This window comes from Manis pentadactyla, chromosome 15, assembly GCF_030020395.1.
Source record: "Manis pentadactyla isolate mManPen7 chromosome 15, mManPen7.hap1, whole genome shotgun sequence".
NCBI lineage: Eukaryota > Metazoa > Chordata > Mammalia > Pholidota > Manidae > Manis > Manis pentadactyla.
The window spans coordinates 2414539-2540778 of NC_080033.1; the positions used below are offsets into that span (position 1 = coordinate 2414539).

The window sequence follows — 126240 nt, forward strand, 5'->3', positions numbered from 1 at the left end:
TGGATGTAAAGGAATGCTAGGAAGGAGCTTCCAGGCACACGGCTTTGCTGTGGGGCAGGGAGCAAGTCCCATGGCCCTGACAACCTGTGAACCCACGTGGCCACAGCTACTGCTTGCCACCCCCTTAGTTCCGAGAGCTAAGGAGCAGCCCATGTGAGCCACCTTGGAAGCCCTTTCCAGAGCTTAATGTGAGGGATAAACTTGAGGGGAGGCAGCGTGTGCCAACACACGCCCAGGCTGTCCTCTGTGGGTCCCACCCCAGGGCTCGGGGCTGCCACACCCCCAGCCAGAAACCCAAAGCCAGGGCCCAGCACGGTCACCCGTGGCGCCACCAACTCCATTGGAGAAAGCTGCCTCTAGGCCAACTCTGCCTGCAGAAGCAGAGAGCACGCTAAAGACCTGGCAAAAGAAAGAGAATCGAGAAGAATCCTTGGAGCTCCCTGTCCTCTAGTTCTTTTGGGGCATGAGCTGCCAGCCGCCACCCACACACCTTCGATACTCAGGCAGGACACTGGGGGCAGGCGTGGGGAGCGTCTGCAGCTGCCCGCAGTTTCCGCCTGGTAAGGGCACAGAGCACGGGTGTCCTCCTCTCCCTGCCCCTGCTGCTGCACCTAGAAAACCACCCCCTGTCCTATTCCTGTGCAGTCCGGGGGGTGGGGGTGGGGAAGGGGGCTCGGGAAGTTGTGGGTGCAGAGGCAAGGTGGCAGGTGGTGATGTGGCCCAGGTGCCAGCACAGAGGTGGCAGTGCAGCCTGTGCAGTGGGAAGGGGGCTTTTTAGCTCCCATGAGGGATGCTGATCCCAGGCCACCCCTGACTTCCTTTCATCTCCAATACCTTGGAAGGCTGACTGGGAGTAATATGAGCCTGACCTACAAAAGAAGCTTAAGGGAGCAACTTCCTCACCTGCCTGGGGCTCAGAGGCAGGGGGGCTGGAAGACAGAAAGTCAGGTCTGCAAACTTCAAAGTTAAACATAAGGTCACCTTCCAGCCAATCCCTGACCTAAAGCATCAGGCAGGATCCACAAGAAGAGAAAAAATCCAGCACCCAACATTCCACTCCATTCCACATTCATGTACCCTGGGTTTGTTTTTGACCTGTGTTCTTAAGAGGCCGTGAAACTTGCACAGGCAGCGTACCTTCCCAGCACCCTACCTTGCTGTATGCGAACCAGGAAGAGTAACACTTCTGGCTCATCCAGTAGAAGCCAGTAAGCAAAGGGCCTGCCCCATGGCATCTCTTACTTTGTCAGGTCACCTGGCCAGGGTGACCGGGCCATTCTCAAACACAACACAGGTGCTCCTTCTTAAAGTGCAAAAAGACCCAGAGGGCTGTGTGGCATGAAGGGCCCTCCGCCCCACACCCCTCACCCCGGGTACCTTAGTGTCAGGCTTCTCCACTGCAGAGGCCACGGCCCAGCCACAAGGAGGCGGGGGGCAGCCAACATCTGTAGCAGCCTTAGCAGGGTTGCTGCGTTTGGGGGGCAGAGGTGGGGCATGAGAAGGGCTCTCCCAAAGGCTGGTGAAAAGGCCCAGAAGCTCAGGGAAAGACCATGGGTGTGTGGGATGTGCCCGCCTTGTGACTCTCAGCCAGCTCCCTGCTGGCCCTGGGAGCCTGAGGACACCTCTGCCTGGGCCCAGCAGGCCGCCATACTTAGGAGCCCTCAAACCACCCATCTCCCACACGCCCCCTGCTGGTAGCATTCTATGGCCCAGGATCAAAACGATTCTATATCAATGCCAAACACACTCAACGAAACCCCATGTGCACCCGGCACCCGCCAGCTGTCCCCTTACAGGAATCTCCACCCACTCCCCCACCCCAAACACACAGACACGTACGAAGTAGTGTTTCCACAGCACTGTAGTGTGTAACAAGGCAGACCAGGATCCAGGCTGGTCTCCCTGACTCCCCAGCTCTTCCCACTAAGGACTTAAGCTGGCTTCTTGGGGAACAGGGGATGTGATGACAGGACCTATGTGGGATTCCCAAGAGGCTCTCAGGTACCACCTCTGGGCATCCTGGTTGTACTGTCACAAAGATAAGGGCCACCTCCCACTTGCTTGCCTCTGAGAGGTGGGAGAAGGGCTGAATTTTGAGGTCTGTAGTTTCTTCCTTTTTCTTTTTTAAATTATTGGAGGGATTTTTCCATTTTTCTTCTAGTGTTCCTTTTACAGGGACCACATCCCTGAAGCCTGTGAAGTGGGGAGGGGGTGTGTGGTAGGAGGAACGGAGAAAGTCACACACCCTCTTGGTCCAGATGGAAAGCTGCCCTCCTCTGACCTGCTGGGCCAATACCTTGAGCGCTGTACCTTGGGGTGGCTTGGCTGTGGCCTATGCGTTCCCGAGGAGGTTGTTTGACAAGCAGGCTGCACCCCCCCAGTGGGGATTTGGAAGGTGGGAAGAGACAGAGTAACAGACAGGAAGCGTCCTCTTCAGGGGTTGTGAGCCCTGCCCTGATGTGGCTGACAATTTTGGAACCTTGTCCTCCTCTGGTAAAAGGCCAGGGGTCTGGCCAAACAGTGGAGTCTGTCCAAACAGTGAGTGGACGCCCTGAGGCTGGTGTGCGCAGACAGGTAGGCAGGCTGGGGAGCAGTGAGCATGTGGAGGGCCACTGGGGCCGCTACCGGCTGGTTAGTCCTCAAAGGGGTCTGAGTCAAAAGGCAGGGCCTCCGCCGCCCGCGGCCAGCCCCAGGTCTGCGGCGCTGGGCTCAGGGCACTGACAGCCCAGCCTGTGGTAGCCTGTTGGCTGGCTCTACTACTGAGGTCTCAGGAAGGTGATGGGGGGAGGGAATATCCTCCCCGCTGCAGCCCCAGGGGCCCTGGTTTGTTCAAGAACAAATGCCACCCTCTGGAAAAAAGAAGACTGAGTCTCCTTTTGCCTAGGCCTTGGCGGCTCACAGCGTGTGCTCAGCTTGAAGCTGGGAAGGGAGCAGCGGCTGCATCGGGGACTGGGGGGTGGGCGGAGGTGACTGGGGGGGTGACGGCTGGCTGGTGACTGGGGTGGAGGTGAGGAAGGGGGCGGCAGGCGCCATGGCCGAGGGGGGGCTGGGTGCAGCCCCGGGGGGCTCGCCGATGGGCCGGTTGTAGAAGAAGAAGGGGCACTGTTGGATGAAGAGCTCGATGATCGTCTGGTAGGTCCGCGTGGCCGTGAGGGCATCCATGGTGCTGAAGTCAGGCCTCATCAGTGTGGGCCAGAAGCAGATGGATAGGTTCTCGCTGGTCATGAGGTTCACCTTGTTGTTGTGACTGACTCTGCAGGCGACACCAAACTCAGTCAGAGGTCTGCAGGGTAACAGGCTCTGGGCATGGCCCTGCCCGCCCGCCCACAGCCTGGGAACAGGACAGGCATTGCACAGCTGGCCCTGGCCTGGCCTAGGAGTCGGACCTGATGTCCTGGCTTCTGCCAAGGCCCCCACAAGCCCCGTGGGTGGATGGACCGCCTCAGGGATTCATGCAGACCACCAACGTGGGTGACAGGGCTCTGGCTGTGCAGACAGGGAGTGTGTGTGGCTCAAGCTAGAACTCCATAAACCACTTTTCCAAGAGAGGAATAAGTTTGCCTGTAAAACAAACCTATTCTGTGAGAATAAATTTGGCAAACACTTAACTAACAGGTTTCCCGACCATAGCCCCCTGCACACACCAGACCGGGGCCGGTGCATCCTTCCAGCGCATCTATCTCAGCACGCTGTTTGCGGCATGTGCTGTAGAGACGGTTCCAGGCGCACCTGGGCCACACGGGCCTCCTGGACAGAACCAGGATGGAAACCCAAGCAGGAGCCAAATGCGCCCCACTGAAGAGGCGAGCAGCACCCCTGGCAGGCTGTGTTGGCCTGGCCCCTGGTGCCAGACTGAGGACAAAGCCTTGCTTAGCCTCATTCTGCTGCTGACTGGCCCTGAGCAGTGATTTTCAAAGGAGGGAAGACCAAAGAGCAAGCCCTGCAACGTACTTGTTCAGGTGAGAGATGACGTATTTGAAGACTTCATGGTTTTCCTTTGGAAATTTCTTGAGTACCTCCTTAAGGGCGTGTAACTTCTGCTCCCGGTCATTGATTTCTAAGGACAGAGAAAACGCGGCTTTCATGGCCATGGCTGGTGGGTGTCTGGGCTCAAAGCAGACACTGTCCTGGGCAGTTGGTGGAACCAGTGGGCTGGGAACACTCTCTGTTGGACCTCCTCTGAGGGCAGCCCAGGGCTTTTAGGCAAGGCCAACCTCATTCTTTCCCCCCAAAGCCTGAGCTCGAGGCTGGCATACCTGGCAGTGGTACAGGCCCAGGGGCCAGGCCTACCTCTGGGTCCCAGGCCCCTACCACCTAAGACTCCACAATCCAGAGAGACTCCATCACAAAGAACACTATTCTTTGCTCATCCGGTTGCCCCTGGAGACAAGCATCCCAATGCAGAAAGCCTGCTTGCTTCCTGACCAGACGGGTGAGCGCTGCCACCCACCCACACCAACAGACTGTCCAGGGACGGAGTCTGTCGTCAGACCAGGGCTCTGTCCTTTTCCTAGAGACACAGGGACCCTCTACACATCTCCCTGCTGGAGGAGCTGCTGGAAACAGTGGAGGAATTCTTCTGTAGTCCATCAAAGGCACTAAGCACCCCCTGCCCCCACTACTGCCCACACTTTGCCCCTCATGGCACCCTAATGCACTGGGAGTGTGGAGACAAGCCAACCGGAATGATGTGAGTGATCCACGCCAGGCCTGGCCAGTCCTCGCCATCCCCCGAGGCAGTGCTGCTATTGCCCCACTCCAAGGAAAAGGGACCTGAGGCCCAGAGAGGCTGCAGAGCCTGAAGAGGGGCCACTGGGCTCCCTGGGGCCCTAGCTCTCCCTCTCTGAGCCGGCTGGGAGAGCCAAGACAGATTTCTCCGAGCATGGACAGACAGCCCTACAGCTACTTCTTGGAACTAAAGGTGATCTCTAAGACTCCCGGGCTCAGGAAAACCACAGGAGGGTTCTGTGAAGAGATGGCAGCTGTCTCACAACTGATCATCATGGGGCTGCAGTATGTTTCCTAATTGGTTTCGGGGTATAAGCTCCCCATAAATATGCCATGTACAAGTCTGCCTGCAACTTTTGGAGGTTTAAAGACTCCTAAACCCATGCGGTCCTTAGGAAGCCTGAGGCCTCCAAGGGCCTCTGTTGCAGGGGACATGCCAGGGGGCCACAGTCTGGTCTGCGGTAGCACACGAGGGGCCTGGCCTGGGGTAGATTTGGAAGGGCAGACAGAATGCAAACTGCCGGGAGGTGCAGGCAGGAAGGGTCACGTGGTGGGAGCGCCAGCCAACCGACATGGTTTTGGGTACAAAATCTGTGTCTGACACCAACCAGTTGTGTGACTTTGGGTAAGTGACACATCTGAGAGTCTGTCTGTAAAGGGGGCTGATGAGAGGGCCTCCCTCGGTTGGGGACAGCACACTGTGAAGTGAAGAACTCATGCCAGACAGAATGGACACCTGGGAGCTCATGGAATTTCAGGGAACCGGTGGAAGGGAAGGCTACAGGAAATGGGCTACACAGAACTTTCACTGGCAGGTTAACAGGCACAAAACTGGGCGAATATTTTGACTTGAGAATGAGACTTGATAAAAATAGTGCTTTGGTAACATCTGTTAGAAAATGACTGAAAAACCATAGGAACTAATTAGGTGAGGCCATTATCAGCTTTCTGATTTCTCAAGGTTTATTTTAAGGGTTCAATCTTAAGGGTACATTTTCTCTCTGGCCTTGAGTTTCTGAATGCTTTGTTAAACTTCAAAAAAAGTTTGCTTAAAAAAGCAAGTTGCTCTAGGAAGGGTGAGCAATTGCATTGAGGAACACCAGGAGCATGTGCATGGCCAACCTCACTTCATGATCACGCCCCTTCCAACCAAGCTCGGCTGGGTCACTCCTAGGTGTCTGCGTGGCACAAACATAGCTGTGTTTGCTTCCATTAGGCGTGCAAACGGCAGCACCTTCACACCAGAGCCCAGCCTCACCTGTTCTCTTGGCTGGGGGTAGGAAATGGGGCTGGCAAGGCCACTGTCTGCCCACGACGCCCCCTCTCCTTTCTATCTGCTGAGCAACAGGGATTGCTGCTTCCTCTTTCTCTTCTTTGGGGGCTGGGGGGCAGAGATGGGAGTATCAGGCCTGCCTTGATAGTAATCCACAGACCACCCTCAGGAACGCCAGCCTTCCTCCCCGAGGGGCACAGCAGCAAGGTGCCTAGCGAGGGCCCAGACGTCCACCTCCTCATGCTCTGCCCGGCTCCCACTAGCTCTGGGGAAGGTGCTCACAAGTGCTGAGGAGCACCGGGAGTTTGATGGGAGGAGGGAAGACATCGATGGTGTCAACAGGAAGCCTCCTAGTGCAGAGCTAGCCCTGAGTCTGTTGCACAAGAAGCAAGGCCCACCTTGCTGACATCCTTCTGAAACTCAAACTTGTTCACCTCCTTCCTCAAGCAAGTGAACATGCCGAGGGACCTGCTCCAGGCTCCAACTGGCCGCCTTTTTGTAGCAGCTTAGACACCAGTGACTGCTTTCCACTTACAGATAGCGCCGGAATGCTGGTGGGAAAATCTCAGGGCTGCTCTGTGTGTCCCTCACCATAAACCCAAGTGGAGGTGGGCTGGGCTTGCCCCACATGCTGCCTGAGAATACCTGCTCGAAAGGCAGCGCCCAGGACGCCAGGCTGCTGAGGGGGAAGGTGGGGTGGCACCAGGCTCTGGATCACTCGCCTTCCACCCCACTGTGCAGTCCTCTCCATCAGTGGTCCGCTCTGAAAGGGGCAGGCTCTCCAGGGCTCGGGCCTCCCTAGCTAGCACATCACACTTTTGAAATCAGCTGTCAGTCAATGAGATAGCAAGACAGACTCAGGAAAAGCATTTTCAGGCCAGCTGACCCAAGATGAAGTCTGAACACAGACCAGGCAACTTAGAACAACTGAAACCCTAAGAATTCAGGAGGACGGGGAGAGGACAGTCAGAGGCCACCAGGGACTTAGAGATTAGCTCTCCACAGCCCTCACAGTATACAGATAAACCGGGGCTCAAAGAAGTCAGAACACTGGCCCACAGTCACATAAACTAGTGTCAGGAACCCTAACCCCAAATGCTCTTGCCCTTGGCTGGGCCATTCTGCTGCCATCTTTGGCCCAAGCTGTCAACCAGGCTCTAGTCTTGGATCTGCTGCTACCCAATGCAGCGCCTAAGCCTAATGGCCTTCTGCCACTTCACATACCAGCACCACCAGCACCACCAGAAGAGGCAAACACCTGGCTCCAGGTCACACCCATCAGCGATGCACGCAGGCATGCACAGCATGCACTCCTCCCCACCTCTCCCTCAGGTGGGAATGACTCCAAGGCCGAGATCTCCCCCTGCCCAGAAGGGAAGACTGAGGGTGTCCTCCTGGAGGCAGGACTTTACAGCAACTTGTTCAACATTTCCTACTCCCCAGACTGCAGCAGGGACTGCACAGACTTGTCTGCCCGCTGTGTCTGTCCCTGTCCTACACAGGGCCTGGCATGTGCTAGGATGTGAGGAATACTCCATGCCCTTAAGCAGCTATCTGGACAGACAAGAGGAACCAGGATCCCAGAATTAGCAATGCCACAAGGCAGCAGGCAACCAAGACTCTAAGGAACAGCAAGATGGGTCGGCCCGGTGACCGTGGCAGGTCACTCACTTATTATCTCCAGCCCCATGCTATCACCTGTAAATGGGAATGGTGGGATAAGCCAGTATCCTGAACCATCTCTTGGGTCACGCACCTCTTTGACAATTTGATGAAAGCCTGGTCTTCCCTGTAGACTGAAACATGCACTTGGAAATTTACAAGCAGTTATGGGGGCCATTTAGGCCCTGGAGTGAACCAAAGTCTTTAGGCTCAGAACCTCTGGACTGAGACAGAGCTAGGTCTAGGACCCCTCTCAGCATGAAAGGCATAGGACATGGCAGGACCGGAGAGACCTCAGACAGGTGTGGGGGGTGCTGGGGGTGTTGTGAGAGGAGAAGACGGGAGGTGAGAATAACTGACAAAACTTCTTGAAGGCCAGGGTGAGGCTGAAGGTGAGATGGAGTGGGGAAGTCAAAGCTCTCTGCCTCCTAAAATCCTGTTCCTACCAAAGTCACAGCCTAGGTACCACCTCTTCCATGAAGCCTTCTTCCTTGCTCTTTCCTCACAGCATTTTCAGTACTTCCAGCTCAGATGGCTTCACTGTCTGTGAGATAACTTAAGTTGCACCTGGGGCAGGCAGGTACAATGTGTCAGCTTAGAAGGTCAAGCCCTGGCTTGCCACTTCTCAGTTGCATGGGCGATGGCTGCTGCTATTACTCATTTCTGAATTGTCCACAGATCACCCTGAATGTGGTAGGAAGATAACTGGTGAATAATCACAGAAACCTCTATTTTTGTGGGCCTATTTTCAGCAGTGTTCATTATTGTGAAATTCTGGAGCGAACCAAACAATTTGACAGTGACCTTGATATTTGTTGTGATGGGATCTAAAACCATTTCCAAGCCTGAACACAAACAGATTCAACAGCTCTTAGGTATTAAGTGGAAAGAGCTGGTCAAGTTGATGTTGCCATGGAAACCCAGACAGGCTGGGAATAGCTACTTTTGGGCTTGTGAACCTTTGTTCCATAATGTCTCTTAAGACTAACTATGGCACTGCCTGGTCAGTGTCTCTGGATCAGTTAAACCCACCCATGACATAAATCCACCCCTCTCTTCACACAACTGGTTTGGCCGTGAGAGGTGTCATGTCAGCGGATACACCCCACCCTCAGCCAGGTTCAAGACAGCGGAGCCCCATCTGACCAGCTTAGGGCACAGGAAACACACAATAGGAAGAGGAAGCAGAAAACCTCCACCCTTTTCCAGGCTGCAGTAGCAGCAAGAAGCTCCCTTCCTCAGCAGTGGAAGCCAGGGAAGCTACTGTAGGAGGGCAGCGGATTCCCTATCAGTAACACCTCTCTCTCCTGTCCTCCACCCTGCTCCCCAAACAAAAAGATGCCAGGTCAGCAGTTCCCGCAGAAACAATGGGATTTTGCTGGGTGCCAGGACTCTACAAGCCTCTAGATGGCGCCAAGTCAAGACAAATGCTGACTTTCAGCACGCTGGGTCCCAGCCCAGACTGCTTCCTAACTTCTGCAGAGACAAGCCTAGGTGGAAAGAAAATTGGCTCTAGATGGATATGCCCTATGTAGTTCACATCTGGGCCAGCCTGCTGGAGAAGTGGTTGCTGGGAGGATCTCCATTTTTGGAGAGCAGGATCAGAGCAGAAACTTGTATCTATTCCCACGCCCCCAGACTCATCTGGAGAAATCCTGACCCCTCTTGAGAAGGTCAGGTAACCCTACGGAAGTCCCAGAGCTACATGCCTCTTTCTCATCCCAGGTCGGCTCAGATAATATTAGGAGCAATGAATGATTTCAATCCTCCAGGGCCATGTGGATAAAATAAGGCAAAGGCTACACCCAGTCTGTGGAGACAAACATCCCAGGAAATGTACTGTGGAAAGCTGACTCTGGGGACCCTTGCAGTCCTGGCAGTCGGATTCTGATGGGCACCCCCACAGTTCAGAACTGGGCTTCTGTCAGCACCTTTACTTCCTGAAGCCACTCAGTCCATGACCCAGGGCTTAAAAGCCTGATTTGTGGTCTCCCTCAAATTCTAGCCCACACTACCAGTCTTCTGAGTAAACTGTGCTTGCTTATAACGCCCTCTTTTGAGTTGGGCAGTGACAAGGTGAGTATAATGTTCTATGTTCTGAGGAACACGGCTCTTTCCTCTTCCCCACCCCCTTGGTCGCTGGCAAAGACACTCCCTTCTGCAGCTTCACGGCACAGCTACTTCTGGGGGTCCAGGCCCACCAAAAGTGCAACACAGGAAGGCTGTCTTTGGCTAAGAAATGTGGTAAAATGCACGAGGGGAACCTCCAAATCCAGGGAAATGCCTCCTCAGAGAGGCAGGATAGGGTGAACACAGCTGTCAGGGCAGGAAGGATGGCACGCAAAGACTACCATTAACCATATAACCAGACGTGATGACTTGCTGCGGCCCCAGGCCACCATCTGGTCTGGGTGACTGGAGCTGTCTCTTTCTCCCAGAGGCTGGCTTCCTCAGAGGCGGTCTGTCCCCAAATCACATGTTAACTTTCTTACATGAGAGAGGGGAGAAGGGAGGGGGGAATGGGAAAGAGGGGGAAAGGAAACACCTACCACTTAACAGGTCTGTTACAGCCTTGCCTTGAGACCTTGCTTCTCGTTTCAAAATAGTACAGACAATAATATAGGAAACTAAGAGTTGGGGAAGGTTATGCTGGCCATGCTTACACTGTGAACAAGCTAAGGAGTAGGGATTCAACCCAGGTCTGACACCAAAACCAGGTTCTTAACTCATGGAGTTTTGGGGGAACCTGCAACCATCTTCATATAACCCTCCAGGAAGCATGACACAGGGGCCTAAATTACAAGTCCCTTTGGTGTTATCTTGTTAGTTCTTTTTCCTTACATCCTTCGGCTCTCTGCTCCAAAACCAAGAGTGTCCACTCGCCGAGGGCAGGACCTGTTCTGCTGCTGCTGTGTCCCCTTCCCTCAGCCCGCCCAACACAGGGGCAGCCTGGGGTGCTGCCAGGGGCCCAAGAGCCAGGCGGGGCTGGCCAGTACTCACTGTGCGCCTCCACCAGATCAATCTGCATGTTGTATGGGACCAGGGGGTCTGGCAGTTCTGAGAAAAAGCTCTTCATGGCTCCAGCCACAGTGTTCACTGTGAAGTCCTTCTCTGCCAAGTCTAGGTTGTGGTCTGAAAGGAGTTGGGGGAGTGAAGTCAGACCAAAATAAGCTGGGCAGAAGCAAAAGGAAAACTCAGTGCTTGGGGGAAGTCAAAGAAACCTCGTGGGCCTGGGGATGCTGTGGAGGGCTCGCCTGGAGCCTGAGCAGGACTCAGGAGTCATGGATTAGATAGGCGGTGGCACCCCTGGGTGCTGCTAGCAAAGTTCTGAGGTCTGAAGACAGAACTGACACCCAACTCCTCTTCCTAAGGTCACCTTCTGAGTAAAGGAGCCGCACACCCTCATTCCGGGCCACCCACCTTACCTTCCCCCTCCTTTGTTTGGCTCAGATGCACCCCGGCCTTCCCCTCACACCGATCCCCTCTGAGAAAACAGGAGGAGGCTTTCTGAAAATGCAGCTCGCTTTCCATGGGCGGTTGCAAAAACGTTGCTAACAATCTTGACTGTTGCCTCCAGTCAAGTGTCCCTCCCTTATGCTGGCAGGGGGCAAATGAACTCATTTTTCTGCTTTTGGGCCTCTCTAATTTTTCTTTACATACTTTATTGCATTCCTGATTTGTAAGACATCACCTACTAACAGACATTAGCTGTTTGCATTCTGGGGATATAAACTGTGATCCAGACTCTTGCGCACACACAGCGCATACCCAAGTGTGGGCTACACCGACATTTTGACTTCATGCTTCCTATCCTGCAGGATTAAAAAAGATAACAGGCATTGCATTCTCTCATGTGAAACCTCTTCCCACTGCCAGCTACCAGAGACTGACGGTGGTGCTGGAGTGCCACAGACCTCTGGATGTGTGGGCAGGCATCTGCTCCTAGCTGCACACTGGGTGGCTGCTCTGACCTGGCCTCCTCAGCCCAGCCACATGCAGAGTTGGGCCCCACTGTGGTCCTCAGCTTACCTTCCTCTCTGGCCAGTGACACCTGAGAATTTTTATTGCTTTGGCTCACTGGCTTCTGGCACCAGTGGTGTGACTTCTCACCCCACAGTGTGCTCAGTTTTAAGAGCTACAGGTTGGCTGCTGGGTATGGTGACATAGATTTGGTCATTTCAGCTCTAGGCCTCAGAGCTGACCTAGCTTAGGAGATGCGAGTCCCTGCCTAGGGCCAGTCTAACTCATATGAGTTCAGCTTTGGGAGTCTGGGTACCGAGGCTCAGCTAATCACAAAATGTTCCCTCACTCTGGTTCTCCTGTGCAGGGCCTTTTGAGGAGGACGGTCATGTTGAGGGTACTCCATAAGGTACTCATGGTCAAGGCCCATGACTGTAGTCTCAACCCAACTTTTAAATCCTATGCCCAAAATTATTCCTGTGGGGCCCAGTCCAAAGCAAGCCAGGCCCTTCAGTGTTGAATGAGGCCCATGCCAGGGCGACCAGGAACAGTGTTTGTAGATGGAGCGGTGTGGGACCACTATTCTCCTCTCTTCTGTGGCAGTGGGAGCATGGAGGCAAGGCTAACCACGGCCAAATGCTCTTTTTCTGTCACCAAGCCAGTACCTCTTGGCTTTGGGGCTGTGTGTGGCAGGATCACCCCAAGGGCCAAACTGCAGCTCCCTCAGGGGGCTCCACAGCAGCTCAGCTGTTGCGTCTGCCTTGACTGGCTCCAGCCTCCAGTGCTCTGCTGGGCTGTGGGTCTTACCTTGGTCAAACTGTCTCTGCAGACTCTCCATCTCTGACTTGTTACCGCTGACCCGGTAGATGCCTTCAGTGCTCAATCCTGAGGTGAAACAAGCAGATGTCTTAGGAGCAGGAAGTGGAGAGCAGAGAACGGGGACTGGACTCCAGGAAAGAAGGGAGAGTGCGGAGGCACCCACCACGAGGCAGGAATAGGGCTAAGTGCGTGTGACTTTCCCCGATGCTTAAACCCACTTTCCCCCAGTTTTGTCACTTAAAAATTTAAAAGTATGTGTTTACTGTAAAAATTGTAACAACATAGAAGTACATCAACCAAAGATAACTTCTGTCTACACTTTGATGTACACTCTTGGATTTAATTTTTTTAACAAAAATGGAGATAATACTACATTTTAACCCACCCTTTTTTAATGCTTTTTTTTGATAGCTATTAAGTTTAACAGATTCTTGGCAGTGTTATTTCTTACTTTCTTAATTTCCTATGCATGTTCTTATTCATTTTCCTATAGAAATGGTTTTTCTCATTTTGTACTTCAAAGAGATCATTGAATATTAGGGAACCAATTGCATTAATGCTATATATGTTTACTTTTTTGTTACCTGTCTTCTAATTTTGTGTATTGAATTTGTTGAAGTAAATAATTTAGAAATTTTAGGTTTTCAAGACCAGTTTCTTTATGATGTCTTTCTTTGGTTTCTGTGCTTAGAACAGATTTACCTATTCCTAGATAAGAAATTCTGTTTCATCCTTCTTGTTTTATAATTTTTTTTAATATTTAACTTTTGATTCCTCTGGAACTTATTGGTATAGTGTTAGGTAAGAAAAAAAACAATACTAGAGAAATAAATTGTACAAAGAAAACAAAAAGGCTCACAAACACATGGAGGCTTCACAACATGCTCCTAAATAATCAATGGCTCAATGACCAAATTAAAACAGAGATCAAGCAATATACGGAGACAAATGAAAACAACAGTACAACACCCCAACTTCTGTGGGATGCAGCGAAGGCAGTTCTAAGAGGAAAGTATATAGCAATCCAGGCCTATTTAAAGAAGGAAGAACAATCCCAAATGAGTAGTCTAAATTCACAATTATTGAAACTGGAAAAAGAAGAACAAATGAAGCCCAAAGTCTGCAGAAGGAGGGATATAATAAAGATCAAAGAAGAAATAAATAAAACTGAGAAGAATAAAACAATAGAAAAAATTAATGAAACCAAGAGCTGGTTCTTTGAGAAACAGATAAATCCCTAGCCAGACTTATTAAAAAAAAAAGAGAATCTACACACATAAACAGAATCAGAAATGAGAAAGGAAAAATCACAACAGACACCACAGAAATACAAAGAATCATTAGAGAATTTTATGAAAATCTGTATGCGAACAAACTGGATAACCTAGAAGAAATGGACAACTTTCTAGAAAAACACACCCTTCCAAGACCGGCCCAGGAAGAAACAGAAAATCTAAACAGACCAATTACCAGCAATGAAATTGAATTAGTCATAAAAAAACTACCCAAGAACAAAACTACTGGTCCAGATGGATTCACTGCTGCATTTTAGCTGACATTTAGAGAAGATGTAATACCCATTCTCCTTCAAGTTTTCCAAAAAATAGAAGAGGAGGGAATACTTCCAAACTCATTCTATGAAACCAGCATCACTCTAATATGAAAACCGGGCAAAGACACCACAAAAAAAGAAAACTACAGACCAATATCCCTGATGAACATAGATGCAAAAATACTCAACAAAATATTAGCAAAACGAACTCAAAAATACATCAAGAGGATCATACACTATGATCAAGCGGGATTCATCTCAGGGATGCAAGGATGGTACAACATTTGAAAATCCATCAATATCATCCACCACAACAAAAAGAAGGACAAAAACCACACAATCATTTCCACAGATGCTGCAAAAGCATTTGACAAAATTCAACACCCATTCATGATAAAAACTTTCAACGAAATGGGTGTAGAGGGCAAGTACCTCATAAAGGCCATATATGACAAACCCAAAGCCAACATCATACATAACAGCGAGAAGCTGAAAGCTTTTCCTCTAAGATTGGGAACAAAACAAGGATAAGGATGCCCACTCTCCCCGCTTTTATTTAACATAGTACTGGAGGTCTTCGCCACAGCAATCAGACAACAGAAAGATATAAAAGGCATCCAGATTGGTAAGGAAGAAGTCAAACTGTCACTGTTTGCAGATGACATGATATTGTACATAAAAAACCCTAAAGAATCCACTCCGAAACTATTAGAACTAATATCTGAATTCAGCGAAGTTGTAGGATACAAAATTAATAGAAAGAAATCTGTTGCTTTCCTATACACTAATGATGAACTAGCAGAAAGAGAAATCAGGAAAAAATTCCATTCACAATTGCATCAAAAAGAATAAGAATAAAATACCTAGGAATAAACCTAACCAAGGAAGTGAAAGACCTATACCCTGAAAACTACAAGAAACTCTTAAGAGAAATTAAAGAGGACACTAATAAATGGAAATTCATCCCATGCTCTTGGCTAGGAAGACTTAAATTTTCAAAATGGCCATCCTGCCTAAAGCAATCTACAGATTCAATGCAATCTCTATCAAAATACCGACAGCATTCTTCAACAAACTGGAACAAATAGTTCTAAAATTCATATGGAACTACAAAAGACCCTGAAATAGCCAAAGCAATCCTGAGAAGGAAGAAAAAAGCAGGAGGGATCTTGCTTCCCAACTTCAAGCTCTATTACAAAGCCACAGTAATCAAGACAATTTGGTACTGGCACAAGAACAGACTCATAGACCAGTGGAACAGAGTCCAGATATTAACCCAAGCATATGTGGTCAATTAATATACAATAAAGGAGCCATGGATATACAATGGGGAAATGACAGCCTCTTCAACAGCTGGTGCTGGCAAAACTGGAGAGCTACATGAAAGAGAATGAAACTGGATTACTGTCTAATTCCACACACAAAAGTAAACTAGAAATGGATCAAAGACCTGAATGTAAGTCATGAAACCATAAAACCCTTAGAAGAAAACATAGGCAAAACTCTCTTGAATATAAGCATGAACGTCTTCATAAACATATTTCCACAGGCAAGGGAAACAAAAGCAAAAATGAACAAGTGTGACTATATTAAACTAAAAAGCTTCTGTACAGCAAAGGACACCATCAGCAGAACAAAAAGGCATCCTACAGTATGAGATAATATATTCGTAAATGACATATCCGACAAGGGGTTAACATCCAAAATATATGAAGAACTCATACACCTCAACACCCAAAAAGCAAATAACCCAATTAAAAAGTGGGCAGAGAAACAGACACTTCTCCAAAGAAGAAATTCAGATGGCCAACAGGCACATGAAAAGATGCTCTACATTGCTAATTATCAGGGAAATGCAAATAAAAACCACAATGAGGTATCACCTCACACCAGTTAGGATGGCTAACATAAAAAAGACTAGGAACAACAAATGCTGGTGAGGATGCAGAGAAAGGGGAACCCTCCTACACTGCTGGTGGGAATGTAATTAGTTCAACCATTGTGGAAAGCAGTATGGAGGTTACTCAAAAAACTCAAAATAGAAATACCATTTGACCCAGGAATTCCACTCTTAGGAATTTACCCTAAGAATGTAGGAGCCCAGTTTGAAAAAGACAGATGCACCCCTATGTTTATCACAGCACTATTTACAGTAGCCAAGTAATGGAAGCAACCTAAGTGTCCATCAGTAGATGAATGGATAAAGAAGATGTGGTACATATACACAATGGAATATTATTCAGCCATAAGAAGAAAACAAATCCTACCAGTTGCAACAACACGGATGGAGTTAGAGGGTATTATGCTCAGTGAAATAAGCCAGGCAAAGAAAGACAAGTATCAAATGATTTCACTCATCTGTGGAGTATAAGAATAAAGAAAAAACTGAAGGAACAAAACAGCAGCAGAATCACAGAACCCAAGAATGGACTAACAGTTACCAAAGGGAAAGGGACTGGGGAGGATGGTTGGGAAGGGAGGGATAAGGGGAAATAGGGGCATTATGATTAGCACACATTATGTGGGCGGGGGGGTGCACAGGGAGGGCAGTATAGCACAGAGAAGACAAGTAGTGATTCTATAGCATCTTACTACACTGATGGACAGTGACTGTAATGGGGTATGTGGCGGGGACTTGATAATGGGAGGAATCTAGTAACCACGAGGTTGCTCATGTAACTGTATATTAATGATGCCAAAAAAAACACACACAACTAGAGTTCAATGAAATAATATAGAAGAATATAGTCATTAAGTGACACTGAGTCCCTTCCACCCTTCACTCCCCACCCATTAACACAGGGAAGCATGGTTCAGCTTGGAGAGGATTCCAGACACTGTCTACTGTCTCCACTCTCCCTCTCGTCCACTGCTGTACCCCTAAGATCACAGGTATAAAGAACAGTGAAGTCACTGTGAAAACCAAGATGGGATTCATGGCTAGCCCAGCATGTCCCTTCTGCAGAGTGGTTTCGAGCAACTCTGGATAGCTGAAGAGGCACTAAGGAAGCCCCCTGGGGCCATCATACAACACCAGAAGGCAGCACTGGCAGCAGCGAGGACAAGGCCCTGAAGCCAATTGCAGGCTCCAGAGAGTCAAGTGTCTCAACCCCAGTTGTCACTGTAATTGCTGCCTCTGGAGAGAGAAAAGCAGCTGACCTGTTTCTGGGGCCCCACATTGGTGGCAGGTGAACTCTTGAAGAACAATGAAGCAAAAAGTCATCAATTCCCTGGCTTAAAAGAAGCTGTTAACTGCACAAAGGCCTTTCACCCCAGAGAAAGGGGGTTAATGGGCCAGCCCCAAGGACACCCTACGATGCGAAACCAAGCTATGAAGGAGCTGCCATCACTGCAGGCGGCACAAGAAGTGGGGACAGTTTCCAAGCCTGAGGTCTCTAATGCACCCTGGTTCGGTGGTGACTTTCCCACTGACTTCCCTTTTGGAGTTAACACTTCCTGAGGGGTCACTATGCTGTGCACTGAGCTAGGTGCTTTCTCACATCCAACCACCACTCACTCACTATTAAATGAATGATGCCATCAAATCCTCAACCCCTAGAACCTGCAGGCCCATAGTAGTTCCCTAATGGTGGGAGCCACTGGATGGAGAGAGAATACAAGTAAGAAAAGTGAGGCTCAGAAAGGTGAAGTCCTTGACCCAAATCACACAGCTGATAAGAGGCAGAGGGGGTTAAGTCTGGGGCCTTGGCCATTCTGCCTCCACAATGTTCCAGGAGATACTTGCCATTCATTCACCAGACTGGGGTCTAGACCAGTCTTCCTCCTCAGAAGAAACACCACAAAAAGCTCAGCATTTTGGGTAGCTTTTGAGATGGCATCTATTGTTGTTAGCCCCCAAAGGCCAAAAGTCAGCGATGGACCCTGTTCACCATCCACAATTAGTAATTTTACAACGATCTCTTTTCTCAGTGGCTTTTCTCAACTACTCTCAGACATATTTCATCTTTCTACCTATTTCACATCTCACATAACTCGTTACATGTGTACACATGAAATCATCCACATTTTGGCAAACTCTGGGTATGCATCTGTAGGCTCAAGCCTTTGGCCCCTAGGCTGAAAAAAAATAACTATTTTCTATGTACTCTTCCCTTTACCTGAATTATTACCCCCGTCCAGTACAAAGAAAACAATGGTACAAATGGCAGGAGCTTAAAAAGTTCTCAGCGACGCAGCAAAGCCCGCAGTTCCTGGGTCCCACGTGGAGGGCACTTTGAGCTGCAGGAGATCCTGACAGCCTCAGGCCACTCATCATCTTCTGGCAACACTGACCTTCAGCTCAGACAGAGGAGTCCTCTGTATTGTCTCCTAATGACCACCTGCCCTGGCATCACAAGACAGAAAACAAAGTGCAAATTAGCTGTCTGGAAATTATCAGAGGTGTGGGCCCGCTGAAACATCACTAGATGGATGATCACCAAAATGGAAGCATTTGAAAGTGCAAGGCCAGCTCCACAGCACCAATTAATCATCAACTTAGTATTTCCTGTAATCTGGACACATGTTTACTTTACAAAATCCTATTTTAAAACAGCAATTCTGCCACTGCCCTACACAACACCATGGCATAATTTAGGAAAGGTATTATTTGCTTGGCTAGTACAATTTTTCACAACTACTAATTAGACATCAATTAAATACAAACAAAAACCTTAGAGCAAACTGCAAACACCAGAAAGGCTGCTAGTGAAATAGAGGGCCAGCAACACAGGTGAGAACCAGGATGCCTGCTAGAGCATGGGCAGCTTGCCAAGTGAGCCCAAGGCCACAGCAGGGAAAGGGCTGGGGTGACAGAGCAGCCTACACACAGACACAGACACACACACACACGCTGGATCCTGAGCGGTATGCACCCTGGGAGGCCCACAGAAACACTGCAGCGGTGACTGGCTCTGCCTACTAGCAGAAAGCTAAGTCCTTACAAATAGTACCCCTACAATGTCTACTTCATGCCCACAAGTCCATCTGAGAAAACTTTAACCTTAAACTCGGAGACATCTCCACATACCAGAAATCTCCAAAGACCCACAACAAAAGCAGAGTCTTGGCTATAGGTCATTTTCTTTCTTTCCTTCTTTTTCTCTCTCTCTCTTTTTTAAAAAGCCCTATTGGTTTCAAATATCTTCCATGTTCAAATTAATCTTTGAGAATAGAACAAGAGAAAGTTCAGAACGGCCAAGGTCACTCTCTTCAAATATCTGAACTGCTATGTAGATCAGTGTTGTTCCAATGACTAGAGAACAGAGCTATGACTAAGTATGGAAATTACAGGAAGGCAAATATTCTCTCAATATATAGAACAGCTCTCAATAGCTATAGCTGTCAATCATTGGAATGGGCCAGAGCTTTTGAACTATCACCTCACCAGACAGCCACCTGTCTGGGATGCTGTTTAAAAAAGACTAATATGCAGTCTAGTAGGACAGCTAATAACAGTAACAATAAACCATTTATTGACTGCTTACTATGTGTGAGGCACATAACACTAAGTGCTTACCATGAATTTTTACATTAGTTTTCACAATGGTGCCTTCCAATAGGTTATCACTAATCCCATTTTACAGATTTGAATGCAGATGCCAGGAGAGAAAGTTAACACACCCAAGGTCAGAGAGCTAGTGCTTTGCGATCTGAACCCCCATCTGGTTCTAGAGCTTGCATTCTTTTACTACTAGGTTCTAAATCACTAGTTCTCAAAACTGAACATACATCAGAATCACTGGAGGGCTTGTGATAATACAGGTTCCAGGGCTCCACTAGCTGATTATATTAGTTTGGAGTTGGGCCCAAGAACCTGCATTTCCAACACATTCCAAAGCGATGCTGCTGGTCTAGGAGCCACACTTTTTCAAGAACTGCCACTTTAGAATATGATGCAGGCCTCTAAGGTCTGAGTCCTGAATTCCATGATTCAGTAAAATTGGGGGACAGAATGGAAAATGGATACCAGATACTTTAAGAACAAAGCAGTTACAGAAAGCATTAGAATTGCTGCTTTTTGCATGTAAGTATGCCCTTATGAATTACTTAAACTTCTAACCATGGCCATGTCTGACTTTCATAAAAACGTTAAAAAACAGTAAACAGAAAAGCGAAGAGAAGTGGCCTTACTCTTTCTTTTCAATAAATCTGTATTGAGCACACACAGGCAGGTAAGTTCCTTTACACAGCCTTTCAGACATGGTCTTCCTTAAAACTATTCTGGTGACATAAGAAGGCTAGATGGCCCAGCAATGCCAGCTAGGAGGCGTTTCCCAGGGCTAAGAACTGGCACATTTCACCCAACTCCCACTCAGAGCCTAGTGCTGACCCCAGCCCCTGAGGACACCTGGCGCACTAGAGGCACTAGGAAGATGAATGGTGGCCCCTAGGAGCTTGAAAACTGAGGGAGAGAATCGCTTCCTCATTCTGCTATTATTCTGTTTTTCTGAAATGTCCAAGCAAGTTTTTATTCCTGGATGCTAAGCACCACTTCACAGCACCAGTGTTTCTGGCCAGAAGTTTTTCCTCAGTCAGCCCAGGGCAGGCTGCACCACTGCCCATTCACACCAGCACTCAGTTCCTCCTAACTTTCCTTTCTAGCAATGAATCAATACTGCTTCCAAGACAAACTCTGACTTGTTTATTTTTACTTTCTATATTTAGATATAAAAACTCAGCACTTTAATCCAAAATATATAAAGAGCTCATGCACCTCAACAAACAAAAAGCAAATAACCCAATTAAAAAGTGGGCAGAGGAGCTGAACAGACAGTTCTCCAAAGAAGAAATTCAGATGGCCAACAGACACATGAAAAGATGCTCCACATCGCTAGTCATCAGAGAAATGCAAATTAAAACCACAATGAGATATCACCTCACACCAGTAAGGATCGCCACCATCCAAAAGACTAACAACAAATGTTGGCGAGGTTGTGGAGAAAGGTGAACCCTCCTACACTGCTGGAGGGAATGTAAATTAGTTCAACCATTGTGGAAAGCAGTATGGAGGTTCCTCAAAAAGCTCAAAATAGAAATACCATTTGACCCAGGAATTCCACTTCTAGGAATTTACCCTAAGAATACAGTGGCCCAGTTTGAAAAAGACAGATGCACCCCTATGTTTATCGCAGCACTATTTACAATAGCCAAGAAATGGAAGCAATCTAAGTGTCCATCAGTAGATGGATGGATAAAGAAGAGGTGGTACATATGCAAAATGGAATATTATTCAGCCTTAAGAAGAAAACAAATCCTACCATTTGCAACAACATGGATGGAGCTAGAGGGTATTATGTTCAGTGAAATAAGCCAGGCAGAGAAAGACAAGTACCAAATGATTTCACTCATATGTGGAGTATAAGAACAAAGAAAAAACTGAAGGAACACAGAACCCAAGAATGGACTAACAGTTACCAAAGGGAAAGGGACTGGGGAGGAAGGGTGGGATGGGAGGGATAAGGGGGGGTGGGAAGAAAGGGGGCATTACAATTAGCATGTATAATGTGGGGGGAGGCACAGGGAGGGCTGTGCAACATGGAGAAGACAAGTAGTGACTCTACAGCATCTTACTACTCTGATGGACAGTGACTGTAATGGGGTTTGTGGGGGGGACTTGGTGAAGGGGGGAGCCTAGTAAACATAATGTTCCTCGTGTAATTGTAGATGAATGATACAAAAAAAAAAAGTTTTATCATAAAAATAAAGCAGCTCACTAAAAACAAAACCACTCAGCACTTTAGTCCTTTAAAAAACATTTAATTGGTGCTGCCAGGAATCTACAATGCCTGACACCAGACAGGTCTTAACAACTTTTGTCAATTTTTCTGGAGGCTGAAATGCAGCTAATTAACCAGTCTCCTCTTCCATGCATTGAAAAGGTAAGTCTCAGGCAGGCTAGCTTTCAAGGCCGTAGAGTGCTTGGGAACTCAGGGAGAGCAGGAAACTCCGTCAAGAATAAAATTCCAATTGTCTTGAAGAAGACTGATCTCTGGAGAAGAGCAAGAAGTCCTCTTTTTGGGTCAAATGCCAACAGTTAATATGTATAGTCTGTCTCCTTTTGAGGGTCACAAGCAGCAGCCCTACCTCCATAGAAGAGCAAAGGCTAGGGGCCTGGGGGCAGTCTGGGGAAAAGTAGAGGCTGCTTGCTAGCTGCAAGACATGGGTGGGGGCCTCCATCCCCTTCTCTGTACGAGAGCAGTTCCTACCTCACACACACCCTGTTGGTGCACATTTAAGATCTCAGCACAAGGCTAAAGGACCAGCTGTTACCCAATGATTTAAGTGGAAAGCAAGCTGACAGGTGGAGGAGCACCCGAGTTTTGCTCAGGGAGACATGGGTTCAAATCTAGGCCCTAGCTTCTGCTCATCTGACTGCACAGAGGATTAACACCCACCTTTGGAGCTTGCTGTGAGGAATACATGAGATAACCTAGGCTTAGATAACCTAAGCCCATAGCATAATGCCTACCTTGTTTTTCTTTGCTCTACAAGCTTAACTCAACAGCAGTGCCTGCCTGTAGGCATGGTCTGTTCTGAGGCCTTAGCCAAAACAAGCCAGTGTGCAGAAAAATATTTAAAAACATGCATGGGCTCTGACACCAAAGTGACCTCAATTCTGATTCTGTTCTGTCTTAGAGACAGATGGCCGGGAGACTGAGGACAAATCACTCTACCTCTCAGAGCCTGGGATTCCTCATCAGAAACAGGACTGTTTATTAATGCCTCTTAATAAATTGTGAACACTGAGATTACAAATATGAATGAAGTAATACAAACGGTTGACACACTGAAATAACAATGACAGTCATAAAATAATGATAATTGTTAACTTTTGCTGAGGGCTTACTATGTGCCAGGCACTTTTCTAAGCTCTTCACTAGAATTACCACAGTTAATCCACCCAATAATTTCTTGCAGTAAATATTATCTTTGTTCTCATTTTACAGACAGCAACTGGAGGCTCAGAGAGGCTAAGTCATTTTCCAGGGCCACAGAGCTGGGTAAGTGGTGGGAGCAAGATCTGAACTGGCTCACTTAAGTCTTTGTCTCAGATGACTGTGCATTTAAGCACTACACTACCTCCAATGTTAATTCCCTGCTCCCTTTTCCCTTAAATATTATATGTAGGATACACCCTATAAATGCCAGCTCCACTATGGGTTATAAGGCTTTTCCATTTGCCCTTGTTTAGTCACATACATTCCTCTCTTCATTCACACCCCACTCACTGTCCTCATCTGCCAACTGGAGGATGACGAGGTAGTGCCCAAGAAAAAAATGCTGCCTCCTCTCCATACAGAAAGTAGCCAATGGAAAGTGTCCTTGCTTTATTCTTGGGTGAAGTTCCACTATTGATAACATTGAAGAGTCCCCACCAGATCTCCCTGGTGCCTTCCTGTTTTGGATGTGCTTGGAATGATTTTCTGGCTCTTCTATTACTTGAACACTAGGGTCACTCTGGCCCTGCCAGTGCCCCTTTGTTAGCTGTCTTCCCTTGGTAATTTCCTCGTCAATCAAGATTTGTTTCTGGCAATGCCAGACCTTCCTTTCTCCTTATGACAGAATGCCACTAACACTCTATTATGACTGCCTGACCGGGTGTTAGCCCCACAGCTAGGCCCTGTGGCTTTATACATTTCCAATGCTATTGTACATACACAGAGCCATGTCATAAATCTCAAGGCTGAAGAGAAAGGGAGAGAAGAGATCTGGAGGGGAAAGATGAAAATATCACACCAGGTCTGGGGCATCATATGGCTCTAGCATCTGGCTGATCCTTTATAAGCTACCCATGCATTTACCATCATTAACTGTGAAAGGGGGCTTTTGGACTCTGCTCTGAACCAAACAAGGGGCTCTGTCTTTGTCTTGATTATAAAAGAAAATGCGTACCCTAGATGTGTTTAAGAAACTGCACAAAGTGAACTTCATGCCAGCCTAGAGTTGATGCTGCCTATTCTGGGCAGCCCAGGATGGAGGGGAGAGAAGAGCAGGACCCATAATTGAGGTGAGCAGACTGCACTCGGTGAAGAAGCAACGGATGTTCAAAGCCAGGAGCAGCTGGGAGACCCTCCTGCCAAGCATGTGAGCATCCTTCAGGCTCTGAGTGTGACTTTGCCAGCACACCCCTACAAGCCAGTGTCCCAGAGGCAATGGCAGTGTGACAATGAGACGAGCTGGTGCCACCCCAGTAAGGGGTCTCACTGGCTGAACAAAGATCTGCCCACAAAGAAACAGCCCCACCCAGCACACAGGTACCGGGCATCACCACTACTTCCATCCCCATGCACATAATGCCCACTTCCCTTCCACAGCAGGCTCCCAAGGAGAAAAGTCCCCTCAGGTCACGGGCAGATTCCAGGCATGCATTAATGAGGGCAGAGGTTAACTTCTTTCAGGTTCCTGATTCCCAGTGAACCTTGAAAAGAACAAAGATGTCACCAACCACAGCCCAGTGGCCTTCCTTTCCTGACTTCTCTTCTCTTTCCTCACTAAGAAAGAGAACTTTTCCAAGGATAATCTGCCAGGAAACCTGGTTGTGGTCCCCACCAGCCTACAATCCTTCCTCTTTGCACCTAGGATAAAATTCAAACTTCTTCACACGTGGCCTGTATCACCGCCCCACTTCACTCCAATCCCGTTGGCCTTTCAGGGACTCAAAGCACTGACCCCTTCCTGCCCCAAGGCCTTCTTTACAGGTTGTTGTTTCTTTACCTCTGTCTTGTGGCTGGCTCAACATGGCTTCCTCAGAGAGGGCTCCCCTGACCCCTAGATGTAAACTAAGTCTGCTATGGTCACAGCAACTGCTGACATTTATGCTGTGCTTACACATGGGCCAGGCACAGTGACAAGCATCTGACATACATCATCTCAGCAAACCAACACAACTGTGTAAGCTCTGCGCTACCATTACTGTTATTCCTGGAAGACCCTTCAGGAATAGTAGTGTTCCTTTCCTGTTTGACAAGGGAAGAAACTGAGCTACTCAGAAAAAAATGGTGGGGCTAGTATGCTGACTCCAGAGCCTGTGTCCACCACCGCACTCCACATACTCCCTATCTATTAGCATCGGGCAAAATCTGAAAGTTACCATACAGCTGTGTGATTATGTACTGACTTCTGTCCCTTGGCCCATGAGAGAACGCAGTGATTTCCCATGACTGTTCTATGTCCCTAGCTTTGGCACAGCAATTTGCACCTGGAAAAGGCGTTCTTAACTCTCTGCAGAAAGGAGGGATAATAAACAGTGAATGCCTGAAAATTAAAGTGCAGTTGCTCTGGCTGAAGAGAGGGAAGACATGGACCGAAGTAGCTTGCTCTCACCCAGGCCAGCGCCCCCAGGCATATGGGAAGGGCCCCACAGAGTATGGGAAGGAGCACCAAAGGCCTGGCCAGCACAGAGAAGGCATCTCATAACCCAGTGTGCCCTGCTCCTACCTTCCTGTACTGACTGTTGAGGGTCTGCCTTCCCTGCCTTCCGCTCCTCCTGTGTGTAGGTCACAGGGACTCAGTGAATTAATTTCTCACCAGGGTCAGTCATTTGCTGTCCTTTTTGAGGTCTCCTGTTCTAGGCTGCCCAGTTTTATAGGGCAGGGCCAGATATCGGCTTCCACAAAAGGGCTGCACCCCTTCCTAGATGGAGAGAGACACACACACACAGACAGACAGACACACACACACACACACACACACACATGAGAGAGAGAGAGAGAGAGAGAGAGAGAGAGAGGGAGTGGAAGGGCAGGGCCAAAGGAGCTCCCCCAGGTGACAATTCAATGGTGCAGGCAGGCCAAGGGCCCAGGCCACCCTGCTGTACTGCCTGTCGGGGCACTCCTCCCGTCTAAGCTCGCTAAGGGCGGAGCAGCCAGTTTAAGCTCACCACTGTGTGGCGAGTGAGCAACTTAACAGCCAGGCCAGGCAGGCCTGTTGGAACTGTCTCGGGGATCTGGGCTTCCACCCAGACTATTTCTATCTTGGATGGAAGGGCAGCATTACTCTGTGAAACAAGCTTTACTTCTCGCTGGCTGCTGGGCTCTCCAAGCAGCTTGCCAGGGCACGCTGTTCCGATCAGGGCATTGGGTCCTGAGGAAATCTGCTAGCAATGCCGAGTCACAAGCTACATGAACTCTGCTTATCTGGAAGAGGCCAAAGTGGAGCTGACTACCTGCTTTTATGGCCAAGGGGCATTTCTGGAATGCAAGTGACTCGTGTTTAACTTACAAGCAAGTAGAAAACCGGAAGGTAGTGAGAAATGGGTACATGGGAGGTGTCAAAAAAAAGTGGAGAAAGCTTTGTTTTAAAACTATTTGGATCGTGGGAAAGCAACTCACTAACAAACCTAGAATAAAAGGGGGAGGGAGAGATTAAGTAACACAGAACCTCCCTCACAGAATATGAAACCACATACCTCCCATTTTAGTACTTTATCATCAATTCAAAGCAGTATAAATATAGCAATTACTCACATAAAGCCTGCTGGAGAATTCAAGCTGTAACTGCACCTATTAAACTGTTACAGTGATAGATGGGAGTATCTATACTGAAATTAGCTGCCTTCTCTGAGAGACAGAATTAGACAGAGAGCTAGGCTGACTGTAGAGAAGTAACTGATTGGATTTAACAGCTCTTGTCCCACCAAATCTCTTCTACCATAGCTCTAGAAAGGAGCTGTGATGAATGTGGATGAAGTATGGAGGCTTTTTAGAGCTGCTGCTTCCCAAGTGGGAAGAACTTGGCAAAGTTCTGAATCAGTTCAGTGTGGTGCTACAAAGCTCACAGCTTCACCAGCCTGAAGCACAGGAGAAAGGGCTGGAATGTGGGCTCTTTTCCATTCTGACAGGCTGTGAGTGGCCTCTACCCAAAGGACTCTGGGATTTGTTTCCTCTCTTACAAAAAGGGATTAGTGCTACTTGGAGATTAATACCGTCTTCCAAATCACAGGAGATTAGCTAATAAAGGGTACAACGTGCACTGGGGAGAAAAGGCGACACTTGAGTACAGGCCTCTTCCGCATTCACAACTGGCATGCTGGCCCGGGCCTGGCTCTTCCTGTTGGTCCTTCCCAGCCTCAAGATCAAGAGGACAGTGGCCTCCTCAGAGGGGCAGAGGAAGCCACCAGCAAGGCCTTAAATTTAGGAAACCTGTGAGGAGGCAGGGGCAGTGTGGTATAACAGGAAGATATATATGTGGCCCTTGTATCCAGTTCCTGGCACAGAGCTCCTAAAATCCTTGGGATTTCCAGAGGGATAGGGGCATCTTGTTATTCATACCAAGCCCCATACCTGAGTTTATAATAATGAGGTGATTCTTGGGGAGCCCTCATAGCTTCAGGATAGGGGCTGGTGACCAGAAAGACCAAGCCTTAAAAAGGGGTTAGACCTTTCAGCCCCACTCCCCAAACTGCCAGGGAGGGGAGAGGGGCTCAATCACCAACATGCCTACAAACGGAACCTTTATAAAACCCTAAACAACAGGGTTTGGAGAGCTTCCAGGACGGTGAACACATTGAGGGCTGGTAGAGTGGTGTGCCCAGAGAGGGCATGGAAGCTCTGTGCCTTTTTCCCCATACCTTGCCCCAAGCTCTTCCATTTGGCTGTTCTGGAGTTGTATCCTTTTTAATAAACTGTAATAAGTAGTATAGCATTTTCCTGGGTTCTAGAACAAGTGACTCTTTCTTGCAAATTACTGAACCTGGGGAAAGGTTGTGGGAACCCCTGATTTTGTGGCCAAGTCAGACAGAAGTGTACAGGTGATCTGGGGACCCAATACTTGCAATTGGTGTCTGATGTAAAGACAGTCTTGAAGGATTGAGCCTGTAAAGCTGTAAAGACAGACGCTGAATCTGAGCAGTTAGCATCAGAATTGTATTGTTAACACCTAGCTGGTGCCAGAGCGCTGGAAAAGATGCCACATATTTGGTGTCAGGAAAAAAAATCCCCTCTCATGCAGTTAGACAGAAGGTAGGCTATTCGGTGTAGGGAAGCAGAGTCCCATATCAGCTGGCCTGATTCCACTCTCCATGAGTGGGCAGCGAACCACCTGAAAGGTCTTTGGGCTTCAAATCACCCCAGTGAAGGAAGGCAATATGGCCATGAGGGTGAGGGCTCTGGGTTAGAATTAGAGCTCTTACCTTTATATTTCTGAAGCCCGTTTTCCATATCAGAACATTGGAAATTATACCTACCTCAAGAGGACTGCTATGAGGATGAAATGAGGCTCATGGAAACACAGCACTGGGCCTGGTAATGTGAGCTGCAGACTGGTACTTGGTACCTATTACTTCCCTTCATATGCGTAACTACCCTGTAAGGAAGCTATTTCCATTTTTGTTTTACAGTCAAAGAAACTGAGACTTAGAGAAGTTAAGGAACTTGCTCAGGGTCACACCTGCCACACTGCTCACAGCTGCTGCTTTGGCACCTGTGTGAGAGGCCCTGTGCTGCATGTGAGGGCTAAATAAAGAGCATTTCATTTCCCAATCAGGTTAAGCGATCTGGGAGTCTACCAACAGCTGGAGGAAATCAGCCCAAGTAATAGCTTGGCCCTTTGTCCTGCTGTCTCACATTAGGGCAAAACTGTGGTTTGCTCTCAGTTATAAAGCTGAAAGTATATGCACATTCCTCATTCCAAACACTTGGCAGCCATTTTTCATGTTCTAGTCTGGTGGGGTTTGTGGAGGGCAGCTCCGGGTAAGACTGGGCTGGTGCTCTCTGAGGAACCGAGTACCACCTGACACAGTGCTCCCTTCACAGCACACCTGAGAACCCAAGGGAGACAGACATATGCTGTGCCATCTCTGTCGGGAGGCAAAAAGCCAAGGGAGTTAGTATACTCTGGAACCCTGCCATGGTTGTCTATTTTCAATCTATAGTATGGAGGTCAGATACCAGAAATAAAGCCAGAGGCTGACATTACACATTAGAACAGTCTTATCAGCTGCTATTACTGCTATTGGTCATCAGTTACAGGATCAGTGACTCTCCATTTCGGAAGGGATTCGATGAGAGGGAATGGGCACACAGTAAGGGTGGAGGTGCACTCCAACCAACGAGGCCACCAGGATGCATGGAATCCCTGGGAAGCTATGAGGTCTCCTGCCTTGGAGAGCTGGGAAGAGAAAACCATTTGCTCCTGGCTCAGTCACTTCAATCCTCCTCCTCCTCCTCCTCTAAGTCCCAACAACTCTACCTGCCAGCCCTCAGTGACGTCTCTTGTGCACTGCATCTATGTGGTTTAGGGCCAAATCGTCTCATCTTTCTTGGATCAGAAACTCCTCGAGGACAAGGGCGTGCTGTCACTGTGCTGCTTGGGACCAGGCTCAGGTAGGTTTCCATGAACACTTGGCTGCACATAGTCTCTCAGCTTTTTGGGAGGAGGAGACTCCCCTTCACTTTGGTAACCTAATGTAGGCTGGAGATTCCGGTCCATCCATGTGTGCACGCACACACAATCTCTGCACTGACTTTCAGGGGCTTACAGATCTTGAACAGCCCATCTACAGACCCCCGGTTAAACACCCCTAAGTAAAAAATACACCTGCTTACACGGTTCTTTAAGTCATAGATTAGAGGAGTATGAGAATCTGCGTTTCCTCACATTACCTGCTCTAACTGCACTATGTTCCTCAAACAAGTGTTTAGTCAAACTCCAAAAGTGGCCCTTGTGGCAGCAGCACCCTGTAGCCTTCAAATGTGAAACAGAACGTGCATGAGCCTGGCCAAGAGAGGCTCTCTAAGGGCTCAATCCTCAACGAGTCCTCTTGTAGCCAGTGATGTGCTCTGACATAACTAACTCATGCCCAGGAAGAATAAATCACTTGCTCCTTTAGTACCTGCCTGAGTGCTTACAAGGGGTCAGGTGCTATGCTGGTGAAGGCAAAGAGGCACTCCCCACCCGGAGTCCTCACAGGGCGACACTACCACAGGTGACGGAGAAGCAAAGTACCAGACACATAAGAGTGGCAGCACTACTACAGGGCCGCACACCAGCAGTAGGGGACCTACTGTCCTTCTGGGAGTGACACCTTACTTTGCCCTGGGCAGATGGGAGGGTGGGTATTGAGGGAAGGATTCCTGAAAATGGAGAGGACAGATAGAAACAAAGGTGGTGATAAGCTCAGAAGCAGAATCCAACCCCGGGAAGCTTGTAGTAGAGAGCTCTAACCAGGTGTCCTTCCGAGGACTGGGAGAGAGCATTATTGCTTCTTTGAGGCTAGTGACACCCATGGACAACAACCATTTGCTTAGTGGTTATTCAGGAAGGGACGCTTTTTGGATACTTGAAGGAAGAAAGTGTTCTCTAATGGTTTGCCTGTTGCTGCTCAAATTAGCCCGGATGTAAATGTTCACTTAGTCACTGAGACTCAGGCTGTCTCCACCCAGCCCCTGCTTGCTCCTGAGGACTGAACAGTGCCTCGAGCAGTCCTGGGAGGCAGGACAGAGAAATCACCAGCAAGGAGGAACTCTGTCAGAGTAGGGCTCTTTTCTAGGGGTCCGCCTCTGAATTAATATAGGCTGCTGTGGACTGAAAAGTACCAAACCTTGAGTAAAACATCTACCCATTTACCCTCCATTTGTTGTTATCATCAAACTGCTTTGAGATATAATTCACACATCATACAATTCCGCCACTGAAACCATACAGTCCAAGGCTTTAGTAAACGTACTGAGTCATATGACCATCACCACAATCCATTTAAGAACACTTTCATCAACCCAAAAAGAAACTCCACAGCCACTAGTTAGCCACTCCAAATTCCTCCCTCTTGAAGCCCAAAGCTTTGTCTTTATAGATTTGCCTGTTCTGGACATTTTGTATCAAGGGGAATCCTAAAAAATGTGGTCTTTTATAACTGTTTCTTGCACTTCACATACTGTTTTCAAGGTCATCCATTTTGTGGTGTGTGGAGGTATGCCATTGCTTTTTATGGTTGAGTAATATTTCATCGTATGGAGAGACCACATTTTGTCCATTCATTAAGTGGACAGTTGGGTTGTGAGAACTCTGCTTATAATGAATAATGCTGCCTTTCCATACTATTTTCAATGATAAATTCTCAAGTGACTCACAGACATTCCCTCAGACTTGGGAAAGCAGCATCTGCATCTTTGTGGCAGCCCCACCTTGCGGACACCTAGTCTCCCAGTAGCCTGGCAGTCTGATTCACTCATTTCCTTCCCTCCTGTTGTGCTGACTTGCAGCTCCTTTCCTTCCACGCCCGCCTATTTAAATACCCTACCTCAAAATTTCACACACATCTCTGGCCTGTTAACAATACATCCTTTACCCACACACTAAGAATCCAGAAAAATCTGTTCCCACTCAGATGGTGCAACCTTGCTCAAGATCTTAGTATTATATGCATCTTTTTACTTCTCCTTTTCTGTGTATACAATTCCATGTCAACTGAATGGAATTTTTGAGGGATGAAATCTTTATGTCATTCAGCCATTCATAATAATTTGTTAGGGTCTTGTGTCCTCGGTTTGGAGGATACAATGACGAAGACTCAGACCCTTCCCTCAAGGAACTTAGGATCTATTGAGTAAGGAAGACAATCGGAGTCCAGTGAAGTAAGTGTTCGCAGAGGGCTGCACAGAGCACTACAGAACACAGGGTGGGGGCCCTGGCTAGAGAGTAGGTTGAGAAGGACTCCAGGAGAGGACTCTTGAAATGGAACAGCAAGTAAAGGTGCTGTGGGTGAGAAATATCATGAAAGCTTAAGGAAGTGTATGCAGTTGTAATTACATGGCTAAGTTTATCGTTGTGGGTGGAGGAGACGGCCAGAGGTAAGGCTAGCTGATGGGCCTGAGCCAGATCCTGCTGGCGACAGCATTAAACTTAATACTGGAGGTGATGGAGAGCCACTGAAGAAATTTAGACAGGGGAAGGTGATGCGACCTCATTTATTTTAGAAAGATATCTGCAGCAATGTGGATAAGGGGCTCACTGAAAGACTGCCTGAAAGAAGCAGAAATACCAATTACCAAGAGGCAGTAACTGTAAACTAGGAAGAGAGTGAGAGACTGAATGTAGTGGCAGGGGCCAAATTCAAGACCCATTAGGTGGTAAACACAAGGACTAGATAATGAAGCTGACTGATGTGGGAAGGTAACAAGGGAGAAGGCACCAAGAACTCTGTGCTGACAGGTCAGCAAATTCTCTAGGATGAAACCTTCAAACCCTGCCTTCCCACTGATGGTAGCAAGGGTTGACAGGCTTTCTCAGGAGCAACAAAATCCTTTCTCCAAATGAAATCTTAAGCTGAATCTAAGGGGTGAAGGACCCTGGTGGCCTGCCTTTCCAGTTCCCATGCAGAAGCACTTCCTTAGAATTCTGGGGATCTGAGAGGGGCTGAAAACCCTGGCCAAGACCAAACACTGGAGCCTGACACTCAAAGGATTCTAGAGTGACAGAGCTACATGGTCAGCGGTGCCACTTACCTCCACACCTGCCTCACAGCAGTCCACCTGCCCAAAGCAGAAGAGTCTTTCTCATCCTCTCTGTTACAGAATCCAACATCTCTCTCAGGCGAAGCCCCTACCCAGACATGTGTACCAAGGCAACTAAAGGGGTTTCCTTCCTTCCCCAGTTCCACCTAAGGCCTCAGCCTCCTGGGCACCAGGTAAGCTCAATGCCATGAACTGTTAACTGTTACTTCCTCTTCCATGTAGCCATCTCCCCCATGGGACCTGGACTTAGGCTTCCGCAGCATCTCCCCAGCACTGACCAGGCCCAGGAACATCGACAGACTGACGAACTCATGTACTACACTCACCCACCCCATCAGCCCGATGAAGTAAGGACAAACAACTGCAATGACTAAACGTGGGAAAAACAGAAGAGAAAAAAAACATAAGGTGGTATCACGATCTTGGATTGCATAGATTACAAAGATGGTCAAATGCATTTTAAACATAAACCAAATAAAAATCTCAATGGAATGGTTAAGATATACTAAACAAAGTTATTCACAAAATCACACAGGTATTTTGCAGAAAAAAACAGCAAAACTATCTTTAAAAGATACAATAGAAAACGTCACATAATGGCAGGTTGCTGGGTGTATTAACAGAGCTGGGCACTGGGGCTGGAGAAAGATGAGTTTTCTGTCTGTTCCCTTTATGGACCGAGTCTTCGCTATAATCTGCACTGGACTGAGGGCCCTTCCAGGGCAAGATGGACCATCTTATTCATCTGCATCTCCACCACCTAAAGGAACCACACGTAACAGGTCCTTCATTCCTCTTTCAGGCTAGTAAGAACTAAACATTGTGAAGCTATGGAATATTCTGGTAAAGAGCAATTAGAGGCACGGGAAGTCATTTCTACCAGCTATAAGAACTTATTACAAAGTAAGAATTTAGGAAACATGATTTTGGTGTAAAAGCAGGAAAATGAAATATGTAAGACAAAATTCCCAGGAAAGACTAAACTTTTAGGATTTAATAGTTGGTAGATTGTCAAAAATTATAGGGGAAGGCTATCAAAAGGTGCTATTATAATAATGGAATAAAGATACAAAGGGGGAAATAAATCCCTTTTAGATCTGTGCTTTATATTGAGACAGGCTACCAAAGACTTACAGGGACTGTCCATTTCTGCAAGTTTTTGAGACTTTTAGCCTCACCCCAGGACCACATCAGCTTGTACCTATTCTTTCTTCTCAAAGAATTCACATACTGACCTTCAAAACTCAGGTAAAATCCCCCACCAAGCTCCAGCAAGCGCAGCACATCACCCTCTCTGCTGAACTGAAACTGCCCTGCTTTTAAGCAAATACTACCCCAAATCCAGAGGGTTAGCTGAGTCACTTGGAACTTGCAAATTATTTTATCACAGAGTTTTTCAATGGAGGTTGACCTTTTGTATAAAGGAAGACAAAGAAGGATGCCACCTGCCCAAGTTCACAAAATAAATTAGAAATTGAATCTTCAATTTGCAATAATCTTATCTCTAAAGATACGGCATGACATATAGTGGCATTTGGACAATAGAGTATCACAGCAGTAAATCATTATTGAAAGCCTACTGCCTGGGTGACACTATACTAAATCCCATGTATGGTGGGATACAAAAATCAACAGCCCTGTCATGTCCTCTCAGGAGGTGATAACTTAGGGAGACGAGATAAAAATGTGAAAAGTGAAATCATACTTACAGGTAATAAGAGATAAGCCACAAGGCAGAACATGGTAACTGCTACACAGAGGACACAGACGTAACCAGCATACAGTCCAGGGGAGGGAGGACAGGGACATTCAAGTAAGGGTGGTCAGTGGGAAAGTAGGATTTCACCTGGGTCTTGCTAACAGATGGATCTGCTGAGGCAGAAGGCAAGAGGAAACAAAAGGGAAGAAGGTGGGGAGGTGGGCGAGGGGCTTGGAGAAAGGTCTAGCATGGCAATTCTCTAGAGAGACAGTGCCCACTTTTAGAAGGTCCTGTCTTGTTCAAAGTAAGGACTTACTAACCAGCTGTCTCTTCAATATCGTATCTGGAATGCGCCCCTTCCCCCAGCACTGTATTGGCCCATGCCATTTTAAAACAGATCGTAGCTTTCTTTACCATTTCCTCCACGTGACAGGAATGCCAGTCTGGATTTTACACACTTACCTGAAGTCCACACAAATCTCTTGGAATTGTCAGGCTGTAAGAAGACAGCTCTTGTAATTTAGCCATTATTTCTAACTCATGACCAAACACAGTATCCCACACAGATGGGCTATTTCCAATCAAAGGCAACAATGTTTGACCATGGAAAATGCTCAAACATCCAACCTTGCTTCGACTCTCAGAAAGATTCTAGATAGACTCTCCACAGTAAAATAAAGAAACCTGGATGCTGAAAAATCTTTCTTCTTGGAGTCATATACCATGCAATAAATTTCTTGGAATCTACCAGTCCATCACCGTCCCAAAGCAGGCCAGGAAGGATAACAGAAATCGATTTCCTTTTTACTCTGAACAAATAATTTTACCGTACCATTATCTCAAACAGGGACTGGCTTGTAAATGATTAACAAGCAGAAGTGACAAGGACAGATTAGGATTCAGTGACAAGAGGCCTGGAGTGAAAACAATCCTGAGTGAGAGGCAAGCTGGAATAAGGGAGAAGTGGACTCTTCCCCATCAGTAAACCTTCCTGAGCCTGCTATGGACTGCATGTGAGGCCCTGGACTGGGATTTCCCCCAAACACAGTGGGGTGAACTTTAAACCAGAAGCTCCATTTGACACATCAGCTGGCTTTCAGACACACCATTATTCTTCGAGGGCCTCAAGGTGAGAGACACTGTCACACGCTCACAGCCTTTCTGAGTGCCAACAGCATCACCAGTCCAATCTTGGCAAACAGGCGGGGCTCTGGCTTCAGGCATAAGGCTCTCAGGAGACTCAGCTGCACATGGCAGGACAGGGAGGAAAACTTTTGGGGGTTTATCTGTAAAACCAAAGAGTTGGACTAAATGCTTAAAAAATCCACAAGCCTTTCATGGAAGTAGAACACACATTTATGAAAGTTTATGAAGAAGTAGGTAGTGGTGACTTTTCACACACTGGACACACCCATGTAAACAGCATCCAGCTCAGGACTCAGAACACTCCCAGCATCCCCTTCCCCACCAAGGATAACCACTATCCTGATTTCTAACAGCAGTTTTCCTTGCTTTTATGCTTTACATAAATAGAATCATGCAGTATGTGTTCTTTTGTTTCTGGCTTCTTTTGTTCATTATTTGTGAGATTCACCCATAGCGTTGAGAGTTGAACTAGATGACTTTTAAGGAATCTCCCAATTTGAAAATATTATCACTTAAAAACCACTATGCTACCTTTATACACTGACAGTGGGAGTGGTACACACGACAGCATTTTGGCAATACCCATCAATATGAAATGGACATCCACTTCAGCCCATTCTGAGGTATTTATTCTACAGATATATTTGCACACATGTGTATATACATCTGCCTATAGACAGATAGTCATCATGGTATTATAAATAAATAAAAGAATAAGAGATTTGAAACAGTGTCCTTTAACAGGAGGCTGATAACCAGATCAAGAAATAGTATGCAGTGAAGAAGAGGCAGGGAAGCCAAAAGCCCATAATGTATTTTTAGGTGGGGAAAAAATCAAGTCATAGAGAAGTATGCTTATTGTTGCCGTTTTTGTGTAAAAACGAGCAGCACATACTATATATTACGTGTATATTATGCACAGAAAACAAATCTCTTCAAGGGAGCAATTCAAACTCTGAACAGCAGAAAACTCTGAGGAATGAGAAAGCAGCTTTATTTTTTTACTTCAAACAATCCTACACAGTTTAATTTTGTAAAAAAGTAATGTATAAGTATTGTTAAATTCCTTTCCATACAATACGGCAATTATATAGAGAGCAAATAGCAACAGACCTATTTTTCACCACTACCCCTACCAGAACTCTCCCTTCCCTCCCAGAGCCACCTGGGAGGCACTCCTGCAATCTGCTATTCCCTGGCACCCTCCCATCAAGTCATGAGCATATATACACGCAGGTTTTCTCTACCTCATAAATGGGATCACACTGTACACATTATTTTGCAACTTCCTTTTCTCACTTTAAGATCAATCACGGACACAGCTGTATATGTGCACATATAAATAAACCTGATCTTTCCAGCACCTGCCTTGTATCCCACTGTGTGGACATACTCATCGCTTGGTAAAAGACATCCTGCATACACCTTTGGGGACATATGCAAAGATTTCCAAAGGACAAATTCCCAGGAGGGCCAGTGGCTAGAAGAAAGGATGCAAGAGTTTAAAGCTTTTAAATATAGATACTGCCAAATTATCTTTTTTTTTTTTGTATTTTTTTGGTTTGTTGCCAAATTATCTTTTTTAGTGGCCATATCTATATTCCCACCAACAGCACAAGTGCACCAATTTCTAAACACTCTTTGATTATATTTAAAAGGAGTACCTATTTTACAAGAATAACAAAAACTTTTAAAAAGGAGATTGAAACCTAAAGACCTAGCAAAAACTTTAATCTTAAATTTAACCTATTTTAAAAGCTGTTTTCCTAATTACCAGATTTACTAAGAGGGCCAAAGAAAGCACGTGACTTATTGCTGTGCATATGTCCCCCACCCACAAATGCTGGCTCTGGACATGCTGTCAGAAACAACTGAGTCACCATGACTGCTAGGTGCCAGGGTCCATGCCACAATCAGGTAAGAGCAGTAGAGCTCAGGGCACCAGGAATCATGTTTCTCTGTCGTTATCAAGATTTCCATTTTAACATTAGGCAGGCTCTCTTTCCCTGCTTCTAGGAAAGGCCAAATCTTGTAAGGGCTAGCATTCAAAGCATAGACAACCATGGCTGCTCTGCTAAGCAAGACCCTGTAGATGAGCTAGTCTAATAAGCCTCTCATTTTAAAGTCAGGGACACTCAGGCCTTAAGACATAAATAAGTACGATTAAGCAACTGAGCTTCAAAATTAGATCAACATTTGAGCTGAATCTGCTACTTATTAATTAAGCCATTTTTGGGCATATGATTTAATTTTCCTCAGTAGAGGTCATCATTCAAACAGGAAAACAGTCATCTCTACCTCATAGGGCTGTATGAGGATTAAGTAAAATCATGCAGTAAAGAGAAAAGAGAATAGCTCAGAGTATTTTCCCTCTGTAAGATCACCCAGGAAGTTCTATGCAGGATTCCACTCTATTGGTATGCTAAGAAAAATGTACCAATCCAAACACTAGAAATTCTAAACGAACTATTTGCCAAGTTGCAACAACTGACAAGTGACAATGGTCATTATGAGCGCTTTTCCCAACGTCTCTCTCTCCCCGCAGTGCTTGGGTGAAGCCATGTGACCAGTTCTGACCAATGACTTGTGAGCAGACACAAGGTGAGAATGAAGCTTTGAACTGCTGGAATGAGATCCTGGAGAAGTCCCTTCCTCTGCATCTAGCATCATTCAAGAGGGTAGCTGCTCTATCAGCTGGGTCCCTGTGTCAGGACAATGCAGAGCAAAGACCCCAGGACAAATATGGATAAGAAAGAAATCTTTGCTCTTTTAAGCTACTGAAATTTTCACCTGGCCTCACTAATTAATATATTGTGGCCAACTAGAGAAGAGAAGCGTACCTACGAAATGACTGGAATAATACAGGCAGTGATGAAAAAGAAAATCTATTCTGAAAAGGAACTTTGTTCTCTTTATGTAGACTAAGGATGGAAACCTATGAACTTTTCCAAACTAAACAACCTAAGGACGCCACAGGGGTCTGTAGGTCTGTTAGCTAGGGGCTCATAAAGTGCTTCTGGTTCGGTGGCTGCACTCCTCTGCTTTCACTCCTGCAGTGTACACTGGGTGGTGATAGCAGACAGACCTTCTTTAAGTTTCTCAATAGAGTGATATATATATACACACAAGAAGATGGGTACCCAAGGACAAAGGTCTAACTGAAATGCTAATAAAATTGGAGGAAGACAGAAACAGCCAAGCTAATGGATAGAAGGCAGGAAAAGGTTTAAACACAACCCTCGCAGTAAACCCTGAAGCCACACCCTCAGCAAGATCAGGTTACCTTCAAGTAACACAAAAGCAGCAAATTCCCAACCCATGATAGAGAGGAAGTTTTCATCAGGTGGCAAAAAATAAGGGCCATAAAAAATGAGTTTTTCATAATGCTAAAATGACATGTTAGAAGACTGTATTTAGTTTTAAAATGGCAGAATAAAGACGATTTCACCACTTCTCTAGAGAATCACACAAAAGCAACCAGGAGAACAAGAAACAGAAATTGTATGTCTTTGACAAAATGAGAGACATCTGTGACCCCAAATCCCAATATATGAGTAAACCACCAAATGCTGTAAAGGCCAAATAAGGGTGTGGGAAAGTGACGAAAGAGAAAGCCTGTTGTTACGGACGTCAGACAAAGAGACAAGTCCGTTTCTAAAAGGCAAATGCTTCATTCTAAGGGGGCAAAATCAGCAATCTGTTGTTTCAAACAGTGGGGGCTGGAGCTGGCTCAGGGACTGGCGACAGAGGCTTCCTCAGACCAGTGTGGCATGGAGAATCACATATCCAAGTCAAACCCACGGGAAGCAGGGTGACAGCACCCTTCACATACAGATATTTAAGGAAAACCCTACCTAAGCGAGCTGGCCCCTCCCCAATAGAATTTTCCACAAATCACCAGTCTAGGAAGGAATCACCTCATTCAAAGGTGAATGGCAATTTTAAAAGGATACCACACATACTGCACTATACATTTAAAAATAGTTGAGATGGCAAAATTTTATGTTATGTACATTTTACCACGATTAAAAAAAAAAGGAACTAGCACAAGATCTCCAGGAAGACTACCAGCAAGATAGAAGAAAAACCAAATGCAAAGAACATTCATCAAAAAATGTTACCATGTAGTAAATAGAAATATACTCTCATAAATTAAAAAAAACAAACAATGCAACCTCCACGAAACTGTGTATAGCAGAGATGCATGCAATTAGAAAAGATGTAAGACAACAAATGTAGATAAAACATTAGGGGTATAGCTCAAGAGGAAGAAGAAAAAATATTTTTCCATTATAAAAATAAAAAACACAGAAAAGACATTACTGAAAACCCAGTAAGGGACATGTAGAACATGTTAGGATGACTTGAATCTACAGATTAAAAGCGCTCACTATGTTTCAGAAAAACTGATTTGGTTCAATTAGAAGGCATGTCCTGGTAAACTTACTGAACTTAAAAAAAAAAAATCTTTAGGGCATCAGGCAAAACACAGGCTGGTCTCAGATTTCTCCAATACACAGTCCACACTAGATGACAGCAGAACTGTGCCTCTAAGGTCCTCAAGGAAAGAAAGGCTAATCAATAATTTTATGTATATCCTGCAAAACTGCCACTTGAATACAAAGGCAATAAACATTTGTGAGCATTCAAGAGAGAAAAGAAAACTCTGTACAGAGTAATTGCATTTATTGATGCAAAAACTATCAGCACATAGTATTCAGCATTCTACCACCAAGTGATAACAACACTTAAAACACCACACTTGTGTGGGTTATTTCTCACCCCAACCGATGCTCCGGCTGGCTCTCCAGACCCAGCTGGCTGTTCCACAAGTCAACTCAATTCTGACCCTACCCAGAGTCAGAGCAGACCCCACAGGTTAAAGGCTCAGTTCCACAAGATGGGTCCCCACTTCAGACACCGGTCACAAGTCCTGGGGCCTCTTGTATTTCAGACAGACAGCCTATGAATCTGGGTTCCCCAACCCCCCTCCCCAGGTCTGATAATTTGGTGGGATGTTTCACAGAACTAAGGACACAGTTTACTTACTATTACTGGTTTTTTATAAAGGATACAACTCAGGAATAGTCAAATGAAGTGATGCACAGGGGAAAGTATGAAAGAAGGGGGGTGAGCTTCCATGTCCTCTCTGAGTGTGCCACCCTCCTGGTACCTCATCCAGGAAGCTCTTTGAAAGCAAGCATTTAGGGTTTTTTACGGAGGCTTCATTTTTATGGAGGCAATGAGTGATTAACCACTGGCCACTGATTTAGATTAAACTCAGTCACCAGTCTTTTGCCCTCCTTAGAGACTGTGGGGTGGGGCTCAAGTTCCAACTCTATAATCATGCCTTGGCCTTTCCGGTGACCAGCTCCCATCCTGAAGCTAGTTAGGGGCCCCCAGCTACCAGTTAACTCATTAGCTTACAAAAGACACCTACCATTCCAAAGATTGCACGGGTTTTAGGAGTTTTGTGCCAGAACCTGGGGACAGACCAAATACCTATTTTCCCATTATATCGCACCTGGTATGATTTATTCTAGGACTGCTGGGGTGGGTCAGTAGTAGGAAATTATAAACTTAAATGTATTTCTAAATAGATCAAAAGGTAAAATTTAAAACAACTGCATCTTCGAAACAAAAGCTTACAGGATACTTGAAATAATTTTACCCTACTTGATAAAGACAAATCAAAAGATTTTTAGTAAAAAAGGACGGATGGATAAGTCCTTAAAAATGAAAAAAATTATATTTATCTCATTCCCTGAAACAAAAAGGAACAAGAAAGAATATTCCTATTACTTACACTATTTAACACTGTCCTGGAGGTACTACTGGCCAATATAATTAGTCCAGAGGGGGGGAAAAAAAAAGACAAACAAAATAGAAAAAGCAGGTAAATGATAATGATTTACAGATGTTATAAATTATTAATCTAAAAAACCCAAGCAGCTCTCTCTATATCTTGATGGTGGTGATGGTTACATAACTGAGGGCACACTTAAAATTAATGAGTTTTATTGTACACAAATTATATTTCAATAAAGCAGACTGAATCATTTGGAAAACTATTACAAGCAATAAAATTCAGGAGAGTCTGGGCACAAAGTTAATATGCATATAAACACCCACCCATTAGTCCCTTTCAAATGTGCATCCCACCCTCCCACCCCGACAAAAAAACCAAGCGCTATATGAAGACATCTATAAAAATGCTACTGAGGGACACAAAAGAAGACCTAACATTGTAAAGACATCAACAGTTTAAGGTATGATTCAACATGATGCCAGCAGGATTAGAAAAGTTTATTTTTAAAACTAAACAAATAGATACCAAAGATGATATGAAAAAACAAACAAGGAAAACGAAGAAAATGCCAAAGCGGCTTCCTATAAAGCTGCGGTAATTACAACAGTGTAGCTCTGGCACGTGGACGGCTGGGTGGCTAGCTATATTAATGAGAGGACAGGGTTTGGAAAGACACCCCAATACATATAAGAATTTGGTAGGTGCTGTAAGTGGTTACTATGCCCAACTTCACACACTTGAAGCAACTGAGAAAGCCTATTTGGATGAACAAGTCATCTAAGCTATACATTGAATAGTTTAAATCAAACTTAAACAAAAAAAGATGAGTAACAATGTTAGAAGGTCTGCTTCAAGAACAGCTAAACATCATTGTCATTAGTATGTTCAGAGCTGTAAACAAGTATTTTTCACATGCTTAGAAATGGTTGGTTAAATCTAGGATATTCAGATAGAGCGCAACATTGTTTTTATTATCATGCCTATTTACAAGGTGAGCAAACTGAGGCTTAGATAGAGTAAGTAACTTGCCCCAAAGCACAGCACTAATGAGGTGGCAGGACCAGGCCTGGCACCCAACCAGACCAAGTCCGGTGGGTTTTTCTCAACCACTCTGCTGTACTCTCTTATTAAAAAACAGTTATAAGTGGGTGGCAGTATTAAGGTTCATTTTTACTTTCTTCTTTCAAGAAGAAAAGTATGACAATAATATAGCAATTTCCAGTTTGTAAAAAACCAAACATTTCTTTTTGCAATCTTGCTTATATTATTTGAACACTGCGTAAGTCCTTCCCTTCAAAGATCACTATGAAGATAAAGCTTCCTTCCTTACCCAAAATACAGATGAGATGAAATTGTGATGTTCAGACTAGGAAGATACTGTCAGCCTTACATAAATGCTGCCAAGACAACAGTTGAAAGGCTAACTGTGTGTGGGCAAGAAATGACTCCTTTGGGGTCACAGTGAAGATGAAATGAAATAATGCTTATGGCTTAGAACTGGGCCTCCTAAGTGTTAATTATCCTCATCATTACTGTTGCTAAAACTGTTACTGCCAATTCCTTCCATGCAATGATGTGTATTTCAGCCCATTTTAATGTATTATTGTTAATACTTACACTCACTCCACTGCCCATGACCCTTCCCCCCAACTCCACCCCCCCCCCGTGGCTGTTACCATACGGATGGGGGCAGCTTAGAACTCAAGGGGCTTCCTAGAATCAAGAATTGTTTTATTTAGTTCCGTGTGGTTCCAGGCTAGGTATTTTCACATTTTTTTCCTCATGGTCTTATTGGTAAGATTATTTTAGTTAACTTATTAATATTACTATTACAGCTAATTAATTACAAACAATATTAATATTTTATTAATATAGCAACAACAAAAACAACCGTTTTCCAAGGCTCAGAAGCATCTTCAATGCACGTAGGCTGAGGGGCCTCCCTCCCTCTGCAGGTCACAGAGGAATGCGTGCTCTCCACAGAGCTCAGCCTGAGTGAACACCTCACTGCAGATTACGTTCCTATAAAAACACTCTCTTGCTGTCACAACCCAAATGCTGGCTCCTGACGACCACAACAGAAGAGTTTTCTGTTGTGGCCTTTGAAACACAAACAACAGATCACAAAACAGAAACACTGGTTGTAGTTGCAGTTATCAGGGGCTCTGGATTACATATGAGAAAGCTCTTATTTCAGCCAAACTGCAGCTTACGTGGAAGATAAACTGTGTGAGCTTGTTTTTTTTTTTTACCTGTTGGGAGGCCACCAAATTTAAATCACCAAGGGACTGCAGCCAACAGTGAAAGGACGTAAATGGATGAAATCACAAGGCTTTGGACCGTCTGTTTGAAAAAGTGGTATTCAACTGTATGATACCCAAGTAATCTTACATTTCAAACAAATAAACCACCTGAGAGCCAGGTGCTCCACAAAAGAGCGAGCTTATCTTTGTAGACCAGGATTCTCAAGTGGTATTCTTCCATGTAGCCTTCCAGCAGTCTCAGTCCGTCTAACTTTCTGTTGCTTCAATTCCCATTTCTACTGACCCAGTTGCTCTGTCATGGTCATGTGAACACAAAGATCCCTGATTGGGTTTCTGGAGAGCCAGGCCCCATGGGGAAGCTTAAATGAAGAAAGGATCGGCCCCTAAAGTAGGGAGCTCAGAATTCTGATGCCTGCATCAATCACCTTGCCATCTGTATTCCCCTACCCAGGCTGCCATGACAAAATACTATAGACTGGGGGGCTTAACAACAGAAATGTATTTTTCTCACAGTTCTAGAGGCTGGGATGTCCAAAATCAAGGTACTGGCAGATACGGTTTCTGGTTGAAAGCTCTTATTATGTCCCTTATTACAAGGACACGAATCCTCTTGGATCAGGGCTCCACCCTGACAACTTCATTTAACCCTAACACAAGGGAAAATGTGCTATAATAGAGAGATGTCTAGAGTGTGAAGATTTAGAAAGGGTGGGGATCTGTCAGGTGGGAACAGGGGAGGCAGTTAAGAACAATAATGAGCAGACGTGGAGACATGAAGCTGGCAAGTGTGAAGAAAGATGAGGTTGGAACAGCAAGCCAGGGCTGGAGCTGCTCCACCTGCTCACCATTCCCTGCATTCTCCCCCAGGTTTGGCTCTAATCCAGGCTGTCCCCATGGAGAGTTTTACGCCTGCCTCTCCATCCTGAAAGAGTTAGTCTAAACTAAGGGTCCAGGTGAACCCATGCCAGCAATATGGGGACTGGCCCACATTCAGAGAAAGGGAGTTCAGAATGGAGGAAGATTTTCAGAAAAGCAGCTGGATCAAGAACATTCAAGTCCTCAAAGGTTAGGACTGTTCACACAGTGGCCAGAGTTATTTTAGAAAACAAAGGTCAAATACTGTCCCTCCTCTCAAAACCCTCCAATGGCTTCTTACTTCACTCAGTGGTCCTTACTAGGAATGTCCCAGTCTTGGGAATTCTACTTGCTGTTCTCTGTCTGGAAGGCTCTTCCCCAAGTAAAGGCACAGCTTCCTCCCTCATTTCCTTCAGGATCACCTCAAAAGCCACTCTCCCCCAGCCTCCATATCTAAAATTTTAACCCACCCCAGACATTTCACATCCCACTTTCCTGTTTCATTTTTTTTCTCTCAGGCACTAATCACTAAGACTCCACATTTTATTTATTATTGCCTTTCTTCCCCACTAGATTGTAATGATGCTGCATGCGGGCAAGGATTTTTATGTTTTGTCCAATATTCTTATCATCAGCATCTTGAATAGTACCTGGCACATCGTATTAAGGTGTTCAATATATAGGTGCTGAATAAATGAAAAAGGGACAGGGCCTTTGTGGTTCTAGCCATCCAGTCCTCTGGCACTCCGGAACCAGGAGGAGAAATAAATGCACACTGGACTACTTACCTACAGAGTGAGGTAAAATGAAGGTGAAGACAGCTCTCTTGACAAGATTCCCAAGTCTTTACCACAGGCTGGGTAAGCATGGAGAAGATCTAGAATAGCAGGTAACTAAGATCCCTAACCATCATAGTGAAGATCTAAATAAGAATTCAAAACCAACCCACAGAATAATCAGACAACAAGCAGGAAGTTCACACTGAAAATTCTACCATCAAACAAGGGCTTTTTTCGAGTTTCTGGGTGTTTACTATGTGACAGGCTGAGTATCTTATAGGCATGATCTAATTCAGTCCTCAGTTCTTAATAAGGTGGGTATTATCATTAGCTGCATTTTATGACAGAGGAAGCACAGGGCTTGGAGATGTGAAGCAGTTTAGCTAAGAGAAGTAGCACACCTGGGATTTTAAACTGAGTGTGATGGGTTCCAAAGTCCATGCCTGACCCACCCTTCTCTCCGGCCCTCGGGAACTCAGAAAGAGGAGTGAGTCACTGGGCTACTCTCCCCGAGGGAGAAGCCTTGGCTGGATCTCGAAGGCAAGGTGTCTCTCCACAGGGGGAGGGGAACAAAGCCTAGTGGACAGCAGGGCACAGCAAGCGAGGGCTCCAGCAAGCTTGCAGGTCCGACTAGAGCAGAGGAGGCATCTTAGTGCCAACAGGAGAAGCAGCAGCAAATGCTAACTGATCACTTACAATCTGCCAGGTATTGTTATAAGGTCTTAAACATACTGAATCATCTTAATGACTCAAAATACTATCTTTATCCCCATTTTACCATTAAGCAAATTGGGTCACAGAGAAGTTCAAGGAAATTTGTTCCTAAGCAGCAGAGTGGAGATTTGAATACAGGCAGTTTGACTCCAGGTTCATCCTGTGCAGACTATTCAGTAGCAATAAAAAAAAACACCAAAACATGTGTAACACAGATGGGGCACATGTGCACCACAGTCCCCACAGGCATGTGGGAAAGCCGTCCCTTGGCTTTTCTGTGACCAGTCCCACACTTACTAACAACAGTTGCACTCTGTGCTCTCTGTGACCACCCCCTACCTTAATCTGCCCTGATGTGTTTGTTGCCAGGCTGTCTCCCAAAGGCCTGATTTAATGGCAAGCATTTCTCCCTAAAGATGCTACCCGCAATTAGTGGTGAAATTTAAGTCTGCCACGCAGAAAGCACTCTGCTCATTTACCCAGGCCAATGAACTAAATCAGGAAGAAGGTCACCTCTCTTAGCATTCTGTCAAAAGACTGTTTTTATAGAGGGTTTCCATTTGTGCAGAGGAGCTGAGTGCCACCTCTGACCTGCAAATGATGCAGACAAGCTGATCTGCAGCCACAGCCCTCAAACTCTGGCTACAGGGCTTGGGGCTCATCCTCAGCAGTGATCAGAGCTGCTCTCCTGGACTCTGCCTCACCCTTCCTCCTCTCACAAACTACCCACAAGGCTGAACCTTTCAGTTTGGAGTCTCACTGGCAGGTGCCAATAAGAACACCTACTTATCTGTGCCACAAATGCCCAAAATTTAATCAGAGGGCAATGTTCTACAGTGGCCTGACAAGTAAAAGCCACAGGGCTATCAAACCTGTGCTATCCACAATCTCAGCTCAAAACCACAGAGAACCCCAGCAGAGGAGACCTACACTCCAAGGTATGGGAAGAATCCAAGGTTCTTCCAGCCAGGCACACTTTTGCACATAGGAATGATCCAGCTGCTAAAAGAATATGTGAGACGGCTTTGTGAGCCCATCCACACCCTTTGCCAGAGTGTCTTATCCCTCAGAAGGTCTGAAACACAAAGCCATAAATAGGTAGCAGAGCTCCTCTTGCTGCTTTAGCCCTAAGCCTCATAGATTACTACCCCTTCAGGGACTGCTGTGCACTTCAAAACTCTTTTAAACTATCATGTTCAACATGCTAAAATTAATTATTAAAAAGTGCCTTACTCCTGGGTATATACCCAAAGCACATGCATACACACATATGTACCAAAACTTATGCACAAGAATGTTCATAGCAGGGCTATTATAATAGCCCCAAACTGGAAAGTACTCAAATGCCCATGCAGAGTAGAAGGAATGAACTGTTAACTATTCATGTGATAAGACAGTGTATAGCAATGAGAATGACTGATCTACAATCACATACAACCAGGGGTGAATGTATGGATTCAACCATGGATGAATCTCCCAGACACAGTGTTGAGTGAAAGAAGCCAGACACGGAACTGCATTTGGTATGAGTCCATTTTTAAGGCACAAAAGCAGACAAAACGATTCTATACTGTGAGAGGCCAGGGTAATAGTTATCCCTGGTCTAAGAGGTTTCTGGGGGGACTAGTCATCTTTTCCTGATCTGGGTACTGGTTACACAAGTGTGGTTAGTTTGTGGCTATTCACTGATTTGTACTCATGATGGGTGGACTTTTCTTAGTGGACGCTGTGCTTCACTGAGAAGTTTTTAAAAACAGCTTATAGATCCTGTCCAATTTCACCCACTACTGTTTTGGGGAAATGTCCTATTTGGATTTCCATAACCAAAGCAAGTCAGTAACAAGAGCCACCAAAATAACGGCTAACACTGACTAAGTGCTCACTCTGTGCCAGGCATTGTTAAGAACATTACCAACAGGAGTTCATTGAATCCTCAAGAACTCCCTTTGAAGGAGCTATTATTATTCCCAATTTGAAAGAACAGAAAATCCAGCTTAGACAGTTTAAGGCCAGCTACTCCATGGGAAAGTCAGGATGCCAGGAGTGACCCAAAAAACTCATGGACTTAAAACTTGGCTATTTGAATAGGAAAGGGATCCATGTTATTAGGCCCCCATACTTTTTTCTTTTTCATGACACTGACCTTTTTATAAGGCCCAGGCCAGCATCTTCTGAAATATATCAAAAATCATTCTGGATTTGTATGATTGTTTCCTCATGATAAGATTCAGCTTAAATATTTTTGGCAAGGAGGCACATAACGTTAGGCTGACCTGCTAGGTCAGGTCTCATCACCCCAGATCTCTCCACTATAAAGGTAGATTTCTCCTTAGTAATTAATGTGTTGGGTGATATTTTGAGACCATATAAATATCAAGTTCCCTCAAAACCTTTTGATGGCTTTTTTTTTTAGTTTTTAAAAATCAACTATTGAAGCATAACTTATATACAATAAACTGTATCCATTTAAAGTGTACAACTGATAATTATAAAATACATATACTTGAGTGGAATCATCACTACAATCAAGATATGGAATTTTTCTCACTGCAACGGTTTTCCTGTGTCTCTCTGCAATCAGGTCTTCTTGCCACTCCTAGGCAACTACTCATCTGCCTGCTGTCGCTACAGATCAGTTTGCATTTTCCAGAGCTCTATATAAATGGAATCACAATTTGTAGTTTTTTGTGTCTAGCTTCTATCACTCTCAGCATAAAATGATTTTGAGATTCAACCATATTGCTGCGTGTAGCAATAGCTCATTCCTTTTGGCCCCTGGGTAGTATTCCAATGGGAAGGATGGACCAGCTTGTTTGTTCACCTGTTGATGGACATGGGACGGTTTCCAACTAGGAGCTCTCATGAAAAAAGCTGCCAGGAACTGTTGAGTACAAGGCTTTGTGTGAACATGCTTGCATTTCTTTTGGGCAAATACCTAGGAGCAGAAAGGTTAAATGTATGTTCAACTTTTTAATAAACTGCCAGTTTTTCAGAGTGAGTCTACCCTGTATACACCCATCAGCAAGCAGCATGTCAAGGCTCTACCTGCTCCATATCCTCACTGGGTCCTGTCACTCATGCTATTCCCAAAAGATTTAAAATACAATAATGTTCCTTGTCAGAATTCCTTATGCCTTTGTGTAATTATATCTCCCTCCCCCACCCCTAGACATCATGGGGGCAACTTTAGTTCAACAGAGAGCCTAGCGTATAGTAGGTGCTTAATTAATATATTCAATTAGTATCTGCTGAATCAATTATATCTGCCACCCCCCACTCCTAAAAATGGTAAGCCAAATATTTTTAGACCTACTAATGACTTATCAGGAAGTTTCTGTCCTTCTGCAACCACTTGGTGCTATATTCTGTACCTTCCCTTTCAACCAGAGATGAGAGGTGAGGCATGGCCTGATTCTGCTGCCCACCAAGGAACAGTGACTCTGGAAGGAAAAGTTAAAAAGGCCCCTCTTGCATTACACAGCCTGCTGAGTGAAGGCACTGAAACCCCCAGGCAGGTTTGTGTGGCTCAATTATTAGGACCTGCAGGAAAGGACTTCAAAAATAAATGTGAATTTCAGCTGCAATATTGTGCCTAGGTAGGTGCTTCCCTGAAAGGCAGAGCCCCAGTCCTATCACCAGGTTTTGTGTAGGGAGTCCTCCCAAGATCACCTATGCCAAGTGCTCAGTACACTGCCTGGATCCGATCACAGCAACCACTCAATAAATGTGTCAGGAATAGAAAATGAGGAGAGTTAACATGACAGCAGACCATCTTTGGCATTATTATTTTAAACAGCTGCCAGGCTTCCTTCACTACAGGGAGTTTCTCATTGCACAGGGACTAACTGAAAGATGCACTGACAAAACCATGCCCTACCCGTTTAGTTATATGGTATGGTCTGCACGCATTATAATTCAAGATGTGACAGAGGGGCCTTCTGCCCAAATGAAACTGCCTAGCTTTGGGAATGATTCCTCTCCTCCACCGTCTGCAGCACTTGCTAGCAGTGCCAGGGACTGGCCACCCCTCAGTAAGCAAAGCGATGAAGAAAAGGACTACTGGGCGGGAAATCATTTTTGCCCCTGTCACCCTTCCTCCTCCTACTGTCAAAAGAAAAAGGTTAAATAAATCACAGAGAAAGGGAGCCAGAAGGTTTGGTCTCACACATTATTCAAAGAACTCATTCCTAGAGAAAGCTATTTTTAGTTAATGGCTGCCACGTGAGACCACGGGCCTGGGGAATACATGCGGCCGTACCCAACCAGCAGGGCACCAGAAGCCAGTGCCCAGGACGCTAGACCTTCTGGGATGGGCAGGAGTGACACTTGGAAGCTCCCTCAGCGGGTTTCTATACTGTAGGGCATGGATATTTCCCCCTACTGTGGGAAGGAAGCTTGACTCAAAATTGGCCCAGAGACCTGAGATTTAAAACTTTCAGTCTGTGGCCACAGTGAGGAATAAAGATAGCCTACTTATCCCAAGAAATTATTCTTGGGTGAATTGTGAGGAGGCTCTACAAGTCAAGTCTTCACCTTGACTCCGGAGAGATAAACTCTGGACAGAGCTGAATATTCCTAGTTCCTGCCATGCATCAGAGAGCTCAGATTGGCTCGGCCAGTCTTCTTTCATTGAGTCACACTGATATAGGACGGGAGCAGTGACTCTACTGCCCTGCTCAGTTTTCCACGTGGATAAAAACTAGAAGAAAACAAGCACTCTAGCCAGAAATAGACACTCAATATGACCCCCAGTGCCCCCCGCTCCGCATGCCCAGTGGTGACCCCAGAGCAGCTGCAGTAGGTTCCATGCCCTCTTCCAGCCCTCCCATGTAACTGGAGCTCGGAGTGAAAATCTAATATCCTTCTAGCACAGCAAGCACAGAGCTGTCCCTGGGCCCGGGATGGGCTAAAGGCATCTGCAAATCAATCTGAAAGCTGTTCTACCTACTGGCCATTTCTTGAACACATTCCAATTCTAAGGAATATGAAATGAGTGTAAAGTGAGTAGTCAGAAAGCTCAGGAAAAGACACATGCAAATCTCCAGAACCAATCTCCACCCACAAGATTAGGAGCTAACCTAAGACAGGTAGGAGCCCCAACAGAGACTCCAGGTAACAGAGAGCAGCACATTTTTTTTTTAAAAAACAACAGAGATTTATTATCTTTCAGTGCAGCTCAGTAGTCAGAAGGTCTTACTAGATACATTACTTTTCTGTGGCTGCTGTTAACGTATGACCCCAGACTCAGTGGCTTAAAACAACGGAAAAGTGTTGGCTCACGGTACTGCAGGCCCGAAGTCCGAAACTGCTACCACTGGGCCAAATCCGAGGTTTTGGCTGGGCTCTGCTCTCTTCAGAAGCTTCACGAAAAAATCCTCTCCTTGTCCCTTTCAGCTTCTGGGGGCTTCCAGAAGTCCTTGGATTGTAGACACATCACTCCAGTCTCTGCCTCCATTGTCACCTGGCATTTCCCGTGTCTCATCTTAGCGTTCTTATAAAGACGCCAGTCATTGGATTTAAGGCCCACCATATTCCTGTCGGACTTCATCTTAACTAATTACATCTGCAAAGATCCTCTTTCCAAATAGTCACATTCTGAGGTTCTGGGTAGACATGAACTTTGGGGGAACACACCCCAGTATAGTATTGTTATCTCCATATTACAAAGGTGGAAACAGAGTCACAGAGAGGCTGAGTCACTTGCCCAAGATCACACAGCTTGTGGGGTTTGTTCACACAGGAGAGCCTGGATTTGAACCCTGGGCAGGATCATTAGAACTCATGTTCTTTATCACCTAGCTATACTGACCTCCATGTTAAGTTCACCTGGTGAGGAGCAGCACATTTTGAGGTGAGAAAGCAGTGATCCTCTCCTTGTGATCTGTGTTTAGGAGGAGTTGGCGATTTACTCAAAAACTGTGGGAAAGGGACCCAGCAGTCACAGGAACCGGCCATCAGCCACCCTTGGCACAGGCACAAAGCTTCTCTCCCTACACTCCCAGAAACACCCCTCTGATCCCAACTCTTGCCACTCACTTCTCAGGCCAAATATTAAAATGCATTTGGCTTGGAGATGGAATTAAAAAGATGATGCCCAAAGAATTTGTAGTGTTAAAACAAAAAACAGGCTGTGGAACAGTATGTACACAACGTCATGTTTCCTTGGTGGGTAGTACTGACAGAAAACATAACACAGCTATTAATGAAGATTACTTCTAGAGACTGGGATTTACAAGGGACTTTCACTTTGTTACATATCTAACATCTACCTACATTTATGATGATTAATTTTTCTACAGTGAGCAAGTACATTACTCTTATAATTAGGAAGAATAGTTTTAAAGTGATGGGATGTTTCAGGTTGTTCCAGTGCATAATGGTCATGCCACCCTCTCCCCACTCTGAGGTGGTTTGGTTGGTTGGTTTTCTACACAGCTGCTGCCTGGTGCACAAAAGGGGAGGGGTGTCTTTCCCCCACAGGCCAGCAGGAGTGTGAACTCCTGAACACTGCCCTTGAAAGTGATGATGCAATATTTGCCAGGACAAGCAAAGTGCCAATATGTATGAGACAGACGCAAAACAGGGACACAATGACTTTTGACTCTGAACTGCCTGGGGCAGTCCTGACAAATAAGTTTCATTTGAAGTATCATCTGCAATTGGCTGGAAGTGCCTGCCCGGACCACCGTGTGGAAACTGGGGTCATATGGTGATGTCTACATGAGGAAGACAAGGAGAGCTGACATGGGAGGCCAGGTACAGTACAGGTTTTCAGATGCAAGTCCAGTGTAAGCTAGTCAAATGGGAAAAATCACGATCCATAATTAACTCAACCCTTCAGTGAAATCTTAGAGCCCCTACAGCCCAATTACAGATGTGCTCTGTCCAGGGAGCCACTGCACCTTCAGTCCCAGCCCTCTGGTCAGACAGAAGCCACGCAATAAGGTGGCTATGGATGCTGTCAGAAGGCAGCTGAAAGACGACGGAGAGGTACAGACAGCACACCACGCAAGGGGACGTTCTGTAAGACAACTGTCTAGACTCTTCAAAAGGTCACCATTTGGAAAAAAAGGCAGGGAAGACTGTTCTGAATTGAGAGGGACTTGAGGGGAGAACAGCCAAATGCACTGGCAAAACTGTTCGGATCTTAGAACAAAAACTCAGCTATAGGAGAGTTATAAGTTAACTGAGTAAATTTAAACATAACCTGTATGTGAAATACTACTGAATTAATGCTAATATTTTTATTTTTTAAGTGATAATGTTATTGCAGTCATGGTAGAAGAAGTTCCTAAGCTCATGGATATATGCTGAGATTTTTAGAGGAGAAGTGACATGGTGCCTGCAGCTTACTTTCAAATGGTTTAATGACAATAAAGATTGGGGGAGGGGTACGGGGAAGGCAGGACAGCACAGAGAAGACAAGTTGTGACTCTATAGCATCCTACTACGCTGATGGACAGTGACTGTAATGGGGTATGTGGTGGGAACTTGATGATGGGGGGAGTCCAGTAACCATAATGTTGCTCATGTAATTGTGTATTAATGATACCAAAAAAAAAGTAGATCGGAGGTTGCCTGGGTGGGACTGAGGGGCTAGGGGGAGGAATCATGAAGGGGTGTGGGGGAAGGTTGGGGGTCATGAATATTATGATTACAATGATGGTTTTAGAAGCATATGTTTGTGTCAAAACTTATCAAATGGTTCACTTTACATGTGTATAGTTTATAGCATTTCAGTTATACCACAATAACACTTTTTGGGGAAAAATAAAAAGATTAGGGGGAGAAAGGGCAAATGTGGCAAAATGTTAGCCACTGGTAAGCCCTGGGTGATCACTGCACTGCTGACTTTTTCAACTCTTGGAGTTTACCAACCTCAATTTAAAAATCAGGGAGAAAAGAAAGTCATAGATATTTACATTTAATGGTAAGGTCTGACTGGCAACAGAAGCAGCCCAAATGTACCACCTGCGAAGCCAACAGTAACCACTAGCATGCCCTGAACGCTTGCGTGCCGGCCAAGCCCCACTCAGAGCCTCCTATGCATCTCTGACCCTCGCAGAGGGCAGGTCCTGTCATCACCCTCAGTTTACAGATGAGTAAATGGCAGAACAAAGATTCTACATTCGGTCTGACTGCAGATCTGAAGCTCTTTATCACTATTCCAAAATGCCTCCCCTAGTTCATCTGCTTCTTCTAAGTACACCAGGAAAAAATGCTACCTGGGCCTAGCAATAGGGCAATGGATAAACAATCTGTGATGTAACCATTTCACGGAATGTCCTGCAACAATTCGAAGTCCTTTTTTCACAGAATATTTCATGATGGCAAACATGCTCACAAAATAATGTCTGGTTTACAAAGTAGTAGCTCTCAAAAAATGGTCCTTCAATCTAACTGTTGGTTACTGAATTCTTTTTCTGCAGAAAAACAGAAGTAGGTAAGCTGGGGAACTAAGGGCTCTTTTGCCTCATCTTAGTTATGCTCAAACTACCACACTGCGTGTTCTGAATTATGTAAAAGTAAAACCTATACACATATGCAGATAAATAAGACTATAAAGAAATATATCAAAGCATGAACAGTGTTTTTCACTAAGTTGAAGATCAATGAATCTTCATAGTCTTTTTCACAGTTTGCCTTTCGCTGAATTTTTACAATGAACATGCTTTAAGTTTATGAAGAGAAAAAGAGTTCTTTTAGGAAATACATACACAAAGACAACCCCCCCCACTCAAGACACACAATAAGCTCACAGATACCAGCTTTTATTTTTTTCTTGAAATTCTATAAAAGTACAAACTACTGCTAACAAGGGGAAGCACATGGCCAAAATTTAAAAGGAAAAGAAAGAAGGAAGAAGAAAACAATGGAATTAAGGTATTCCAGGTTGAAATCCACTCATTCTATCAGCAATTCATGTATACTGTGTGATAGGCTCTAAGGAGACAAGGAAAACAGAGAATCCTGTTCACAGAAAGTTGAAATGTGCCTGAGAACTACCAGGGAGGTCACATTCAAAGTGTTGGTGCATTCAAAGTGAACAAGTGAGACTACAAGGGAGTCTGGAAGAATGTGGGACTCATTTCAAACCACGTGAAGGGCATTCACAAAACAGAGAAATACAAACAAATTCTGCTTGGTCTGTGTCCTCCTAATATACTGTTTCTATTATAAAATAATTTTTAAATGAATGCTTGCAGTAGTATAAAACAGAAGGAAGTTGGGGCAGGGGGTGAGGGCGTGGAAGAAAAGAGAAAGAAAGAATGAAGGGAGGGAGGAAGGCAGGCAGGCAGACAACCACAGCTAAGAGCCCTGCACACAGGCTGGGGGAGTCAAGAATGTGGCTGGTATCAGGTAGGCAATGAGGAACTGCCACCTCGTCAGGAGACAAAGACAAGAGAGGATGAAGCAGAATGGACAGACCTGGGAACTGATGATGTGAGTCAGAGAGGACTGAAGCTCAAAGGTTTTTGGAGACAGGGTGGAGAGTGGTGCATTCTAACAGAGCTTTATGAAAAGCAGCAGCAGCTTGGTAGTGACTGGTGGGGATGGAGCGCAGGGCTGAAGAGGTCTTCAAGGTGGGATGTGGGGGATCAAGACCACTGATGTGCTCAGCCAGTGGGCACATGGGTACCATGCAGGCACCCAGTGCCACCACAGGTGAGCCACTTGAAGCTGTTCAGAAAAGGCTCCCCGTGAAAAGGGAAAGCTCTCCCTGACAGGAGAATCCCAACTAAAAAATGAAGAAGGAATTAAGAGTTTGACCACTGTCTTGGCAAGAAATGGATGCTAAAACAAGTGGTTCAAAGTACTAGGGGCAGGCACTTAGTCCCAAAGGACCTCCCTACAAAACACTTTTTCATACAAAGGGAAAAGAAATAGCTTTACAGTGGAAAAGCTTGGCAGAAACCACCACCCTAATCAAGGGATCAAAGTGAACATCTCCAGTGACGGGACAAATCAATATCACATGCCACCCGGTGCAACACACTGAGGACACAGCATTGCTACCCTGCCATTTCTGCCAAAAGTATAAACATGAATCTGATAGTGAGGAAACACCAAAAAACCCTCAGTTGAGGAACATCCTGCAAAATAGCTGATCTGTGTTGGAAACTATCAAGGCCATGAAAATCAGACAGACCGAACTGCTCCAAGTTAAGGGAGACTGAAGAGACCTGACACATGTCTGCTCTGGGATTAGCTTCTGGATCAAAATCATTTTTAGGGTTTGATATAAAGGGTGTTAATGGGACAACTGATGAAATGACATCTATAGATTAGGTAGGTTAGTACTGATACTGGGTCAACACTAATGTCTAATTTTGATAACTACATGATGGTTGTGTAAGAGAATGTTTTTAGGAAGTACCCACTCAAATATTTAGAAGTACACATGCAGCATATCTGCAGCTTTCAAACATTTCAGTAAAAAAGATACAAGTATATACAAAGAATTGATACAAGGAATGTGGTAAAATGTTAACATTTAGGGAACCTGGGAATTTTTGTAGTTTTAAATTTGTTATAACTTGTAATTTTTGAAAGTATCCTACAAATATTTAATCACTTCAAAATAAAAACTTAGGAAAAACTGCACCCTTTCCCTTCTGCAAATGACACAAACTATCTCTTTGAAGTGCTGGGTCAAGAAGGAACGGTTTCAATTACTTGAATTGAATCTTTGTGCAGATTTTCTCTTTGCCCAATGGAGAGGTGCCAGGAAGAAACTGATGTAAAACCAGTGTCAGAAAGATGAACACTGAGGAAAACATAGGCAAAAATCTCTTGAATATAAACATAAGCAACTTTTTCCTTAACGCATCTCCTCGGGCAAGGGAAACAAAATAAAAATGAACAAGTGAGACTACATCATGCTAAAAAGCTTCCGTACAGCAAAGGACACCATCAGCAGAACAAAAAGGCATCCTACAGTATGGGAGAATATATTTGTAAATGACAAATCCAACAAAGGGGTTAACATCCAAAATATATAAAGAACTCACACGCCTTAACACCCAAAAAGCAAATACCCCTATTAAAATATGGGCAGAGGCAGGAATTCCACTTCTAGGAATTTACCCTAAGAATGCAGTAGCCTCGTTTGAAAAAGACAGATGCACCCCTATGTTTATCGCAGCACTATTTACAATAGCCAAGAAATGGAAGCAACCTAAGTGTCCATCAGTAGATGAATGGATAAAGAAGAGGTGGTACATATACACAATGGAATATTATTCAACCATAAGAAGAAAACAAATCCTATCATTTGCAACAACATGGATGTAGCTAGAGGGTCTTATGCACAGTGAAATAAGCCAGGCAGAGAAAGACAAGTACCAAATGATTTCAATCATCTGTGAAGTATAAGAATAAAGAAACACTGAAGGAATAAAACAGCAGCAGAATCACAGAACCCAAGAAAGGACTAACAGTCACCAAAGGGAAAGGGACTGGGGAGGATGGGTGGGAAGGGAGGGATAAGTGTGTGGGGGGGAACGCAAGGGGGTATTACGATTAGAATGTATAATTAGCATGTGGGGGGGCATGGGGAGGGCTGTGCAACACAGGGAAGACAAGTAGTGATTCTATGCTGATGGATAGTGACTGTAGGGGGTGTGTGTGGGGGTACCTGGTGAAGGGGGGAGCCTAGTAAACATAATGTTCTTCATGTAATTGTAGATTAATGATAACAAACAAACAAACAAAATATGGGCAGAGGATCTGAACAGACACTTCTCCAAAGAAGAAATTCAGATAGCCAACAGGCACATGAAAAGATGTTCCACATCACTAATCATCAGGGAAATGCAAATTAAAACCACAATGAGATATCATCTCACACCAGTTAGGGTGGTCAACATAGAAAAGACTAGGAACAACAAATGCTGGTGAGGATGCAGAAAAAGGGGAACCCTCCTACACTGCTGGTGGGAATGTAAACGAGTTCAACCATTGTGGAAAGCAGTATGGAGGTTCTTCAAAAAACTCAAAATAGAAATACCATTTGACTCAGGAATTCCACTCCTAGGAATTTACCCTAAGAATGCAGGAGTCCAGTTTCAAAAAGATATATGCACCCCTATGTTTATTGCAGCACTATTTACAATAGCCAAGATATGGAAGCAACCTAAGTGTCCATCAGTAGATGGATGGATAAAGAAGATGTGGTACATATACATAATGGAATATTATTCAGTCATAAGAAGAAAATAAATTCTACCATTTGCCAACAACATGGATGGAGCTAGAGGGTATTATGCTCAGTGAAATAAGCTAGGCAGAGAAAGACAAGTACCAAATGATTTCACTCATCTGTGGAGCATAAGAACAAAGAAAAAAACTGAAGGAACAAATCAGCAGCAGAATCACAGAACCCAAGAATGGACTAACAGTTACCAAAGGGAAAGGGACTGGGGAGGGTGGGTGGGAAGGGAGGGAGAAGGGGAATAAGGGACATTATGATTAGCAGACATAATGTTGGCGGGATGGGGGGCCACGAGGAAGGCAGTATAGCACAGGGAAGACAAGTAGTGACTCTATAGCATCTTATTCCACTGATGGACAGTGACTGTAATGGGGTATGTGGTGGGGACTTGATAATAGGGGTAATCTAGTAACTACAATGTTGCTCATGTGATTTTATATTAATGATACCAAAATAAAATAAAAAGAAAAGAAAGATGGACACTGAGGAAAGGCTTTGGGAACAGAATAGACTAAACAATACTGCAGATCTGCTATGATCATGCAAAGTGCTTACGGTGATTTAACTGTGGTGTGCTGCTGAGATATCTTTGGAAGTAACTAAATTCTTAGTGGGTTTCAACTTGAAACCTATTTTCCTGGATCTGGCACATCCCAAGTAAATTTTAACACTGACACACGGCTTAATATGACGCTATTGAAATTATCAACAGAGCTGGGTAGGCTGTCCCCACCACACAATATATAATATCATTACAGATAACACCAGTATTAGAAAGAACACATAGGAAGGCATAACCTCTATCTTGGCTACGAATTAGTTTAAGCCTATATTCTCAAGCTCAATTACTAACATTCAGGAATCCACACAACCATGTGCCTGTGCCTGCTCTACCACCTTCTTTTTAAAGCTCATCAGGTTTGAAATCATTCAGGAGGAAGAAAATCACCGGAAACAATGGCATGAGACTGGAAGCTCCAAGCGTTTCAAAACAGAGACCAAGGAAAAGAAACAAACTAATAAAAAAAAAAAGAGAAGCCAGAGAGACACTAATGGGAGCTCTAAGTAAACAAAATAAATGTCTTTAATGCAGGTATAATTTTGTCACTTCAAGAACAATGCAGAAAGTTTTAAAGCAAACAGTTGTCCTTTGTAATAACACCAAGTTGTCAGTGGAGTTGAAATGCAGCTACTTGACCAAAGTACATCCAAGCATCCTAGCTTTCAATATTCTGTCAATACACGAATCCCAGGCACCTGACCAATGGCCAAGGGCCGTAACAGTGACAACTACTCATTTATTTTATTAAACCAAAATGTAATCTCATTTATGTCCAGATAGGTAGTGCTGACGACCAGTGATAAATAAACCCTTTCCCTGTCCTTAAGGAGCCACAGATGTGCAGGGGACACAAACAGGCTGCATGCTATGACAGGGAGCTGAGGGCACACAGAGAAGGCACCTAACCCAGGCACAACTGCAGTCCCAAGAACACGACGCTCCCGCACACTGAAAGTCTCATGGGTCCACAAGACCACCTCAGAATTACACAAAGTTGGTGGACCTGCAAGTCTGACGGCTGTCAGGACTGCTCAGCTCCTTCTCAGAAAACAACTCACACTTGAGAGAGATGATCCCAGAATTTCCAGATGGCTTAGGCCTCTAAAAAGCATCCTGCAGACAGAGAAAGCTGTATCTGGCTCTGAAGGAACACACTTACCTGTGGCTTCAATGTACTCAATACATCTCTCAATAAAAACAGGTATGGGCTTCTCTGGAGTCACAACAGTTGTCAAGGGCACCCCAAAATAGTTACTCTCCCAGGTTGCCTTGGTGATGGATGGCCGGGGTTTGGGCTTTGGTTTCTGTCCAGGAAAGAGAAAAGAAAGCACACAAAAAAAGTGAGTTTCCACATGCAACTTAAATATCAGTAAGGCTTTCAGAGCAGAGCTTGCAGTGGTGAGGAAACTGCTAGAAAGATTCCAGAGACTCACTTGTTCATCTTACTAATTTTCTATATCCTAGCCTCCAAATAATCACACAAGATGCTGGCAAGTTGCCACACAATCACACTTTGAGTATGAGCCTGTATTATCAGAACAAAAGTGTTTATAAGAAGCAGGCCATGTTTATTTAATAACAATGACATGACTATCCACATCCTTTATCAGGGGTGCACTGGTGTAAACAGGAAGTTTTCCAAACATCCCATGTGGATAATATTCATTATACTCTCCAAGATGGCTAAAAAAAAGATGAAAGACAGAAATGGAAACTAATGATTTCCTCTTTCCAGAGAAGAAACAGAGCATGCGTTCTGCTAGGGCTGAAAGCCCCAAGTGAAAAGTCCCCTCAATATGTTAGCCTGGGGTTAAGTCCCAAAGGCTTCTTCTGCATTAGGAAAAGGTAAAGCCAACTAACCAAACTTAACAAATAAGGTTAACACTGCCTTTTCTTCCCTGGCAGGCAGTCACCTTCCTCATGCAGTGCAAGCAGCAGCAGCAACTCCTTGGAAGCTTTCTGTACCAGGCAAGTCCCAAAAATTATTTCCTTTAGACCTTTTTATAGTCCATTTTACCAAGGAAAAATGTCTCACATGCCTAAATGACACAATTAGTACATGACAGAGCTGGGATCAAACCCAGGAGGGTCTATCTCCAAGTCCATGCTCATAAACACTGTTGAGATATTCTGCTCCAAAACTGTTCAATCCTTTTATTTTGAAGCTCACAGGAGGAAAAAATGCTCTAAGCAGATGGCGTATTTTCTAAAGCCACAGAAATACACACAAGTTTTGCCTTTTGTTAAAATATGTACTGAAGAGAGTAACTGAATAGGCTCGAAGTAAATGGACCCAGGTGAATCTCTAGCAATTCAGTTTCATTTCCAAGTTAATGAGACCAACTTAGAAGGACAGATTTACTTACAAATGTACACAATCTATAAAGTATTTAGGGATCTTTCCATAAAATCCACTGAAGGGGACAACTAGCTAGATTCTAGGTCAAGGGCAAACCATTCCCTCTCCTTGTCCTGCCCATCCTCATTCCTTCTGGTACCCCTTTAGATGGGAACAAATCACTTCCTGTTTAGTCTGAGATTGAGGACTTCCTCTGCAAACAAGTAGCAAAAAGACAACAGCTGAGAACAGAATGCACATCAAAGAAGGAACAAGCCCATCTCTGGGCTGCTGTCTGGTATTACCTGCAGTAACAACCCAAAGGCAAAGATAATTCAATATTTACACAGCCTCCTAACGGATTCAGGACGGAGGACTGTAATGCAATAGGAATGGTTCCTGAGGTCCCAGGGAGGAGCCATGCACTCCACAAAGCCCATCCCGGCCCCACTGCATGTGCCCACTCCTACGCCTCATTAAACCTTTCAGTGACATAGCCCCTCAGGTTGCAGGCAGTGGCTGCTGCTCTCTCCCCTCACAGACTGCCTGAGAAGAACAGGCTCAAGAAGTAAGAAAAAGCAAATTAATGATTTATGATGTATCTTTACATGGAATAATTGAACGAATCTAGCTAGACTCTTCCCCTAGCATCTTCTAATTATATGAAATACAACATAACGAATTTAAGCTTTGAAATCTAACAGATCTGGGTTATCTCCTGACAGCTAAGTTTTGTGACTCTGGTCAAGTGACTGATTCTCAGGGACAGCACCCTCCTCACAAGGCAGTCGTGAGGGTGAAGTGTACAGGAAATGGCTTAGCACCTGGCAGTAGCCATCCAATAACTGTGAGCTCTTACTAAAGGGAAGACAGGGACTGAGTGTGGCACTCAGTGTTGCAACTAGGTTAAAAAAGTCACATGTTAAACTACAGACTTGAGAGACATTCTTTTTGAGCGACAATCCCCATCCTACAGAATCTGCCTGTCAAAACTAACACAACAGCACCATTCTTCAATAAAACTTGAAGCTTCCAAATAAACTAATAAAAAATGAAACTTTATAAGAAGTTGCAAGGAAGCTATTTTTAATTACCACAAAACTTTCTAACCATAGTTCTAATAGTAAGTTTTAACCTTATCCTTTCCTCCACCCTCTCAACACTACAATGAGATAAGGTGTGTTCTAACAATCTAAGTTAGAAAATTTAGCCTCTATCACCTGCATATTACTATGCACCAGACCCTTACTTAAGTTTTTAGATGCTTATTTCATGCCAGATTCATAACAGATTTCTGTGTTGCGGGTAAGGGGGGGCGGTAGGGGAGAGAGTTAAGAACCTGTTTTACAGACAAAGAAGCTGAGTCCTAGAAAAATCCAGTTATTTGCTCAAGTCTGTTCTGACTACAAAACCTGTGCCCCTAGTCACTAGGGCTCATTACCACCTTTTGAAGGTTTTTGGAATAAGGAGAATGAATAAATGATGACTACATAAATGATTAAAGGCACACTGGCAATCTGGAGAACTTCTAAAAGTAATGAAGACCCACTGACATACAATACCTTTAAGACATAAAATACTTTCAAGCTGGAAAAGGCAAGAATGGGTCACAACGAGAGCTATTTTAAATAGCTATAGGACCAGCTCTCAAGAAGAGAACAGATTATTTTGTATGGTTTCAAAGGGTCATGCTGGGAGAAGTAAGAGGAAGATACTAATTCTTAAACCTTCCCAGTAAGGAAATCAGACTTTGTGGTACATGCCAAGAGCTGGACCAGACTGCTGATATAACAAGCTACACATGAGGCTCACTGCTGGGGTTACCAGGCACACGCAGATGGAAATGCCATTCTTCTGAGTGGCGTGCCAGATGTCTCAGTCTCCGGTCAGACATGTGTCACTCATTAAAGCACTCTCAGCAGGGAGAAAATAACACCATCCCAACATCCATCTTCTTCTAGGGACACCCACTTAGCAGGCTGAATTGAAAAAAGCACCCAGCCAGAAGAAACCAAGCCCTGAGAACAATCTACACATTTGTGCTTCTAAGTTTAGGGTCTGACTGGGTCAAAAATGGAAAATAAGAACAATTAATGAAGGGTGGCCATGTGCAGGACACTGTAGTCTGCATCATCATCTGAATCTGACAACCACCCTTCAAGTAAGAGTTATTAGCTCCATTTCACATAACAGAAAACAGGCTCAGAAAGAGTCATATTCAGCACTGGGAGCACCAGGAATCAAAAGCTAGTGATTTATGAGCACTAAAGCCCATGTTCCTTCCCTACACCAACTATCTCCATGATGAAACGCCTCTGACGTAAACAAAAGATTGGGTCAGCTTGAGTCATTTTCTTCTTGTCCTGGAAATTTTTTTGAATGAATAACATAGCCCATTGTTCTTTAATTTTACAGTTTCCTTAAAAACACACCTGATTCTCAGTATTGATACTAACCAGGGGGCAGAGGAAACAAATAATTGAACAGTAGTTTATGCCAGTATTGTACTATTGAGAAATGGTGATTGGAATTTGCCTCTGGTCTCTTGGCTTTTACAAAACATGAAAAAGAGCATTAAGGGAAAACTCCCAACTTTGGCAAAGTGGGAAGATGTCTGTCACCTGCCTGTGGGATGGTAAGTCCACTCCACAGTACCTCCAAGTCCACAGGAGCAAGAAAAAGACTAGAATGCTAGCCAAGGAATAAGAAACAGAAGGGCCCCTTCTATCAGCCTGTGATGACTGGGTTCCAGAGCCTGATGCACAGTACGCACTCAACAAACTTTCTGAATAAAAACAATTTCCAATGTTTCTTTATTCTTTTTCCAGTTTAGTTGACATGAGGACTATGGCTGTGGGTACAGAGGTTTATTTCTTCTCCTAATATTGTGCTGCTTTCCCTAGGCTGTGAGGTGAGGAGGTGAGGCTCAGATGGTCTTGTTCATAAGGACAGTATTATCTATACCAGATCCTCTTTTAAGAAAGAGGTGAGGTAATCAATTCCCTGTATCACTGATGGCACTGATCAAGGGACAGTCATTTACATACATATACAACCATTTCTTACTGGCCAAGTGCCTAGGGGGAAAGAATCTTTGGCATTTTTCTTTTTTAATGAATTATACCCAAGGTCACATAGCAAACTAGCAGCAGAGCAAAATACTAGGACCAAAGTTATCTCTTGTCCTCAATGAACTTACAATCTAACGAGCAAGAGAAGAAGATATATACACAGTAAGCCAAATGGTACCTACCAGCTGAGTAAGTACCAACTGAGTCATAAAGAAGAAAAGAGTCTCCCATGGGCTCCGACGGAGAGGTCAGCTACCCTTTCTGGGTAAAGAATGTTCTATCTTCTGTGGGAACAGCAGGTATAGCTATTTGGTGATCCTGACCTGTCTACTTCAAATATTCTCTCCTCCTAGTCTCTACAAATATCCTCATAAATGTCAAATTATCATCAGGTTTTAGGGTCAGAAAATGTGATCACTGGAGTTGTACCATCTAGCACAGCCTTTTAAATGCTTGATAACATATTTTATAAAGTAAATAAAAAACAGAATCCAGCTTGTTGGGTTCGCTATTCTTTTTTTTTTTTTTAAAGAGGAATGCCATATACAGAATGTAGTCAAGAACAGGGACAGTGTCCCCTGAATGGGGACAATTCTCCCTATGGAGAGTGAAGCTGGTATAAGCAAATATGAGGGTCACACACGTCATTTGCCGTGTAATGCCAGACTAAATATAATCAGTAGGAGTCTCAGAAAAACTGAGAGACTCCATAAACACAACAGGTTTCCTCCAGAGCACTTTCTTGCATTCTATATTCAACATTACGGCTCTCTAACTGGCAATGACTCCCATATTGCCAACAGAATTTCAAAAGGACCTTTTCAAGTAAGTTACGCACTCATGCCCCACATGCATTTTTGGTTAAATGGTGCTCCCCCTTCTGGCTCTGAGAGAAATCTAAGCCAAAGTTTAAGAAAAAACCTGAGGATGGGTTTGTTCTCACTGGCAAAGTCTATTATGGAAGCAAACAGAAATGTTTAGACTTGGTCTCCTGCAATCTGCCAGCCAATATTGTAACCCGGTCACTCACCATCTTGGAGCATCTTTATTTAGGGATGGAAGAGGAAGCAGCAGTGTCTCAGCACTCCTAGCATCCCCAATCCTCTCACATGATGGGAAAAGAAAGAAAGGCATGTCCTTCACAGGCCCCAAATAAATTGAGACCACAGCTTTTTGCTCTATGAAGGTGTGAAGTCTGTCTGGCCAGTCGGGGTCAATCCTGTTGCTCTCTCAGACTGACTGAATGGCCCACATAATAGGGGGCTAAGTAGAGAGGATGGTCTACTAGTTACAGGAAAGTTTTTAAATTTTTTTATAAAGCATTCTGCCTAATTTCTCACTCACTGATTTTGAACTTCCCAGAGCTCTAGGTTTTTATCTGCTTGCCTCCTCTCAAATACTGGACAAAACATATTCAACAAGGCCTTTGTCTTATGGAAGCAGAGGTGACTCCTGACTCAAGCTGAAATAATCTGGGTCCCAATAAAGATATTTCAGTATCACTAGGTGGTGGTGGTGAACAAGTTGGCTCAGTGAAGAACAGAGCAATTTTCTGTTACCTATTGTAAATTTTTTTTTAAAGAACAGGTGTTCTATATGCTAAGGCAGATAGTTAAAGATAGTCTATTTTTGTCACCAAAAACACACTATAGCAGTTATTCAAGCTTAAAATAAACTGCAAAATGAGTGACACCAGTTCAAAACAATTTCTCAAAGTTCCAGTTGCTATTTCAGCGTCTCCATGCCTTTTTTGTCCTCTGTTCAACTAGACTCTGAAGCCAGAAACAAACAGCACCATGCTGTTCTTAGGGGCAGTGTGGAGAAATGGATTTTTTAAAAGATAATTATCAAAGTCCTTTGTCTGAAATGAACAAATTGACAGAATTTGACTGAGTAGTCCAAATGCGTGCCTGGCTATTAAATATTACCATCTTTCTTGTAGACTGGAACCTAAAAGCCACTGGAAGTGGAAGTCAGAAAACCAGGATTCAAAAATCTCAGCTTCTCCATTTACTAACTACACTAATTTGGGCAAGGGGCTTAATCTCTTTGAGCCTCAGTTTTCTCATCCCTAAAACAAGGATTTAAGAAATCACATCAGTAAGATTGTTAAGAGAAATCAGTGAAAAAATCAATATAAAAATGCCTCATCAGCATTTTATTAAAAATAATAATAATAAAGAGAGAAATGTGGTATCCACATATAAATCAAGTATAAAAATCAAATGAATATTCATATTTGAACTGATTGTTTATAGTTCATAATGCATGAGCAAAACCGAAAGTTTCTGTGATGACTGCCCTTGTACTGTTCACCATGTAACTTATTCACTATGTAAGAATTTGTTCTCCATGTAAGAACTTGTTCGTTATGCTTCAGAAGATTGGAGACTGACGAAAATTAGGCTTGGGGTGGATTAATGATTGTGCATTGAGCACTGACTCCCCTATACAGAATTTTATTGTTGTTAACAACCATTTGATCAATAAATATGCGAGATGCCCTTTCAAAAAAAAAAAAAGTACACACTTCCAATTGTAAAATAAATAAGTAACTGGGATATAATGTATAGCATAAGGAATATAGTCAAAATATTGTAACAACTTTGTATGGTGATAGCTGGTAGCTAGAATTATCATGTATATAAATGCTGAATCACTGTGTTTACACCTGAAACTAATGTAATACTGTGTGTCAACTACCCTTCAATAAAAAATAATTATCTACAAAAAAAAAAAAAAAAAAAAGCCTCGTAATGTACCTGGCATACAGTAGGTATTCAATAAATGTGAGGCAGTACAAAACTCTTCTCATGCTGTCTGCAGCCCTTTTATTCGGCCTGGCTCTCCCTCAACTCTCTGCAATGACCACTCTACATTTCTTCTTGCAACTCTTTGAACATGCCATGTTTTTTCAGCTCTGAGTTCCAGTTTTCCTACAAGCTCTCCCCATGAAGCCTCCACCTTCATTGCCTCTGTCTGCCTCACTCTTTAAGTCTCAGTTCCATATGCCCTTTCCCCAATGTCCTAGTTGAGGTTAAAACTCCTGCTATGCAATTCCTTAGTACCTTCTACCTCCCCCCTGAGAACATTCAACAATGCGTTTAAGTACATGGTTTAAAATCTATCATCCCTGCCCACGTTAAATGAGATGAACACAACTGTAACAGCTAGGGTCCTTGGTGAAGCTCACTAAATGCCCATCACTGAATTGTTATATTTCCTTCCTAAAAGAATGAACAAACATATATTTAGGAGCAAAAGTACTTCTTTTTAAAAATAAAATTCTTCATGGAGTCAGAAAATCCAAGGTCAAATCAGAGCCCTACCCCCACCCCGGACACCCCATTTTTAAGACTAGGGTTATTTATTTGGCCTTGCAGCTCATTGAAGCCAAGCCTTTTCTGAAGCACACACTGAGAGTCTTTCCTGAGCAGGTTACAAAGAGCTCATATTTCATACATTCAGCTTCTCTGTCAAAATGCAATATCCCTCCCTGGGGAGCAAGCAGTCCAATTCCCCAGCTGGTTTTTATTCACACTAGAAACTTTAACTCCGTTCTAGGCCTCACAAAATGAGAGCTGTGTCTACACAAAGCCACAACAACCAGCCAATTCACTGAATCCAATGAACTAAGCCAATTCACTGGGGGGGACACAAACTGTCCAACTGGTTACTTGGTGCCTTATAGACCCAACAATGCGTAATTCAATTGGTTTGCTTTTCAATAGGTTGTCTTGTCATGCGGTAGCTACAGTGAGTGAAGGATTTTCTTTATCATTTGGTTTTGTCTTTTTTTTTTTTTAACATGAAAATAAGAACATATCAGATAGAAGAGCACATAGCCAATAATGTCTTCTCTTTAAATCCATGGTCAAACACACTAAATTCAGCAATTCGAGCTTACCCAAAAGGCACATTTTGTGGAGCCAGGCTTCCCAGCCTGTTTTTTGGCTTTAAAATAAGACCCCGCCGGTCCTGATCTCATCTTTGCAAACGCATGGCACTGGGAGACAGAGACCATGTGCAACAACAACTCTTTACAGACAAAGCATCTATTCATGGACCCCACTGAAGTGCAATCATAGATTTTCAATTTCATTCAGCTGAGTGCGGAAGGCTCCCACTATGAGGGTGGGTTGCTAAATGGTTCAGCTGGGAAATGGACCCAGAATGAGACTCTGCTTTACAGTCTGCACTTTCATTAACAGAAATGAAAGCGATTCCCTCACTCCAACTCTAATTTTACAGTAAAGAGCTAATCTAGCAAATTAGCCAAGGGCACTCTCCTCATCACACTGGTACCCAGAGCAAAGCTCTTTTTTTTTTTTTTTTTGTTAGGGCTGTTGCTAGGGTAAGGGGCGGAGAAAGCAGCTAAGCAACACATAGGGCTACAACTTACATAAAAGGAGAGACAACAGTTGGTCCTTCAAGCCCTGAGCTAGACCAGACCAGACCAGTATTCTCCTTTCCTTGACTATAGCATGCATATTTTCACCTTTGGGCCTTTCCTTACTTCATACCACTTCTACAGTTCTACTCATTCAAGGTCAAGGTAAAGAATAATAGCTAACTTTTCCCAGCATGCAGTATGCTTAGTGTTTTATGTGCATAATTTCATTCCATTTCTCACAACTGTACAAGAAGGGTGCTACTATATTCTCTCTTTTTGCTGAAGGGACATGAAGAGGTGAATCACGTGCCCAAAGTCCCAGTGAAGAAGCAGAGGAACTGGGATTTGACCTTAGTCACCCCCGTCTGAGTTGCTGCTACTGAGTCCTGCACTGTTACTTTAACCACCCCAACATCGGATTGCCACTCTGCCCAACACAGCCCCCTGGGCAGACCACCTATTTTCAGTAGCTGTGTGGGTCTTGTGCTCCGTACTGGGTCTGGGCCAGAAGAATCTATGCCATTTCCCCAGTGGTGTCTGGCATGCAGGAGGCACTAAGTGTGTTTTCCATTACAAAACTGGCTTCCCCTCACTTCAAATAAATACTGCATTGCTTTGTCATACCAATAAAATCAAAGGCCAAATTCCCCATGTAGGGGCTGGTTTGGCATTCTCTGCCCCATGGTATCTTGCTTTTCCAGTAAAACAAGTGTCAGTCTGCATTCTTAATGGCAGCAACTTTAATAGGAGGTTTGCTCTCACTGGGAAGAAGATGAAGGCTTTGCTTATCTTTGCATTAGGATGACAAAAGCAGCTACACTAATCAAAGCACCATTTTCCAAGGCAGGAAAAGAAATTTCACCTTTACTCACTCTTTCCAAAGGATACTCCTAGACTGACTTCTGGCATGCTACGGCTCCTGGGCCAGAGGTATCATTTTTATTTGACTTGAAAAGGTGTGGCCCACAAAAGTAAGATGGATGGGAAGTCGACCACTTCTCAAATGTTGACCCAGCAACTCAATGTAAATGAGTTCTAAGGTAAGGAAAGTCATTACCTGTGTGAACACAGCTATCTCAGAGGTTCACCTGCTGAGCCTACTGTATGGGCTCTTTAAAGCATGGCTTATTTGAGAATGCATTTTAAAAGCATTTTTCAATACACATTAAAAATGCTGCTAGAAGTCAGAAAAACAGTTATAATTCACAGTGTGCTATTATGCTACCTTCCTAATTCCCAGGTGTGCAAACACCCCCACAAATTAGAAGACTGTCAGCATTTAGATAAGCTGTTCTGGCAACAGTCTTCCTTGGGAGTAGAGGAGGAGGAGAAGAAAGTCAGAACATTCAAAATGTTTGGATTCCAGTATCACTAAACAGGAGAGCTCTGAGGAAATACTGTCAGGCACCTTTCGGCTTCCTAAATAAGAACAATTTTTGACAGGTCTACCCACTACTAACCTTTGGAGAACAAAATATTTGTCAGATGAAAGAATTCAAGTGGAAAAACAAACTAGAGAAGGACAATCAAACAGGAGGAAAATGCCTATGATATTTATTAGCATTCAGCTCAGAGGGGGCGAACACACAACAATACTACCCTGCCCTTTCTGAAACTGCATTGGTAAGAAAATTCTGGAAGCTCCAACCAATGGTGACCAAGAAGCACTCTGTATGCTATCTAGGAACACAAAGTGAGTACATTTTCCTCGTGAGGGCTTTGGCACCATGTTCCCCCATCTCCAGGGCCCTCTTAACCAGTAAGAGCTGCAGAACTAGCCTCCAGGTGATATTTCACAACAGAATTGTGAACTCTCAAATAGCCTGTATTCTAGATCCTTCTGATTTGTTATGTCTTATAATGATGTTAAGTTTTTGACAACGCTTCTTCCCAAGTTCCCTGACATACTGTCAAATGACTTCATTCTCTGCTGTTTCCTTGCAGGGTGAGGAGGAAAAGCTTTCTATGCAGAGATCATTCTGTACACTACAGTGCTGGTCGGGAGCTAGCAAGGACCACACAGTTCTGGTGCGCTGTCTCACCAAGACGTCTTTCTCTGAAAATCAAAGGGTATATATGCCTACTCTAAATGGGGCAGAAGAGAAAGAGTTGGGAAATAGCCTTTCAATCTCAAAGCCTAAGCCAAAGGAGTCAGGGCACCCTGTCCCGCACACTGCAACTCTACACAAGATGAAGACTTCATCTCCTGCTGCATTTGAAGCTGGCTGACAGCAGGCCTGGCATTCATAATACACACGCTTTACCTTTTCTTTCTCTTCCCCTCCCTGCCCCACTTGTGCTCCCTAAGCAAATGTGAAGCTCTGAGAGCAGCAGTGACTTACTTAAAATGATGGAGCTGGAGGACACTCCAATTTTACATACATGGGACAGGTTTATAGCTCGAAGTGCAAGGTTCTTAGTTTTCATTTATGTACTTGAAGACCCTTCACTGATTTGTGTGTGCAAATAAAATAAACATCCAATTTTTCCTAATCTAAAATGCAGCAACCTTTACTGATCAGCAGGGGGAAGAGGGAGCGTTTCAGAGATGTACGGATGAAACGTCTGTTGAAGAGTCAGAGACTAAGTAAGGCATGCAATTTTAGATTCTGGTGTTTGAAGGAAGAGCAAGCATACTGTCCACTGGCTTAGCTACTTGTCAGGACACTGACAAGCTTTAAACAATCTGTTCATTTTGGTAATAGTACCCAACTATTGTTTTGGATAAAGACAACTCTGGCTATTCACTTACGGTCCTTACTACTTTAGAGCCGCCAGGAGTAGCTATCTGAGATGCTGCTTCCTTTTTTATCCTCAAAAATTAACGCACACACACACACTCAGAGCAGTTTTTGTTTGTTTGTTTGTTTTTTACCAGAATAAGTTGTCCTTGAATATCATTGTCATCATCAGTCAACTTTCTCTGAGACCCTGTGCAAGCCACTCCTATGACTCATTCCTAAACTGGTGTCTTACCTTAGTGTTCCTTCTCAGACTGCGAAGAATATTCCTCCTCCTCGGGTCTTCGTCTGTTTCATATGGAATGACGGCATTGTCCCCTTTATAACCTTGGGATGCCTGATCCTCCTCTTTCTTCCGGATGGGTCCTAGCTCATCGTCGCTCCCCACGCTGAAGCTGGTTCGGTAGCTAGCAAATCTCCCCAGCCGGCTGCACCTCGTCCTGTACAGAACTGGCTTGCTCACAATGGATACCTTGCGGCCTCGCTCCAGAGAGCTGGTGTCCATTTCACTGTCAGAACCATTCCCGCTGCCATTGGACTGGGCTTTGTTGATATTCCGAATGGTGATGATTTTGCCTTGGGTGCTGTCGTGGGGCACTGAGTATATGTTCTCTTCTTCGTTCCTTGGTTTGACCACAGCATCCATGGGTTCGGCATAATCAGAAGGATCGAACCCATCCGGAGGTAGCCAGGTGCTAGAAGACACAGACTTCCTCTGTCCATCTCTATGGCCTGGGTCTAAGTAAGACAGATCCCCCTTTGAAATTTCAAAATGGACAGGAGGCTTTGGTTTGACTGGTGGAGGTACTTTGTTGTTCAGTTTACTCTCAAAATTGCTCATGATGAATGACAGCCCATCATTTCCCTCCAGTTCCATAGAAAGCTTAGAATGGTCTTTGGACAGAGAGGGCAGTGATGTGTCTTCTCGAAACAAGGTATAAGAAGGGGGCTCGATATCCTCTTCTGAATCCTGCAGGTTTGAGTTGCAGAGCGGAGAGCCTGCCCGGGGGGAGTTAAACACCTCTTCCGTGGTGCTACAAGCCTCGGCAGCATTATCGTACATATGAGTAGCCTCGATTATGTTCTTCTTCTCCACCACATCTTTAAAAAAGGGATGGAAGATCTCAAGTTTATGCTGGGGTTGGCTACAGGGGATGCTTGTGAACCTTCCATCAATTTCTTGAGCAATCTCCTCCCCCTCAGTCAGCTGTTCCCGACTTAAGTCATTATCTAGGACATCTATAGCGCCATCAGTGAGTGCAACCAGCTGAACGGGGATAATATCCTGCACTTCACAAAGAAAGGCACGTAACATAGCCAAGGAGGCCTTACGTTTGGCTGAATAAAAAACAATGTACCCATGGACCAATCGGCTTTTTCTGATGCTAAAAGAGGAATGGTATGAAAGAATAGACAGCTCAATGCGTTTCTTGTGTAGTCCGATTGGCAGTTCAAGTAAAACAGAGTTGCTGCTTCCACAATGGGAAGACTTACAGGTTTGGGACTGAAGAACAGGAAAGAGTATATCATCTGGACTAAAAGGATCTCCACACATCAGACACATGACAATTCGCAGGTCAACATCAGCCAGATCTTTGATGCTAGCAGTAGAACTGACCAGGTTTAAGTTACGCTTGGAGTCTAGGAGTCCTTTTAAAACTTGACTGATTTGCTTTTCATTAATGTTGCGTCCATAACCAATGCCAGTTGAAGCAGGGTCGAGAAAGACACACTGAAGTTTGCTAGCAATCTGCTGACCTTGCTGTATCAAGCTATGCAGAGTCTCTCCACTCGTGTCTCCTCTCTTGTTAACCAAAATTAATGTCAGGGGGAGATGGACTAAATGATTATCCCGTCTGCCAAGTGTGGACTCTCTACTCTTCTCTATGCTCTCCACCACATAGGACAGAGATTCCTTTGAATTGTAAAGGCAGAGACAGCCATGGGGCTGAAATGTTGGCGTCTGGAAAGAGTTCACAGGAAGCCTGACATTCCCTTCTATTGGTCTCAGGGAAAGCTCATACATTTTACCATCTATCACATACTTGTCATCATTTGTACAAAGAGCTCGAATCTCATTGGCCAACTCTCGTGCAAGGCCATCTTTGCCCAAGATAACCAAGTTGATTCTATCAATGTTGGGGTCAGAGAGTGAATTTTTCTGATTCCGGTCAGATGGTCGGATGAACCGAGAACTAATCAAGTGCTCAATCTTAGCATCCACACAGGCTGGGCAACTAGGGCATGTTTCCTTTGTTGGGTGGTACACAAAATGAATGTGCTTCAGAATAAGGGCATCACGCTCTGCTTGGAGTTTCTGTAATGCTTTAAATCGCTGTTCTTCCCCCAGAACATCCTGAATGACACCCATCTTTTCTTTGCTGGGCTTAGCATCCAGCTCCAGCTCATAAAACAATTCTGAATATTCCAAAAGCAACTCCTGGAACTCTTCCTTTGCTTTGTCTATAATTTGCTTTTGGTGTTTGCCGTAAATATCCATGTAAACAGGTTCTTCCAGCCACTGGTAGAAATCTTCATTCATAATAAAACTACGGGCCTCTTCCCAAGGTTTTCCAGGAGTTATGAAGGGAGAAGTCTCCAGGTTTTCTTTAAATGCTCTTCTCATCTCAGCTCTTTTCCTCTCGTTCCGCAGCTTCTCTAAGTGGGCCTCGTACAGCTGCTCTGCAGGGACTGTATCCATTAAGTCAAAGGGAATCCGCTCGTTCTCCATGTTGTCAATGTGGCTGGTGGCATCCCATGGTGTCTCTTCAAGCACAACAAACCACTTCAAGAATTCTGGCTTGGTCTCCAAGAGCTTTTTGGCTTTTATGCAGCTTAGGTGGTCTATTTCATCTAGATTAGGTATAAGAGCTTCAAAAGCTAGTGGCAGGGCTGCCAGGTACAGCTTTCTTCTGCGCTCAATATGCTCGTGCTTGAGGCGGTGGGTGTGCTGGAGAAACAGCTTCTTGGCTTTCTGAGTCCCTTCTAGGTAGACATAGTCCTGGTACTCAGGAGCGGCCTGCATCTTTCGGCTGACACTCAGCCAATTCTCATTGTGGTTTTTCACAATGCGACTCACCAGCCACTCATACTTGTCTTTTGCCGTAGCTATTTGCTGGCTCTGCTGCTTGAGAGCTTCAAAATAAGGAATGATTTTTGTCTTTCCCCGGCTTTTATCAATGAGTTGCACTAAGGTGCTAAAAGCTAAGTCCACGTTGACGTTGGATCTTGCTGAGGTTTCCACAACCTGGAGGTTCTTTTTGCTTAAGGCAAAAGTATGTGCATCTCTAATGTACCGCTCAACACCCTCATCACACTTTGTCAGGACCACCACTATGGGCTTTTTTGTTTTTGCAAGCTGATTGTAGAGATTGGAAACAAACTTGAGCTGGTCTTCAAAGTTCCTATTCATGACCCTGCTAACATCAATACCAAGAAGAAAACCATCAATCAGCAGCTTTCCATCTGGCATTTGTTTCTGCTCAAAGTCCTGCTCCAGCCCCAGCTGGTCAGTGCAAAAGTACATAAGTTTCTCAGCTGATGCAAGCTTGGTGGCAGCAGCTCTCTTAATGTAGGGTTGCAGGGCCGTGCTCCGATGCGGCTGAAAAGTCTGATCATCAATGAACTCAGTCTGCTCCACAATGTGCACCTTACATTCCACACAGTCCTCCAGGGAGCGGCTAACTTCTCCCCAGTACAGAAAGTGGTCATTATTGACCACTCGCCCACCGAAGTCACTGGTGCTGAGGACAGAGGTATGGTCCAAGTGAAATTCATCAGCACTCGGGCGCACAAAACGATTGCAGAGACAAGACTTCCCAATGCCGCATTGGCCCTTCTCCTTCTCAGTCCCAGACAAGCCCACCACACTGATGTTGTAGGTGGGGATGCGAACATCTTGCTTTCTTGCCATCATCATCATCGACACATCCTGACACAATCAGCCACTTCGAGATCAGATTAGTGTTTCCCAGTGGACCTGATGGCTTCCTAACATTATCAGTGGGAGCCAGCTGGCCAGACAGCAAAAGTATCAGGTTTCATAGTATTTGTGTGCCAGTATGAGGTCAGTTCTCACCACTTCTCATCGCCAAATAGCCAACATTTCTTCCTAGGTGGGGGGAGAAAAAGAAAACTCATCAGCATAGTTTTGGAATCCAATTTTAATCACTGAACTATAGCAAAAATCAATTTCAGATTCAACAAACAGTGAACATCGAATGTCCCAGGCCTTATGCTGGGTGAAGATGTAAGAATGAGTAAGACGGACATCTATATACCCTTAAGAGATACAGTATCAACTACTGGAGAAAGACACATAGGTGAGCAGTCTGCTATGTGCTCAAACAAGGGTTTGAGGGCACCTTGGAAAAACGCCTAGGGCAGAGTTGGCACAAGATGAGCCTGGACCATCTTGTGCAAGAAAGAAAGTGCTCAAAGGAACGTCAGGGCACCTCAGAAAAGACACAGGAGCCAGCTTGATGGGGCTCCCACTGGTCAAATCTGGGATAATTTGAGCAGCAAAATAATTAAACACAGTAATGAATTGTTAACCCATTTCAAAAAAACAGGGAACTTGAGTTCATACTACTGGATCAGACAAGAACCATTTCTTTAGGCTAAATGTGGGGGGTGGAGGAGGTTTGATGAGAAGCAGGATATGTACATGCAACAGGTGTTTGTTGACAGACAGTTACTCACTAGTTGCAAAGGGGAAGAGGATGAAAAAAAACCCCACTAATTATGCAGTAGAGAAATCGGTCAACACTTTCAGTAATAAAAACTATCCCCACGAAAGAGGGATGGAAGGACATCACAGACCTTAGGATGTGATAACTCCAGGAGAGTCCAACACTGCTAATGAAATATGATGGCCTAGAATGCTTTACATCAACCTCATCACAACACCAGACAAACACAAAATGAGCAAGATCCTGTTACAGGCGGGGGTGGGTGGGATGGACGTAGTACACTCTGTACTTAAGAAATTCTGTGCCAGACCAGGGAAAGGCTATACAGGATGTTAATAGATCAATTAACAACACTGGACTATGACCAGAATATTAGATAAAAGTATTTATCAATGTAAATTAATAAAGTTGATAACCATCATGTGAAAGAATAGCCCTACTCTCAGTAAATACACACTGAAGTACTTTGGGGGAAAAGGCCGTAATGTATGTGACTGGTCCAAGCAATAACATATGCATATAGTCAGAAAGAGTAAGAACACAAGAGTAAAATGTTAACAACAGGTGACTCTGGAAAAGTGTATACTTTACGGTAAAATGTATAGGATATTCCTTTGTGTTACTTTAATTTTTACAACTTTAAGTTTGTAATTATTTCCAAATGAAAACCTTTTTTAAAGGGAGTGAGTATGGTGTGGTTTCCTGGACAAGAATTAAGCTCTGTGAGGATAAGGCCCACCCCTGCTTTCTTCACTTCTGTGTCCTCAGCCTATGACACAGTGCTTGACACAAACTTTCCTCAAGGAGTAAATAAATCAGTGAATTAGAGCACATTAAAGAGTCCCCAAACCCAGGCTTTGAGAACGACCTGAAGTAGAGGGAATGAAATGTGCAGAATCCTCTCTCCACAGAAAAAAGCAAGGCCCATGGGAACCAGCTGAACCTGTGTGTGTGTGTAAGACGGGTGAGATGTGTTGGCAAGTAAGCAGGGACCAGATTAAGTCACTTCAAAAGAGTTTGGATTCTTTTCTTAAGGCTATGGGGAACCACAGAATGTGCTAAAAAGTGGCACCTTAAAACCTGAAGTTTCAATAGCCAAAGTAATAAAATGTTATGAAGATGTCTCTTAAAGTTGTCAGCAACTTTCCAGCTGAAATAAGTAAACTATGTGGTCCTTGGCTGCCTCTGCATAAATGGCCCTCTGGCTACCTCTGTTAACTGCACTGCCGTCTATTTGCATGTGCAGTATGACTGTGCAGCTACTGAGCCTGTAGCCAAATGAACAGTCTCCTGAGATACTCCCAAAGAGGAGAGTTTAAAACAGGGCCATTTTATTTTGACTCTCATCTGTGGCTGGTAGGAAACCAGCATTTCCATAACCTTAATGTTTTTGTGAGCCTGTATCATTTGAAACACCACAGGAAGTCAGACCATCACATGTTATTCTGACTGATACAAGGGGTCAAAGAATGGGAGAGTACCGTGGTTCCTGGTAGCCTCAAAAGGTCACAGACCCTTCCCAAACATTGGTATCTTCCTTTGATAACCTAGAAAACCAAACCCTCTAAGGAAACAAAATCTGGCTACATGTGGTATGTAAAAATTGTTTGAGCATTTTCAAAAGAGAAATCTCCATGACTGTAAGCAATTGCTTCCAGATAACCTAATGGCATGCTGCTAAGGAAGCCAAGTTCCAGACTTCAGGAGCAAGCAGACATCCATGGGAAAGAGAAAAAACAAACCTTTCCCATCTTCCACTCCCCCAGGTGACTGCCTACATAAGTAAAGCTACAAGCATGTTTACACACAGCCTCTGAAATATCTGAAAAGGAAAGACTTGTACAAAATCAAAGTGCTTTTGCACATTACTCTATAGCACACATATAATTTTGTCCAACCCATGAGGAGATGAGTTCAAAAGAGCTTCAGATAAGAATGCAGATGAAGGCTTAAGGAAGTCAATGGTGCTCCCATAACAGAGCCCTTCTCTATCAATTCCTCATCCCAGAGTCTGGCAGGACTCAAGGCCACCCACTTGACCAATCTTGAAACACAACTTGGTGACACAGATCCTACTTCAAGTGACTGCTGCATGCAGCTGACAAATCATCCCACTTACTTTCTGTAAGGTGGGTCAAATTATCTATTTCACAGAAGCCTCAGGAAAATAAAATATCAACCTGCTCTTGAACCTCAAGAAACAAAGATACCCACTCAATTTTGAACTGAACAAAAATATATTATCCACTCAACACCTTGCTTAGTTACAATTTTTAAAACGGCACAATATCCTATTAGGTCCATTCAAGTCAAAGTCTTAGTAATCTGAAGGATGCTAAAGAAATGAAAGCAACCTCTCAACTCTCAAGAATGTAGCAACTCATACTGAGGACACTAAAAAAGCTACAAAAAAAATGAGAATTAGCTGGCATGGGAGTGGTTAATTTTTGGACACCTGGTAACTTTCCACTTGTTAGAAACCTAATAGGTTCCCTGGTATAAATATACTCTTCTTACATGCCTGTCTTTGATGTCTGGATAATGCAGTTTTACTAGTTCCTCTATTAGACTGAATTACATGGTAAACAAAGACTTATAAATCTGAAAGCATCCTCAAACACTTGGTTTAAAGGAAATAACCTTAAGTGCTTGGTCACAAACATGTTCAACTTTTCTAAGAGGTAGGTAAAAAAAAAATTAGCTGAGTCACTAAATTTAATGATCTAAAGGCCACAAAGAAAAAGAAAATAGAAGCCAGAGCATGTCCAAGACTCTGCAATGTCTTTAGTTTAAATCTGATGGGAACCAGTGTTCTCGATGGGTAACTAAGCTACTCAAATAGCAAAATCTGAATACCCGTTCTAATAATTTGCCAATACTAATCCTTTTAAAACTGAAGAGTTACGGCCAAGGAGGGAAAAAGTATTCTTTAAAACAGTAACTCCTTTTATCTTTGAGCTTTAACAGAGCTACTTGTGCTAGAAAAATAAAAACACAGAACCTAAAATTTAATCAGTTTTACACCATAAGTCAACTACTTCAGAAATAAAAATACTTAAGCAGTATTTTCAATTCTTTGTCAGAAATATATGCTGTACTAAAACATAATGCAAATATCTGAGAGCTTTTTCAGAACCTGTCACCAGGCTTCCAGAGTTGTTTATTTGACTTGTTTAACAAATAAGCCAACTTCCCAAAGAGTACCTCAATTGGAAGGTAGGAAGGAGGCTATTTTCTTTTCTAACACCTCTAACAAAACGCCCAGGGCAAAAAGCAGCAACATTCCCAAGAGAGTACACATTTCACAGGACACAGAAAGGCCACTGTGATCCCGCATTATTATGACAGCTGAAGTCCATACTGTCCACAGCTCTGTTGGTGTGTTTTACCCTCCCATCCAGCAACCAACCTCAGGTCCACCCTATACCCATCCCCAAGAAGAAATGTCTCTGGGCTCTGTGATCTGGAATGCCCCTAAGACACAGAGATGCCACTACTGTCCATAACCAAAACTACCATCTCTACCTAAGAGAATAATCCAAAGATACTGAGAATGCATTTAGTTTCAAACAACCACATATAGAACACTACCAAACTAATAATACTGTATTATATAATAATATAATATTATATAATAAGGAAATAATTTTCTAGGGAGCTGCTAGCAAAGGAAGTAAAATACTTGTTACCATAATTTTTCTTAATCCCAATAAGGGAAAGGAATATAAATATGGACTCCAACTAACAGAAAGCAAAGAGCATTTTCTAAATGTCCTTAATACCTCATACTTCTCAACAACTAAAATGTCAAAGCTATGAATTACCATCAGCAGTGGGTTAAAATGTTTGCATTAAGTAGATACATGGTAAGACTCATAGATATAGGAGAGGAAAAGCAAAAGGAGGGGATCTAACTAGGAAACATTTTCCCTGTAAGAGCGACTCCTAAAGGAGAATTTTCTAGAGGAATATACTTTCTAATGGAGCCAGGTAGGATGGCCCATAAGAGCTCCAGTAAGAAGAGAACATTACTCTATAGTCTGAACCACTGAATTTAAATATTCTGTAATATTAACTTTAAATATTCTTTAATATTAAAACCTAATGTTTCCATCATTGTATTAATAAAGAAAGTACATTTTCTTAAGGCTTTTGTTTTTCCTTTAAAAAATTTAGACAAAGTAGAGAAGAAAATCTGGAACTAGAGTCCAAAATCCTTTTTCATCTAATTCATTCATCTGTTAAGTCCAGATGAATTTACACAAGCTTAGTAATGTGCACAAATGTGTCAGGGTATTGAGATATAAACAGGAATTACAATCCTTATGAACCTGACAGGATCAGAGGGAGTCTTTGTTTCCTCTGTGTGATTTCTGCTGGAATGTGAAGCAATGCCATGATTCTGCTCATCTCTTTACTACATGAGGAGTGTCTTATGAAATGACTACATCAAACTGAGCAAGCACAACACAACATAGTCTCTAAAACTGAATAAAAGAGAAAGGCAGTCACTTGATGGCCCCAGTTTACGGAGCAGTAAGCTCTCTCCTTCCTTCATATTATTTCAGAGGGGTTAAACATGTTTCTATCACTCTAGTCTCTAATATTTAGAATTGAGAACTGAACTGTCCATCAGCCAAATCAAACACATATTTAGAGAGCTACGTTGATGTAATGAACAAGAAATGAGCACTGTCCCCGTTGAAGAGAATCTTATAATTACTTGAGATACAGTATTTTTACTTAGAATATAATTGAACCACAAGACAACAAATGGCACAGGCCATTTCCTGGGATCCAGAGAAAGGAAGAGGATGTCATTTCGATCTGGTGGTGACTAGGGAAGGTGTCACAGCAGAAGTAAAATTTAAATTGGTACAAAAAAGACTGGCAGGACTTGGAGAGATGGCCCAGGCATTCTAAAGATGTGAAAGGGCATGAATAATGGTTACCAAAATGGAAAAGCACCAGACATGTTTTGAACAGACTGACTGGAATAGAGTTTTCAAGTATGGGGGGCAAAAGATGAGAAGGGCAGGCAGGGCTCAGACTATGAAGAAACTGTATTTTTATCCATGAGAACCTATTATGAAAATAATCTCTGCTCCCACCCAGGTTACTTATTGTTGGTAAAACTGCTACCTCAACTCCTCACCCAATAAATTAACAGTCTAAGAAGATGATGATCTTACATAAAAGAAAACTCCATTTGAATATGGCAATTATATTTCTACCTTTAAGCCCAAAGCAAATTAAAGTAAGAAAATTGGAAAGGGGACAAAAAACCATGGATTTACAAAGGAAGCAAAGAGCAAATTATTTGCCCAGAATAGCACTGATGGTTGCTCCCACTAGAACAGGCTACATACACTTACTTCTGTTTAGTGTAGGAGGGAGGATTTCCTCATAGCCACAGAATCTCACTATATCCCTAGGGCTGTGGGTACAGGAAATCTCTGAAATGGGTCATCTGGATCTTTGGAAAGACTGATTTAAGTGTTTAACCATCTGGTCTTGAAACATGTAATCTCATACAACAGATGGGCTGTTCTTGGACACTGGGTATGTATGTGCATTCAGCTCTTGCTATACCCTCTGTAAACTCAATGGACAGCACTCTCTAGAGAGCCCAATGAGGAAAATGAGAAAAACACACACAAAAACAATTACCAAGGCCTGATAACTCAGATGTCTGTTTTGAGAATAATCTGGCCTAAAGTTAATTTTTAAAAGAGCAGCTGTGAAACATTCTCTGATACTGCATTTAGAATTTTTGACAATGTCCCCTTCCCGTTCCTCTCGATTCATTCCCCCCCACCGCCCCCACCCAAGTAAAGATACCTTTGAATTTCAGAGTAGAAAAATAGAACCACACTGCTATCCTACCACCCTGGCCAGCCCACATGAATAAAGCAAGCAGCCCATAGTTCCACCGGGACACGGTTCTCTTGCCTTGAGGTGTGCAGAACTCTACAAACCTAACCCAAAGAAACAAAATTTCTAGGCCAAGTTATTCACAGGATGAAATCAAGTTCCACCAATGAATTAAGGAGGCTGATTGCAGCACAAGCACTTCCTTAAACTTTATCCTCTACAGCTTTCTACCAGGTAGCTCTGGAGTTCTATTCAAGCTATCTGATCAAAGCGACTATAAACAAAGACAAAACCAAAGGCTGAGAAGTCTTTCTCACTGATGCAGCACAATTTCTCTGGGTTATCTATGTTATGAAAAACAGTAACAACAAAAGAGAATTTCTGAAAAGCTTTAAGAATATTCCACACCAATGGTGACTGCAATGGGGTATGGGAGGGGGCCTCGATAAGAAGGGTGAATGTAGAAACCATATTGTTTTTCTTGTGAAACCTTCATCAGAGTGTATATCAATGATACCTTAATAAAAAATAAAAATACAAAAAACAACAACAACAAAAGAATATTCTACACGAAAGGAAATGCAAAACCAAGGCCAATTCAAAATTAAAGGCACACCAATCAGCCTTGGTATCACGGACTACCTGTCACTAGTATACTGAGCTGAGATTCTTAGCAGCCAAGATACAAAAACACAAAGGTAAGCTTAGTCTTACATTTGAATTTGCTGGTGTTCAGAACAATTTTAGACTTATTTTTCAAATGGTAAAGAAAGCCTATACAATTATTTCAGCAGTTGCTCCTGAGCACTTATGATCTATTCAGATTTTCTTTAAACTTCTCAACAGAAAAATAAAGTTTTTCAAAAGAACTTTCTGCATAAATATTTCTCTCAATATGCAAGAAGAGGCATTGTCCAGTCCAATGTGCCTTGCAAACAAGACAGTGCTGAAGAAATAGGCATTTCTGTCAATTGGGGAAAATAGGTCAGCTTATTTTCAAGTCCAACAAGTAAGCCATGCTATCCTGTACCCCTGATGGCATTCTAAAATGACATGAGTATTGCCGCCCATTACTTCTAATTATTCCTCACTGTGCATTTGCATTATTCTATAAATTGCCAATCCTAAAACAGGCTACTACATAAATAAATAAAAGTTATGCCATATGTTCAAGCATTTTTAAAAAAGAATGGTTTTATTTTATGTAACCCACCTGTACTGAAGAGAAAGACAATGGTCACACAGAAACAAGACAAACAGAACCAACTTCTAAACTCAGCAAATTTTAGTAGGGAACAATCTGGATCTAGAGATTAAGTAACTAATTTAGACCTTACACTAATAAACTCAGTACTCATATTCACCCTTTCCACTTTCCAGCCTCCACATATACTTAGCTACCTATCTTGTTTCAAATGAAGTTAAAAGCAGAGAGATCCAAGAAAGAGGAAAAAACGAGAAGTTACAAAACAGAACGTGGGGAAAGGAACTGGAATCAGCACAAATTGGTGCCCTAGGCTTAATCAGATTTGAAAATCTGCTAAATTGAGGTATTTATCCCTATCTTCTTCTAGAGGAGAGGACGATAGAAGTCAGTATGTCTAAAACAAACTGGACTTTCTCAATGTTATACGTAGGCACTGTTAACAAAAAGTTACTAAGAAAAAGACTATTTCTTATGCAAATATTTATCACCTCAATATGTGAGAAACATTATTTCAGGCTCCTACTTTGAGGCCAGGGTAGGGGATATGATAGAAAAAGGACGCAAATGGAGCTTCTGTTCTCTTTTGTGACTTGGGCTGGTTGCATGGGTATTCATAAGTGTTCATACTGCATGTGCTTTATACACTTTTCTCTACAGTTTTTAAAAAGGATACAATTCAGAGAAATGAAGAAACACAAGTTCACACAGCTATCAAGTAAAGCTAGGATTTGAACCCAGCACTCTGTCCACGATTACGAATAAACCATTGTAACACACCCTCCCCTCTTCTACACTAGGCTTCCTCTGGTCAGGTCAAACAAGTGACTCTAACCCTCGCTGTAGCGAGTGAAGGAGAAGTTGAGAAGCGGAGCCCCAGGGGACTCGGGACATAACTGGCAGTCCTACAGGGCTACGGAAAAGGCCAAACAGGTGGCACCTCAGACCTGCCCACCCTAAAAAAGTGCAACTCAATGTGATGTTGTACATGTTGGAATCTCACACAAAAAGAATCTTTTTTAAAGTTATATGTCTTTATTTAAGAGCTCAAAAAACTTTATGGTTCAAAAGCCATTTAGTGGTCAGACATTTGGTGGTCTAATCCCCAGGATTTTCCCAAGAGACCAGAGTCAAAAAGAGCCTCGCAAACCATCCCCTAAACCCTCTCTTCTCCTCCTCTCAGTCAGGAAACTCACCAGATTCAATGACTACGGAGAGAGAGAGAGAGAGAAAGGGCTAGTGAGAGATGGAGCCGGGGCCAAACCCAGGTTTCCTTCACCTTGCCAGGTCAGTCTTCCCCAGTCCATCACGCTTTGCTGGCCAGAGAACAAAAATGGAGCATAAGGCACGTACAGCAGAAGGTCAAGGGCAAAATCTGCAGAGGGTGGCCCTGCCACACTAAGGAGAGTCTGGACTTCATCCTCTGATGAAACCCCAGGATTCTGAACAAGAATGGCATGGTCACTTCTGGGCTGAAAAGGGAATCCTGAAAGCAGTCCACATGCTCTCACCCTCCCTCCACAGCTCCATCTGCTATTTTACCTTCACACCACTGGGTAAATGCTTCCATGTAAAGGCCACTTCAAACCAGGTCATAATAAGCACCATGAAAAACAACTGCTTACGATGGAAACGCTGACACAGTGCTGGTGTAAGATGCCCCTTTGAAAAGCCTTGTCAGGGCCCAGTCTTTGTAATTTGGCGGTGGCTCACAGGAAGCTCCTGAGAGCCAGATTCTTTCTGACTGTGCTCAAGGCCATAATTTCCTCCCCATACTTGAACCGATGACCCTGTGTCTCACAGTCAAGGGAGTCTGCCAAGGGAAAAGGGCAGAAAAATAAGAAGCAAAATCTGAGAAAACTGACGGATTTGAAAAAAATTCCTAAGATTCTTCTTGGGATTAACAACTAAGAGGACTTCTAGAAGAACTGACTGGTTTTCTGTCCAAATGAAAGCCCCTTGAAGAGAGCTGGGAACAGCTGGCAGCCAACTCCTTCAGGTAATAGATGCAGAAAGTGAAGCAGGGCAAGAAAGTCACAGAAGCTGCTGTCAGACCTGCGCTCCAAGCAAGGCCTCTCCCACCCCCACCCATCCCAGGGCACTACTCGGCCTAAAATGACAGGATTAATCAAGATCCTAGAATCAAAATGACTGGCAAGGGGACAAAAAGGAGTGACATTCAGCCAGTACCATTTATGACGGCTACAATCTCTGCTCCCCACCATATGTCCACTTTCATGAGCTTCCACTCTATGTTCCATATAGTCAGATAAAGCCTATGTGCCACCCACTATGTCAAGACAGATTTCAAACTATAAAAGTAACACGTCCTGTTGGGGAGTCCAAAAATAACTTAAAAAAACACTGCAATCATATAAAGAATTTAATAAATGGCATTTTCTATAAAATGCTACCTTCATGATTTTCCCTTAGATAACAGACCAGAATAGTAACTAGTTCCTCTTTATCAACTACCATTTCTTTAAAGTCCTTGGCCAGGAATTTTCACGAAGATGAGTGAGTCACCTCTTACCATTACTTCAGCCCTCACACTTAAGAAGGAAAACAGGTCCAGCCTACTCTTCCATGACAGCTATCCCACTGCTAGAGGAAATCACCTTGATGTCATGTATTTGGCTGCTATTCAGAAAACCATGTCTCTGAATTCAAAGTATCAAAAATGTACTCACACTAGTGACAGCAAAACTTTCTCAGTTACATACGCATAGAATGCCTGCACTGTTTCATCCTAACATAAACCCACTCAGTTTCCCTCACCTCCCACTCCCCAGGTTACACATGGTCCTGGGAACACAGTGCACACACTTTCAAGAAGTCTTAGAATCAGCATGCAACAAATAGTTACTGTTGATTTCCAACTCACATTATAAAGAAGGGAATAGGAAAGTATACCCCCATTATAAAACCTTACCAGCAGGCTGACTGACTACTCACATCATCCACTATGTTAAAATCTTAAATGAAAACTTTTTTCACAGGGCTAATGTGACTACTACTAGAGCCTGCAGAAGGAATAAAGGATTTGGTGATGGATAGAGGCAATTCAACCTAGCTCCTTCACTTCTACACATACCTTCCTAACTGCTCAGGATGCTCACCTGCTCCTGCATCCCTATGTTATATTTCAGCTTTCTGTTCAGAAAACCTACCATGTTCAATGTGCTTCACAGGGACTTAATTTTGCTGTCTATTACAGGATGTTTCCTCTGGCTATCAACTCCCCTCAGGAGCATGGTGTCAGCATGTAAACATATAACTTTATGTTAACTCGTATGTAACCTTACATACCAACTATAAACTTACATAACAAACACACTATCAAATACATCTACCTTTCAGTCTTCTTCACTAAGGACATCTTGGCTTACACTAGGATGAAGAGATAATACACTTTTCTGAGCCCTTTTTGTCCAGTGAAGAATTGTACACAAGAGAGTAAGTTGAGGTTTCTCTCGTTGTTTTGGGGGGGGTGGGGAGTTGTTTTTACTATCTTGTCAGTCTTCAAATTTATATACTCTTATTTAAAACATTAGAGGGGGCCATTTCAAAGTTGGTGATTAAAATTACATATTGGCTTGTCAAGTTTTATAGTTACATGAGTTCTAAAAACTTAAGGCTACTGAACTCATTTTCTATATTGTCTATTTAACAGAAAGCTCAACTCAATCAACTGAATCATGAGAGCTAAAAGTCTAGTCAGGAGCAATCCAAAAGCAGCTTAGCCTGAAAGCTGTATAACCACATTCCACATTAAGGCTGCAGTGAACAGACGGCAAGGACGAAGCTAGAATGTGTTTGCTACAGCCTTCTCACACCTCTGTACCATTCCCCCTGCAAGACCTGTATTCCTACAGGCGCAAACCATGCTCTGTCATCTACCACAGTAAGGCCAGTGTTGTCTGGAGTCACAAAGCTTTGTATGTGCTTGCTTCTAATTAAAAAACATGATTTTAAGAACGTAATAAGGCGGCCATAAACCTGTATCATTCCACAAGAATGCCAAGTACCCAACTAATATTCTTCCAGAGTGACCTTTACTAAGGGCTGCCTCTACTACTTTGCCAACTAATATGTCAGGAGACAAAAACATTCTTACCTATCACAGGCTGTTCAACTCCCATTTTAAAAAGCAAAGGCAAATGAAAAGGCCTTCTTCAAGTAACCAAAGCAACTCAAATTCCTACAGCAAAAAGTACTAGCATAAACAGTCTCAAAAGTGGCAAAATCAAAGTTTAAAAAGCCACTTACAGTGCCAGCAAATGATTCAGAAGAATTCTGAGAAAGGTAATATTAATGTTTTAGTGGTAGAACACTTAGAAAGTAGCCAAGAGGCCTGGACTTTCTCCCTAACTAGGTCATTAAATCTTGCAGAGGGAACGGGAGGGACAGAGATACAAACTAGTTAAATGGCACAGGACGGCCAAGCTATCTTGACAGCTTTCATCCCTCAGCAGGATCTCTGAACAATGATGTTCTTCAAGGAGACAGGTAGGTCTCTTGGGGCTGATGATAATCTAAGTGCCTTACAACTATAAGCAGACTGATTGATTAACAATCAATCCCTATCCTTGGAACAGATGCTCAAAATCAACAGCTGAGAGAGAGAACATATCTGCTGCCAGGAAAGCTACATGGCCTGGATCCCCACAACCTCAACCTAAGTGTTCCTTCCAACATCTACTCTTGCTCTCTGCAATCCATACTCTGCAGAGCAGCAAATTATCTTTTTAAAGTACAGATCTGATCTTGTCAATTCCCTGCTGACATACCCCTCAGAGCTTCCCTCTGGCCTTCTACTAAAACCCCAAATTCTTGAACATCCCTATGTGATCTCATCTCCAGGATTCTACCTTTTTCCCACTAGACTCTAGCCACTGTGGCCTTTTTTCAGTTCCCTAAATGCCCCCATTCATTTATTCTCATTCGACAAAAACAGTACTGAGTTTTTGCAAATTACCTACAATTGTGCCAGGCACTGCACTAGGCCCCAGGGTTACAGCAGTGAACAAAGATCCTTGCCTTCCCAGGGCTCACCTTCTATTGAGGGGAAACAGACCATTATAAAACAAAGAAGTGAGGAAGTTAAAATCCTGGGAATCTGGAGGAGAGTGTTCTAGGCAGAGTAAACAGCAATTGCAAAGGCTCTAAGGCTGAGTAACAGTTTTTCTTTATGTTTCCTGTTAAATTGTTAATTCCAAGAAGATGGGGACCTAGTGTCTCATCTATTCTGCTCTCTATCCAACCTCCACACCAAACACAGTACCTGACTCAATAATTACCTGCTAAATGGGATAATTAATTAGTGATGGAAGAAAAAGCCAAAAAGGTATCCCCAAGTAATAAAAATGTTACCTCAACTTATCAAGGCCACTGCAAAGTTACACAGATTTTAGATTTACTAATAGAATTTATGATCAAAATGAATTTAGTGCCATTTTAAGGGAGAGCCTAACAATACAGGAGAGTCTTACTCACCAAGGCATCATACCACAGAGTGGGAAAAGCATGAAAGGTAAAGAACAAAGACCTTCAAAGATCATAAAGCAATCAATACATTCAATTTATACAGAATAACTAACAGGAAGCCAGAATTCATTCTTTACTCCACTGGTTTGCCCCAACCCACTCGAGACAGCCAATCTCGAATGGATTGTTCCTCTCTAACTCCACCACCACAGCCTTACTGTGTGTTTTTTTTCATTCAAAGCTTAAACTATAATGAGTTTCTTCACAAGTCTCTGCCAGGCCCAATCATTTGTGTACCTTGCTCCATGTTAATTTTAAAGCAACACACTTCCACAACGCTTCCACTCCAATTTGACTCCAACCTACCTTTCCAACTTTATTTTCACTTATCCTTCAACAAGAACCCCATGCTTCAGAAAACTGTTCCCTGAACATGCCTTGTGCATTTCTGCTTCCACATCTCTACACCTCTTACCTAGAATGCCATTGTATTTCTTCTCCACCTATCTGAATGTTCTAATTTACAGGAGTGCCTTCTTTGCCCATTCCCACAATAACAAATTCACCATCCTCAAGCAATGACAGCATTTATTTGGCCACACTTGCACTTCCTATATACCCTTCTCTGTCTCACTAGAACTAAAAGCCTACGAACTACATTTCCCAGGCTCCTTTGCCAGCTAGCTTCTGGTTAGGTTCTGCGCAAGGCTGGCTGGAGACTAGACTGCAGAAGAGAAATACACTTTTTTCCTGCTTCTGGTCTGTTTGCAGTAGCAGTAAGCAACTGTGGAGGACTATAAGCAACTGCACACAGCACAGGCTCTAGCAGCATCAGCTGAGTGAGGGCTTCTGGGTTCCTGCTACTGAGGTGACTTGGCTCCAAGAGCAGCCAGCCAATCAGCAGCTCCAGACCCCTGGGCTCCATTCCAGGGGCAGCTTCCTGATCTCTGGGTAACAAACCCCTTCTCCCTTTTGCTCCTCCACACACACCCTTTCTTCCTTTGCTCCTCCAGCCCTTCCAACACCTCTACCAAATCCTTTGCATTTCAATTCCTCTCTGCTTGAAGTATCTAGAATTGTTTCCACTTTCCTGATTGGGCAATAACTGCTACAACAGCAGATAATGAGGAAATACAAATAATAATATTTTTATTGCTATAAAAGATGGAAAATGAAATATAAAATGGCCAAAAATTGAAGATTATCAATTTTTTTTAAATATTATAAAACAAAATCCTAGCAAATGTCTCCTTGGGTAAACTACAACATAATTTTTGAGTTTTAAAGATTAAGATGCTAGTTTAGCTAAACATTTTTTAAAAGGAAGTCAGTATCACATCTCATTTTGACTAACTCAATTTCTACAGAATAGGGAGACTCCTGGTGTGTGTCCTGTTTCTCCAGAACCTCCCACATAGGAGGAAGTCCTTCTCAGGTATCTGGTGTCTGACTGATGATGGTTATAAAGCTTTGGAATTCATGGAGATTGGGGGTAAAGGCCAAGCAAATAGTCTAGTTCTAAAATGCAACCTGAAAACAAATCTCAACCAAAGCACTTGACAAAGGATTCCAAATCTCTTTCAGTCCTGAATTGCAGTCACCAAGCAGAGGAGGCAGAGGAGCTCACTGACAAATGGGGCAGGGATTTTTGCGTTCTCCTTTCTGAAGACACCCTCATCTGACAAGGGCCTCTATTTGGGGGTTAAAGATCTAATCTGAAAACCCCATTACAAAAGACTACCCTGAAAATACTTTACCTTTCTTAAAAGGATGAAGAAATGAGTTGATCTAGAGCAGATTCAAACCCCTGGCTCCTCAGAGTCTGTGCTTCCAACCTCTCAGATCACTTAGACATCTCTAAGTCTTATCTTAGATTCATTTTCAGATATTATATTAAACCAAGATAAGGGTAAGAAGTGTTGGAGGGTATAAATGTTTAAAAAGGCTAAACAAAAACTGCTAACTCCAGAAGTTAACAAGTATTAAACTGTACCCACTGCTCTTCATCACCGCATCTGCTGACCTGGTTTTCCAGTGTTAGGAAAGAGTATAAAACCTAAATGTGACTTATTCCCACTAGGATGTTTAATCATTTTAAAGAGTAAGGTATTAGCAAAGGGCCACGTGGTGGAAGCTGCTCAGGCTGAGAGTGGGGGTGGGGAAATTGATAAGGACCTGGCGCTACCTGCTTGAGTTTTTTTAAACCTACCAATAAGAATAAGACATGTAAAGGAAAGATATAACGGCTTAAGCGACATCCAGGGAAGACTGTGAACCCTCTCGTACTCGGCCAATGAGGAACCAGACACCCGATCTTGCAAGACCGTCATTAAAGCCTCGCTCCGCTGTTCTCTTTGTCTCCGCGTCCACTTATTGAATTTGGACCAGTGAGTGTATTTCTCACAATTTGGGGGCTCATCCGGGATCCTCTTGCCTGTGCGAGGTGGGGGCCCAAGTGGAGTGGGAAGACGCGTCCCGCCTGGCTTTGGGCGGCCTGCTGTGTCTGGGCGTCTCATCTTCGCACGGAAGCCGAGGGGAGACCCGAGACTGTTGTGCGGAGACAGCATGACCGACGCAGGGGAGAAAACGCAGGCACCGCGGCAACCAGGCAACCTAGTGCACGAGCCAAGGTGGGAAAATTGGGCTTGAAGTACTGCCTTGGTGTTTGGGCATTTTTCAGAGGTCAAGTGTGTGTGGCTGCAACGTGTAATATCGGGGTCTGTGCAAGAAACTTCCATTTGGGGGGTTGAGTACACAGGGAACTCAGACACACGGACCTCTTGAAGGATGGGAAATACAAATTCTAGGCCTAGGGAAGCAGAGAAAAGGGAACCAGATGAGCTCCCTTGGAATTTCCCCCCAGATAGCCTGCTGGGGTGAAGGTTATGGTACTGGGGGGACGCCTCCTGTACCGGGTTAAGGACAAACAGAAGATGATCAAATTTTGCTGTTTTGTCTGGATTAAAGTTAGATCAGATGAAAACTGGCTTTGCCAGGTTTGAGTTAATTTTTTGATGGTAATAAAGCCTCCAGCTCACCTGAGGAATCTGTTGGTTACCAACGACGCTTCCCCTAACACCAGAGAAGGGAAAGCTAAGGAGGAAGAAATACAAGAGACCTCCCAGGACAAGCCCTGGTGTTGGGAGAGCATTGTGTGTTTTCCTCGGTCCCTTTCCCCGCTGCAGCCCTGCAGCCGCAGCCAAGAGTTGAGAGGTGGGGACACGGCAGTGAGGCGGAGTGAGAGTTTTGTTTGGAGTTACTCCTGGAGAAAGTGAGACCGCCTCAGGAGGGATGGGCACCCTGGGAAGTTGGAGAGAGAAAGTTTTAAGTTAAAAGGTTGTGCACTTTGAGGGTGCTGGTGGCCTCGGAGAGAGGAGCACCCCAGGGGTTGGGGGTTCCCTTTTTAAGGATTCTTTAAGAGTGTGGCCGGCACCTGAAGGTGTAGACTTGTTAGGTGGTCTCAAGTATCTTTGATGAGACATTATATTTCTTATCAGTCCGCTGGGTAATTCTGCAAAATTAGCTTAACACAAGAAATTTACTGCTTTTGATCCCCTCCCACGATAGCACCTTCCTGGTTTGGGAGCATATCAGGACTGGCTGCCCTTCTTCCAAGGGGGGCAGAGTTATTGTCTGTTTGCTAATGAGTAAGTTGAGAATCTTGCTTCTTGACCTCTTGGGTATTAAAATGCAATCTTTGGGATGAAATCCTTCCTGCCTTTTGCTATGTTGTTTATGGCTGTGCCTGCATGCTAAATTGATTTCCTGGGTTGCAAACTATTTGGGATCATAAAGAAAAAAAATAGCATATAGGTAAAAAGTTAAAAAAGAAAAAGGAAAAGAAGAGGCTGGGCCTGTATGATTAACATAATAAACACAGGCTATGCTGAGGTACCCTCTCCTTTATCGGAGGAATATTCAAACATTCCAGGCCAAGTTGCTCCTGTCTTTTTGAGCTTTAATTAATTAACTCTAGGTCTTTTTAGTGTACTTTCCTGGCCTTTTTCTCTTTCCACCCCACTCATATCTCATATCAACAGGCATTCAGAGGTGGAAAGAAGTGTGGCTTTAGTGCATTTGCATCTTTCCTCAGGGGTGGACAGAAGTTCATCTCCATATCAATGGGTAATTAATTACCTGGGCAAGGAGGGCTTATCTGTACCCGAGAGGTGAGGGGGAGGGCCGGTTTTTGGCTGATGCCAGAGCCTGAGAGAGAGAAACGGCCCCAGACTGCAGCTTGTGGGTAGTAAATAGATTTTAAACTTTATTTCTCCCTTTGACTGATTTCAGTTTTAGAGGTATTTTGCCCCAGGATTTCCTCTCCCTGGACTTAATGTAAGAAGGACTTAGAGTTTCCCCTTGCCTTCTGGGGAGTCCACCAGGAATCCCAAGACATTTCCATTGACAGGTCCCACTAGGACAAGGGGAAATTTGTTAATGCTTCCCTCACGGGTACTGAGGTGAGAAGTTTAAGCATTGGTAGAAGATCCCCTTGGCCTAGTGGACCCACTAGATCAATTCCTGGGACCTAATATATATACTTAGGTTGAACTGATGTCCATCATGAATATCCCATTCCCTGGAGGTGAGGGGGGGTGATCAGGAGAGCTGCTGTGCCCATTTGGGAACAAAAACACCCACCAGGCCAGGGTGTCCAGTCAGCAGAACAAAAGTTCCCAAATGTAGATCCTAGATGGGATAATAATCTAGGGGATAGAATGAAAATGCAGGATCTTCGAGGGCTAATTATAAAGGGAATTAGGGAATTGGCCCCAAGATCTCAAAATGTTTCTAAGGTGATTGAAGTCCAATGGGAAAAGGAAGAAAGCCCAACTTCATTTTCATAGAGACTCAGGGACCAAATGAGAAAATATTCAGGACTTGACACAGAAGCTCAGGTAGGACAGGATCTTTTAAAAGTCAATTTTGTAACCAAAAATTGGCCAGATATATCTAAGAAATTACAGAATTTAGATGGATGGAATGAAAAACCTAGAGAAGAATTACTGAGAGAAGCTCAAAAAGTGTTAGAAGAGAGGCTAGAAGCTTGTATTTCAAATTGTTAGAGAGCCAGACCCTCTCCAATGGACCCAGCGGAACTGCAAATTCTAGAGGAATTGAAAGCCATCTTTAGTCACCACCCCAGTCCTGTCACTCCCATCTTTAGAGAAGCCATTTCACTGGTTTATTACTGTTAAACAAGGTTCCCTGTAGGGGTTTTTGATCCAAGCCTGGGGAGGAAAGAAACAACCAGTAGCCTTTATGTCTAAACTATTTGACCCTGTCTCTTTAGGATGGACTGAATGCGTTCAGGCCATCAGAGTCATGACCTTACTGGTGGAAGAGAGCAGGAAATTAACTTGGAGGAACCCTCACGGTCAGGACTCCTCACCAGGTTCGGGTCATGCTTACTTAATCAGTGGGCTGGGCACTGGCTAATAGATTCTCAAATTCTAAAATATGAAGCAAGTTTACTTGAAAAAAATGGAAAATGTGCTGGCCATGTCTTCTAACTTATCTTCTCTTAAGCTGAAAGGACTCCTCACCCAGACCCCCCACTTGAGTTCTTCACTCACTGCTTCCAGCCTAGAGACCTGGTGTTAGTAAAATCCTGGAAAGAAGATGGACTCCAGCCTAGCTGGGAAGTCCTCTACCAAGTGCTCCTGATCGCGGAGACTGCAGTGAGGACGGCTGTATAGGGTCGGACTCATTACACCAGAGTAAAGAAACTAACTGGGGGATCTGGGGATAAAACAGAATTGGCAAGTGTCCCAGGTGGATAACCAACCCTTAAGGCTGAAACTAAAAAGAACCTAAAATGTTAACTTTTATCCTAACTCTGTATTTCACAGGCAAGTCACAGAGAGCCCTAGAATGGGAAGGAACTCCTGGTTATCCTGTCAAACTGGTAATCAATATTACTAAAACATCAAGCCTCAAACCATTAGGTTTGATGCTTATCAGGTTCTCTCTTGTGGTGACCTAAATGACCAAAGACAGCTTTCTGGAGATAATAAGTATTTCTGTCCTGAATGGACAAATCTTAATAGAATAAAAAAAGGCAAGCAGGCCCCATGTCCAAGGTGGAGCAGTGTTTAGTGGACTACCCAGTTTCAAGGGTGGACAGCCCCTCATGCAGTAGAAAAATCTTTAAAAAGAAAGCTCCGCTTAGCTAAAGGAATGCCTCCTGACAATTGCCAGGATAGACAGTGTAAACCCCTTTTGTTAACTATACATAAACCTCAAGATGGACTCGGCGCAGATGTCATTGGAGTAGATCCTGTGGGAAGGTTTGGTCTTAATTTAATCAAAGGCAAGACTTCATTCATAGCGGCCACCCCCAATCCTGAGGGAAATATTAAGCCAGAGCTTCCCCAAAATGGCCCTAGACTAGTTACTGTAACAGATAAAATATCTAAAACAGACTCTTAAAATAGAGACAGGTTATAGAGACACCAATGCCTGGGTAGAGTGGGTTAAATTTTCAGTACTCGCTTTGAATAAAAGCGATTGTTACGCATGTGCTGCTGGATGGCCACAGGTGCAGGTGGTCCCGTTCCCTCTCTGCTGGGACACAGACCCCACTGAGATGAACTGCATGTTGGCCCTGTACCAGGACAAGGACGCTTGGGGAAATGATACTTGCAAGGGCTTGTCTTTACTCTTCCATGCACTAAAAAAGTCAGACCCAAGGGCAATCCCCTCTTTTTCCATAGGGAAGATCAATCACTCTTCATGCCTCTCTAGGCAAGGGGAAGGTTTCAAAACTCCTGTGGGGAACTACTGACTTGTACCCATGTCCTAAATGTTGCTAAAGAGGGTAACGTCTCAAAATTATGCATCCCCCGAGTGGATGTTTGGTGGTACTGTGGAAAGGGGAACCTGCGCTACTTGTTGCCACCCACCTGGACTAGGACTTATGCTTTAGTCCAATTGGCCATTCCATTTACCCTGGTATTTCTCTCCACACCCAATAAAAAAGTTTTTTTCATAGAAGTTGTAGATCATTACAAGGCACCACTTTAGCTAATGAATTAGCTGAAAACTGGCACCAGTGACCCTTTTATAGACTGGTTGGAAAGATGGTTTGGAAAATAGGTATAGTTGCCTCTTTTAACATCCCTTGTTATAGTTGCGGGAGTTGTAACTGCTGTAGGGATGCTGTATCATCCCTTGTGAGAGAGGCTTGGCTCACAAGCTTATAAAGGCAGCCATAAACAAGCAAATACCTATGACCTACACCCAAAATAATCTAAGAAGAAAATCTGAACTATGAGGAAGAGAGTAAAAAGCTATTAAATTTGAGAAAGGACCAAGCATAAATTAAAATACATTACTGGGAATAAAATCAGGAATTCTTAAATAAAAAGAGGGGGAACTGTTAGAAAAGAGTATAAAACCTAAATGTGACTTATTCCCACTAGGATGTTTAATCATTTTAAAGAGTAAGGTATTAAAGGGCCACGTGGTGGAAGCTGCTCAGGCTGAGAGTGGGGGTGGGGGAATTGATAAGGGCCTGGGGATACCTGGTTGAGTTTTTTTGAACCTACCAAGAAGACATGTGAAGGAAAGATATAACGGGCTTAAGAGACGTCCGGGGAAGACTGAACCCTGCAGTACTCGGCCAATGAGGAACCAGGGGAGGGACTGGCGCACTAGGAGATAAATTATTGGCACCAAACTCCCCAGGTGTGCCTGCCCACCAGACACCCAATCTTGTAAGACCGTCATTAAAGCCTCGCTCTGCTGTTCTCTTTGTCTCCGTGTCCACTTACTGAATTTGGACCAGTGAGTGTGTTTCTCACACCAGTAACGAAACTGTTCCCCAACCAGAGCACAAAGAAGCTTGACCCTCACTGATTTCCAGGCTGAATGATGAAACTGGGCCATCAGCTGTTACCATGTTCATACTTCCTTTGCCAACATGCCTAACAGAAAGATAACTGAACATTTTAGCTGGTCCATTATTACTTCTAATAACCTTACCCTACAGGAAGCCACACCCTACAATCCAATATAAGCATTTTCCAAGTATCGGGTACAACAAATTCCTCAGAGACTGGCAAGTGAAAAGTTCTGGTAAAATGAGATTCACTGAACACTTCATTGACAATTGACTTTCAACAAATTGGAATACACAAAAATATGTCTAGCAATTACCACAATCACATCGTGATAATTAGGCCAGTGCTTCAAAATGAGGGGCTTCAGATTTATCACCTCTTAACATTTACTAGGAACCTTCTTGGGGCCAGATGAGAAATAAAAGGACAAACATAGCAGGAGTCCAATGTCAGCCAGCATGAAGTCTTCTCACCGCACAAAAAGAGAGGTAAGTAAAGGACAGAAGATGTCCTAAAACTGGCTTTAAATATACACACGCAAATACACACACACACATGCATGCACCAGTTGTTTTCCATTTATAATCATCTTTCTTTTATATTAGGAAGTAATAATGGCAAATATTCATGAGCCCAGCACAATACCAAACAATATGCATGTACTTTCATTTTTCACATAACCCAAAAAGGCAAGTACTATTATTCCCATTTTACAGATGAGAGAACAGGCTTAGAGAGGTCAAGTCACTTGTTCCCTATCCCTCAGCTTTGTATGGCCCTAGCTGCCTTCCTCTGAAGCCTATGCACCTGGCTTAACCCACCCCTGCACTGCTGCAAAAACAGAGTGGACACAAACAGCTGTGCAGGCTGAGCTTTCTGGAGAGAACAGTAGCTTCCATTGCTATAATCCACTTGCAATTTTAGCAGAGCTCTCCACCATGAAGGGGACAGTCTCTTATCTACCTAGAGGCAAAACTTCAATAACATACTCCCCACAATAATGTGTGTGCATAGCTCAAAGTACCATTACACACCTTGTCTTACAGCTTCTTAAACCCACCTGGAAAGAGATCTTCTTTTCATTCCACAGAAGGACTCAATATGTGTCTCCTCAAAGGGAACACTGATCCACCCAAGAATAACAAAAGACACAGAATTCTGCCACAGTTTTAACCATAACAATCATATCCAAAATGAAACTTGATGGAAAATGGTTGTCTTTCAACTTCAATAATTTGCAATGAAGAATTAATATAACTTCAGTTGTCTGAGCCTTAAATAGTGAGAAAACACTAACTTGCACTACTCATTTCTCAAAACTAGTAAGGGAAAGATGCTCCCAATTTTTACCCTTAAAATTAACCTCATTTTTTTCTCAACCCATTGCAAAAATTCATTTCTAAAATATATCTGAAAAATCACCAAAAAAGAAAAGATTATGTGACTTAACTATTCAGGAACTATTCTTTCAAGGCTCCAGGAAAAGTACCTATCTATTGATCAGAGGGCAGTGTTCATATGAATCCTGAGGGGTTTGGTCCCTCAGAAGGACAATCATAAAATTAAATCCTATGGGAAGAAAATCAGTCTCAAATTTAAAGGAATTAAAATACCTACAATAAAAATCAGTAGGTAGGTGAAAATCTCTCTCTTTTTATCTCAAGCTCAAGAACTCACTAACAGCAGACTAAGACATGGGGACAGTGGGAAAAGACCCATGTCTTTCCTTTCACTTAAAGAACACCAGGATATAGTGTAAAACAAAGTCAATTTGATTTCAAGGAAAAAAATTAAAAATAAAAACAGCTCAAAAAATTAAACAGAAGTAACATTTTATTCATAAATCAAAACTATCCTTAGAAATTTCAAATCACTGATTCACACTCAAAAAGTAACTTAAGGTTATCAAGTTATTTTTGATAAATTCTCTCATCTAAAAGGAAGTTTGACTGTGTCCATGAGCTTCTAAGCTGTGTGGAAAATAATTTTCTTTGAAATCCACAGGCAATGGATTACATCCTAATTGCATCATTTGCTCTTTGTTTTGAGGGTACTGGGAACAATTTAAGGGCAAGGGAGTTGTGCTTAAAAATACTTAGCCTAATCACAAAATGGAAACACTGGGGAACAACTGCATCCTGAATTCATGGTCAAAAAAGCCTTAAATCAGTAAAGAAGGTTGGTTTTCCCCAACATGCAGCTTTCACAAATGTGAAACTCAAAGAATTTAAGAACAGGTCAGTCTGAAATCTTAAGAAAAAAAAAAAAGAAAAATGGGAAGAACTCAACAGAGAAACAGAAACAAAACAAACCCAATGTAGAAATAGTTGAAAAACATTTGTAAGTGAATGTACTGTCCTCAAACACATTTTTAGTTGGTGAAGATGGCATTACAAATCTATATCCCAATCCTGTTAAGGGATTCACTTACAATGGAAAGATTAAGTCCCTGAAATCTACCTAAACTCTGGGATCATGTTCCTATTGGTACAAAAAGTTTCTATCCAACCTATGCTAATTTGCTCACAATATGGTATGAAAACCCCACTGGGATTGTAAAAACGAGATGTTGGTACACATGTAGTATGTGATGTGACCCGGCCAAGGCCATCATGCTGGCTACTTACTCCGCACACTCCTGCTTCCTAAATTCAGGGTGGCTTCTTCCCCCTACCCAGGCTGCCACTGAGGCAAAAAAAGGGTTTCCCAAACTCTCTCCCAGAAATCAGAATTCACATTGGCATTTGATCATTTTTTTATGTTTTCAATAATTTTAATCCACATCCTTGTCCTCCCATAAGCAGGTATTTAATTAGTTCCTTATCATTCTTCACTTTAGTTCTGCAACCCTTTATTATATAGTATAACTCCTAGATTTTGTATAGTTAGACACTAACTCTATGCAAAGGACCATGCCTGTGAAGAATAAAAGATCAATCAGAGTCTGAGCTCTCAAGGGACTTAAAAGCCGATGGACCATTACGAAAGGCAGCATCAGGAGGAGCACTGAAGCCGAGAAAACTGGACATGCAAATTATGCGAGACGGGGCAGTCTAGGCAGAGGGACCAACATGAGCTGACACAACTGGAACACGTGTTCGGGAGAAAGCGGGTGGTTCAATCGGCCTGGAGGTTATGGTGTAGGGAAGAGGCAGCCGAGTGACGACCCGGCATCAACCTTCAGAAAGAGATGAATTTGAGCACCAGAAGCTGGTATTTAATTCTTCAGGCAGTTTCTTATTCCTTCCTGCCTCTTACCTACTTGTCCCACTTCCTTCCTGCCAAAGGTGGGCAAAAATACAAAACACACAGGAGTATCTGAGTATTCGCTCTATATCCTTCTATGTTCTTTTTAATTGGAAAAGTTGTCTCAGTAATATCTTATTATGATGGACAATTTCAGGATCAGGGATACCAATTGTGGCTCTACACCACCCAATCAGTCTTATTTACTAATTCTTATTCTTTGGGCAGTTACGGATACCTTTGACAATCTGATGAAAATTTGGGCCCTCTCCCTCAGAAAAAGGCACTTACACAAAAAATTCAGGAACCTCATATTTAGAACCTTTATCCTAGCAAAAATCTTTTTTTTAGGAGCAGTTTTATTTATGCATAAATACACTTAAATGTATTTATGCACAAATAAGCAAAACAACAGCCACTGTTTCTGATACTAACTAGGAGCACCCAATTTTCCCATCACATAAGTAGAACACTCTTTCTTCTGAATGACATAGTAACTATTCTAGTGAATAAATAAATGAAGGAATTTCTCCAAGGTTTATAATCCCTGCCCATTAATAACAATTTAGCTCCCATTTATTGGGCCTTACTATGTGACAGGCCCTCCTCAAAGCAGCTGACACGCAGTATATAATGCAGAAGTCCTGTACAGCAGGTAAGAGTTACTGCCTCCCTTTACACATGAGGAATCCAAAGTTCAGTGGGGTCACCTAACCTGACTCAAGGCTATCCACATGGAAAATGTCAGGGCAGGGTCTGGAACTCTGGCACCTTGGCTTCCAAAGCACATCCTATACTATGTCCTAGCAGCGGGGACCTTGTCACTGTATTGATTACTGGGAAAGATCAAAAGATTCTGCCATCTCCTAGTAAGTAAACACACCAGTCCAAGGGTCCAGTCCAGAATTACACACCCTCTGGGTGTCCAATAAATACTGGCTGAGTGACTAAGAGCAAAAAGAACCTTAAACTCTTATCCAGAGAGAGGAAAATGGCATCAATAGCCTTTAAGAGAGTTCCATATGAATGTGTGTGTCACAGCTTGGGCCTCAGTCACTGTCATATTTACAACTGGACTTCTCCAGCTTGGTGATGGCTCTAGGCCCTGAAATCTGTTATACCCTCACATGCAAACGTATCAGCGAGGTAATGAGATCAATCAACAGTGAAGTTTCAATAAAACAAAGTCTATGTGTCCTATGCTACCTTGTACAACCTCCACGACTGTATGTAGCCATAACACCACCTGACAGCTGTTCCCATGAGACTATGAGTACCATTTCTAAGCATTTACATTGTGTATCACCGAAAGCCTACTTAGGGCAGGACCTAGTAATTTTCATCTTTATATGGCCACTTGGATACTTGGACCTAGGAAAGCATTAATCATTATTTCAAACATAAAGACATTTTTACTAGACAATGAGAGAATACATGAAGACTTAAGAGCATAATACCAAGCGTCCAAAAAAGAACAATTTATACAATCCTCCCGTAGATATTCAAGAGTAGATAGAGCTCCTTGCATGCACTAAGGACTCCTCCAAATAAGTATGAGAGAAAAACAAACTGCAGTGTCCAATCTAAAATGGTGAAACACAAGGGAGAAAACATGAGGCCATGGGTCTCAGTGTGACTCTAAACCAGTGGTTCTCATCTTTTGTGGGTCATGAATTCCTTTGAGAAGTTAATGAAAGCTACAGATCCTTTCTCCACAGAAGATGAACAGAACCAAAATTCAGCATATACTCTCACAAGCATCAAGAACACTTCCCCACACCGACCCTCAAGCTTGTTAACATTTGCTTGGAATCTGCACTTCTAGCCACTTCTAACTAGAGGCAATCCAAATTTGTCATCCATTTTGTTTTTTAGAGGACATATCAACATTAAGGGAAATTAAAGATAGAGATGATGGTTTTAGCACTTGTGATATCTTACTGCCTGCCACATGTGAGCCCCTATCCTCTTACTACCTGTCATGTTATTAAGCTGCAGGAACAAACTATGGGGTAATAATTTTCTCTCTTCTTCAGTTAGAATGTCAGAAATTCAAAAGCAGGGACAGATCTGACAGTACTATGCATTCCACCTATGGTTATACACATAACAGATAACTAGTAATTGTTGACTGGCTTACTAAAGAACAGATTTAAAACAACCTACACATCATCCCTAGTGGTAAAATGAGATAAATTCAGATAGGACAGGAAAACAAAAAGTTACATAACTAGCAGATTTTAGAACAAAATATTTTCCCAAATTGGACCCCTGGAGCTTGAAATACAAGAATCAGCCGGTAAAAAAATGTGCTTTCTCATTCCTATGGTCCTGATTTCTCTCTATGGCAGGGATTTGGCCATCTACAGCATATATGCTGGTTTTACAGGACTACAGCCACCACTCCCTAAGGGCGTGAGGGAAACTGCCAGTGCAGCCTGACAAGGTGTGAACAGGAGTTTTCTACTTGTGGAGCTATTTATTCAAGAAACACTTCCTGAACATCAACAATGCCTAGATTCCTGGGTTACATGCACAGAGATAAAAAAAAAAAAAGGATACCCGTGCCTTCAAAGAGCTTAAGATGCTGCTGGAGAAAGAGAAAATGGGTAATTCAAACACAGAGTAGTAAGTACATCGGGGTAAACTCAGGATGCAAACTCAGGCAAGCGGCTGATCACTGATGGTCAGGAAAAGCTTTCCAAGAGAAATAAAATGTAAGCCAGACCTGAAGAATTAAAAGGAATTTGTTCTTTTGTTTTTTTCAGGGGGGTGGGCATGGGTTAAGTTTTTTTTGTTGTTTTCATTTGGCTCGAGGTAGGTGGTGGCAGGAGAACATCCCAGACACAAGCAAACAGTATATGAAAAGGCCCAGAAACAAGGCTGTCTGGGAGAGCTAGTCATTCAGTGTCTGGAACACTGAGTTTAAGAAGGGAAACAGAGACAGTCAGAGCTCCTCGAGGGGCCTTATATAATTTAAAATTTATGTGTACCTCCCTCTTGGTGAAGTCACAGCTTTTAAATGCTCTTGCTCTTCTTGGCTTTTTTTTTGTTTTTAACTTATTCTGGAATAATTTTAGATTTACATAAAAGTTGAAGAGTTTTATAAATCTATTTAGTTTTTACAGAGAGCTCTCATATACCCTTTACCTAGCTTTCCCTAATGTTAAATTAACATAGGGGAAGCACTTAAAACAAGGAAATTATCTTTGGTACAAAAACTAAACCACACACTATTTGGATCTCACCAGTTTTTCTATTAATTCTCTTTTTTGTTCCAGGATCCAATCCAAGATACCACATTCCACAGTTTTCATTTATCATCACTCTCTCCCCATCTATGCCTCTCCATCCCCCAACTTCACAAGCACACACACACACTCAGGAGGTAAAAACATCATTTCAGAGCAGAAGTCACCAAAACAGATGATTTGGAATAGAAAGAACTATTAGGGGCACAAGGAAATTTAACAGAAAATAAAATCAGTGACATCTTTACACGGGAAAGATGTACATGTGCACATGTGCACACACACACTCATACACTTTTCACAAAAAATGTGGCCTAAACTGATGCTTCGACTATGGGAGAGAAATTCAAGCAGACCCATTTCTGCTTCTCAGTCTTGCAAGCAAGTGATAATTCCCTTTAACCTCTTTCTCTGCAAATACCCCAATCATGCCTAGAAGGAGTCAAGCCAAAATCACCTGAACCACCAACTCATCCTGAAAACCAAATGCTGGCAAAATCATCTAGAATATGGAAGAGGAAAGAAGGATGATTCACCCTCTCTCCTGGATTTCCACCAAAGACTCTAATCATTAGGACAGAATTCCATTATATCACAAATCCTTTATAAAGACACTTGACCAATATTAGTCAGACTTCTTTCTGTTACATTTATGACCTGCATTCTAAACCTTAATCCTAAAACTCCCAAGCCTACAATTACCTCAACTAGTGTTGACTTCTAGAATCAAGGATGAATCCTGTACAGAAATCACTGCAGTGTCAATGAAAACTGGCAATGTTTTCTACAATTAAAACACACTTGTTAACAATGGTTATCCCTGGGAGGCAGAATTTAAAGAATATTTTAACTTTCCTTATTATTTCAGCCACTTCAGGGCTACTTATCAAACATCTGTCAAATACATAAGGAGTATGATCCTAAGCTCAAGTTAAGAGAGGTAGGGAAAAGAAAAAAGAAAAATATTTAGTGGAGCATAGAGTTTAAATCTAACGCCATTACTTTGGCCATATAAAGTTTAATAAAAGTTAAGTAAAATTTAAAATTCAGTTTTTCAGTCCCAGTAGTCACATTTCTATGTGCATAAAGTTCTATTAGACAGGGCTGACCTGAAAAGAACTCTGAAGCTAACTCAAACCTTGGAAATAGAGAGGAAGGATCTGAGGAAGGCTTCTGAAAAGGCATGCATTTGAAATGGGTATTAAAGTGAGCATTCCAGGCTGGCTGATGACAGAAAACACATGCCGCCAGTCCTTCCCTTCAGCATCATGCAATACCAAAATTTCCAGGGCATTCCCCCAAACCAAAAGCAAAATATTTCAAGGAAGCATTACAGAAACAACTGGGTATAGGCTTTGAATTGTATTTTGCTAAGATAAGCTTAGATGAAAATACCCTAAAATGAAAAAACTAGAATATAAAGTCCAATTAGGACCTCACTAAAAAAAGAGAAGGGGAAAATAGAACTGGAATTAACTGCTAAGATCATTCTGGACAACAGGCAGGGATCAAGAGGACAAAGCAAAGAATGTACTATGCTCATCCAAACATCTTTCTGTGGAAGAAACATTTCCCAATAATCAAGGTCAATACATGTATCACAGGTGAATAACCCCACAGAGAGAAAAGAAAGCACACGTACAAAACCAGCCCAGAAGAGCTGTGTAGTAATTTGGTACTTTCTAAGGAATGGGGCAGGAGTTTTTAACCCTTTTCCCTGAATTCAACTGATTACCCAGCATGTGCTGCCTTAGTTTCCTCATCTGTAAAGTAAGTGCAAGGATAGTAACTATTTCTGAGAGCTGTTACGTGAATTCCTTGAGGTAATAAAGTGCATAAACTGGCATAAAGGACTAGGAAATATTGGCTATTATTAATGCAGTCATCTTTGAGGACCTGGTTTCACTTTGTGGAAAGTAAAAGGATTTCCCTAGGGGTGAGCTCACAGGGGAGAGGAATGTTGTGCTGTCATAATGTGGGGTGGTGGGAGGGTGTGAGGGTTGCAAAGTCCAATCTGTCCCAGATTGAGCAAGCTATGTAGACACCTTCCAACCATGTCCTATGGAATATTCTAATGCCCAAAGCCATGGTAGTACAGCTGTCAGACTTGGGCAAGCTTTAGAATTTAGCTGTAGACCCTTGATATACTTAGGATATCAGTGTTCATTTTTTTTTTAATCTGCCTTGTCTGTCCAGCTAGATTATTTTATCCCTCATTCAAGCATTAATTAGGCAACCATGACAAGTCAAACACTTCACTATGCAAATAGAGAACAAACAAATTCCTAGCTTCGAGAAGATGATGACAACTATTCTACTTCTAGGATTCCACTTCTATAGGTAGAATCCCATGTGTGCAAAATGATATATATTCAAGTTTTCCCTACAACACTGATTGCAAAAGCAAACAACTGGGAAAAAAGAACAAGGAAGCTTCCTTTCCGCTAATACAAAATCATCTCCCAAAATATTAAGTGAAAAAGGAAGACACGAAACAGTAATTATAGTATGCTACTATTTATGTAAAGGGATGGGGGAGGTCATACACACTTATATTTATATTTGTTTGCACGTGCCCAAAGTATCTCTGGAAGGAAAAAACATCTCTAGTAAACACTGATGTGCATGAAAGGGACAAGTGGATGGCTAGGGGACAGGGATAAGGGAACAATATGGGTGTTCTGTGACTATGGATGCAGAACCACATGAACATATCGCTACACCAAACCAAGGGATATGCCATTAACATCACCATCAAAGTGCTAATGGAGCAGAGCTGAGGATCCCAGGAAGAAAAGTCTCAGAGAACAGTGGAGAGCTGAGAGTATGTTGAAGAATGAGTAGGAAATGCACCAATCAGAGGACTGGTAAGAGCAGTCACGGGAGGTACCAGCTTCATCAAAAACACAGAGCAGAGAAAGTAACACAGCATGTTGTGCGGTCTGAGAAGTATGAGGCTGGGAAGGCAGGATGGGCCACACTAACAATCTGGACTTTCCTTGTAGGCAACAGAAACACCCTGAAGGTTTTTAAGCTAGGGAGTCCACCAGTCAGGTTTCTGTTTAGTGACTCCAGTGGCGACATAGAGGAATAATAAATGAGAGGAATGGATGAAGAGGACACCTTGTAACAGACGTCCGCAATCAGGTGGAATTCCCAGGGACACGGAGCACAGCACATTTCCCTCAACCAGCACCCAGTGAATAACTGACTTACTATTTCAGAATAACAATTGCTGTCAATTTAGCACTTACTATATGCTAAACATTCTTCATTTGTTACCTCAGTTTCTCACAACAACCCTGTGAGGTAGATACTAGTATATTTATTTTACACATGAGAAAATGAAAGCTCAGAGAAGTCAAACAGCTTCTCTGACAGAATAAATGGAGAACTGGGACAGGAACCTATATCTGTCTGTCTAAATACCTGTCCAATATTATTGGTGCTGGCCTGTGGCAAAGTTTTCCCCAGTCTATGTAAAAATGAGAATCAGAAACATATACCTGCATGTGTGCATGTAAGGCTCCAACTTTCTTGAGAACGGTTGTCTTTTATTCTGATATTGGGTCCTGTTTTTTATAAAATGACGGGTGAGAAGACTTTTTCATTCTTTTTTTTAATGCCCTCTTTGGCAAAACTAAAAACTGGTAAATTTGTATTTATTTTCCCACTACCATATTCTTCAATTTTTTGGTCCACAGAATCCAAATCCAGGAACCACTGCACTAATAATGACATTCACAGATCATTTACATGATCCAGTCATTATTTTGTTTCTTTTAAAACAGACTATCCATTTTAACTGCAATGACCCTATGAGTAGCCACTACTATATTCCCCTTTTTACAGATGAGATGCCTGAGGCACCACAGTTGTAGTGTCTCATCGGTCTTGAGCAGAGCTGGCAAGAGGGGGGACTCAGAGGCCATGTGTTATAATGAGAGAGAATAACAGGGCCCTTAGTCCTAACATGGTGAATAGCAAACAGACCTCAACAACTCCTATTTGCCCTATGACCTCTAACATTTAGATGTGTGAGACACTTACCGATAAGATACTAAAACTGACTGCTACCTGGGGGCAAGTTACAAGATAACAGAAAACAGCATATGCTGCTCTACTGAGTCAAAATTGCATCATGCTGCCTTTGGATCACTCCAAGACGCTGGCTTACCTAGAGTTTAACCAAATTGTTCTCTTTCACTTCCCCAGAAAATCAAAAGGCTTTTCAGCTTTACAGAGCTGAAACATTCACTCAATTTAGTGCAGTAAAAAAATCTGGAATTACAACGCAAAAAGCCTTTGTGGCAGGCAGAGTAGGTACTCAGGTCCATTTTATGGACAAGAACTCAAGTTAAAATAAATGACTTGTCCACGGTCACAAAGTAGGTAGACGCCAAATGAAAACTGACGGCAGAAAGGGTTGTTTATACATCGCCTAAAGAATCCCAACAATCAAAGCACTGAAAGACTCCAGAGACTATTTTTTCCTCGTTTCTTCCTTTAATTCAACAAATATTGTGCTTTCATTGACATGCTCTAAGATAAATGTGATGGATTCACAGAATAAATGCAGAAACAAAACAGAAAAAAATCCCATGGAGTTTCCAAAGCCATCTGCAATTTCTTCCTAATGTCTGGGTGTAAACCCCTCACATTAGGTCTTCTGCTACTCTCCCTTAAGACAGGTGAGTAAATAGGTGTATATGCATGCAAGTGTCTTGTTAAATAACAACAAAAACAAACAAGGTAAATTTTTAAATCTCCAAATTATTCCTTATTCAGGATAAAACATGAACTTGGACTACTTTCTTAAAAACTTCTTTCTCATAATAAGATGAAGTCTATCTTCATAGTCAACGCATTCTTGCATTGAAATGTTTAGTCATACTTAATTCTTTAAGATAAAATCAGGAAAAAAATCAGCCCACTGACCTGAATTTTTTACTTTCTGGTACAGAACAGGGTGTTCCTTGTGTTACCTGTAAGGGAAGAATTGCTTTTGTTTTATAAATGGGCATATAAACTCTCTGAGAGGGAGGCATGTTTTGTATAACTGGTACGCTAAATAGTCTAGACACTCAGATGTTGGCTGAATGAGGAAAACGGAAAAATAAAGCTTGCCTCCCTACATCTCTAGCCTCTGGAGCTGCAAAAAACTAGTTGGTTCTCTCTCCTTAATAGCCCTTAATTTTTTAATTATTTAAATAAAATTAGTTAAATGTAGTAAATAAAATTTAAATATTACTTAAAGGTTTGTGGTTCATCAAAGATGTAACTAATTTCATGGCCACTCCTAATCCTGACCAATAAAAGGAAAAAGCAATATTCTAATGGCTCCCTTCTCCTAAAACAAGGCTAGCTGGGGTTAAGGGGAGAGTGTGTTGAGAAGACAACTGAGGACTCAGGTACAGTTACCAGCAACAACTAGCCTTCAGTTCTCATCTCATCTCTGGGGTGAAATCAGTTCTGCCAAGTGTAAAACACCAGAGAAGGCAGCAGAGAGCAGGGGCTCAGGGCAAAGGCTCTCCATCACATGGCCTCACTAGCTATGTGACCTCGGGCAAGTCCCTTCTGGAAACATGTTACCCAGCTAAAAGACTGAATAACCTACCACAGAGGGTTATTGTGAGGAGGATAGGAGGGAACACTCAGCTGTCTCCTGGTACACAATAAACATATTATTTTTATTAGCTGGTAATATTGCTAATAATTTTTTTTTCTAAGAAAGAGTAAACTACCTTACCTTCAAAGATATTAGAGTCCAACAGATCTCACAGTTACTAATTTCTCGCTTTTCAGCTCTATTGTTCCATCATGTGTTTATAAGAAAAAATAAGAATACAACCACACTGCAAAAGAAAATTTATTATTTTTTTTCCTGAATCAAATAGTAAAATAATTGTGGAAAACTCAGGAAAAAAAATATTAATCACTCAAAATTCTATAACACATATACATATTAACAGCACTGTCATATGTCTTCCACTTTTTCCCATATATATTTAAAAATAACTGGAATCATACTGTTTATAGTCTATGTCCAGCTTTTTTCTCATATTTAATTTTGTGTGCACTTTCCCTTGTCAAGGGGCCTCCAAAAAAATCCTTTTATAATGACTCCATACTTTTCCATAAAGCAACCCATTCCCTAAGGTTAAAACATTTATTTTACACACACACACACACACACATACACACAAACACACATAACTATACTTAACATCTTTATATACAACCTTGATCCTCATCTCTATTTCTTGGACCATACAGAGTCCTACAAGTAGATCAAGGACTGTATGTCTCATAAAACACTGCCAAACTGTTTTCCAGAAACTTCACATCAGTTTGTGTTCCAGACAGTCCCATGATGATATCAACAGCAGTGATCACTACCTATTTCCTTTTAATTCCCAGCAAACAGAGATCAAAAAAACCTGGAATTACAACACAAATAAGAGATGATCTATTATTAAAAGAATATTTTCAACACTTGTGGTAATTTGTATCAGATAACTATTAATCTGTTCTTCATCAGGTATGTGACCTTAAACAAACTCGGAAAAATTAAAAATACTTCCCTACACATTCACATTTATATATTAAAGTCATGACTTAATAGACTCTCAAATAATTTCCAACTTATTAAGAAGAACTGTATGGAAAAGGAAATTATGGCCATGATATGAAAAAGGGATCTGGGTATGTGGTAAATTCAGAAATGTACACTAATGATGTATGTACTTTACTACGTTAAGTTGTAATTTAATTTAAAAAAGGAAAAAATTTTGAAAAGGGAGGTCTGCACATAAGAAAATACATATAATTCCTTGTATGTACACGTAACATCAAATCACACCTACATTAGCTAATGCAGCCATTCTGAGGCCTTTTGGCCATTGACTAATACTGGGTATATGCCAACAGCCCAGACCCACTCCCAGAATAGTCAGGGCCCTTTCCCCCCTTTTCCTCACTTATCAGAAGTTTTATCTGCATTCCTCAACTAACCAATCAGAGGAGGAAACTTCCTATAGGTCAGCAGCATTAAAAACAAATTTAATGATTTTGGGCCATTAAAAAGGGTATCACAAAAAGCAACATCCTCTAGCCTTACATCTACCAACTTAATAAGCATTTTTGAAAAATAAAAATCTTTTATCACTAAGCATTTAGGTACACTATTCCCAGTGACATAATTCCCTTGAAGTGAAAGCCACTCTAGCTGAAGATGCAGATTTGAGGAATCTAATAATCTTGTATTAATGCAGTGCTGACTTTCATTTGTACACAATCAATTTGTTACTGAACAAAGAATCCATTTTAATTGCCTGTGGCAATTAATGGTAATCATTTTCCTTTGTCTTATTTCTAAGTAGTGCAGGCTGCAGTAGATGAAGCCACAGTTTTGACCTTTCTTTAAAATGGAGATAGGGAGAAGTACAATGTAACAATATATATATATTTTATTAAGGTATCATTGATACACAATCTTATAAAAGTTTCACATGAGCAACATTGTGGCTCCTACATTCACCCATATTATGGAGCACCCCCCACACTCCATTGCAGTCACTATCCCTCAGTGTAGCAAGATGCTACAGAGTCGCTACTTGTCTTCTCTGCAATGCAACAATATTTCAAAAAATTTTTTTACACTTCAGGAGGCTGTTAGCTGTAGCTGGCCAACATACTTTCATCACCCCAATGTTATTTAATAACTTTTGAATTGTAGTAAAAAAAACTATTACAGTGAGCTCCACAAAAATAAGTCAAGGGGCAGAGTACTTTCATCTACACATTTCTAATCATATAGAGAATTTTTTCAGAAGAAAATCTCTCAGGAGCTACTCAGATAGCTTCCTATTAGCCAAAGAAAATATAGATTTAAGAAGTCATTACATGACCAAACATTTAAATCTACTTTCTGTCAGAAAGCTTTCTTCCTACATCTAGTTTTGTTATACCTGGATTTGAATCCAGATCAGAAATTAAACACTCAACTTTTTCAATATTCTGGCTAGAAAGACAAGCTGGCACTTGTGGCTATAGATTCTTTTCAATATATTGGGATATGGAACTTAGGTGTGCTCAGTCTATGAGTACGAAAATCCTTAAGACTCTTAATATGGGACTGCCTCTCAAGGAGCCAGAAATTAATCAGAATAGTCTATTTAACATCTACTCCCCTTACCTCACCCTATATATTTCATATATATATACACACACACACACACACATATGTTTATTTATATATAGTTAATTGTTTACAACTGACTATAAATTCCTCAAGGGAGTAAACTATACATTATTCTTATATCCCAGAGAGGCAAGGCAGCCTAGTAAAATAAACACAAATTCTGGAATCAGACAGACATGCACTCATAACACAGCCCCGCCTATTAGGTGCATAAACCTGGTCAAGACACTTACAATGCGGAAAGTATGAGGATTAAATGCTGACCAGGAGGGCAGGCCTTCTAAGGGTTCTGAGCTTAAAAATGGCCATTGATAGTTCATACACACACCTCTCCCCCCACCAAAAGAAAAGCCTTTGGCTCCTGTTTGGGTACACCCAACATGTATGCAGTGAGGGCCTACTGTACAAGGTATCTTGCTAGGTGATGGAAAATAAAAGATACATGAGAGTCCCCATCCTCAACAAGTTTACTACCTAGCAAGGAAGATGAAGGAGGTAGGGAAGTCTGGCTATTTTCAGCTATAAAATAAGGCAGAATGGAAACCAACCAGTATAGTCCCTTCATTTTCCAAATAAACTGCAACCCAGAGAAGTGAAAACAATTTGGCCAAAGTCAAACAGCTAGTGATCAGCAAAGCCAGGGCAAGGACCCAAGTTTCTTTACTATCAATTCAACATTCTTTACACAATAGGAAGCTGCCTCTCAAGGTCAAATTCAATTTCCAAGTGCAAATATTACTAGAGTGGCCAGAAAATGGGCATCTTCCAAGTTAGAATGCAGACACTAGAAGAACAAAAAAAAGGTATCAAATATGTACAGACTTCACAATGCAACCATCACAATTGCTGCAGTTTCATAAAATGAAATGTTTATTTCAATAAAGGAAGATGAAGGAAATAGGTGAGTCTGGCTATTTTCAACTAAAATATATTTTTACTTTCCTGTGATGATGCTTCATGGCTGAAAGTAACTGGTTCTCTGATAATATATCAACTTAATGGTGTTTCTGAATATCACAGAGGCAAATAAACAAAAATTAGACTGATGCCAAAAGTTATAATTAAGAATTTTCCATACATGAAGACTGATAAAGCACGGTACCAAAAATTAAATAGAGATAAACTTTTGGGAAGAGGAACATGAATGACTTGTTTGCAGTTCTTAATACCAGCATTTCAAGTGCTTTTCAGACCATTGCTATTTGAGAGCCTAGGTCAACAATGACTCAGCTTGAAAAATTCAATATTGTTTTTAAAAGAGGTATATGGTTTTAGTTATGTAGTTAATACAATCTGGATGCCCCTTTCCCAAAAATTTATAAACTAATTTTCACGTGAATGGCTGACAGTGTTTATTTTATATTTGAAAAAGTGTACAACAAAGGTGGTCTGGTTCATTTTATTGCATCCCCAGGAAAGAGACTCTACCCTTATTCTGGGTTACAGGATTGGGGGAAAGAGTGGTTAAGAGTAGCAGCAGGAGTCCATTCCCTGCCCCAGCTCTAACTTGGTATGCGATCCAGGTCAACAAGAATACAGTCAGAGCTAGAATACACACTAGACTTCAGACGAGGAATGTGAAGCCCAGAGAGATGAAGTGATTCGTCCAAAATTCCAACCAATCAGGTGAAGGCCTAGACCAGAAGGTCTCCTGCCTGTATGTCCAGTACTCTTTCAACTGTAACAAGAATCCTGCCACCATGTCCCTTGCCAGCCCACCATTTCCACATCTATAAATGAGGTTAGACAAGGCACTGACTTTTCAAACTGGGCTGCTCCAAACCCAAGGGATTTCTGCTATTCATCTTCCCTCCTTTAGCAGAGAATCTCCAAGTTAATCTATTTCAAATAATATGAAAAAGAAATTTTAAACAACTTATTAGATAATCAATAAAATGTCACACTGACTAGGTAAATTAAGATAACGTTTAGACTGCCAGGTAGTGAATGACAGTAGTCATAGCAGATCACAGGAAGGCCCTGGCAAGAGGCTCAACACCTCAGACCACCACAGCAAAGGGAACACGGGAAAGCAAGGAGGCTGCAGGGGGCTGGACAGCCCCTCTTACCTTTTCAATCTCCCAGCTATATTCACCGGGTGCATTTCCCCATCACACGAGACTGACCGACACTTTATGAAGCTGTAGTTTGCCGTCATCTGTGCAACCCTTACCCCTTCCAGGTTGTCCTTTGCCAAAAGTCACCATCAGGCCTATGAATCTGCACATGAACAACTTCTTTCACATGTCTGGTATGAAGAGGAATGACTACTTTCTGATTTTTTTATTGTCCTAATGCTTTGGCCTTCATCATGAAAACAAAAAAGGGAAGATGGGTAAGGGAGGGGGACACAGTCAAAAATAAAGAGAGGAACTTTGATCAGGCCAGTATTACAAAGACTTTCTAGGCAGGGCAAACATGTTATCATGTTGAGAACAGTTGTCTACTGCCATCTCCTGCTCCACACCCCACCCCCAACTGGCACATTAACTGTGCCAGGCTACCAGAAGGCCAAGGCTACCACCTCAGATTTCTGTAGCACCCGATTCCATCATGAAAGCTAACGATGATGCTGGAGCTGGAGCCTCTGCTACCCTTAGAGGAAAGTCTTTGGAATATCAGCCACCAGTTTAGGAAAAAAAATTAGCCCTTTGTTGTTCTGTCTCATCTCTTCTTTTTATGTAAACTTAGACTTTGGGCATGCAGAAACTTTCTATGCGGCCAGCAATGTTTAAAACTCTGGAACACAAATTTAACCAGCACTGCATACCAAGTTGTTTTCATTCTTAATTAACTGTCACTTCTACATTAAGAATAAAAAATAATTTATACCAACATGGGGGAACATAAACTCTAAATTCAAAAAATTACTTGTGATTCACAAGGCCAAAAATCAGAAATAAACAGAAACCAAAAAATGAACCAAAATACTTCAAGTCAATAAAGGTGAAGACACACACTATAAATAATTAAAATTTCCAGACTCTGCTTGTCAGAAAATTTAAAGTCCTAAGAAGTGAAATGCTAAAGGAGCCATATGGTCTACTACTTACCCTGCCCCTCCTCACTGTCACACAGACAAACGCCCTAACGTTTGATGAGTCAAAGGTCCAATTCTGTACATGACAGTAAATGTTTTTTATTTCAAATGTGTTCACACAGATAAGTGCTGAAGTAAACAAAGTTTGATCATAGCCCAGTTAAGAAATAAAGTCCTTCCAGTAAATGCTCCTTCACAGCTGGACAGCTGCTTTAATATGCAATTGCCCTAGGCCACACGGGGAAAAAAATTCGGCTTTTGATTTACTTATATATAAACCCAGAACATGCAAAAGGTTCCCTCCTCCAAGTTAAGGCAGGAGAATGTTTAGTAAAAACCATTTTCTGTAAAAAACTACCTCTTTCTCCCAATGAATTTCCTGAATGAACCCCACTCCCAACATAATACTGCCTAAGAAAATGGCTCAAGGAAAGGTAACTAAGGTACATTTCCCAAGTAGTAAGACCAAAAATTCAATCATACCAGCCAGTTTCTGGCAACCCTTTCTTCCTCTACCAAATCACCATCACTCAAAAAGCTTGGGGACTGTCAGGGCCCACCCACATAATTGTGCACCAACAAGCCCTGCCCCCAATCCAGCAAGGATCTGCCCAGAGGCATTCGGCTCCTGTGGCTGGGAGTGCCTGCAATACCAGAGGGCAGAAATCTGAGTGATATTTGGCACTCTCTCTTTCAACAAACAACCGCAAAGAGCTTTCAAAACTCAAGCCCTCACTATTTTGAAGACCAGGAAGCTGAAGCTTTCCTGGGGCAGGGGTGAAAAAGAATTAAGCCCACCCTCCCCCACCCTTCCCAAGGGTCACACTGCAAACCAGAAACCATCAGAGAAGGTATGACCAAGTATGACTATAACCCCTGGTGGGACTGGGGAGAACTTGAGAACTGGCACTTCTCCAGCCAGGGGTAAAACAAAAATATGACTTGTCATCTTTGGGATGGGGGTGGGGGAGGAGAAGCATGCACACTCTTGAGTTCTCCCAAGGGGTGCTGGCTTGGAGGTGGAAATGGGGAGAGGGTCTAACTGCCTTTTTTACAGTAGCTAAGAGGAGGAGGGAGGGAAAGTGAGAAAAAGAATTAGACTTGTGAGCAGCTGCACTCTCCTTTTCTGAAGGACACAAAGCTGCAAAGCCCAGGGAGCTGAACGGCCTAGGGAGCAAAATGAAAGTGGGAAAGAAAATGGGGCAATGAAAAGAAATCTACACTCCCACCACCAACCCTGGTAGAAGTGGGGAAATGGGGGAGCCACTCCCAGACTCGAGAGAGCAGTAACCAACCCCCAACCCCCACCTATTTACCCAGATCTCACAGTATCCCTCGAGATAAAACCCTCAGGGTCAGGGTGCTGAGAGAATCTTCAGTTTAAATCAGAGCCTAGAGAGTCCTAAGCCTAACCCCCTCCCCTCCAAAGCTGAAGGATGCACACTACAGGAAGACAGGCCTGAGGAGGGGAAGCTCTCAATGGGAAATCAGTGGGCCAAGGGTGGGGAGCTGGGAGAAGCCAGCCTGACAGAAATTAAACGGCAAGAGAAGGAGCCTGACAGGATACAGGGGGAAAAAAGGTGAAGGGGAAACAAGAGACTGCGCAACAGAATTGGAAGAGGGGTATTAAAAGGAATGGAGTCTATCCAAGAACTAAGGCAGCTCCAAGAGGGAGGCAAACGATGACAGGAAGGACTTGTTGAGAAGACTTTTGTAACATTGGGCTCAACTGGGGAAAGGACAACTCATAAAGGTGTTGAGACAGGACAAAGGGAGAAAAAGGTACAAAAAAGGAGAGGGTGGAGGTGGAGAGCTGAATCAAAACCGGGAGGGGAGAGCAGGTCAGGTGGAAAACTTAGAATTGAGAGAAGTGGGATGCAGCTGTCAGACTCGACCTAAAGAGAACACACCAAAAGGGGACGACAGCATTAGCAAAGTTAAAATGGGACCAAAAAGATAGAGGTGGGCAAGTGGACAGCTCCAAAAGGAGCAGAGCTGAGAGAAAAACATCAGACGGGATGGGGTGAAATTAAAGGGAAAAGCAGGTGCAAAAAGTATTCAGGACAGGTCTGAGAGATGCAGAGTGGGAAGGGAAGGTGGTGGTGTAAGGTAAAGGGCATGTGTTAAGGCCAAAATGGGGAGGAAAGGACTTGGAGCAAAGCAGAGGCTGGAAGCAAATCTTAAGCAGAGATGAACCGAAGGGGAGACAGGTCAAAAAAAGGGGGAGCAAATGAATGGAACAGTTCAAGTGCCAATGAGAAGATGGGGGAGAAGAGTAAATCGCAAGGTGTTCTGGGCAGAACTGGGGCCTGCAGGGCAGCACTGAGGCTGCGAAGAGGCTGAGTTAGGGAGAGGTCAGAGGAGTAAATTGCAGAAATGAGAGAGCTGCAGGGTTAGAAAAGGGGGAGGAGGCTGCTTCATAGAAGGACAGAGTCGGAAAGCAAGCAGATTGGGGGCACAGCAAGATCTAAGACTGGGAAATGGACAGAGCGGGGAGGCAGTAAGGTCTGAAACAGAGGAAAGGCTCTGAATGGCAAATGCGAGCAAAATCTGAGACGGGGAGGAGGCAAACGCTGGGCCCCCCTGCATCGGAGTTCGAGGAGGGGCGTGGGGAGGAAGGGGACTGAGCCGAGGCATGGCAGGGTCGGAGAGCCCAGAGGCATTTCGAGGGTGCAGCAGGTTCTGTGAGTAGGCAGTGGAGCCCAAGAGGGAGGTGGAATTATGTCCAAAATACTTGGGGGCAGCAATGCCAAAACGGACCCGCAGGTCCTAGAGGGACAGCTCCTAGGGCTGAATAAAGGAGGGTAACAGTGGGTCAAGGCAGGGACAGGTCTGAAGGGTGGCGAGAGGGCAATAGAAGAAGAGGCAAAAGGGTCATGAATCTCAAAGTGGGGGTCCAGATTTAAGGGAAGCAGAAGGGTCACTGAGGAGGTAGATCCCATGAGCACTGCAGAGTCCAGAAGGAATGGAGGACATTACAGAGGGGCGGAAGAGGGAAAGGAAAGGCGCAGAATTGGGAGCAAGCAGTGCGGCTGCAGGGGGAGGGGGGGACCGAAGAAGACACAGAGATCCGAATGGGTCGGAGGGTGAGGGCAGATGCGGGGACCGCAGGACCGGGGAGGCCAGGTCCGAAGGGCAGGCGGGTTCCGCGGCCGGGCCGCAGCGCGAGGCGGCGGGGCCCGGGGGGCTGGGGGGGCCGCTCCCTCCCCTCCCCCTCCGGCTCCTCCATTGTTCGCGGGCTCCCGGCCCCGCCGTCCCCGCCTCCCCCTGGACCCCTCAGCGGGGCGGCGCCCGGCCTCGCCGCCGGGGCCCGCGAGCTCGCGCACTCACCAGCTGGGCACCCTTAGCGTGGCCCCGGCCTCCGGGATCCCGGCAGCGGGGACTGCGGCCCCAGCGCCATGTTCTGCTGCTCCTCGTCCAGCGGCGGCTGAGGCGGCGGCGGCTCCGGCGGCGGGGGGCCTGGCGGACCCTACCTCGCGGGATCCCTCCTCCGCCTCCTCCACCTCCTCCTCCCGCCGCGCCGCGGCTCTCCCTCGGGGCGGGGAGCGGGGAGGGGAAGGGGGGAGGGGCGGGAACCAGGAGGAGGGCGGACCAGCCTCGCTCTCTCGCTCGCTCCCTCCCTCCTTCGCAATGGCGGCCGCGGCGCCTCCTTCCTGCGGCCGCCGCTCCCGCGCGCGCGCCCCTCGCTACTGCGCGTGCGTGGCGCGGGGACCGCTGCAGGGGGATAACGGCTCCTGGGCGCGCGCCGCGAGAGGCTAACCGGCGCTGTGCAGGAGCGAAGCGAGAGCGCGTGCGCGCCGGAGGGGATCACTGACACCAGCGCGGCCAGGGGCTAAAAACTGGCGCGGGGAGCGCAATGCGCGTGCCTCCCAAGAAAATGCTGCTACTGCGGCGGCTGCGGTGTGAGACGCAGTACCAGACGACCCGCGACCAGGCAGAGGAAATGGGGTGGGCAAGTGCGCGTGCGCGGGAGGGACTGCCATCCGTCGCATCTACTGGCTCCAGGCAGAGGGAGTGGCCCGCGGGAGGTGCGCGCGCCCCGCGTCAGAAGCAGCCGATCCCCCCTCCTCGTGCTGGCTCTCGGAGAAAGCGAGAGGGGAAAAGCGTGGCCCGGCTTTGGGGGCGGGGACGAAGGGCGCGATCCCGCTCGCGCGGGACCTGACCAGCCAATGGGAGGCAAGGGGAGGTGGTTTTTGCGGTGCACGCCGCAGCCCCCGAGATAACGGAGGAGGAGGAGGAGAGGAGCTACGTAACGTGAGGCGGTGAGGCGGGGCTGAAGAGCAGCGAGCGCACCTAGCAAGGGAGTTAATTGGGGAGCATGAGGAGGCGTGTCCCGCCCCAACCCAATCTGAGCTTCGCAATTCTTCGTCCCCGGAAGAAGGGGCGGGGTTGGGGAGCGCGTGCTCTTTCCCTTGGCAGAGGAGAAAGTCTGCAGGCTTCGTGAGTGTTAATAAAACTGGCTCTAGATCCTGTGATCACCCGATTCCCAGGAGAGAGACCTGGTCCTGGTCCTGCGTCCAGCCCTGGCCTCCAAGTCAGTATTGTGCAAATGACCTAAAATTAAATGTCAGTGTGGGCGCCTGGAGGGGAAATAGTGATGAGAAGGGGCACCGCAGTAACCCTTGAGTTCTTCAGAACTTAAGAGAGGTTCCTCTGGGACCCCTCCGGAAGTACTGAGAGTGGAAGATCAACGTTTCGGGTGCCGGGTCAATATTCATGGAATGTGTAAAGAAAGGCTATGTTTCCTATTGAATTTTGCATCTCTTTTCTCAGTTTCTTCATCTATAAAATGGGATAATCATACCTCCTTCATAGCGTTGCTGAATTAAATGAGTTATATTTGTAAAGCGCTTTAAATCATTTAAATCATTTAAATAAAACTACATGCTCTCAATTTGAAAACACCCCCATTAAGTAATGGTTTTCTGAAGTTTAGCATTTCTGATGCATGAAATCGGATTTGTAGATGTTAATGCCAGTTTTTAAAAGTTTGTTTTAAATGCGGTGGGCCAAACAAATCAACTATGTGGGTCAGATTTTCTTTAGGTTTCCACTGTTAACCCTGGTTTGTAAGGGATTTTGAGATCACTTGAGGGGAACACTGGATTCCCCCACCTCAGATTAATGTGTCTTTATAACTCCAAAGCATTGTTCCAGGCCCTTCCAGTCTTGGGAAATTCGTGAACTGACAGGACCTAGCAGAGAGAAGACCAGTCTCCCTCCAGACCTACATACCCCTTTTTCCCTGTTTTGGAGCCACTCTACTCCACTTTATCCTTCAATTCTCAGCTTGAAGTCACTTCCTCAGAATGGCCTCTCAGATTTAGCCTGACCTCTTCATTCTTTGATAAGAATAGACACTTTATGCTAGGCAACATTCTAAATCACCTTAAACATATTAACTCACTTAGTCCTCACAACATCTTATGAGTAGGTTACAGTTATTGTTCTATTCAACTAAGACACAGAGAGGTTACACAGCTAGTAAGTGGCAGATTTCAGATTCAAACCTAGACAATTGGGGTCAGGTAACTATTATTAGAAATCTATTATTTCTTCATAGCACTTCATCAGGGTTCAAAGTTCTGTATTGGTATCACCAAAGGTGAACCCTTTGAAAGCAGGGGCATTGGCTAGTTCCTGAGTCTGGCAAATAGCCCACAATAGTTGGTAGATCTAATGCTAAACGAAGGGGATGACAGGCAATGGCAGCATGGTAGCCAAAAAGACACAGGTCTTGTTCAATAACTAACTCCCACCCCTCTTTCAGATGCTGGCTCAGATGTTTCCTTTTGCAGGGCGCCTTCCCTGACCCACCAGACTGAATCAGGCACCCCTTCTAGGCTTCCAGTTCCTTTGTGTAGTCCATCCAAGCCTGACCACCCTGGCCCAGTTTTGTCTGGTGATAGGTCTTTCTCTCCCACCAGAATGTGAGCCCCATGAGGGCAAGACTGGGGCTGTCTCCATCACCATTGATGCCCCAGCACAGGTCAAGGCACACAGCAAGGGCTCAGGCAGTGTTTCCTTGGATGAACAATTGGAACCATCAAGGAGGGCCTTCCTAGCTCTGCAAATCTTTGCAGTGCACAAGACAGCGGGTGTTAGCTGAGCGAGCCAACCACAGGAAACAGGCTTCCCAGGAGGCAGCCGCCCCCACACCCAGCTAGCCTCCACTCCAGTATAAATAAACAACCGAGTAAACAATTAGCCAACAGAGAAGTGCCGACTGCTGGGCCTGGGCCGCTATCAAGATTTCCCAAGCATCACTCTAGGGGCCCAAATGGCTGGGACTGGAGGTCACATAGCTGAAGAGCCAGGATAGGTACTAGGTGGGGCCTGCGTCAGAGAGATGCACAGCTAGGAAAATCCACAGAAGAGTTTTGCAAACAAGATGAGGGTGCTAGAGCATATTCTCTATACATTCCTCAGAGTCAGAAAGAGGCAGAGAGGCTGGGGACCAGGTCTACGCTTGACCAAGTAGTCGTTGAGCTCACAGCGCCGCCTGTAAACCGAACTGAGGCAACTGCAACTCGCCGATGCTGCGGGAGAGATGTCAGAGAGAGGTGAACTCGGCCGCCATTGGCCAGAAGGGCAGCCAATCACAAGGAAGGAACGGGATGTGGGGATGCTTGGATTCACTGCAGGATCCCAGCGCGGGGCCTGTGTTTGACCCGCAGAGGGCACGCACTAAATATCTGATGGAAGGATGGATAATAACCTTTCAATTTCTATAAACTTTAAAAATGGAAATATAACATGCAAACCTAGAAGTGCACAAACCACAAATGTACAGCTCAATGAGCATTACAAAAAGAATACAACCCTGGAACTAGCACTCATAAACAGAATAGGAGCAATCTCTCAGAAGCCCCCTGGTGTTCCCTTCAGGTCATTCTCCTCCCCCCACGAGAACTGCTTTCCTGATTTCTATGACCGTAGATCGTTTTGCCCGTTTTTAATATTTTTTATAAGTGAAATTATACAGTAAGTGGCCTCTTTTGATCAACATTGTTAAATTCATCTACGTGTAGATGTAGGTTGCTCATTCTTGGTGTTCTGTAGTATTCCACGGTGTGAATGAACCACCATGTATTTACCCATTCCATTCTCAGTGAGCATCTGGGTAATACCACTTTTTGGCTATTATAAATAGTGTTGCTATGGACACTCTGGAGCATATCTTTTGGTAAACATATGTACTCATTTCTGCTAGATATGTACCTAGGAGTGAAGTTGCTGGTCCCCGGGAGTGTATGCGTTCACCTTCCCCAACCAGTTTCCCTAATGAATGTAGCCATTTACATGCCCAGAATTATGTATAAGAATTTCAACTGTCCCACCTTATTTCAAACACTTGATATTGTCCGTCGTTTTAATTTTGACCATGCTCATGGCTGTGTAGTGGTGTCCCCTCGTGGTCTTAATTTGTCTTTCTCCAATGATTAATGAGGTTGAGCATCTTTCCATGTGTATGTATGAGCCACTGAGTAGCATCTTTTGTGAAGTTCAAATATTTTACCCATTTTTTATTGTTATATTTATTTATTTATTTATTATTTTAAATTACGCAATACATGACTTTCTTGTCCTTGCAAAAATTTAAAATACTCAAGATGTGGTATTCTTGGACAACCCAACCCCATCCCACTTGCCTCTCCAGAAATGCGCTCTCTTCCAGACCTGTCTGGAAACTTACATGAATGCAACACAGTACAGTGGGTCAAGGCATCGACCCTGGAGCCAGAATGACTAGACTAGAATCTCAGGTCCCCTATTTACAAGCCGTTTCACCTTGGGAAAGATAACTCAACTTCTCTGTACCTCAATTTCCTCATCTTTAAAAATGGAGTTGATAATAGGAGGCTCTACCTCACAAGGTTGTTTTGAGATTTCAGTAAGTGGATTGCTTAGAAAAATGGCTGGAGCGTAGTAAGCACTATATTGGTGAGAGCTACTACTGAGTTGTGAAGTTGTTTTGTTTTTTGGGATTTTTAATAGAAATTATGTAACATTTTTATTGTGGTAAAATACAAATAACATAAGATTTACCATTCAGCCACTTCCAGGTATACAGTTTAGTGGCTTTAAGTATATTCACAGTGTTGTTCAGCCACTATCCATTTTCAGAATTTTTAACTTATACCAAATGCAAACTCCATGCCCACTAAACAATAACTCTCCTTTCTGCCTTCCTCTCATGCCCCAGCCCCTGCTAACCTGTATTCTACTTTCTGTCTCTATAAATTTGCCTGTTCTTGGTACTTTATATAAGTGGAATCATACATTTGTCCTTTCATATCTGGCTTATTACACTTAGCACAGTATTGTCAAGGTTCATCCATACTGTAGCATGTACCAGAACCTCATTCCTTTTCAAAGTGGAATAATATTTCATAGTTCGTATATGCTACATTTTGTTTACGCATTCATCTGTTGATGGACATGTGGGGGGTTGGCTCTTGTGAATAATGCTGCTATGAACATTGGTGTCCAAGTATCTGTTTGAGTCCCTGCTTTCAATTCTTTAGGGTAAACACCTAGAAAGAGAATTGCTGGATCATATGGTGATTTTATGTCTAACATTTTTGAGGAACTGCCAAACTGTTTTGCACAGTGACTACACCATTTTATATTCCCACCAGCCAAGTATGAGGGTTCCAAGTTCTCCACATCTTGCCAACACGTATTTTCTTCTTATTCTTGTTATTCTATTTTGGTTTTAATAATAGTCACTAATGGTTGTAAATCAGTATCTCATTGTGCTTTTGATTTGTGGTTCCCTAAAGATTAGTGATGTTGAGCATCTTTTCATGTGCTTATTGGCCATGTGTATAAATTCTTTGGAGAAATGTCTATTCAGAGCATTTTGACCATTTTTAAACTGAGTTGTTTTTGTTGTTGTTGAGTTGTAGGAGTTCTTTACATACACTGGGTATCAGTCTGTTATCAGGTATGTGATTTGCAAATATTTTCTCCCATTCTATGGGTTGTCTTTTCACTGTCTTGATAGTGCACAAAAGTTTTTAATATTAATGAAGTTCAATTTATTTTTGCCTTTATTGCTTATGCTTTTGCTATTATATAAATCATGTAAATTCTAAAAAGAAAAATGTGGCAGACATTACCTCAGCCAAATGATCAAACTTAACATCACCAAGGATGAGATAAAGCAACGTCACCTGCCCCAGAAGGAGTCTCTGAGAAGGACACAGCATCCCGTCTGTGATATGCCTGCCCCAAAATGCCAAACCTGAATCTAATCATGAAGAAACATCCAACAAACCCAAATTAAGACATTTTGCAAAATAACTGCTGTGAATTCTTCCACAATGCCCATGTCTTGAAATATGGACAAGGCAAGAGGACCGTTCCAGATTAAGAGACCCTAAGGAAGCATGACAACTAAATGCAACGTGGGATTCTGGATTGGATTCTGGAACAGGAAAAAAAATTCTACAAGGACTATTACTGGGATGATCAAGGGTATTTTAATATGGACCTACACTAGATAATAGTGCAGTATTAATGTTAAATTTCCTGAACGTGACAATTGTATTGAGATTATGGAAGCAATGTCCTTGTTCTTAAGAGGAACATGTTGAAGCATGGAGCCTTTTGGGATGAAGTAGCACCACGTGTGCAACAAATTTAAAAATGGTTCCAATAAATAAATAAATACGTGGGGGTGGGGGGTAAGGGAGAGTGTAAACGTGGCAAGATCTCAATAATTAGTGCATCCAGGTGAATAATATACTGGAGTTCATTGTATTAATATTACAACTTTTTTGTAGATATGAAAATTTTCTATATAAAAAGTTGGGGAGATAAATAAAGAGAAAAATCAAATGATACAATATGTAGGTTTCACTCTCTATCTTCCTTTGTTTCTCCAATAATGTGTCTGAGGGATTGTCCATGTTAATGCGTGGAGATCTCATTCATCTTAACTACTGTATACTATTTTGTTGTGTGACTACATATGGATGAATTGACTTTTCTCCTATTGTGGCATATTTCTCTCTTTCCAATTTTCCCCTCTGACAAGCATGCTGTAATGACATTGCAAAAGAATCTCTCCAGGGTCCACACTGAAGTGAAGTGCTGGGACTGGTCCTTTCTGTTTGTATCCATGGCCTATCACCTCAGATTCCAAACTACCCAGGTCATGGAATTCCTATGGGCAGAGATAAAGTCTGCTCCCCTGCTTGGGCTCCCTGCCCCCACTCCCAACACCAATCGCTGCTTAGTTCATTTCTACTCATCTTCTGGTTTGGTCTCAAATGCCACTCCCTCTGGGAAGCTGTCCCTAACGGTTCAGCTAGGCCTGGTGCCTCTGTTATAAGTGATTGTGGTAGTGGTAGCCAGGCCTCCAAGATGGACTTCAACGATTCTCACCCGGGACTCACATCTCTTCCTACACTAGATTGGGCTGATCTGTGTACCAGTAAGATATTTCGTGAATGTTAGGGTGTGACTTCTGAGGCAAGGTCATAAAAGACATTGCAGTTTCTGTCTTGCCCCTTTTCAGATCATTCACTCTGGGGGAAAACAGCTGCCATGTGAGGATACTCACATGTCCTCGCAGAGAGGTCCCCATAAGAAACTGAGGCCTCCTGCCAACAGCCAGCTCTAATCAGCTAACCCTATGAATGAGCCACCTGTGAGGCAGATTCTTCAGCCTCCATCAAGCCTTCAAATGACCACTGCCACGTGACAACCTTACAAAAGACTCCAAGCCAGAACCACCCGGCTAAGCAGCTTCCAAATTCCTGAGCCAGAGAAACTGCACAAGATAAGAAATATCTATTGTTGCTTGCTAAGTAATTTTTTAAATTTACATAATGTCATGTAAGTCTGTTTCCCTTGCTACACCATGAGTGCTGTCAGACAGAGACAGTGTTTTCTTGCTACCTCTTCATTCATTCATTCATTCAGCAAATGTTTATTGAGCACCAGACTTGTGCCAGGCACTAGGCTGAGCACTGTAGACCAGGGCTGAGATGAAGGTGAGGCAAGCAGGTGCCCAGGGAACAAACGTTCAGGAGGTGTTCACTTTCATGCTCATGTAAAGGCTAGGTCAGCACCTAAGAGTGAGTGCCTTTTTAAATTTTGCACCCTAGGCACCTTGTTTATCTCAAATTGGTCTCAACCCTGGAGAGAGAGCAGTGCACAAGGTATAAATGATCTCTGACCTCTTTTTGCCCTTGCAATTACTCAACAACTATGTGTTCAGTAGCTAATTCAGTATTCTTCTGCAAATACTACATTTAAATTTACATTGTTCTATGACATGTTTTGTTTTCGTTAGGGCAAATCTCCCCCCCAGTATCAGTAGTAATACCTTTCTTGAGTGCTTATCAATGCCATTGTGTTATAGGTGATAGAGATACAGTGGACAAGGAACCTGTCCTTGACAACTTACCACCTCTGGGTAAAATTGCAACATTTCCAGACTCTCCTGCCTGGCCTTAGTGCCTTTCCATATCAACAGGTGTTTCCAAGGGGTGGAGAAAAGGAAACCATCTCCATATCAATAGGTAATTACCAGGGGGAGCAAGGGCTTATCTGGACCAGAGAGGTTGAGCGGGGTCCCCTTTTTCTGCAGCCCGGTTGGTAGAGACACCGACGAGCAGAAGTGGATGACTGCTTGTAAGCAATGAACATGTTTCTCCCACTTAATTTCTCCCTTTGACTATTTCAGCTTCAAGGTTATTTTGTTCCAGGCTGGGTCCCCCCTGGAGTTACACCACCTAATGGGAGATCTAGACACACACACACACACACACACACACACACACACACACACACACACACACACGCAGACATCATACAAAATGATTAAAAGTTGTAATAAAGACCATAAAAAAAAAATTAAGCTAACTGCTGACCTAGAGAATTTTGGGAGAGGCCCTTGAATGTAGGATCCTCTGTATAGGTCTGCGGAGGTGGTGTTTAAGTTAACTGGAAGAAAACGAGGCCAGCCCTATAATAAATGAGCAAGACCTTCCACAGAATAGCAAGCACTGAGGTGGGAAAGCACTTGGCGTGTTTGAACTGAAAGAAGATAAGTGTACCTTTGCACAGGAAGTAAGAGGAGCCCTACTACCTGATACATGTTAACAATGAACATTCATGATGTTAAATAATATTTGCTGAGCACTTACCATGCATCAAGCACCGTGCTAAGTACCTTGGAAATTTATGGAACCTTTAAAACCGAGGTGACTCCTTAATCACTCCTATTTTACAGATGGAAGACATTGAGTTAAGAAGTGAAGTTGCCAGAAATGCATAGCTAGGAAATGAAACGGCAGGATTTGCACGCAGTTCTCACCTAATGCTCTTAAACCACTGTCTATCTCTCACAGG

The 126240-nt window shown here is 43.6% G+C and overlaps 1 protein-coding gene across 1 annotated transcript; it reads right to left on the bottom strand.

Annotated features, from left to right (window-relative positions):
* Positions 1-2754: 2754 nt before the first annotated feature.
* Positions 2755-117495, bottom strand: ARHGAP35 (Rho GTPase activating protein 35). Its single transcript, XM_036885536.2, has 7 exons — positions 117202-117495; positions 71267-75142; positions 59648-59792; positions 12431-12508; positions 10664-10795; positions 3952-4057; positions 2755-3253 (listed from the first exon to the last, which is right to left on the bottom strand). Exons 2-7 carry the CDS (start codon positions 74951-74953, stop codon positions 2896-2898), a joined length of 4506 nt encoding a protein of 1501 aa, XP_036741431.1. The 5' UTR covers positions 74954-75142; positions 117202-117495; the 3' UTR covers positions 2755-2895.
* Between the last annotated feature and the right edge of the window lie 8745 nt (positions 117496-126240).

What these genes read in the sequence shown, in the direction of transcription:
- ARHGAP35 (XM_036885536.2), bottom strand. Translation starts at nt 74,953, where the DNA reads ATGATGATGATGGCAAGAAAGCAAGATGTTCGCATCCCCACCTACAAC. An exon ending in GTCTGAGAAGGAACACTAAG is followed by an intron (nt 59,793 to 71,266) that starts GTAAGACACCAG and finishes TTTCCTGGACAG; the next exon opens with AAACCAAAGCCCAAACCCCG. An exon ending in TGAGTACATTGAAGCCACAG is followed by an intron (nt 12,509 to 59,647) that starts GTAAGTGTGTTC and finishes GTTTCACCTCAG; the next exon opens with GATTGAGCACTGAAGGCATC.